The sequence below is a fragment of the Artibeus jamaicensis genome, unplaced genomic scaffold, assembly GCF_021234435.1.
Source record: "Artibeus jamaicensis isolate MK-2021 breed Jamaican fruit bat unplaced genomic scaffold, CSHL_Jam_final contig_1998, whole genome shotgun sequence".
Lineage (NCBI taxonomy): Eukaryota > Metazoa > Chordata > Mammalia > Chiroptera > Phyllostomidae > Artibeus > Artibeus jamaicensis.
The window spans coordinates 13,654,912-13,761,910 of record NW_026521407.1 but is presented as its reverse complement, the minus strand read 5'-3'; the positions used below and the strand labels follow the sequence as shown (position 1 = coordinate 13,761,910).

Genomic DNA, 106,999 nt, shown 5'->3' with positions numbered 1-106,999 from the left:
GATCTCCACCTCTGCCCTCATCCCCACCTTTTGGCTTTACGTGGGGGACAAAGGTAAAAGAGGGTAAAGGGAAAGACCTCTGTGGCTGCTAGACACAAGCCACGTGTCTGGAGCCAGTGGGAAAAGTGACACAAAGGTGCCCACAGCCCAAAGGAAAGATGCCAAGAGTCTATGGGAGGCATGACTGTGGGCTTGGGGTCTTGGCAAGAGACCAGAGCAACCATGTCCCCAGACTCCTCCACAGGCCTCCCCACTGGCCCGTGGCCAAGAAGCACATGGGAGCAGCTGGCAGCCTGCTGCACTTGGAGTCCTGTCAGTGAAGAGGCGAAGCCACAAGGACCTCTAGCAAATGCGGTGGAAATCATGAAGGAAAAGGGTTATAAGGCGGTTTAACTGCTGCACTCCAAGACTTCCCTTTGCCCACGGTAACTATCTTACAGGTTCCTCCCCCCCAACCCCTATAGCACAACAAGCAATTGCAAACAGGATACAGTCTCACCATTGAAGTCAATTTAAATGGAACTATTGATAGAGTGGAGAGCTTGAAGGAACCAGGTATATAGCATGTCTAGCCCACCCAAGGGACATTGGAGGTAGGGGATCGGGGGTGGGGGAGAGCCCAGCCCTGGGGGATTGTCCTCATTTAAGGTCACAAACTAGCATCCCTTTGTCTTTCCAGGCCAGCGCCCATGTGATCATCCTAATCTGTGATTTTGAGGCTGACCCCAGTAACCCACCCCACAAGGGAGATGTCAGCCCTGGGAGTAAAGTGATGGAGAACAGGGTACGGGTCTTGCAGGAAGAGGTGCAGGAAGAAATGCAGCCAAAACTAGCAGCAGTGATGCGCCACATCTAACGGCTACCCCATCTTTAAACCACGGTGCCTTTTTCTTTCTCAGAACTCGAGGATCAGCTGGAACCCAGAGGACGGTGGGGAGCCTCCCAGTGGAGGGTTCTGGGCCAACGTGACTTCCTTGCGTGAAAGCTCTGGCTGCAAGTGAAGGCTCCTGCTACGGCCCCCAGGGCTGCCTGCACCTACCTAAACCGGAAGTGGCAGGACTAGGCATGAAGCTGCTGAGTTTCTCTAAGCAGCAATTTCCCACAAAGGCTGCTGGTCCCAGTGACAGCAGCTGGGACTTGTGCAAGGTCAGTGGGGGACTTGGGCCAAGGCTTTGGGGGTGGTGTCTGACTTGTCACCCTTTCTCAGTCAGGCATCCTGGGGCCCCAACCCCTGCTGTGGCTGCACGGCCTTGCTGGGGAGGCCTGAGCTGCCCTTCCTGATGGAGGGGGTCCTCTCCCTGGCCGGCACTGGCTTCATCTTTCTTGTGATGAGGGAGTTAGCTGTAAGACCGTCTGTCAGGGCTGCTCTGCAGCTTCTTCTGTGACCAGAGAGGGCCATTTTCACCCTGCCAACCAGGACAGCCACGAGACACAGCTCTGCTCTGACAAAGGGAAGCCCTGGGGCGGGGGAGAGCACCCAGCCTCCGTCCTGGTCCTGTGCTTCAGGCCTTCTTCCACAGGGGGCCTCAGATGTCAGAATCTGGTCTCTGTTGGGTCCCAGATGCTGAAGAAAGCCTTTCAGAAGTGGGAGGGCCTCAGCAGGGCAGAGCAGCACTGGCCTCCCGGAGCCAGGTCCCACCGTGGGGGTGAGAGCTCGGGAGCCCGTGAGGGTGGGTTAGAAACCTCTTTACAAGCATTTCAAATACATGCGTCCTTTTTTTTTTCCTTTTCACTATCGTAGTCACTCTGGTGACTCCAAGCATAAACAGACAAGGCCGACGACGACGCGACGGTGCAGACAGGGAGGGGAGGGTGACGTCTATGTATACGCTCAGCTGCTCCAGCAGGACACAGCGTGGCTTCCAGCTGGGACGGGGAGAGCCATTTCTGGGGTGTGGGCGCGGCCCCTCTGGGGGTGTGGAGGGCTGATTGCATGCACTTGGGGCTGGGCAGCGCCTGGGCTCTCAGAGAGGCGGCAGTCACAGGCTGGGGCGGGAGAGGGGGACAGAGGGGATGTGTTCCCTCCCTGGGGTCCTGCCTCTTCGGGTGCCAGCTCTGGTGACCGGGGTATCCAGCACCAGAAGGGGATCGGGTCCTCTGGGAGGGAGGGCCTCTGCGAGAGCCTCCAGGGTCACTGCCGAGCCCCACATCTGCGACGGGAGGGCGGGTCATCGGGTTCATCGTGGGGGACATGCCAGTTGGATGAGTGTAACTTAAACCTAGAAACTGAGGTCCCACCTTGTGCCCAGACTTTGCCTGCCATTGATTTCACCCCTCAAAGTAGGTGCCTCCCACATCCGAACGATGCAAACTACTGAGGAGGGGAGCTGTAGGGCTGGGACCGCGGACGGCGTGACACAGTGAGGGGTACGGGCAGTGACTGGGCTCCGCACAGCGGGCGCGAGGGTGTGGCGAGGGCAGACGGGTGGCTGCAATGACATGGGAGGAACAGGAGGCTCAGCACCCCCCTCCCAGACCCCCGCACACTCGAGATGCCAGCCCAGGCTTGGGGACAGGCGGGTGTCCCCCAAGAGGCACAAGTCCTTACAAGAGAACTGGTTAGCCCTAAAGTCCCAGATCAGCGAGGTGGCCAAAATCGTGGCTGCACTTCCAACTTTCAGAACGCAGTAAAATAGAATTTCCGTGGGGGGAGGAAAGCCCCTCAGTCCAGCCCCCAACCCCAGTGGTGGGGGTGGGGAAGAAAGAGGCCACCGATCAGGACACTGGGGTCAGTCTTGTCTAAGGAAGAAACCCACAGGCTGCCATCCTCCCACCAACCAGCCTGCTCCTCCTGCCCACTGTCCCTCACGATGTGGGAGGGACTGCAACCCCCTCTCGCCTGCAGGCTGCCCTGGACGGTGGCACACAGCCCACGGCAGATCCAGGGCCACCGACTACAGGAGGCCACTTGGTCCCAGTGGAGGCTGTTTGTCCTTCCTGCAGCCCTGCCACGCAGGGAGCAGGTCCCCTCCCCCTTCCCGAGCTCTCTCCCTTTCCCTGCCCTCCCCTGCCTCAGCCTGTCCTGGGTCTGTCCACCCCCACTGTCCCGCTCACATCAACACACAAGTCTCAAGTCCTTTGTTCTGCCGCAGCCTCCGTGCCATCCTCAGGATGGGGCCAGAGAGGGGGGCGCCCCAGTCCCTGAAATTCCCCAGAAGCACCTTTCGGAGCCTCTCCTCCCTCTTCCACTCGGAGGGGAAAAAAAAAAGAATCAAAAGTAATTGCCCAAGGAAATGGTGGGTGTGGCCATCTTTAACATGTTTTTAAAAATATTTTATTATTCCTAGCCCACCCATTAATTTGGAAAGATGAAATTTGCTCTTATTCCCGTCACTGATTTTGAAGTCCCGAGCCAGAGCCGAGCGACAAAAGCAGGTTAAGTGATCAACGGATTGACCGGTCTGTGAGGAGCGGCTGGGGGAGGGCAGAGGGCGAGGGGCCAGGCCATTACTTTTTTTTCCCACACTCTCTCTCTCTCTCTTCTCTCCACGATTATTGACCGCCCCGGGGGCCTGATCACAAACCCTGCTTGGCCAGGGAGGCGGACACTTCGTCAGCTAGCGTGGCGAGCTGGGGCGAGTCCACCATGTCGATGCTGCCCGTCGAGGACACGTTGCTGAGGTGCCGCGGAGACGTGTCCCCGGACACCACGGGCGACTTGTACACAATCTCCGCCCCGTGGTCCGTCTTGGCTTTGGCGTTCTCACGGAAGGTCAGCTTGTGGGTTTCGATCTGCAAGGCAGGAGGGAGGGAGGCCGGGGTGAAGGGCCAGGGAGAGGTGGGCATGCCCTGCCAGCCCGGCCCGGGAGGGACAGCACTGAGGAGGTGGTGGTGACCCTGGTTTGTATCGTTTACCAATGGCAAACACTTGTACAGGGTTTTTCTGTCACCTGCCTCCAAGTGACCCTGTCCCCCTCTCCAGAGGCAGCGCCCATTGTAAGTTACAGAGCCACTCCACACGCCCATGTGTGTGAGTATGTGAGATACGTGTATGTGTGTATTTTCATACATGTGCTAAAAATACCCACATGCTTTGTACTTTGGTTTGTAGACTTAATACCTTCTGTATCAATACCTGGTTCCCTTGGGCCTGTTGATGGTGGTATTCCACCACAGTAGATGTACCAAAATTTATCGACTCCCTGGGGTGGGTGTTTTGGCTGCCCCAGCCTTTTGCTGTGACCGACAGTGCTGTGCATGAATAACCTTGGATGTCTGCACACACTTGGACGTGCGTCCTAGAAGTGGAATCGCCAGTAGGCCATAAGGCACACTCATTTTATTTTGATAGCCACCGCCCAATCGCAAATGGAAGGGCTGAAGTTAGCTGGAGAAGATTCAGGAATGTCCCCCGAGTTCCTGCTGCCCACGTGAGCCCCACGCTGCCCTCCCCTTTGCCAGTGACGGCGGTGGGGGGGAGTCTGCCGGGGGCCGCGGCTGTGGGCAGCACGGGCAGGTGTGTGGGAGAAGGCGGAGAAGCGATGGCTCGGCCTGGAGCCCCCGCGCCGAGCGCTAGAGGACGCCTGGGGACTCCCGGACCGTCCGCCTGCACGAACTAATTCTCTCCTCATGAGCCCTGCAGTGGTGGACACAGTCATTCTCAACCTTTTGGGGGGTCCTCAGACCTCTCTGAGTATCTGGTGAAACCAGAACCCCCCCACACACACACACACAGGTTTTCCATTCAGTTTTTGGAGTCCGTGGCCCCCGGTGAAGACTCCGTGGGGCTGCGGAGAAAACGCAGGCTCTCAATGAGGCTATAAATATGCTTATTTTATTCATCTGGGGTCAGTGCTTTGACAAAAGGACCCTCGGATTTCCGCATTTGAAAGGCTTTTTTGACATAAGCTTTGCTAAGAACATTCATGTTGATGTTTTTTAAAATCTTTGTTCTTATGAAAAAAAAGTGATGGGTCCTGCAAATGTCCCAGATCCCCCAAACTGGAAGGGCTCAGGTGGGGTGCGAGGTGGCCTGTGCCCAACCCCTGAGGCAACTGGGGTGCAGTGGGGGCTGACCCTGAGAGCACTGGCCGGAGGGCACCTCTGCCACCGCGACAGGGCCCGCCTCTGAGTCACCACTGAGGGTTGAGTTAAAACAGATACTCAGACTCAGACTTGACTCTAACGCATGTCCCTGGATGACGACAAAGTACCAGGAACCTTCCAGAACACCATTTCCTGTGGGCCTCGGGGCCATCCGGGGATGTGGGTGTTTCTGTCCACTTTACTGGAGGAGGAACGGACCGGGAGTGTTTGCCGGCCTCTCCCAGGTCCCACCTGCAAGCAGGGGCTGTCCTTCCCTCAGCCTCCAGGAAGCTCTGCCTATGGGTCGGGCCTGGCCCCAGGTCTCACTTTGCCACCTTCTAGCAGGAGCTGCTCTAAAACCACACCGTTAGGCTTTCGTGCCAGTGCAGGACAGGGTGTGTCTGTCTGCTCAGACTGAGGCCAAGGGGTGAGCGGGCCTGCCTGCTGCCACCAAGTGTGGTATGATGGCAAGATGGCTCTGTGGCCACTCCAACCAGCTGGGCCACCTTGGGCAGCGAGGTCTCAGATTGTTGCCCATTCTGAGACATCTTTTGTCCCTCAGCCACTCCTCAGTCCCCGCTGAGAGACACTAACGACTGGAAAGTGAGCCGGTCAGGAGCTTGAGGGTGGGTGGGCGTGGCTGGGAAACCCCAGGGGCACTTGGGTTGCTTTTATGCAGATGAGGAAAGTCCAGCCACAAGACCACATCCTGTGACGCATCCTGTGGCCTTGGCGGCCCAGAGGGAGCCTGCCCAGGGTCACACACGCCCCAGTGCCCCCACCCCCAGACTCGTACAGCCAGACCCACGGCCAGGCGCGGTCCAGCAGCCTCCCCACGGGCATGTCAGTGACAGAGGCTCTGCTGAACTCTGGGTTTCAGCATCACTGCTCTGCTCTGACCACCCAGTGATTTATGTAGAAGAGGAGGTTATGTGCCCACGACATGCCCTGGGTGTCTGGGGCTGACGGCTCCTTTTGTGGGTGCTCGCCAACCACGGGGCCTAGGGTGGGGCTCTCACTTTTGGCTGCACTAAAGGACACCTGGGGACTTGAAACTCCTGGTGTCCAGACCACACCTGAGACCAGCCAGAATCTCCGGGGTGGGTCCTGGGCATCATGTCTGCCCGAGCTCCCAGGTGACTGCAGCGGGCAGCCAAGGCCGAGCCCCATGGTCCCGATGGTTGCTGAGAATCCAGGCCCAGCCAATCCATACATGGCCTTCAGCTTTCCTGCCCCGAAAGCTGCACCCGTCTTGTCCACCGGTCTGCTGACTCGGTTGACAGCCACACCCCAAAGCGGCCTCCTCCGTGCCCGCCCCCTTTACCTTTTTATTCCCTCCGCCAGGGACGTGGGTGATATTATCCAGGGACCCGATCTTCGACTGGACTCGATCCTTGAAGTCCAGCTTCTCAGACTTGACTTCCACCTGGCCGCCCCCTGGAACACACAGCACACACAGGGCGCACGCCTCGAGCGAGGGCCTCGCCAGGGGTTCCAAGGAGACACCTACCTCTGCGGGCTGCAAAGGTGTTCAGAATGTGGTGTGGACACAGGTCAGTCCTTCCAAAGGGCCTGAAAACAGTTTGCTTCATCTCTAGTCCAGGAGTGCGTCAGCTTTACTCGGAAAACCCTCCTCAGAGAGCGCAAAGGTGACAGCTCAGTGTGGGAGAAATCTCTCCGAAGCCTAAATTTGTTGGCTTCTGAAGAGTGAAGTGTTTCTGTGTCAACATCCTGTGATGACCTTGTAAGACCTTGTAAGGTCTTACGGCCCTGTAAGACCTTGGAATTAAACTAAAGGGCAAAATGCGCCCTAAATAAGGACAGGCCTGTGCCTTTCTGCCTCCTCCACACTCGCTCCATGCAGGTGGGAGGCAGGGCCTGAGAGGGAGAGAAACTGCAGTTGACCTTGAACTGCACGGGTCCACTTACAGACTTTTTTCAATGAATGCTGTGTGTATTACTCCTCATGATTTTCTTGGTGATATTTTCTTTTCTCTAGTTTACTGTGATAACGCAGTATGTGTTCCTCATCTGTTCCTGTTACTGGCAGAGTTTCTGGCCCATAATGGAGGAGGAGGAGTTGTGTTCTGGGGGAGTCAGGGTTACATGCAGATTTTTGGCTGCTCGGGGACTGGCACCCACACCTCCGTGTTGTTCGAGGGTCAGCTGTCCATGACGTTTTTTAGGAAGGATAGAGACCCCCGGGAAAGCTGCTCGCAGGGGGGTAGGATGGTGGCACCAGATGGGGGCTAGTCGTCCCTGGGTGAGACCGAACTCCCACAAAATGTCCAGGGAGCCGGGGACGAATGAGACATTGCGAGTGACACTTCTGATGGCCTTCTCTCCCCCTGGTGCTGCCGCCGGTCGGCACCGCTGGCCTGACGGACGAGATGCAGGCTCGGACTCCCAGGTCCCCGGGACTCGGAACCTGCACCTGAGCTGCCCAACATGGCGCCACCGGCCCCATGTGCCCACTCAAAGTTTTTTTGGCAAACTCTTTTTTAATTGAATTCGTTGGGGTGATACTCATTCATAAAACCATACAGGTTTCAAGTGTACAACTCCATAAAGCATCATCTGCGCACTGTACCATGAGCCCAGCACCCAAAGCTGAGTCTCTTCCCCCCATTTTGTCCCCCGTCGCCCACCCCCTTCCCCTCCGGCTGTCCCCGCACTGTCCGCATGTCTGTGTTTTATGTGTGTGTGTATTTTTCTACTTCATTCCTTCACCCGTTCTCATCCCAGTCCCCCTCTCCCTCCAGCAACTGTCAGTCTGTTCCATTGCTTTTTTTTAAAGAGGGATTTTTTGTAAAAGACTTTTATTTATTTATTTTTAGAGAGAGGAAGGGAAGGAGAAAGGAGGAGAGAAACATCAATGTGTGGTTGCCTCTCACACACCCCTCACAGGGGTCCTGACCTGCAACCCGGGTATGGGCCCTGACTGAGAATCAAACCTGTGACCCTCTGCTCCACTGAGCTCCACCAGCCAGAGCTCCATCCCTTTCTGTTATTTTGTTCATTAGATTCCACATAGGAGTGAAAGCATATGGTGCTCGGCTCTCTGACTGGCTCATTTCACTGGGCGTAACAGCCTCCAGGTCCACCCTTGCTGTCGCACAGGGTAACACTTCCTTCTTTTCTACCATTGGGCAGTATTCTGTTGTGCAAGCGTACTCTTAAGTTGTAATGAAATAAAATCAGTCCAGCTTCTCCACCGCACTAGCCACGTCTCCTGTGTTCAACAGCCACATGTGCTCCGTGGCTACCACACTGGACATCATAGAGTGATCGTGTCCATCACGGCAGAAAGCCCTAAAGACAGTACTGATTTCTGTGGGGGAGGGAGGGAAGGGTGGGGGATAGGAATGAGGGAGAGCCAACTGTATCCTTTCCTGGTCAAAGAGGAAGCATGGCAATGGCCCTGGGGTCCCCTGTGTGGGCTGGGACATCCATACAGCCAGCCTCAGGGGCCAGGCCAGGCCCGTCCCCAGCTCTTGAGGCCCCGTGGGCAGCTTGCTTCGAGAGCCATGGGTAAGGGTTCAGGACCACCACCTGTCCTCCTCACCTTGCCTCGGGCAGCATGGTCCTGCTTAGGAGCGAGACAGGACAGCTGTGCCTCCCAGTCCCCAGCAAGTGCCATCCTCAACACTGTCCTTGATGGCCCATCCCAGCAATGCTTCCCAGCCACTGTGGAAGCAGGACCACAAAGTCCCGTGCACCCCCCACCCCACCCCCCAGCAGTCTGCGAAGGCTACCTGGCTTATGGTGGATGTTGCCCAGTGAGCCGCACTTGGAGGTCACCTTGCTCAGGTCCACGGGTTTGTAGACTATTTGCACCTGGAGGGGCGAGGAGGAGTGAGGGGTGGGGGGAGGACAGAGAATAAAATAGGATTATTCTATGACGAGCATAACACAATGAGAGGCAGCTGGACAGCGTTTCCTGTCTGCCAGGGGGTGCGCCCTGGTCGTCATCATGGGAAAACATGGCTGGGGTTCTGCTAACCCTGCCCCCAGCTGACTGGGTCTGCACAAATCACTGAGGCTGCAGCGTCCTCAGTCCCACAGGACAAGGGCTCTCAGGGGAAAACAGGGTACTCTGTCACTATGCAGGGCCTGTGCCATTTGCTCACACACGCGCTGAGCAGCTGCTCTTCCCTGACGAGAAACAGGTCACACTTAGCGAGGACATGGAGGACGGAGCGTCAACACAGTCCATTCATGTGGCATGTGGAGCGTCTCACTGGGAAAGCAAGAGACAGGTCTGCTGGGCCTCAGAGGAGAAGGGGGTGTGGGGTCCAGAGGCGGGCTTTCTCCCAGGAGAAGCTTGCAGAAAGCCCAGCACACCCACAGCAAGAGTGGTGACAGCGGTCAGTGAGCAGCACCCAGACTCGGATGGGAGAGCCAGTTGGCACCTGAGTGTCCTGGAAAGTGACGCCAACGGGAGGGGCAGGTGGCCCAGCAGACACTGCAGGGTCAGCGTGGCAGAGAGCAGACGCAGAGACACGCATCTGCATCCGGGAAGGCCCCAGGCTCACCATGTGGCCGGGTGCACTGCCCATCCTCCCATCCGGGCTGCGGCCCGGCACTGCCTGCTGACCGCAGCCCAAGAACCAGCTTCCCGGGAGGGGGCACCCCCGAGGGAGTCTGCACCTGCAGGTGGGTCTCCATGGGCTGTGAGAGGTCCCCACATGGTCACTGAGGGTCACTTCCCAGCAGCGACCTTGTGTGAGGTCACCAGAGGGTCCATTCGCCCAGCGGACTTGCGCTCCCTGCCCTGGAATGAGTTACTCCGGAGAGAGATGGCCTCATGGCTGAGACTGGCTTTCATTAACAAGGATACCAGAAACAAAGGAGGGGTTCTCCTTCAGTCAAAATCATCTGGAAGAACCCCAAATGATTTCACTTAATCAGAATCATCCTGGCATGTGCCGCTGATGGAGAGGTGATTGAGTCCGGCAGGTGCAGGTCACGTGGCTGCACCCAGGTGTGGCGGCCTGCACCCGTGGGGGGTGGAGGGGTAAGGGGTGCCTCAGAGAACAGGCCTGGGAGAGAGCTGTGCCCTGGGGTGGGCACGGAGCTATGGCGACTCTTCCCGCCAGGCAGGAGGGAGGTGGAAATGTTGGTGCGACCCGGGCTTCCTCCCCTTACCTCGGGCCTGGATGAGGTAGCTGGTGAGAGGAAGGGGTGGAATTCAGCTGAAATGAATGGCAGGGAAGGGCGGGGGTGGGATCTAGGGCGGGAGGGTATGGGGTGCCTGTGGGCCAGGTTTGGGAGGAGCCCTGAGCCAGCCGGAGGCAGGGGGATCGGAGATGGCGAAGGAGCAAGGTCTGCCTGCTAGGAAGTCACCTCCAAACCGGGGAGCAGAAGGCACGCCAGAGGCCAGGCTGGGGGTTCAGCTCCCCCGAAACACCTGCGGCTGACACTGTGCAGGGGCTCGCAGCCCGTCAGCCACCTTTCACCAGGGGAGCTTTCTGCGAAGGCCCCCCTGCCAACGAGCCTCGACCATGGATCAAGTGCCACTCTGGGGCCCCACGGGCCGGCAGAGGGCAGGACAGACAAGAGGTGCCCGAGGAAGTCCCTTTAAGTCCTGTAACTGCCATCAGCAGCGGGAAGGTACTCTCTCCTCCCCACTTCCTCCCGAAGGAGCGTGTGGTGTGGCCCGCCGGACCCCGGTCCCAGTCTCCCCAGCACCGCCTCCCTCCCACCCGCTGACCAGGCACAAGTGAAACCGGACAGCGCGTGCGCCGCCTCTGGCCGGAGCCCCGCCTGCAGCGCAGCCAGAGAACCGGGAGGCAAAGCTAAGACGGTAACGCGATCCCGTGATCTCGGGCGGGGGCGTCCCCGCACCTCTCGGCAGCAGACAAGGCGGCAGCGGGTCAGGAGAGCCGGGGCTGGGGGACAGAGGACACACAGCAGACACTGTGAGGGAGTGTTAATGAAGCGCCATGCAGCAGCCGCGTGGTGAGTGCCCACACCCCGGGCAGAAGCACATTGCAAGAATAAACCCTCGGGCTGGATGAGATGGGGGCGGCCCAGGCTGGGCATTCTGTGGAGAGACAGCCCCTCGGGGGCCGTCATCACCTCCTGGGCTGCCAGCCAGGAGCCAGGTGCCTGCTCTCAGAAACCATCCTCTCCCCGCAGCTGGACCTCAGGGGTCTCGAACCTCCTGCTCCCCAATGCGTTAGGCTGGGGCAGTGAGGAGGGGGCTGCGAGGAGGCGGGGGGGTCTCAGGATGACGAGTTTGCGCCCACTGTTGCCCAAGGGACAGCTCGGAGGGTGACAGCAGAGCCGATCAAGTGGGGAAGTGGGGTGGCAGGGCAGGCCTCAGGGGCCGTGCGCGGGGTGCGGGAGCTGCCCAGGAACGCTTGAAGGCAGACTTGAAAGGGCTCAGCACCATTCCCGGGGCAGCCCTGGGCACTTCCGTCGGGCCCTTTGCATCTGAGAGCCTGCGGCGCGGGGAGCCGGTTTGCAGCTGGAGCGAGAGGCTCATGCAGTGGCCGCCCCGCAAACGCGGAAGGCAAACGGGAGCAGAGACGGGACTTCTCTTGCTCTGATAGTAAAGTAAGACCTTTGGGTCCGCTCGTCAGGACAAACGGGCCAGGTGTCCACACTGGAGCCACTCAAAGTGCACCTGCCCAGGTGACGGGGGAGGAGGTGACAGAGCCATCATCCCAGGCACTGCCACCTTCAGCCCAACACAGGACTGCGGGGCTCCCAGGAGCCCGTGCTGGGCGGGGGGTGGGGTCACGATGGGCGTTCGTGCTGGGAGGACCCCGCCTGCAGGTGTGAGCCAGGGAGGGTCAGCCATCTTCTCCACGCGGCTGGTGCAGGCCGCACAGGGGGGCAGGGCACCCCTCCTGCAGCAGTGGGCACCAGGGTGGGGGGCCTGGGCTAGGTTTCCCTGGGGACACGGACTAGAACGGTTTATTCTGTGCAATGTCTCGCAAAGACACACACTCATGCTGCTTCCGAAGAACCAGACCCGCAGTCGGGCGGGGGAAGTGTGGAGGTACTCACACTGCCGCCTCCGGGCACGTGTTTGATATTATCCTTTGAGCCACACTTGGACTGGACGTTGCTAAGATCCAGCTTCTTATTAATTATCTGCACCTTTGACAGCCAGAAAAAAGGATGAGTAACCCGCCAGGTCCAGACGGCCCTGCTCTGCCCAGCTGCCCCTGCCCGCGGGGCGGGGAGGGCCCAGTCAGGCATTCCAGGACTGGGTGATGGGGGGTGGACCCCACCTCTCAGCACGGGGTTTGCCAGACATCAGTCGGGAGGCGGTTCCTCACTTGACTAAGGATCCTGTCACCGAGGCCCTGCCGCAGCCCCTGTGAGGCCCAGGGGCTGGAGCCGAGTGTTCACAGGTGGAGATGGAAGAAAATGTGCTCACTTGTTTTGCTAAATGAAGTAGTGAAGAGTCTCCTCCCCACCCCGGGTCCTCATCCACACCCAGCCAGCCCCGTCGGAACATTCACCAAGACATTTTGGTGGCTGTTCACAAGCTTGCCGGGCAATGGAATCGCCTGCAGGTGCTTTTTCAAAAAAATCCCAGACCCCACCCCGACCCAGAATTAGACTCTCAGTCTCCGTGCTTCTGAAAAGCGCCCCGACTGCACGGCTGGGTTCAAGGGTCACTGACACCACGAGGACCACACAGCTGGCCTTACGGGGAAGGTGGTCCCGACGCCCCTTCCATGGGAGGACCTGGTCTCCTGGAAGGCAGGCGGGCGCTGCCCTTGCAGCCATTGGCTCGCCTGGGCCACGGCCCAGCAGGTGCTGAAAGGGAACTGGGCGGACCGGCCCAGGGGTCTCCCCACCGCAGCTCTGGGAGGCTCCCTCTCCAGGGGTCAGGGAGAAGGGGTGGGGATATCAACATCTCAGTGAAGGGTGATTTTGACCCAGTTTGTTGAAAAAGTGTGGCACAGACAAGGAGAGTTGGAAAACTCCATTTTACCCCTAAACCGTGTGGCTCAGTGGGTTGAGTGTCATCCTGCGAACTACAAGGTCATCAGTTGGATTCCCAGTCAGAGCACTTGACTGGGTTGCGGGCCAGGTCTCCAACCTGGGTGGGGGGGAGGGGGGCATTTGAGAGGCAACTGATCAGTATTTCCCTCTCACACTGATGTTTTTCTCCCTCCTTTCCCATCTCTCCAAAGATAAATAAAATTTAAAAGAAAAAGTAAAACTGCACTTTGTCTGCTAGAGCGATACCACCCTAGTCACCAGCTGCCTCCCCCGCAGGAGCTCTGTGCTCGGAAACCCTGGGCCACAGTTTCTGTCCGTCAGGGACAGAAATAACTATCGGCTGGAGTTCCCAGTTAAGAACCAGCATCGCTGTCTGAGTCACTGCCCCAGAGGCCCAGGGACTGTCTGGACGGCTGTGGCTGGGGGTCACAGCCCTGGCCTGGCTCATCTAGGGAGAGGTGTCCCACACGGACTCAACGGCCAGAGCCAGCCACCAGGGGGTCCACGGGTCTCAGCAAAACAAACTGTGGACATGACACCATCCTACTCTTTGGTGTTAGAAGGGCCTTTCCTGTATTGAATTCTTAATTATTAAATCACATTAACAGTAAACAATGTTCATTATTTTTAGATGTCCTTAATCTGGCAAAGTGAACAGATAGCAATCTTCTCTTGGACGCCATCCCCAGCTTTTTTCTTAGTCCAAACCTGAAAACCTGGGAAACACATATCTAACCTACCTCTTTTTCTTTTAGATTTTATTTATTTACTTATAAAGAGAGAGGAAGGGAGGGAGAGAGAGAGAGGGAGAGAAACATCAACATAAGAGGGATGCAGCCATTAGTTGCCTTTCACATGCCCAACTGGGGACCCAACCTGCAACCCAGGCATGTGCCTTGACTGGGAATTGAACTGGCGACCTTTCAATTTGCAGGCTGGCGCTCAGTCCACTGAGCCATACCAGCCAAAGCAAATCTACCTCTTTATTTTCTTTTATATTCCTTAAAAAGACAAGGCTATGTATTTCTCATTAGAAAAGGAATGTAACATTCTGATTTTAAAAATAGACGTTAAAAAGTACACAAAAAACCCCAACAGTTGTATTGCCTTCTGAACAAAACCATTATTGCATTTCCTCGTATTCCTTTGAAGTCTCATATGTATAAATAAACTACCATCATACACACAGAAATGCTAGCAATTACTGTGTCCATACGGTCTGTACCTTCCTTTATCAAGTAACATCACACCCTAAGGGTCTGCCGAGTTCTGCAGTCCTCAGGGCACTGTTCTACAGGATGGGTCAGATTCCGTACTGGGGTATCTGTGCTGTCAGTTATTTATACTGATTCCATTGTAGACACTATCAACCGCCTCACTATGAACATCTTTCTGCAAAAAGTTTTCCCCTGCTATATTATGGATTATTTTCAAAGCATACAGAAGGAGAATTTCTGGGTCAAAGTTACAAATACTGTAAAAATGCTGGACACCACCCTCTCAATGGCTTTTGAAAAAGATGGGACAAATCTGCCCTGAGAGCAACTGTACAGAAAGTCAGTTCCGCCATCCTGCTGCCAGTATTGGCCATTTAGAAATGCGTTTTGCTGATCTCTTTGACGTAAAGCCTTGTTGGCTTATCTGAGTTTCATAGATTATGATGAAAATGGCTCCTTCACCCCCTTTTTGCTGGTAGGTACATTTGTTTCTAACATACAAAGGTTTGGATTTTTACATACTCGAATTCTCTCTTTGCAACTTCTTTGGTTTTTAAATGGAAAAGCCACCCCTTCCTTCAAGGTTGGATAAATACCTAACTCCATGTCACCTTTCTCACCCGTCATCCCCTTGGCTTCCTGATGAGGAGGCCCCCAGAGGCCCAGAGAGGTTCGGAGACTTTCTGGAGCCCGCACAGGAGTCTGGGTGGGGGTTTCTGTGGCCACAGGCTACGGGTGTGAGAGCAGCGTTTTGCCTGAGCTGTCTGTCCTCAAGGCCATTGCGTCACAAGTCGAACAAAACAACACTGTCCCTTGGAGGACACCAAGGTTCTCTCGCCGGCAGGGAGACACTGCAGGCTGGCGCTAAGAGCAGGGGGAGGAAGGGGCTTTCTAGAACTGCTTCTTACAGAGTTGTGGTTCCACCCTCTGCATCGAGTCTCTGAATCGGTTTGTACCACCCTCAGATTTGAAGGAATCCCACAGGACCTTCTTCTTTGGGGGTCATTTGTTATTTACAACTCTCAACTGCATAAGTCCCAGAGGCAAATTTGCCTATTTTCACAAAGAGCTGTTTAGAATTAGAAAACCCCCACCCACCCACACTAATAAAGCAAGAAAACTTAAAGGATGAGGTAAAAGCTTGGGAGGCCACTAGCCCTGACAATTACAAGATGAATCATTACATTTAACTCTGAGCTTCCTGGAAGGCAAGGCAAAAAAAGAAAAACAGGATGGGTTACATAACCCTCCTTATCCGACAAAGAAAACTCACTAGTTTTTCAAGGAAAATAACTTGTTTTCTATATAAATCCATATAAGAACTTCATCAAATGAATCAAGAGACATTAAACATTAACAAGATCTGTAAATACATGAATTTTTTTCCTCCCAGTGTGGTTTTTTCTTGTTCTAATCCCACAAAAAAAGGCAATGAGCTTTTGTGGGATTTGGCAATAGACCCAAGGATATTTACAAAGCAAACATGAATGACTGTTGGTTGTTAGATTAAGCCAACACCCTTTACAGAATGTTAAATTTACAGAAAAAAGAAAAAGGGGGAATGGCTGGCGTTGGAAAATTGGAATCCTGAACGACGTCTCATCTAGAGTAACATGGGATGCTGAGCCTCGGTTCTGGCCAGGCACCGAGACTACCCACTGTGGGGAGAACAGTGTTTTGGAAGCTCCACATTTTGATCTGGAGACTCCTAGTCAGGGGAGGAATTCCTGTGGTCAGATTTTGGCCCTGCAGCAGAGGGTGGGGTAAGGTAGGGCGGGTCCACTTCAGTTCAATCTACTTCCTGGAGGACCCAGTGCAGCCCTAAACCCTCCTTAGGCATTGAACTTGTTCCCTGTGCTCAGATCTCCCAGGTGCTCCAGCTGGCCCAGCCCTTCCCCCAGGAGCTCCCAGGCTGGGCCAGCCACCACGGGCTGTCTGTCCCTGGTGCTGCTGGGCCCGACCTCCCCTCACCAGGCTCTAGAGGCCCAGCGCTGAGGACTGGGAGTGGGGTGTTCTGGTGGGAGAAAGTCCAGGGTGGTCATGCTGGGAACTGATCTAGGACTGTTAAGTAAACCAGCCACGGAAGAGATCAAGTAACAGGGGAGTCACCTGTGGAACTATTTATACTGTTCCTTTAAAGGGAGACTGCCCCAAGCGTCGTTTAGATGATTTGATTTATGAGAGATCTTTTCAGAAGCACAGGCGCTGGAAGTTTCCAGGGCTGTTTCGGAGGAGGGTCTCACTCGTCCCACCCTTCCCACCCCACCCCCACCCTCACTCCCCTCAGGGCCTGCACCTGAGTCCAGGCTGCCCTGAGTCCAAGACAGGCAAACTATCCCAGGTAAAACTTCACTTCATTTACTCCACATAAATGTTCTTCATCTGTGTTTTTAAAACCGTGTCCTGGGACTTTGTCAATAAATAGAATAAATTTAAAAAAACTTCGGTTTTCCAGAATGGAGACAGACGCTTATGGTATTCCATCGCCATCTTGTGGCCACTTGGGATATTGCAGCCCAAGTCTGTCAAAGCCTGAGGGCTCTGGTAGGTTCATGTCCTTCCTGGGCTCCCAGGTCCTGTCCAGCCTGGGGTCTTCACATCGCAGCCACTAGCCAGGACGTCCCCAGAGGAAGTGACTTTAGCTCTAGGCGCTCAGAGCCAACCAGACCACCCATACTCAGGCCCTGTGCCCTTTTTTGGCTGTGACTCTGAGCACCCTTCTCATCTTGGCAGCCACGGGGATCCCCAGTTCTCCGGACCAGGCAGCCTTGGCCCCAAGCAAGTACTTTCCACCGTGGACAGCACCGGGGGCCCTGGGCTTCCTTCCCAGCTCCCCACTGGCCCACAGAGGGGCTGCTGAGGTTGGTGTTGCCCTCGCCTGCCTTCTACACCCTCTTAATCAGCTCTGACAGCCTCCCAAGCTCACCCACTGCCCCCCCCCCCCCCCCGCCCATGGACACCGACAGTGGAGCCCGGGGCTCTCGGCTGTTGGTGCCTCCAACATCCTCTTTCTCTTCCTCTGGCTGGGGGATGGTGTCCTGTCCAGTCAGAGTGAACACCCAGCGGACCCAGCAGGACTTCCGCGATCGATTGTTAACCCTCCCTAGCTCTTGTGTAACTGAACAAGCACCAGCCTAAACCCGCATGCCACTGGCTCTCCCAGGTCTAACTTCATTTGCAGAGCAAAAATCTCCAGGGTGCAGTTTCCTGCTGTCCTCTTCCAGTCCGTGTGCCCAGCACTCTATGCAGGGGATTATCCTTTCAAAGGCCAGTGATGGTTCCCAACAAGGGTCTGCTCTAGCTTCTCTGAATTGAGGCCACAGGGGCACGAACATTGGTCCGGAGGAAAAGACGAGACCCACAGATCACTGACTGGGCAGAGCTGAAGTGTGAAAATTATGAACGTGCCCTCGTTATATCCAAAAGGACTGTGCTGATTTGAGCCCTCCCCAGGATGTAAGGAGGCCAATTTCACATCGCTCACACCTGCAGTGAGCAGGGTTTTTACTGTGTTTTAAATGCTGGTTCTCTGTCTCTGTGTCTGAACGCCCCCTGCTGCCCTCACCAAGAAGGCAGGAATGGGGACCAGGGAGAGGGGTGCAGGACAGAGGGGGCGGCCTGGGTTGGGTCTGAGCTGACTGAGGAGCCAGGTCCATGGAAGCTGAAAACAGGGACAGGTTTGGGACCAAAAGAGGAAAACTGGTTATCAGATCCAGGGTGTGCTAGGAGCTGGGGTTGAGGCCAGAGGTTAGCAGGGAAGAATTCGGGGACACTGGTTCTTAGCCTGCACTGCACACCGGAAATGCCTGGGGGGGCCCCCTCCCACCGCACGCCCAGGCCGTTCCCCTCTGCAGCTGGGCTCCAGAGCCCAGTCCCAGGGCTCCGGGAGCAGGCTCCCTGATCTGCGATGGGCTGCAGCCGCGGGCCCGCCTCCCCTTTGCTCCCGTCTCTGATGGACCCGACTGGTTCTGTGGGGTGGCCAAGTGACTCTTCCGCATTTTCCTTTTCAAATTAAGAATTTCATTTTGGACTCTTCAAGCCATACATGCTCACGGCAGCAAAAGATGAACACAGAGAAAAGTACGAAGCCGAAAATAGAAGTTTTACATTGGTTTTCAACCAATGGCTTATCCTGAGGGGCCGTGGTTTTCAGTCTGCAGGTTCCCAAGCACGGAGTCTACCGCGCTTCCTTGTCCAGCGTGGTCCTCTGTTCAGGGAGCTGAGTCAGCCTGCGACGGCGAGCTGTTCCCTGTGCGGCCGAATGAACACCCAGTGGGTGGTTCCTGTGCGTCGTGGGCTGCAGCGGCCCGGGATCTCAACGTCACCTTGAGAAGCCCTCAGCCCAGTCCCAACAGAGGACACACGGAACTTCCACAGGTCATTTAAAGAGCCTCCTCTGTGGATCCCAAGTGCTGCCTTTTCTCCTTTCCCTTTTCAGTTTTCCTGGAGAGTGACGTGTTGATCTTTGCTGTTATGGCTGAGGTTTTCTTCAGTTCAGATGGTTTTCTAGGTTTTCCGTGGAATTGAAGGAACCGCTGTTGCTCCTCCTGCCCCCGCTTTCCCGCCTCCTGCCCCCGTAAGTCCTGAGAGAAGCAGCTCTTCTCCTTGAACCTTCAGTGGATGAGGACGTATGTCTGCGCCCAGCGTGGTGAGGCAGTGAAGTGGGGGCACCTCCCCCCATACCCTGAGCATCGTGTCACTGGCCCTGGTTCCCCGGATGCCTCTCCCCGCGCAGTGGACAGTGGGGGTGGCCGGGCAGCCCTGGGGAAGTGCCCCCCTCCTCTTCTCCTTGCCACTCAGCAGAGCTGCGAGAACCGGGCCAAACATGCCCAGACGTTCCAAGCCAACCTCAGATGACCCCGGGCTGGCGGGAGGACTCTGGGTGTCTGCTGGTGTGTGCAGAACTGTGCAGGCTGGGAAATGCTCATGGTTACAGTGTTCCTCTAATGAGTTGTCGTGGGCGCTGGTCACAGCTGCCTAATCTCGGGGGTTTGGAACTGGCCACCTGTGGTTTTGTTTCTCATTTTTCACAATGTGGGCAAACAGTCACTCTGTGCCATGAAAACAGGCACAGGAGGGAAGGGCGCAGGGGGAAGGGTGCCGCTGCCTGTGTGAACCACCCCACCGCTCTGGACACCAGCTCCCCGGAGGGCGCTCTGCCCCTGAGGCTTCACGGAAGGGCCGGCCTCACCCCACACCCCACACGGCTGCCTCTGGGCTGCTTCTGGAACGAGACGCGTTTCACCGAGAGGAGTACAGGCCGACATTAGAGAAGTGAACACGGGCCCAGGGCCTCCCGTAGTCTGAAGACCAGCTCCACCCCAGAGGCGCCCGGACCCCCGCTGGGCAGCAGCAGGGTGGGCGAGGCCAGTGGGAGGCCCCGAGGCTCCAGAGGAGGTGAGGTGCAGGGTTCAGGGACAGCCAGGCCCTGGCCAAGGGTAATAAACGGAACCAGCGGAGCGGAGGGTGCCCTCTGTGGGGGGCTGGGCCACCCCGACGGAGAGGGAAGCGTGGGTTGGTGGCTCTGTAAGGCTCCCCCTGCCCCCCGGGGGCCCGCTGCCCCCAAAGCGGCCGAGACAGAAGGCCCAACACACCTGCACCCACACGTGCCTCCTCTTCTCCCTTCCCCTCCCAACTCCACTCCAGGTGCTGAGTTGTGTTCCCCAAAATTCACAGGGTGAAGTCCTAACTCCCAGCGCTCAGAATGGGAAAGGGTTTGGAGCTACGGACTGTAAAGGGGTCATTCTGTTCAAACGAGGTCATTAGGGTGAGCCCTAATCCAGTGGGGCTGGCGTCCTTACAAGGAGGGGAGACTGGGAGGTAGACATGCCCAGGGGAAGAGGCCATGCAAGGGCATGCGGAGAAGGCGGCCATCTGCAAGTCGAGGAGAGAGACCTCAGCAGAAATCAACCCTTCAACACCTCGATCTTGGACTTCTGGTCTCCAGAGCTGTGAGGAAGTACGTTTCGGTCATTGCAGCTGCCCAGTCTGTGGTATTTCATCGGTCAGCCCCAGGAAACTCATAAATGGGGACACGGACAAGCAGGAAGGCGGGGTCCAGGCCAGGCCCACCTCCCTCCACCTCAGGCCCTCGGCAGCTCCTGTGTCTCCACCTGAGGGGACCGGAGCATGTCACAGCAGCCACCTGCCCCTGGAAGAATCCGTTGTTCAGAGCGGAGCCCCGACTTTCCCCAGAACTAAAGGCTGGAGAGAAACCAACTTAAACAAATGCCCAACAAAGGCCAGAGACACCCGCCTACGATCCGCTGCGTCCTGTTCTAAACTCGAGGCCCGCCGGGGGGCCTCTGTGCCGTCCCCACTTTGAGAACCCCCAGGTCGCAGACAACAGCCCTGTAATCCCTGACCCCACCTGATCAGCAGGGGCTGATACGGGCGGGGAAAGAACCAGTGCTTTCTCTCCCTTGAGCAGGGCACTTGCGGCTTCGTGGTGACCCCAATAAAGAGCTACACCCCATTGTGGGGACCCCTCGAAGAGGTCTGGAAGAGGCCCGGGTGCTATGTGAGGAGTGGGAGCCGACCCACTTGCCCGCCTCTGCCCCAGGCGTGCCACCCCCCCTCCCCCACCCCGCGCCTTCTCCTGGTGTCCTGGGTTCTGCGCACGCACAGCCAGCCTCCCCATGCCCTTACCTTCCCACCTCCTGGCTGGTGCTTCAGGTTTTCGGTGGAGCCAATCTTGGACTTGACATTTTTCAGGTCTGGCATGGGCACGGGTGCAGTCTGCAGGCGGCTCTTGGCTGAAGAGGGTGACTTGGGTGGGGTGCGGACCACCGCCACCTTCTTGGGCTCCCGGGTGGGCGGGGTTGGCAGGGATGGGGTGCGGGAGCGGCTGCCAGGAGTGCCGGGGGAGCCGGGGCTGCTGTAGCCACTGCGGTCTCCAGATTTCCCAGATTCGCCTGGAAAGGAGCAGGGAGTGAGGCCGGAACTTGGAATGGCTGCCGGTCCGCACAGGCCCTGGGGGCTGCCTGTCCTCAGGGTCCATTTCCAGGCTGGGAGCTCAGGAGGCCGCCCTTGAGCTCACGCTACAGGAACATCCTTTCTTCCTGGCCTTGTCACTTAGGGACAGAGACACCTCACTTCCCAGGGAAGCAAAAGTGTCCACCAAGGGCCTCCCAGGAGCCCTTTGCAGGCAGGCAGCCAGCTCTGCTCTGTGGCCCTGAAGGCAAGAGATGGGACCTGACTCGCTGTGCTGTCTCAGACAAGTCGCTCCCCCGTCTGAGCTCAGCACCCCAACTCATAAATGAAAATAATTATAACGCCAGCAGGGAGGGAGGCCAGGCAGGGGTGTGTGTGCTGTGCTTTAGACTCTGGTGCAATTCTGGGTGGATTTTCCCTGAATAAGGGCAATGCAAGGACCCAGGGGCCACCCTTGTCTGGAGCCATTAGACCCTTTACCCACAGGGTGAGTCTCAAGCTGTTCAGCGAGTTCAAGGGCCCTTTCCCACCAGACGCCTACCCAGCCTCCCTGGCTCCAGAACAGCATGCCTACTTCACGTCCAGCCGTCCCTGGCCCTCCCAGCAAGCCGTGCTCACACCCTGTGCCCTGCTCTGCCGTCCCCTCCCCAAGAACTCGTGTGCTTCCCCAGGATGCAGGGCAAACACCAGTCGCCGGTCCGCGCCCGCCAGGAACGCTGCTGGGACCGGTCCTCGCCCCACAGCCTGCCCTGAGCTCCCTGACAGGCACCCCTGTTCTCCTGTGTTTCTCCACGCGTGGCTCAGAGTCTCTGGAGCTGTGAGGGACATGTGGGACCGGTGAGATGCAGATTCCCGGGCCCCATCCACACCTGCTCTGACAGAATCTCTTGGGGGGGGGCGGCGCTGCGCACACTGGCTCGTCCTCGTCCCCAGCTCCCCCGAGACTCTGGAGCAGACTGGAGTCTGGGAGCACCTGGGCTGGTGCTGTACCTGGGTGGGGACTGAGGCTTAGCCTCCCTCAGCTCTGGGCCGACTTGTCGAGTGGAGAGTAAGCATGGGTCTTCTTAGAGTGTGGCAATCCACATCTGCACTTATCCCCAGTGTCATCGAGCTCTGTGGCAACAGGACGCCTTTTCTCCTTTCCACCTACAGAGACTCCAGCTGGGTCTCTGCCTCCAGACGCAGCCCTAGCCCGACCCTGCCCTGCCCTCCTGCCTCCAGGCACATGGCTGAGACTTGGTGGCGGCTTCAGATCCTCTCTGTGCTACCTAATTGCACAGTGGCCAGAGCCTGTGTCCTCATCTGAAGAATGGGGAGTGCGGTCCCAGCTCTGATATTTTGGAGACCGGATGCAGTGACAGGTCAAAGCGCCCAGAGCAGGGATAGGCTTGCTTCTTCGGTGGAGCGTTTAATACCTGCCAGAGGGACTTTCACTCCAAGACCTTGGTTAGGGACAGACCTCACCTCCAGCAAGCACAAAGGGCTGGGGGGCACGTGCTCCCCGCCCCACACATCAGCCTTCAACCCTCAGCAGAGGGAGATGAGAACACGCAGGATTAGAAAGATCCATCAGGCAGCCACGCCTAAACAAACCACGCGAGAAGAGGAATGGGAATTCCAAACGTTCCGATTCAGGCCCAGCGTGTGAAACTGGTGTCTCAGAAGCAGGCCCTCCAGCTCTAAAATCTCAGCTGACAAACAGCCGACAAACACACAAAGGGGGCGGCCCCCTGGGCGGAGCAGGCTCACAAGGACCTCTCTCAGACTTTGCCCCTGCGGGGAGTGGTTTTCTCTGCATTTGCCTGGGAGCTTAAAAAGAAAAATCCACAGAAAGCCTCATTATAATCAGGCTTAAATGGGGCCTCTTCCCCAGGCCATGGGCACCCAGCTAGAGAGCGTGGCAGGAGTGAGTAAGGTTTAAGGAGGCGCTTGGGGAACAGGCACTCCTCCCCGTGTGTCAGGAAACAAGGTCAAGGGGGCCCATGGGGTGTCCCGTCCACCTGCAGGCTGCCACCCAAGAGCAGGTAAGACCCAAAGAGAAATGGACGTTCTTGTTTCCAGTTCTGGCTCCGGTGGTGAGAGTCAGCTGGTGTAATGGTAAGTGACAAAAAGCAGGATGAGAATTGTGGATAAGACCCGATCACAATTCCTTAATCACCTTGCATCATAGGCATTATACACATGAGAACAACACTGCGCAAAAAACCAGACCAACAGGCCTTACTGAGCGGGTGGCCGGCCCTGGAGGGACTGGCCGGCGGCAAACTCGGACTGAACTCCACGGCCAAAACAGGCAGCAGACAAAGGGCTCTGAGACACCACCGCACCGGCCCGAGCTCACGCACAGGCCCCCTGAGCACCTGCTGGAGCCAACGCAGGCCAGGTGCCCCCGAGTTGTGCAGAACGTAAACCCAGTTGCTGGGACACGTCTCAGGTGGATGAGGGGAGCTTCACTTCACTGTTCTCAATCCCCAAAGAGGGCTACTACCCTTTTTTTTAATCCTTACCTGAGAACATTTTTAAAAATTACTTTTACAGCGAGAAGAAGGGAGAGAGAGAAATACTGATGTGAGAGAGGAGCATCCAGTTGTGCCCGGACCAGGGATCGAATGTACCTGGACAAGGGAATTGAACCTGCAACCCAGGCAAGTGCCCCTGACCGGGAATTGAACATGCAACCTTTTGCTTACAGGATGATGCTCCAACCAACCAAGGTACACCTGCCGGGGCAGGGCTGCTACTCTTAATAGTACCACTGAAGCAAAGTTGCTCTGCAGAGGTCTTTTCTGCTACTCAGAACCAGCTGGGTTTTGCGCCCAGGAGCCCAGGAGGACAGACACGGCCTGCGACAGCTAGCGGAGCCCTTAGGTTCTGCCCGAGGGTCCCTAACAAGCCCGGTGAGGGCAGCTGGGCAGAGGTTGCACAGTGTGAAGTTGAGAGTAGCCATGTATCCAGGCTGCAGGGGGGCTGAGCACCACCTCTCAGGGGCCCTGGACGTGGGGTCAGAGGAGCTCCAAGGAGCCCCCTTCCTGCCACTTGTCAGTCACGTGGCTGCACTTTCCTCATAGAATGAGCTGGTTAGACTTTGCCGTGCAGACTCTCAGAGCCTCAACTTCATTGCCAGTGAAAAGTGGGGATTCAGTATCTACCTCAGAAAATTGTCAAGAAGATTAAAAAGAAAATGACCTTTCTGGTGCTGGGTAAACTGCAAGCACCGATTAGCTAACAGGGGCCATGGACTGTTGGCGCCTTCAGAGACAGGCCTGGGCTCCAGAGGACACGCTTCTTACCTGTGCCCGGCGGGGTCTTAGGGGACGGTGTGGTTTTCGCAGGGATCCTGGTGGCATTGGCTGGGCCTTTCTGGCCCGGAGGGGCCGCTCCCCGGGGTGTGGCGATCTTTGTTCCAGGTTTCGTGTCCGCCCCCTGTGAACCGAAGCACAGAAGAGTGGTGTTTACAACTGGGAAGGTCGCTGTCACCTGGAGCCCATGCCAGCCCCACTTAACCGCTTTGGCTCAAAAGAGGCTATGATTGGGGTGACCCTTTGCGTACTAGATGCGACAAATGTCTCCCATAATCGCAAGGGCGTGACGGGCACACGGACCCACAGCCCCACCCAGACGCCAAGTGCCCCAAATGCCGTTTGCTCCTGGAGGGAATTGTTCACACGGGTTATTGGCCTGGGTTGTGCTCATCTCTTTTGTGAAAGACAACGGAGCTTATGGCGATGATCAGGGTCATTGCCCTCCCAGGCCCGGTCAATAGGCAGGACCCTAGCAGACCACTCCCGTGTGGACACCACTTTCTGACCCCCCTTAGGGATTTGGCCGATGGAGGTTGGTTTCACCAGAGGCCCTTGAAGGCGCTGATAAACCCGACCCAGCGTGCTAACAGAGCTGGCCATGTTCTGTGCTCTTGCGAGCAGCCCTTAGGTTACAGTAACTCCTTAGGTGTGTGAAGATCCCTTGGTGGGTGGACACCGGCATCAGCACACTGGCTTGAGGAGGAACCAGCTGGCAGTGACTGGGTCAGGTCACCCAGCCGATGCCCTTGATACATAACCTACACTCACAAAAGACACTGACATTCACCGCGGACATCCAGATGGTTCGGGAGCGCGTGGACTAGCGGGACAGGCCTGGCAGCATGCTGACGCTGGTACCCAACCCCAGAGAGGGCAGCCTGGAAACACTCGAGTTACAAGAGCCAGGAGTGCACAAACAAACCCAGTTAGAGCGGTTCCCACAGCAGGGTCCCCTCAGGGGCCGCTGCTGCTGCTATGAGGCACCAAGGCGGGCTCAGAAGGAGGGCATCGAGTCCCCCTCCCACTGCAACCAGAATTTTAACTGTTCTACACGGTGCTTCTAGGCAAGAGCTTATCTGAAGAAAGGTCTTTTCAGCTTAAAAAAAAAAAATCCATTGGAAAACCACATTAGAGCAGCCTGACTCTTTCCAAAGGTGCTTTCCTTACCTTGACTTTCACCTCCTTTGCTCCAGAACTGCCGGGTCGGGGTGTGACAGAAGAGGCGTGTTTAGGAGAGGACGGCTCTGGGAGCGCGGCGGGGCTGGAGGGTTTGATCAAAGGGTCTGAGCTACCAGGAGAGGGGCGTGTGGGGCTAAGGCAAGGCCTACGTTTCAGGGTTTTAGCAGAGGAAGGTGTGGATGTCTTAAACATAAACACAAACAAAATCAAAATAAACGTCAGCACATGGGGGGGACACAAACAGAAAAAGGACAGCAACTAAAAGTCAATAAACAGCGATGGTTCGCAGCGGCGATCTCCATACTGTGTGGGCCACACGCCCCCCGCCCCCAGTGCCCAGCGGGAGGGACAGAGCAGGACCCCACGGCCTTGGTGCTCGTGCTTGTTCATCGGTTGTTAGCACGGCACCGCGATGCCAGTATATGGTTGTGCCTTACAAAACGTGTGACCAAACTTCTAAAAGACAGAAAATGAACAGAAGTTCCGGAATGTTCTTTCTGTAGCCCATTGGATTGTCTCGTGTTCCCACCCGCACTTTGGAGACCGCTGGTTTACGGGTGTTTCACGCCCAAAAAGTAGATGGAGATCGCCAGAGCAGAGGATGCTAGGATGTTTCTTGATGAAACATCTCCCATGTGTCATGGGTCAAAGGTGCCCCACTTTCTACTTGTCCTACTCGGTCCAGGTGGGGAGCCCTCGCAGGCCTGCTAGCCCCTGGCTCTCTTCCACCTCAGCAACAGACTCACACTTGCTGAAATCAGGGCTGCTGTGCCTGTTCCAAGTCTTACAGATTCTGCCCGACACCACTTAGGTTACACACACACACACGCTTCCTGACTGAAATCTCACGTAAAACTAAGCACAATCCGAGGGCCCCGATTTGGCCGATGTTTACGCTTGAGCGTGTTCCACTGAAGGAAGGAGCCTGGGTGAGGCAGGCGGCCACTGGGACAGATGTCTGTCAGCGGGGTGACCTCACAGAGGCAGCCGCACTTGACGGGTGGTGTGGCTGGCACCTGGGTTTGTCCTAACTGCCTCTGCGGTACTTCAACTGGGGTGAGTGGCCCTGGTGGAGGAGGGGCAACACCCTCAGGAATAAAACCGAGAGGACAAGTCTAGAGGGGTTCCAGGGAGGGCGTCCGAGCTGCAGGGCAGGTCCTGACTAGAGACTTTATCGGGTTTCTGGGGTTTGTTCCTCATTGCCCTTGACCTCCCCACCGAGGTGACTGCAGCCCCCTGGGCGGCCAGCCTTGGTGAGCGGAGGGTGCAAGCGGGCTGGTGAGAAGGAAGAGAAGCGTGGGGTGGGCACTGGCACCCCTCGTTCCCCAGATGCACGAGGTTGTACTCCCTACCTGGCCAAGGTCTCTGAGAGGTCTGACCCCGAGGTGTGAGCCCAGGAGCCACTCCAGGGCAGGGGCAGGGTACCCGTCCCGTGTGTGAGAACGAGTGGACAGCTGAATGCATGCACACATGGGGCCAGGGTTCCCCTACGTGTGCGCCATGACTGGCAAGCAGCTGTGGCCACCGCTCCAAGCACCTAGGGCAGAGCCACCCCCAAGCCTCTGCAGGACCCCCACTCCCTCACCAGGGCCTTGTGGGGGCAAACCCTGACTTCCTGCAGGGCGGGCACCTCGGGCCACAGCCCTCATTATGCTCCCGAACACCTAGAGTTACATCCTGCTTCTGGGGACTCCATCTGGGCTCCAGGACTGAGGGAGACCCAGACCTTTGCAGCAGAATGGATCGTGGTGACTGTAGGTGCCCTTAAGAAAAACTGGCCTTGGTCTAGGGCCACAGTGGGACGCTCCTGGGAAGACACCGCTGTGCAGTCCCGGGAGCATTTCCCAGGAAGCAGAGTCGTGGAGGAGAGTCCCCGCAGTGCAGTGGATGGGAAGCGTGCACACATTGGCTGAGCCTAGACCTGGGCTGCAAAATCCACACTTGCAGAAAACTCAAACATACCTTCATTTGCCACGGCCACCTCATCGCGACTAGGCTAACATGCCTGAGACCAGGAGCGCTGACCGTTAACTGCTGACCGCCCTTCCTGGCGGGAGTGCGGGGCATTATGCGCTTGAACACAGCTGCGCCGCAGTGGCCAACACTCCCGCTTGTCACCCACAGAATTAATTCCGATACAGAGCATGGCTTCTCAGCCCGCTTGACGGCGGCAGACGGTTCTGTGGTTTCTCCCGCTTACCTTGGTTTTCTTGTCATCGTTTCCAGCGCCGTCTTTGCCTTTGCTGACCATGCGAGCTGATGAAACACAAAATGAGAATGCACGTTACACCCCTGTGCGCACTCGTGGGACGAGCCCAGCCTCAGCTGGCTGGCTTCTCCGGGTGCGCCACGTGCTCTGTTAGGCTGGGCCCCGCGGGAGCCCCCCGAGTTGCTTTCCCCTTGAGTCTGTTAGGTCTCTCCTTGTTAGTACCAGCACAGCACGCCGCGGCCATCTCTTGGAGCCCCCTGGTGAGGGGGGAGCAGGTTGGCCCAGGAGGGGGCATGCAGGGGTCGCAGAGGAAAGTGTTTCGGGCACAGGTCGGCTTGGAAAAGGCCGGCTCTCCCGCGGTCTCCTTTCCTGCCTCTGCCTAGGTTGGCCTCGCCCAGCTGGGGTCAACTCCCCCGCAAGCAGGAGCAGGTACTGGGAGGTCCCGCAGGTGGGGTGGCTCGGCCAGGCGCCGTGCTGTCATGGAAGGGTCAGGGGGCGCCAGTCCGTCTTCCAGAGCCTGCCCCTCACTAATGGGGGCTTTGGGCACAGCCGCGGCTGCTCTCCCATGAGCCCATCCCTGACCAGGCCCTGGCTGGTCTTGTCGCCAGCTGTGGGCCTTCCTGAGGGGCTCATCCTTGCCGTTTCCCCAAATTACCTCTACACTGGCTACCAGCAAATGTTCTAGAGATAATCTCTGATTTTAGGACTGAACAAACCACTGACCGCTTTGTGTTTGAAAAGCCACACCCCTTGGGGAAACTGATCCACTTGTCCACCAGTGTCCCCTCTACCTCACCCTCTCCTACTGACATTCGTTCTTGAAGGCTGACTACATACAGACTGTCTTTGTTCTCTGGCCCCAGGCCAGGGTGCTCCTTGGAGCTGCTCACCGGCTACTGGACACTGGGATTTTAGAGTGAACATCAGTGACAATCCAGCCCAGAGGTTTTTAAACTGAACTGTGAAGAATCAGCAGGAGAGGCTATTGAAATACAGATTCCTGGACCTACCCCGAGACCCTGGAAACCTAAGGCGGGGCCCAGGAATCTGTATTTTAATAACAGCCCTGGGCGGACCCGATTCACGCCCTTTGCCCAAAGGAACCATCATCACGCATGTCACAGCCAAAGTGTCAGCTACGTCAGCGTTTCCCCGGTGGGGGCCCTGAACAGGCCCTCTTCCAGGAGAGGTAAGCAGGGGAGATCAAATGACTTTGGGAAATTCATACTACGGTCCTGTCGGAGGGTCAGAATGTACAACTAGAACGCCGAGGGCTCTGACGAGTTCTGTACCCGCAAACCCTAGTTCACTTTGTTTATCCTGTCTTTTTCTAACCGTACTGGACCGTGGAGCTTTTAGCTTCCCCCTGGACATGCCTGTCAACATGCAGTGGGCCAGGATTCAATGAAATGCCATATTCAGGAAACGGTGATGTAATCTGTCAAGCCACAGTTATTTGTTCCCTCCCGTTTTGGAACTTGGGACATTTTAAAAATAGGACATTGGACTTTTTTCTGTTTATAAATTTTAAATGCAGCTTCCTTTGTTTACAATGGTTCCAATTTTCTTGACAAGTAGGATCTCATCAAAATTTAGCAGTTGTTAAATGCTTAAGTAGCACCAACCCCTAAACCCAGAAAATAACTGTAAATGCTAAGGGTCCTGAATGTGTGGACACTCACGACTTGTGGCCATGAAGCCCCTCTGGGATGTAAGCTGTCCCCTTCTTCACAGGGCACAGAGGCTTGCCACTTGGGAATGCCCCTCCCGCCTCTCCAGCCCCCACAGGGCAGCTGTGGTCTTGCTTCCTGGGACCCTGCAACCCCCGAACAGGCTCTGCCAGGACTTGAGGGAGGTTCTTTGAACAGGAAGATTTTTTTCCCGCTCACTGTCCCCCTGCCACAAGGCAGGGCCGGTGGGAGGTGGTGGTCGGGCCACCTCTGAACGTTTGTGAGTGCCACCGGCTGCATGTCCTGTGCTGTCCACTGACAAGAGCAGCAGAAGACAGGCTTGTGCCCTCTGCATCTCTGGGCAGGAGGGTCTACTTCAGAACCTTCTGGAAGTCACTGTGTGTACAGGGCAGACCTACCTGGATCCTGAACCTACCTTGGTCACTTAGGATTCGGTAACCTCCAGCGAGCTACTTTAACTCTTTGAACCTCAGTTTTCTCATCTGCAAAGTGGGACTAATTATACCCACTTGGGATGATTTGGGAGGGTCCTAGACAATGAATTTAAGGCACGTAGTAGGCCCTCAAAAGCAGGAGCAGCTGTTTTCTTCTCTGGAGTGTGGCCCGCCAACCAACCTCCCGTGGGCTGACGGACCGCTGTGGGTAAACCAGGTAGGTGGCCAGAGAAGTGAACAGGGCAGAAAGCGCTGGGCGGGGTGGTGGAGACATGCAGAACGGCGGGCAATCGCGAGAGGAGCGCGTGCACCCAGGGCCTGTGGGGTGGGGGACGGCCGTGGCGGGGTGAGCAGCAGCACCCAGGCTGGTTTAGTGGCTGTCCCGAGGAACCTTGGAAGCGGCAGGAGTCACGGGGGCCGGAAGCTCAGTGGCAGTGCCCGCAGCCTGGGTGGCACACGGGGTCCCCAGGAAGGAGTGAAGGAGCTCTAGGCACAGACCTTTGAGTTGAGGGACACGGCTGACGGGCTTCCCTGGCAGGCCAGCCACAGGCTGCTTTTCAGGGGGTCTCGGAAGGTCAGTCTTTTTTGTATCCTCTCCCTCAGAGGGGCTCCAGGGCTCTTGATCCTCTCCAGGGGTCCCTGGAAGTGCAGCCCCTTCCAAATCCACCTCCGAGTCTGCCGGTTCCTTCTGCACGTTGGCTTTGATTTCCACGTGGAAGGCGAACTTGGGGGGCGTATCGTGTCCTTCCTCCGTGAGCCCTGTGCTGGGCCCATCGGGCTCTGAGACCTGGGGTGCTGTGGAAACTTTGGAGAGGAAATCAACAGGGAGGGGGATGGCACCCTGAGCTGGGAAACCAGGGGTGCCGGCGGCTTCTCCGGAACCTGCCTGGGGGAGTGGCCCGCCTTGGGCTGGGGAGCTCTGTGGACTTGGGGAGGCCTGGGAGGGGGGAGAGTCCTGGGGCGAGGACTCATCGATGTCTCGGTCTTCGTCGACCTCCTGGCCCCCCAGCCTCTCTTTGCCCTGGTCCCTCTTCAGAGGTGGCCTCTCCTGGTGTAGGTGCCCCAAAAGCTGGTGCCGCAGCAGCCCCGGGCTGCGGTGACTTCCCTCTGCGTCCTCAGGTTCTGTCTCCAAAGGCTGGTACGTGGCTTCTCTGGGGCCTTCGGGCAGGACAGGGGTCCCCGGCATGGGGGACAGGTGCCGGAGGGTCAGACCCAGGGTGCTCCGGTCCGTGGTCTCATCTCCACGGCGCCCCGGCTCTCCGAGGATGCTTTCCTGGACAAGTGCGACCCTGCCGGGCTCTGTCAGCAGGTGTCCGGGGGAGGCGGGCTTCAGAAGAGCCAGCTCCTCCTCGGCCCGGTCCCCTCGCTTCGGTCCCTGGCGGGGACCCTGAAGGCCTGCTGCTGGAGGAGGCGGCTGGTAGACGGGAGGATGCCGAGAACGGTCAGAGGCTCCCACGGCACCTTCGGGCGGCTTCTCTCCCAGAGGCCGCGTGGAGACCCCAGAAGCTTCTCTGCCGTATCCAGGCTGAGCCTGAGAGCTAAGCCCATAGGCCAGGGGCCTCTCACGCACCTTCCCCTGCTCACCGGGAGCTCTCAACTCCTCTGGGTTTAAAGAAGCAGCGGTGGCAAAAGGTTAGCAAGGGTTCACTGACTGGGTAAGAGGGAATGCACTTATTTCTTGAAATAAGAAAAGGACATTTAAACAACACCACAATCCCGCACGCTCTGTGCTCACCCGGGTTGCTTTTGTTTGTTCGGAGTGAAGGCTGTCCTGGTCTACCTGCCACCAACGCTGGGTGACCCTGGGTGAGCGCCTCCCCTCTGCGGGCCTCAGTTTTCTCATCTTGGACCTGGTGACCTCCCGGGCCCATCTAGCACTGGCTCTATTCATCTGCTTGTGGCTGGGAGCCTGTCAGCACATCCAGGGCTGCCACACGACCACCCCACAGGGCCACAGGGGCTTCTCCAGCTCCCCGGGGACCCTGAGCACCCTGAGGATGTGGGCCTCGGGATGGGTCCTGGCTTGGGCGCAGTGAGGATCCCCTCTCCTCTCCCCCTCGCTCTGTTCCCCATTTTACCAAATGAAATCATCAGGGGCCCACAAACTAACCCTGCTTCAAGCCTGTGCTCCGACAGATGGCGAAAAATCTAAAACTGATCATTATCAGGGCTCGAGTCTGTACTAAGGGACCTGCCGTAAGAGTCCTATCAACAGACGCAGGATCTGGATTTGTCCAGGCCGTGGAGCGGGGAGGGGCCTTTCGCACAAGGCCAGGCAGCACCTGGGGCAGTATCTGCGTGGCCCCAGGTGCTGGCCCGTGGGGACTGCTTCCACCTGGGCACACAGTCGCTGCATGCCGGCCCAGCCGATGAAGGGCACATTCATTTTCTGGTTCATGCATGTGAGTCCTTAAAGCATCTGATGGTGTATTTAGGGCAGAAAACTTAAGCTTTCGGTTCCTAGTAAACATTTTTTTTTGAAGAAACTCCCAACCTTTTGACAAGCTCACTGGTCCCAACAGAATAACCCACACAGCTCCCCAGGTCTCCTCTCCACAAAACCTAGGACCCCAAAGGGTTCAGGAAGAGAAAGTGATTAGATGAGGGGAGGGAAGGAAGGTGGAAGAATGCATGTGTTTACATGTACGCACAGTTCTGGACGCACATGGGTAACACGTGACTGTCCCTCTTTCCCCAGCCCAGCTGGAGTCCATATCGCTGCTCACTGCCCACAGGCCCAGCCACGGCTCACCTCCACCTCCCAGCCCTGTGCTGGGCCTCAGTCAAGCTCACGATCCTGTTCATTTTGTGCCCCTAGCATCCACCACAGTGCCTGCACACAGTGGGTGATCACTAAATGAACCCTGCATGGATGAAGTGATGTTGGAGAAACCTGCAGATTTCTGTTTTGCCAGGGTCCACAGGCACCTGCTGGGGCCCTCGGTCGGTGCCCAGGAAGAACCACTCCGACAACTGAGGTGTGGGAAGAAAGGTCAGCGGCAGACGCCTGAGCATGTGCTGCAGCTCCGCCACTTCCTGTCCTTCAACTAGCCCGACAGACCAGAGGCCTTGGTGGCTGCTGGTCATCACACGCCTCCCCTCCATATGCCCAACAGGCCAGGTCGCCATCACCTTCTGGGATAAGCTTCCCTCCCAGAGCTCCTAGAAATTGCTATTGATCAGCATGTCACTGTGTTCTGATATACGCAAGCCTTTAAAAAACCCTCATTAAAAAATAAACAGGGGCCTTGAACATGAACAGCAAGCACACCTTGAAACGTCATCAGTACGTAACCGTACAGTGTGTGTGTGTTGGTGGATGAGGGACCTAGCTGTGTAATTGCACTACCAGAGGAAGGAGCCGCGCTGGGAGAACATTCTGTTCAGTTCCCAGGATACTATGAAATGCTCAGTCAATACTAACCATCCCAGTTGCCAGGGTGGGGGTCCAAGGGCAGCAATATCTGGATAAGCAGGAGTGTCCCCCTGCAGAAGGCCTGGTTCTCGAGACACCTGCCGAAGACAGGCCTCCCCCCGGGGCGAGAGGGACAGGGCTCGGGCCGTCCCACATGTCCCGCTCAGCACATCGCAGCTCCACCCGAGACACCTTTCTGTATCTTAGTGCTTCCTGAACCCCGAACACGGCCTGCCAGAGCTCCTCCTTCTGCAGCAGGAAAGAGCAAGAGGGAGGTCTGATACCTGTGCTTTTGTTTACACAGCTCTTCTAAAATCCGGGTGTTTGCCTATAAAACAGACCTCAGGCCTTTGGCAAGTAAAGTGTGCTTGTGGATCACCGGTGCGGGGGAATTTCACAAGGCTTCACTGGCCATCTAGACCAGCCGCCCCAACGGGGGCATTAAATACCGGCCTTGGGAGCAGAGGCGGGCCCCTCCGTGTGTTCACAGGTGCGGTGCTGACTCCCTTTGCAGATGTCGCCTGGCGCCCATCTGTGTGTCTGTGAGATCCTAGGCCGCTGTCGGAAAACTTACAGATTCTGTCAGCCCAGCCGCCGGCTGCCAGAAAAGCTGTGGGCCTGATGTCGTTGTTGTTGGAATGTGTGTCAGGGCCATGCAGACATGGCCTGCAATGACACTTGTAGAAAAAACTCGGACTCCCTTCTGTTCATGGAAATAAATGCTCATTTCCAGAGAGCAGAGGAGGCTCTCCCGGCACCAGAGCTGAAACGTCATGACTTAAAAGAAGCGGAGGCGGGACTCCAGTCATTTAGCACATGGACCGAGGTTCCCCTTTATGTGGATCAGCCCTTCTAATATTTTAGGAACCTCTCTGTAAGCTCAAGAACGAAAAAGTGCTTTTCTGGGTCATGTGACAGGAGAAGCACCGTCCGCTCTCAGGCAGGGACCCCTGTGGGGGCGGGAACGTGCAGTTAGGCTCCAAATACCCTCAGAGAGATACTTCGTCAGAGGCTCCCTGCAGCCAGGCGGCCTCAGCGGTGATGCTGAACTCTGGCCGAATCCCACGCCAGTCTCTGGAGAAAAGAGCAGCGCCTTTGCCATCTAGAAGCTGCCATGTTACACAGTAGACTCTGACGTCCATTTACACGGCAACAGGTAAGAAACGCACCCAGCCCACGTTGTATCAGAGATCTCTATTTCCAAAGATAAAGAATCTCCAGAACCTAAAAACTAAGTTCTTACAGTGTTTACACTGAATGGTTGTGGAAAGTCGCTTTTCTTGAACACAGCAGCTCTGGCCCCTGAGAAGGAAGTCGCAGTCAGGCTTGAAGTGTGCAGGGGTGGGGTGGGGGGAACCAAGAAAAGAAACGGCTGGGTGGTGCCGAGGCCAAGGCCTTTCTCCTGGGACTGGGGGGGGGGGCGTGGCCTGCGGGAGGGTCGCCTGTTGCACGGATTTGAGTTTCCATTGTGTGCTCACTCTCTACCCCCAGGTTGGACAAGGACAGCTGTTTTCAGAACTAAACACCTTGGGAACATCTTGGAAATAGCGTTAGAGCTTCTCTTTCTGTGTTCGAAGAGCCCATCTCTTATAAGTACCGCTGCCTAAAATCCTCCCGGCCCTGTGAGGGGGCCCGGGTCCAGAGTCTCTTCCCAGGGCAGAGCCCGTCTGAGCACTGCCCCGCCCTTCCTCCCCACCACCTCCCCCACGCCCTGGCGGGGGTTCTGGCCACTGACCTTGAGTCACATGTCCCGCAGCTTGGTCTTCCAGGCTGGGCGTGTCTCCAATGCCTGCTTCTTCAGCTGGTTTATGTGTCAGCAAATGAAGGAGGAGATAAAAGCACAGACAGTTATTGTGCGCTACAAACAAAGCTCTCTGCCTTTTCCGGTGTATTTCTGAAAACATTTCAAAACAGGCACCTCTTACAAAAACCAAGGGGCTGCACCCCTGACTCGCTGAGGATGTTACTGCTGGGGCTGTCGATGAAAGTGGCTCATCACACAAAACCCACACACCTGCCAGGCAGCGGAGCTTCAGCAGGAAGGACCTGCCCCACAGTGGGCCCAGGGTCCCGCGTGCCCCGCATGACAGAGAGGCCCAGGGTGGGGGAGGGGTCAGAGGAGCAGGGAAGGACAAGGCATGGGCTGTGGACTCAGGCTGGGATTTGCCCCAGGTGCCATGGTTTCCTTCACCTCTCTGAGCCTCCACATCCCCAGCTACAGCCCTAGGTGATGATGCCGGCTGGTCCTGCAGGAGAGTGGTGAGGATGAACTCGAGAACTTGGGTGAACGTGTTTAGTGAAGCACCTGGCATCAGGTAGGTGACCTAAAGCTGTTCGGTTTGTTTTCTCCCAACTACGAGGGGCAAGTCCTTAATCGCATGCCCAGAACAGGTGCTGCTGGTTAGAGGGGCTGTGTCAGTGGGTCACTTTTGGGATGTCTGGGGCTCCTGCTTCAGGAACCACAGCTCATCCCAAACACAGAAGACTGAGAAAAGCTCCTGACCACTTCATCAACGGCACCAAAATCAATAAGCTTTATTGCAATGCCAGTTCTGTCTGGCATCATCCTAAACCAGCATACTGCTACTGGACAATGACTATAATGTCCAGAAGAAAGAGTTTGTAAGGGCAGTTAGCCATGCAATCACAGGCACTGGCCTCATGACCCCAGGGACAGAGAGGCCACCACCCCCAAGAAAAGTCTGGGAGTTGTTGGCTGGGCCACTGGCCTTTTCTCCCAGACACATGATGACTGAGTCTCTAAGCCTTGGACAGAGACGACAAGTTGCCACACAAGCCAGTGCTGCCACCATGGGGCGTGCGGAGGAGGGAGAAGAAAGACTCCACGGACCCCTGGGCTGCTATGTGATGGGCTGTGAACACCTAACCCACTGGGTGTCCCAGGGCAGCTGGGGTGAGGGGGCAGGGGCCAGCTTGCAGGCATGACCAGCCTCTGGGCCCCGCAGGCTGGCGCCACACTGCCCATGAGTCTAATGGTGATGGTTGCACATCACTGCACAGTGCTGCCCAGGAGGCACAGATCTGTGCAAGCACAGATTCAGTCTGAGTCTCTGAAGAGATTAGGAAGGGAAGCTCTGAGTGGAGGCCAGTCCAGCTACATAGCACAGGGTCCTGGAGACAGGAAGCAGGAGGGTGTGCCAAGATGATGTCACTGTGTGGCTCTGGGGAGTTGGCAGCTTTCACTTGCTGGTGCAGAGTCGTGACACCCTGGCCCCGGCGCAAGTCAGAAATCGGAGGGTGCTCATAACTCAGAGAAGTCAGCGCAGGGGGAGGCGGTGTAACGGGGCTGGGCTGCCACATCGCTACACAGCCTCTCCACATCCTCGAAGCCCCAGGAGGCAGGGGCTGCCGCCCCAGCACAGCAAGGATTCCTGCAGGGGGGCGGCCACGCCACACCCCTGGTGGATTTCAGTGGATTTCCAATGAGAAGTTTTCACTGGGACACCAGGATGCAGCAAATGAGCCATGCCCAACTGAGGCGCTCAGCTAAGGCACACACTGTCCAAGTCACCAGCTAAGAAAGGGTCCCCCAACTCTGAAACCTCCCATCTCACTGAGGAGGTTAAGGCGGGAGAAGATGGAGGGGAAAGTATTTTTGCAGAGGATTTTTGGATGTAGCCGCCCTGCATCTCGGTCCAAGGGGTTCAAGGCACCACCGGAGACTCTTGGCTGGGTCCTCTATGGTTAGCAACGCGGTGGACTGTGGTCAGAACCCTACCTGGGAAAACCAGAGGAGGAGGGCGGCTGGCTCTGCTTTGGTGGGAGAGCAAAGGATCATGGTGGTGGCCCTGTTGTCAGTTTGCAAACCCCAGTTTGCACAAAGAATGTCCTGAGTTGGGCGCAGGCAGTGACAGTGTGGGGACGCTTTGCACCACGCGCAGTAGGACAGCATCAGGAGCAAGCCAGTCTCCGCAGAGGTGAGGCTGGAGGTGGATCTTTGGCCCCCAAGGAACAGAGGAGAAAGGAAATATCTGCCCGAATCAAGTGCACTGGGAGGGATGCTCAGGAGGGAGAATGGGTGGGAGGGCTCTGGGCGAATTCGGAAGAGGCCCACAGAGAGAAGGGGTCAGTGTTAAACACTGCAGAGAGCGCAGAGTGGAGGGAGCAGCCCCCAGCAGCGGCAGCCCAGTAAGAATCTTCCTGCCTCCCTGTCCTTCCCCCTCCCCAGCCCTGAGGGGAGAGGCTGCAACCCTGCAAGAGCCTTGACCTTTTTACACGGTATAGACATTCTAATTAGCATTTGCAGACTCTGTTTTGTGACTAAGGCGACTGGACTTAAGTCCTATGATTACCCAGGAGGGATAGGAAGGGGGTTAGAGCTCTTACCCAAGGCAAGGGAGGAGCCTCCACCAGATAAACTGCAAGGGACAAAAACCAAGAGACCCATGAGTGTTCCTTGGCCTTCAAACGACCTTCATGGTCAAGAATGAAGCGTGCCAGGCTTGGAGAACATTCCCCTCCACCCACCTCAGAGGACCAACTCGCATAGCCCAAACTGCTCCGAAAGGGCGTCCTCAGCACACAGGGCCCAGAGAAAAGGCTGTGGCTTCCCACATGAGCCCCGTCTTTGCAAGGATAGACAATTACACCTGGGGACATTTCCCCACTCTCCATTGCTGGTGAAATCCTGTCCAGAATCCCTCCGGTCACCAGGACCACTGCGGGGACAGGAGGGAAACGAAAGCAGGAGCTCCGGGCTGTGCCAGCCACTTCCTCAGGGCCCGGGCAGCTGTCAGGTGACTCTGGTGGCCCCGTGTCCAGGGCTATTTCTGGTCGGTGCCTAGATTTCTGAGCCACCCCCCATCATCCATGCAGACAGGACAGCCTCATCATGCCTGTTCTATGTGGATACGTTTGGAAAGGTAGTCGCAGGACTGTGTGCTGGATTATACCACTGACCCCTCAGGACTTGTCCACTTTAAGAAGATCCTCCAAAGGTGTGGGTCAGCCGTCTGGACCCTGCTGCACACTCGGTGCTCCTGGTGGCAAACCGCTCCCTGGGAGGTGACCCGGTCACCAGACAGAGTCTGAGCAAGAGGGTGGACCGACCTCAGGGGTGGAGGCAGAATCTGCCACCAGCCTGCCTCGGAGAACCCTGTGGAGCCGATGTACTGAATGGATGGGAAAGGAGAAGCTTAGAAGGAATCCAGAAGGTCCCCTGTCCCCTGGGAGGCTGGCAGGCAGCCATGGAAGCAACAGGACACCAAGCTCAGAGCAACCCAAGAGTCCCAGAAGCCGGTGTCTGCCCACATTCCTGCCTCACTTGGAGATGAGCGTGACCCCACACACACCCTTCCTCCAGGGGGTCAGCCAGGTGCCCAGCCCAGGGGTCACCCTCACCTGTGGTTCCTTCCGGGATCTCCTTGTGGGGCTGGGTGGCTGCCTGCTCGCCGAGGGCTCCCTCATCCACTAGGGGCGCTGTCACATCTGGAAAGCACTGCAAATCACCTTTGGGAGGCCGGGGCTGAGCCACACCAAGTCCCTCACCTTGCTTCGTGGGTGGGAGCAGTGCAGGGAGGGGAGGCAGGTGGGAACTCAGCCACATGCAAAACAGCCACGCCACAAAGCACACCCACAGCCACCCTGCCTGACGCCTCCCGGGGAAGCACATTAACATTCTGCCACAGTGGCCCCAGCCCATGAGACACCCAGGCCGTTCGCCAGGAAAGCCAGGGACAGCCTCCATGTAAACACGGCAGTGGCAGTGAGAGAGGCTGCAGGGATGGTCCCAGGGCTATTTAAAGAAGACATGTTGAAACCGGATGATGACCGTTCACAGATGTTCGACCCTTAAGGCGGTGCAGGAGGGGAATGGGAACTAAGGCAGGCAGGAACTCTGGGGACAGGGACTGCGGCTTTGCTGGGAGGCTTTGGGCAAGTCCCTTGTCTTTGGGTCTCAGTTTCGGCTTCTGCAAAGTGCGGGTATCATCTCCAGGTGACCTCCAAGGTTTCCTCCAGCTTGCCCTGTCCCCTTGAGCCCAGGACGCATGGTTGAGAAGCACAGAGTCCCCTGGGTGGCCATGAACAGGCCCAGGGCCGTCCAGGGTCGGGTGCCTGACAACTGGCTGCAGAGGGGCCGGCTTCCAGGGCAGAGACCGGAGGCCAAGATCTGCCACCAAGAGCTGCTGCCGGCCTCCCACCAGCGGGAATGCTTCCAAACCGGCGTTCATCCCGAGCACCGCCCTGGCACACGCCCAGGTGTCCTGGGCAAGCGGATGAAGCTGTCAATGCTGAAAGCTTTTCAAGGGCCTGTGTCAGTTTAGACAAAGGGAGTCCATGTTAATGATGGTCTAGGGGAGGCGTGGTCCGGCCCAGCACAGCCCCGCCCTGTGGGGTGGGAGCTGAAGCTCTCGAGACCCGCACACCCTCGGGGTCCGGAGCGCCATGAGACTTGGTTGGAAGAGTCTCCCAGAATAACGTTGCCGGAACGCTGAAGGCCCTGATTGGAAGGCCGGCATGGATTCTGGCATGGGCGTTTCAGGGCTTCCTAGGGGCAGCCGGTGACTCTCACAGAGGTCTTAACGAGACCAGCAGGATGTGTCTTGCATCACTGGCTCTAAGGAGAGCAAAGAGCACCTGGCCTGGTGTTCTCTTCACTAGGCTGAGCACCTTGGGGAAGGGAAGGGCCACGCCCACTATCTCCTCTACAGAAGCACCTTCATGCCAAGCAGCTGGCAGGCACTTGACCACCACTTTCTGAATTCATTTAAAGGTGGACACTTGGGCAGATGCTGGGGCCAGGCTCCCATCCTGTGTGTGACACAGCAGCTGAAGTGACGGGCAGGGCTCCGAGGAATGCCGAGGACAGAGCCTTGGCCTGCTTAGCAGGAAGAAGAGATGGGTGTGCAGATACTACAGACTGGTTGCTCAAAAGCTGTTCTCAATTCCCTTCTCTCTTGATTTTTCCCACTGAAGAGGCTGAGAAGTCAAGTGCTTGATGTCCCAGTTACAGCCAGGGGTGGCCAGGAGACCCAGTTCTGACAAATGAGACTCGAGTGGAAGTTGGCCAGTAGGGCTTGCAGGAAAACTCTTCCTTTCCTAATTAAAAGAGAATACTTTTGGTTTGAGAATACTGGTTTGAGAGAATACTTGTGGTTGAAAGAAAATACTTTCTTTCTGCTTTGAAGGCAAATGTGATGCCTGGAAGTACAGCAGCCATCTTGTAACCACGAGGCAATAACACAACCATTAAAGATGGCAGAAGAAGAAGAAGACAGAACAGCATCGATGACACCAGGGACTGCCCAAGACGATAAGTGTTATCATGTGAGACAACTCCACCTCTTCATATACACCTGTGTGCCCCAGTTAGCTGGGTTTTCCTGTACCTGCGATCAAACTCAGTCTTGACTGATGTGGATGGGAAACAAGAGAAGGTGGCCAAAATCGGGATGAAGGAGGACTTCAGAAAACACATGAGGAGCTTTATAATAACCTAGATACCAAATGTCTAGAAGGAAGAGGCCAGAAGATGGGCTGAAACTAACATGGCGGCCAAGGTCCAGAAGCCCAGGCCAAGCCAAGTGCTCAAAAAATGAGGATACTAATCCAAGACCAGTCCCAAAGTGGGAGCTTGAGATATGCATTGACCTGCTCCTTTCCTCAGCCACACAGTTGCTCTGGGACCCCGGGGCTCAAGAAAGAGTGAGATGGGTGGGGGCTGCGGGAGGAGTTTAAGAAGGACTATCAAAGTGGAGCAGGGGCTTTGAGGAGGTGTGCCTGGGCCCTGCTTTGCCACGGATTCCGGCCTCTCCAAGTGTGGCTGCCTCAAAGCACACACATGGCAACAGTGCCCACACCTGGAACCAATGAGCAAGGCATCGAAGCTGGGCGTGGCTCCCCCCAATTCCTGAGCCAAGGCTGAGCCGTCCTGCAAAGCATCGAGTGAGCGAGTGAGCGTATCTTTCAGCCAGAGGGACAGGCGGCAGCAAAGGCAGCCAGGAGGGGGCACACAGGGGCTCTAAGCACGGCTGTTGCAGGGGAGGGGCTGGCTGAGTCCCCACCTTCGGCCGTCGGAGTGCTCTTGGCATCAGAGGTTTCAGAGCCCGGTTCCTCAGATCCATCATCGGCGGGGGTCTGCAGGGGAGATTCTGGAACATACACAGTGAGCCCCTCAGATTGACCGCCTCTCCCCACCCCCTTCTCACCGCAGGGGCACTCAGGAGCAGGGTCTTTTGGAGCCAGAAATCACTCAGTGTGGAACCCAGATGGATGAAAGGTGGCCGAGTGATAAAACCACAGAGGGACCAGTCCCACCTCCCAACACAGCTGTGTCCCCACGCCAGGGTCATCAGGCACAGACGTGGGTGAGGAGTAGATGTCCTTGGAGAGAGGAAGCGATGTCTTTTAGACAGCCTGTGGCTCGAGTAGAGCCGAGGCTCCCACACGGATGAGCGGCAGCAGACACCAGAGACCCAAGCCATGCGAACCTGGGGCCTTGTCTTTCCTTACTGGAGGGGTGCACGGGGGATCACCGCCTACCAGTAATCAATGACAAACAGAAAATACCTGGAGAACGCTCCGAGATACAACTCCCTTCTCTGAGAAGAAGTTAGCTTAGGACGGACACAGTGCCTACGTCTAACTGGACGGTGGGCGTCTGGACCCTGCCACGCTTCTTTCACAGAAGGGTCTCCAGCTACCCATCAACCGGCCTTGAGTGGCCCCTGAACTATCGGCCATAGTTATTTATAAGAAAACCGCCCTTTCGGATTCTGAAGCCAAGGAAGCTTTGGCACACGCTGTAAGAGCCGCTCCACCTGGGACGCAGGTGGCCTTGGGGTCAGTTCCGTGATGGGAGCTGGTTCTGGGCACGAAGCAGAACTCCGAGATGAAGAAAGGCAACCGGTGTTCGAGTGCGCTGTGAGATCAGACACCCTGCGCCCCTGCGGGAACATCGTCTCCAGACACCCGGCCCTGGCTGTGCCCGTCCAGCCAGAGAAGGGCTGAATCTAAACCAGCTGCCAGCACACACAGCTCCCTGAGCCTGGAGTCTGCAAACACCTGCTCACCGTCTCAAACAGGCTCTGGGCAGTGATGAGGAAGCCTCGTGCGGACCAACCAGCCCCACCTGTCAGGGCTCAGGCACACAGGTACACTGGCCCAAACGCCTGTTCCCCCACCCTCCCTGCCCCTCCTTGCCCCCAGCCTGCAGCCCTTATCATTAGCATTATCCTTGTTAAACTCCTTGGAAGTTGAAAGGAGAGGAAGCCTCTTCTGAATGTGTTATTTAGAAGGTATAGCAAGTTAGCCCATTCACACCTTTTAATTCATTAGGGTGTTGTTTTTAGCAGTTAACCAGCAACTCTCTGGGTGCACCCAGTGCTGTTCCAACTTTTAGCATCTACTGAGACACTCCATTCTCATATTTTACATGTGGCTTCTTGTCATTACTCAAACTTGCCTCTGTCACTTATCTAAAAATGTTGCTAGTACAGTGACACCTTCTGCCAAGTGATACCCCTCCCCACATAAAAAACAACACATTCTAAATCCTTAGCAGCAGGAACAAATTCGATGAGACCTATGAAAATCTTTCAGGTATTACTTGCTTTCTTGGCAAGTATGTCTTTGGGTGAACAAAATCCCTTCGAATGCTTCCCTTTCAGAGCAGTGACAACAGGTTGCCATGTAAAACTGCACAGAGGTTGACCTTTGAACAATGCGATTTGCACTGTGTGGGTTCCCTTGTGTGGGGGTTTGCTCAGTAAACGCTGTAAATGTAGTTTCTCTCCCTTATGGTTTTCTTACATTTTCTTTTCTCTAGCTCACTTTATGGATCGAATGAAGTATCAGATATGTATAACATATACAGTATGTGTTAATTGGCTGTTTATGTTATCGATAAGGCTTATGGGCAACAGTAGGTGAGGTTTTTAGGGGGTCAAAAGTTGTACATGTATTTTTGACGATGCCAGGGGTTGGTGCCCCTCACCCCCAGGTTGTTCCAGGGTCAGCTGTGTGTATCATACGTCTGTTTTAGCACAGAACTTCTGATCACGTTTTCTGTTAAAGAAGCAAGTAGTTTTAGCGAACATGCTTTAGGCAACCCTGAGACGCAACATAGTAAGCTGGTTTTTAATGTACACATTGAATTTAGATTTCCCTGCAAAAAAGAAGACTGATGAAAACCACTTTTCCTCCTGGACTTTTAAACGAATGAGCTTTTTGTTGGAGAGCAGTTCAGGTTCACAGGAGAACTGGGGAGATGGCACAGAGAGTGAACCGCCACACCCACCTTCCCCGATTGTTAACACCCTTCCTTATTGTGGTGCATTGGCTGCAACAGCATCTACATTTTTGACTTTGGTTTTCAACCAGGCAACCCTAAATAGAGCTCCATTTTTCACCGGCAGAATTGACCTGGGGTCGAATTCAGTGTGTTGTGATTCTAAGTTGGATTCTGTCCGTGAGAATTTAATAAAGAGTTTAATGACTGAAGTTCCATGGGGACTTGACAGAAAGAGGGACGGGAGGCATATGGGGGGACATGTGGGCTCACGTCCTCAGAGGAGGCCCCCCTGCTGCCCTCGGAGAGGAGCTGAAACTTTCCAGCTCAGGCTGGAGCCAGGCGTGGCCTGGGGGAGGTCAGAATGCACCTCTTGTTGCATTTCTTGTTGCCATGACACCAGGCGGGGAGTTCTAGGCCCCTGGGAGGCCAGCTGGGAATTCTGCTCCCCTCCCCACTCCCCTCTCGCAGAGCTTCTGGCTGGACAGCCTCTGTGCCCTGGGGGAAATCATGCCCACTCTTCCTCCACCTCCTCCAGCTTGGAGCCCACTTGTCTAAGTTCCAGGCTCCTCTGACTCTGTGTGTTCCTGCCTCAGCACAACCAGAGAAGCCAGTCTTTGAAACCCTTGCTTCTCGTGTTCCTGCAACCCAAGGCACCTGCTGGTGACCCGCCTCCTCCAGGGAACCCTCCTGAATAGATAGATATACCTCGAAAAGAAAAGGTCCTTTCCCACCTTGGAGCCGCACAACTTCCATTCCTCATCCCACACCCCAGGCTGCAAAGTGTGTTTTACAATTATTTTTAGCATTAAGAGAGAAAGTAGACTGTTTGCCATTTTGTCTCCTTACAAATGAGCCTGGGGGTCAGGGACAGAGTCCTATTCCTGCAGAGGCCAGCTCGGGGCTCCTGGTGGGAACCAGGGGCTACCATGCAGAGAACAGAGGGCTGTACCCTTCCCCAACTCGATGGTCAGACAGAGAAATGAATACTGTCTTCCTTTGTAGGGGGAGAGGAGGAGGCCAAGCCAATTTGGCCAAAAGACAGTATTTTAGAATATTGAGAAGTTGATGCAATTTATTAATGCAGGTACAGTAGGAATCCCAGAGCTAACCAACCTGCCGAATAGGGCCCAGCAGGCCCGCGAGGAAGAGATAAGGAGAACGTGTACAGCCATGTGTTTTGCATGTGATGCACACTGATTTATGGGTGAACAGGTGTGGCTAAAGACTTGAGAGAGCACCCTGTGCTAAGCAGACCGACCAGCCCCTGCAGACTTGATGACACTGCATGCACGCACGTGGCGAACTGTCCTTTGGAAAGGCACAGTTTCAAATGGCCTCACGTTTTGAGTTCTCTTGGCCCATTCAAATGATGAGGCTTCTAACCCAGTAAAGTATTTAAAACTCCTTTAAAACTCTGGCTGCAAAGTCTTCCTGACAGCCTTTTGGAAAGCAGCTGGGCTGGTTGTGACTCCCGAGGCCCCAGGGCCTGCTGTGCAGGGCTGTGCACTAACCTTTCAGGCCGTGGTCCGAGTCACCCCCGTGGTCCTGCAGCAGGGTGTAGCCGCCCTGAGAGGGGAGGTCCTTCCTGTCCCCCAGCCCGTAGGTCCCAGCATGATCTTCCATCATGTTGAACTCCTGGCGGGGCTCGGCCATCCTGGTTCAAGGCCCACCTGGAAAAGTAAGATTGGGGGTTGAGGCTGGGATGCTGAGATGAGGCCTAGTGCTTGGTAGGGGGTGGGGTGGGGGGCAGGAGAAGTGAGGTGCCACCTCCTCGGTTGATGGCAGACATACCTCCATGTCTCCACTTCCCGCCCCAGCTACCAGATGTCCAGCCTCATCCCAAACTCTGCATCCCTGCCAAAGTGTTGTTTACATGTGTGTGCACTTTGAATCCACCATCACGTTAGTTCATATTCAGAACCACCAGATGGGCAGGTTTGGCAGGTCTGACCTGTTATGCTCAGCACTCTTTCCACTTCATTAAGGAGTAACTGCTGCTGACTAGGGGTTTACTGGCTTTTTTCAATGCAGAGGGCAGGAGAACACAGGACAGGGCAGGCACCAGCGGGCACTCCAGGTGAGGAAAATGGGGTGTGGGGAGGCACGGGCTGTTCAAGTGCATGTGACTGACTGCACAGCAGAACTGCCTCTTGACCGGTGTCCGGATGCCCCCAGCTCCGAGTTGGGTGGCACCCTGGAGGTCAAGGCTGTGGCCTCCACTCGCCTCCCTGGCTCCTACCAGGACCGCAGCTGTGCGTTCTGAGGGTGGGCAGAGAAGTCCCTAACAGGGCCCAGAGCGGGTGTGAGGCTGGGGAGTCGCATCAGGCCCCAGCCCAGACGCAGCTTCGGCTCAACAGAGCCCGGTAGGAACAGTATTAACTCGTACTTTGTTCTTGTCTTTACGGACTCATAAATTCCTGGACTTTCGTGTATGTCACTTTGCTCTGGTTCACTCTTGTCTCTTTGGATTATTCCATTATTTTTCATTTGCTTAAAAGATTTTATTTATTTCTTTTTAGAGAGGGGCCAGGGAGGGAGAAAGAGAGGGAGAGAAGCAAGATATGAGAAAGAAACATCGATCAGTTGCCTCTCCCACGCGTCCTGACCAGGACCAAACCTGCAACCCAGGCACATGCCCTGACTGGAAATTGCACCAGCGACCTTTCAGTTTGCAGGCTGGCGCTCAATCCACTGAACCACACTATCCAGGGCCATTTAACGAACTTTTCTCAGTGGCACACGGGAGTGGCCCGAGTGGGTTGGTTGTTGAGGGAGGAGCTGATAACATAAACCGGAGTGGGCAGGGCCCTTCTCCTCCTTCCCTTCACAAGCATCTAGCTCTCCAGCTTCAGTGATCAATTAATAATGTCTCCCTGGGCAAGGCGTGGAGGGCATACCTGATGTCATGTGTTCTCTAAGTGAGTTAGGAGTGGCAGAATGTTTTAAAATCTGCAGTCTTGTTTCTGAAGCTGTTGGGCAACTCATATAAACGGTGAACTACAAGGCAGACGGTGGCAGACCCTGCACATAACTTTTCCAAGACTGACGTTGTTGTTGGGACTCCTGGCTTCTGGCACTGTGTTTATGAGGTCTGTCCAGAAAAAGTCCAGCCATTGCTAATAAATGAGAATGGTTTGTGTGACATCGATGTCACCTGGCAGCCAAGAACAGTGCACTGGAATGCACATGTGTGAACAGTGATGACCTCACTGTACTAGTCAGTGGGGACAGTGGATGCCCTTGAGTGAGCATGTGCACTGTGTGGCCATTGCATTTAAAATGACGGAGTGAGTAGAGCAATGAATCTGCATCAAATTGTGCATTAAGCTCGAACATTCCTCTGCGGAAACTATTTGGATGGTTCAGAAGGCTGCAGCTGTGGGCAGTTGGTGATTGGCAGCTTCATCACAATAACATGCCTGCTCATCTGTCTCATGCAGAGTTTTTTTGGTGAAACATCAAATCACCCAGGGGACATACACCCCTTACGGCCCAGATTGGGCATTCTGCGACTTCCAACTTTTCCCAAAACTAAAATCACCTTTGAAAGGAAAGAGATTGGAGACCATTGATGAGATTCAGGAAAATATGATGGGGCAGCTGTTGATGATTGGGAGAACTGTGTGAGGTCCCACGGTGCTGACTTTGAAGGGGACTGAGGTAGGTACAATGTTTCTGGTATCTTGTATCTTCTTCAATAAATGTCCAGATTTTTCATATTACATGGCTGGGTACCATCTGGACAGACCTCATATATCAGCTAGTCACTGGCATAACCATGTCCAGCTTCATTCCTCTTCCTTCTAGGTAGGGCACGCTCACGTGGCTGCCTGAGCTCGTGTGGTCCATCCATGATGTAGAATAAGATGCTGGCAAGACCTGGTGTGGTCTAGGAAGGTTTTAAGAATGACGTCAGCAAGACCTCTGCTGGGTGAAGCAGCTAATTCTCACGAGTGGGGGCACCTGTTCATTCTGACAGAGGCTCTTGTCCCTCAGAGAGCTGCTGGGAAAGGTGCCCGAGACCAAGCTTCTCCAAACCTGTGACAGTTCCCCGAGAATGAGCAGGACTTTGTTTTGGGAAGGTGAAAATCCCCATTCATCCCTTAAGTTTGTGGTATTTAAGGTGGTGATATTCTCTACCCTTAGATACGCTGATGATCTGTGTCCCTTAGGAAGCCCCCAATCAGAAGAACCTGCTTCTGAAAGGCTCCAGTTCCATTATCTGAGGACTCAGCTACTGCTTCCCATCCAGCTCTAGGAAGTAACACCTTCCTCGATCACGGCTTCCTGGTGCAGCCTGTCTGGGGAAGTCCTGGGTTCACCACTGCCCAACTGTTCATCCCTGGGACTGGTCCACAGGTCACCTCATCTGGCTGACTCACAGGACCCCCACTCTGGAGGGGTGGAACTGCCCAGGAGCTTGAGGTTTCCCAAACTTGCTGGAGATGTTACACCTGGCCCAGCTGAGGAGGGCCAGGCAAGGCAGACAAGAAGTTTAAGGAGCCTCACGGTATTGTCTTGAGATTTGATTGATCCCTTTCAAGGGCCAAGTTTACCCTCCTGGAACATGGTGTAGGTAAAAATCTCATGTGTTGGCTTCCTCTTTCACACAATGCCCGCTGATAGCCCATGCCACTCTGTCCAGGTCTCAGGGCTCGTTGCGATGACTGCGTGAGCTCTTATTTTATGGACAGCATTAACCCTTTCTCCTATTTGTGACAGTTTCTCCAGTTGAATGCCTTTTATTTTGGTTTCTTACAGCTTCTGACTCACAGGTTTCAATTATTATGTAGTCAAATCTATTTTCTTTTGTGACTTATTTCATTGCTCTATAATACATAAAGACCATTGCCCTGGCTGGTGTGGCTCTGTGGATTGAGTGCTAGCCTGTGAAGTAAAAGGTCGCCAGTTTGATTCCCAGTCAGGGCACTTGCCTGGGTTGCAGGCCAGGTCCCCATTTGGGGGCGTGTGAGAGGCAACCGATCCATGTGTCTCTCACACATTGATGTTTCTTTCTCCCTCCGTTCCCCTCTCTCTAAAAGTAAATAAGCAAAACCTGTAATAAAAAAGATAATATTTTCTTCTGTTTTTAGTGATCTAATCCTTTGTACTTAGTTTAGCTGCAGCAGGAAAGCAGAAGAGGTACAGGTATAAGTGTGAGTGAGCATGGATGGCTGAACTCAATTAAACTTCACATGGATGATGAGATTGGAAAGGCATGTCATTTTCACATGTCACAAAATATCATTTCTCTGTTCTTTTTCCCTATCTTTTGAAAATGTAAAGGTCATTCTTAGCTCACGGCCAGATTTGGCCTGTGGGCCATAGCTTACAGACTTTTCCTGCTTTTGGCTTTTCCAGTATTTCTTCTTCTCTCCTAATAGTACAAATATATAGATAAATATATAAAATAAATCTGTAACATAAGTCTTAGCAAGAATCGTTGTGCATTTTGTTTACCAACTATACTCTCAGTGTGGCTTTTTGCATTTGAGGCTGGATTTTCTTCAGCTGCTTCTAGAGTTTTCCATAAGATTTCAAGTCAGAAGCAGTAGAACTAAGGGTCATTTCTGGGGCTCGAAGCAGCAGCCCATTGTTCTGGGGACGGGAGACATGCATTGGTAGCGCAAGTCCTGCTCGTCCGGCCCCACAGGGCAGATAACGGGGTGGTGGGTCTCAGTGCCCTGGCTCCTAATGACCCCCCCCCCCATGCACACCAGTGCCACCCTGCAGGGCTGGAGAAAGACACACAGAGAGGAAGCCGAATGAATTACATGGGCTGCTGGAGAAATTAAATCATCCTTAAAAACACAGGCAGCTATTCACTTTGCAGAATAAATGAACTGTGTGCTTCTCCAGGGCCAACATTTTCCTCTGGGGAGAACAGTGGGGTGCATGGGAAGGACCCCCCAGGCAGGGAGGCTCACACGCCGCCCCTCCCGCCAGTCCCGGCCAACAGCGTCCCTAGGTTTATGGATCTTCTGAGTCAATGAGGCCACAAGAGCTGTCTCTTCAGCTAGACTGGGCTGGGTGACCAGCCCCATGTTGATGTTTAAAGACCTACAGGCCATGTTGAGAAAGACAAGTCCATGTCTGGAGCATCCCCTGAGCATCTATTTGACTTAAGCAGAAAACAGAGCCCAGAAAGAGGATGTCCTCAGAGAGCACAGTGAAGTCCAGAGAGCACAGTGAAGTCCAGAAAGAGGAAGCCTCAGAGAGCACAGCTAAGTTCCTCTTAGTCGTAAGACAAACACTGAGTGAGCAAGTCCCGTTGGGGTGGGACCTGTCCATGTCATTTACTGCTGCAGCCCCAGGGCCTGGTACACAGTCAGTGCCACATGGCCCCTGTCAAAGGAGTTTGCTCTGTGTGGGCTCCTCACAGGTGTGTCACTGGACCCTCCCAGCAATTCTGTGAGGTAGCTATTATCATTGTTATCAGCATAGATATTGATTGCCATTGGATAGATGAGGAATCTGGGAAGCGACCTGCCCAAGGTCACGCGGCCAACAGGAGGCGATGCCAGGGTGCAGAGCCTGCATCCTGATGGAGCACCCCACTGCCCCTCATTGCCTGTTCTTCCATCTGGGTCATAAAATGTTCCCCAACTTGCTGTCTGGGACAGGTCAGGGTGTGGAAGGAGCATTGTCAAGCTTCCCACCCTGAAGCTGTGTGACCGAGTCACTTCTCTCAACCTCCGTCACCCACAGAATGCCACTCAGTGACCTCTGAGCTCCCTTCTGGCTGGGACACGTTATTCTAAGTGGGCCCACCGAGCCCGTTTCCTCCGGCTTGGGAGCCTGGTGCTGGTTCACAGGACAGCAGGAGGTCTCTAGCCCAGGCCTGGGTGAGAGGCGGGAGCCCTGGCATCTCAGCCTCCTCCTTCCTTTCCCACCGCTCCCTGACCCCCGCCATCTTCCTCCTCAAGAGCCAGGGCAGGACAATTTCTCTGAAAGACCTGAACAAAGAAGATGTTAACCAACTGACCGCTGGCACAGCGCACACCCTGGCCCTATGCCTTTCACGCCAAGACAGCAAACTGAAAACACACAAATAAACTTGGCCTTGAGATGGGTACAGAGCCCAGATTAGACATGGTCATCACCTCCCAGATCCCTGTAATCTAAGAGAGGCACACAGACGGGAAAATAAACACCAAGATCTGTCTTCCTTTGCTTTCTTGTTCTTCTAAAGCAACCAACCTCTCCCTCTCCCTCCCCCTCTGCCTTTCTTTCCGATTTCCCACCTCCTGTTTTCCCAGGCAGTGACTTAGAGGCACCTCCCCTGGCGGCTCTGCCCTCTGGGACATGGGAGGCAGTTCTGATGCCCCGGCTGCACCCCACCCAGGCCTCTGCTCCTGCCCAGCTCTCCAGGGGCCTGCAGGTTTCATCGGACCTGGGGAGGTCTCTGTCTCCAGGAGGTGAAGACCAAGCAGCCTTACCACCACCCTTCCTGTCCCTCCTGATTTTCTTACCCACAGCACTGCATCTAGGTAATGAGTGTGAGGTCCCAGGAGGCTCCCTGGGTCAGCCGGGGCAGCACTGTGCACCCTTTTGGCAGTTTTGGAATATTAATAGCATCTGTTTATTTGAGCCCTGACTGTGACTGTAAGCCAGTCCCAGGGGTTTCAGAAAGAGAGAGCGTCTCTGTAATACAGCCACCCCATGAGACGGATTATTAGTCTCCTTTTCTGGTTGAGGAAACAGGCTCAGAAAGGTTCAGCAACTTGTTGAGCGTCACACAGCTGGTGAGCAGCAGAGCAGAGTTTCAAACTCTGACCTTTGATGCTAAAACCCATCGCTGCCCTACCATTTCACACCAGTGCCTTCCCAACAGAAAGTTAAGCAAACACAGCCCTTCTCCTCATCCAGGACTTGGTGAAATGACCCTGTCCCAGGGGCAGTTAGAGATAAGGGAAAGCCCGCGTCAGGGGCAGATTTTGCGCCCATGCTCAGCCCTGGCTCAGCCCTGGTTCACCAAGCACCAAGCCTGGCGCACTGCTCTCGCACAGTCCACGCTCCCCCGCAGCCAGCGTCTAGCGGCTGAAACCGACGCTTTGACCAACCCCCCATCCATCTGCGGTGGCCGCGCCAGGTGGGCCGCTTCAGGGCTGAGCTGAAGCCCTCGCTAGGGGGCAGCAGACGCCCGGCCCGCTTGCTCACTCGCTGCAGCCCAGCTGGCCCATCAGCTTCTGGCGGGGGAGGGGGAGTGGGGGGATGACCCGGGCAGCTGCTGGGCCGCCCACGGTGACTCAGCGGAATCACCGCCAATAGGCCCGGTGGCTCTGTCTAAAGCAGGCTCGCCCTTGGACCCCGTCAAATTAAAAATCCAAACTGGAGTGGAGGGTAGTGATACTGTACAACTTTGTGAAGCTGCTGAAAACGCTGAATTGAGCACATGAGAGGGTGAATTTGATGCCGTGTGACATACCCCCACAACGCCGTTGTTAAAAAACAAACACCCTCGGTGCATCACTTTTAGATAGCTGAAGATTAAGTAGAGATACATCTAGAATCCCAAAATAGCCTTAACCTGAATTTGTTCTCCAAGATGGTCTGTGGCCCCTGCATCCAGCCGTCCCTGCTTTGGCCCCTCTGTGCACCCACACGGATCTCACGTGCCTGCATGGGGGTGGGAAACAGGATTCCTCCAGCTTCCAGCATGTCCAGGTGTTGACCCATCTAATTCACACAACTGCCTCCACTGTTACGCACGCTTCTGCAGGTGGGGAAACTGAGGCAGGCAGAGGCTGGGTGAGTTGCTCAAGGTCGAACAGTGGGCACGCCATGGATTCAGGGATCAAGACCCAGGCAGCCTGGCATCGGAATCTGACCCCCCGAAGCCAATTCATACCACGGTTATATCAAGCAGTGATTGAAATACCAGTTTAGGGATATCTTTGAAAACTTTCTCTTTGTGTTTACATTCTGTTCTTTAATGCTGATGGTCCAACCATTTTACTTTAAGACGTACATACAGGTGAGTGAAAGGACAGGCCTCCTGAGCTCAGGTGAAGGCCGGGTCACAGGGAAATCCCTGCACTCAGGGAGCCAAGTTGTCCCTAAAGGAAGAGCAAGGGCCTCGAGGGCCTAAGTCAACACCCTTGAGGCTGGGTCTTGGCAACTGTGATGCTCCAGACGCTCTTCACTAACTGTGGTCCCAGCGGAGAGTGTCTGAGGGGCTGTGCTTCCTTTGGTCCAGTGTCTCCTTTCCTGCCACCAGCCCCCGCCACCTGCCCCCCAGCTGGCACCCAGCACAGGGAAGTCCTGTCTCGGTGACTTGCTGGAAGGAAGCATGACAAACCTCAGAGGAGCTCTCAAGTGTGAACTCGTGGTCACATCACGTCACGTCACGGTGTACCACAGAATGTTCTAGAACCACATCTGAATAATAATAAGACCCAGATTTCAAGCAGAACTGCCAAATTAAGTGGAGAGAAGATAAAGGAGCCCACAGAGAGGGAAGATTTGTGTTGGGGAGAAGAAACTGGAATAATCCCGGGCCTCCGTCCAAACAGAACAATCGACAATGGTAAGGCAGCGTGAATGGACGCTGCTTTGGGGGAGGTGGTGCTGCTGGGCACCCAGGATGGGCCAACGGTCGTGGCTGATGCTGGCGGTCAGTGCCCGTCATAGGAGAAGTCCCAGATTGGGTCTGAGAGGACGCTCTGGTTTAAAGCTTAAGGTTTCTGTTTTGATTTTCGCACTGAAGGTTTCTCTCTTCCTCTGTAACCGCTGGTGTGGCCGAACAGCTCTGTAGCATGTGCCAGGGGCAGAGCTCGTGCTTGGGTGGCCTTCGTTTCCAGAGCTACAGCAGTTTCCCCTTGGACCTGCTTCTTGGTGAGTTTTTGATGTTAGCCTTCAAGGAGGGCAGTACTTGCCACGTGGCACCCTGCTGGGCGGTGGAGGCGGGCTGCTGAGCCTCTGTCCCCCTCAGGGACTGCCCCTGACCCTGGTCACCAGGTTAATTCTGCCTGAGATAAATTCCCCCAACTCAGAGCACTAAATGGATAGAGGGGGGTCTCTTCTGATGTCAAAGCCAAGAAAACAGAGAAAAAATTGCTTTCTTGGACAAACCACTCTTAATCTTGAGAAAGGGGTGTGTGTGTGGAGAGAATTTATCCTTTTAGAAAAGTGATTGAAGGCCCTGGCTGGTGTAGCTCCGTGGATTGAGCACGGGCCTGGGAACCAAGCAACCACGGTTCAATTCCCAGTCAGGGCACATGCCTGGGTTGCAGGCCAGTTCCCAGCAGGGGACACACAAGAAGCAACCATACATTGATGTTTCTCTCCCTCTCTCCTTCTCTTCCCCTCTAAAGATAAATAAATAAAATTAGAAAAAAGAAAAGTGATTCATACTCATTATTTAAAACTTAAATAGAAAATGCGAAAGAGGAAAGCAAACTAACCACTGTTAACATTTGAGGGACCTCCCTGCAGACACCTCTGCTATGCATGCAATTTCCCCTAAACCAGTTGTTCTGTAGCCTCCTTAAGTCACTTAATAACATGCTGCTACGAATCAGCTTCACCTTAATTTCTGGCTGATCGTCAGTGCATGTAATTTGTTGCGTCTCCGCCCTCCAGATACAATGGGCAGCAAACGGTTTACAAACCAACGCGCCATCTACACTTAAACTGGGCTGGGGCGGGGTCTCCTACAGTGTTTTAGCCATCAGTGATTTCCCCTTAATAGGAGCAAATATTTCTACAGCCCAGCACTGTTTGCTTGTTATTTCACATTTAATCCTCACAACAATCTATGTGAAGTAAGGAATGCCATTATCCCCACCTTATGCATCGACACTGCAGCCCAGGCTGAGGGAGGACGCCCAGGCTTTGAGTCTGCAGTCCTAGCTTCGGCTGGACACTGGGCGGGTCTTTGGAGACCTCCGCCACCAAATCACGAAGCCCTACCCTGAAGCCCTCACGCAGGAGGAGTCACCCCAACTACACCTTTGCGAGGTGCATGAGCATCTCAGCACCATTATGCAGCAGGGAAACCGAGGGACAGAGAGGCAGAGGGACCTGACAGGGATGCAGAGATAGAGGCGGACCGGGGGACTGAGTCTGGCGTTTGGTGATTGGCTGGCCAGCTTAGCCGAGAAATGGGGAATCTTTTGTGAGTAAGTGTCAGAAATGACTGTGGGCAGGCAGAGTGATGTCGGGCACATGAAGACGCTGTATGGAGTGAAGAAACTATCTTGGAAAAAAATAAAAGAATTTCAACACAACTTTGGAACCAGGTGTAATTCCGGTGTACAACTATCTGGATCAATGAACACTGACACGTCAGAAATTTGAACCAGTGGGAAACAGAAAACATCAAATCCAAGGGCGCACGTGGAGTGTCTGGGCCCCAGAACATATTTTAGGAAAGTTGCAGGCAGCCTCTGTTCGTTGCAGAATGCCCATTACCCAGCAGAAAGGCCTGGACGACATTTCTGTTCAGAAACAGAAATCACAGCCGCAGATGGACAGATAGGAGAAAGTGCAGATGAAAGTAAAAGCTGTCAAGTCCTGGCTGCTGTGGCTCAGTGGATTGAGTGCCGGCCTGTGAGCCAAAGGGCTGCCAGTTCGATTCCCAGTCAGGGCACATGCCTGGGTTGTGGGCCAGGTCCCCAGAAGGGAGTGTGTGAGGGGCAAGCACTCGTTGATGTTTCTATCCCTTTTTTGCTCCCTCCTATCACCTCTCTTTCTTAAAAAAAAAAAAGCCATCAAGAAAGAAGTAGGGAAAACTTAGACACTAACAGGAAGTGACATTGTACTTGGAATAGGCAGTTGTTTATTTCCTCCAGTTCTAACTGGATACTCCGCTTGGTCCAGACATCTGATGATGAATGGGCCTCCTTAGTCAGACTCCTGCCTCAGCAGCACTGCGGATGCTGGGAGGCCTCCCAGAGGTACCCTTGGGGCCCTTGCCAAAGAGCATTATGGGTTCCCAGAAGCACCTGCTCCTCCATCAGGCTGTTACTGGGCTGATTAATAGCACTTAGGCTGCTGCATTCTTAAGGCACTTCGAGAATCCCGCATGGCCTCACCCTCAGAGCAGGGGCTGGGGAGGCACCCTCCACTCTGCCCTCTCCATCCTGGTTTGCTTGCCCTTGGACTTAGGGCTCTCCCACGGAGCAGGGCCTCATGATCTGGAGATGCCATGTCTGCGTCTCCCCCACAGGTGTACTGAGAGGCCGCTCGCTCCCATCCCTTTTATGGAGTGTACCAAGTCCAGCCTTGTTAGTTGGATGAGTGGCCAGACTCCCTGAGCCCTTGGCTTCCAAGGTGTAGGTTTGGCTCCAAGTCTTCCTGAGGGACCCTTGTTCCTGGTCCAGATCTCTCCATGCATTTGGGTAGAAAGGATGCCTGGTGTGCAGTCAAAAGTTCGAGGCTTAGTGAGGACTGCTCACTGGCTGGTCAATGCCGGGCCAGTCCCTTGGATTTGTCATTTGTGACATGGGTATGATGACACATGCCTCACAGGGTGGCTGTAGGGTCACTGAGAAATGCACGAGGCAGCACTTTAGAGAACTTTGATGTCCTAGAGGGATGTAGGGGACTGCTGTGATGACAGGCGAGTTATGAGCAAGGAGAAGATGCCTGAAGACGGCGAAGGGGACGCTTAACCCGAAGGGATAAAATTAGGGGCCAAGACAAGTGCCCTTGTGCCTCTGCCCCGAATTAGGGGAGTACAGGCGGGGAGAAGAGAGAGGCGGCTGTGGGACAGCCCACGGAGAGACGGAGAGACGTGAGGGGTCCTGTTGGGAAGGTCTTGAGAGCGCTGGTGCCCAGACAGAGCGATGGGCAAGTACAGACAGGATGTGTAAGGAGACTGGGGGGCGGGCAGAGGGCCCCGAAAGGCTAACACACAGTGTCAGCTTGCTGGGAACATGCCCGGCAGCAGGGAGGGAGGCGGGGGTCGGCGGCCAGAAACGGGCTCCTTTGGCCACGCCGTCTCATTAGATGGGAACAACAGGAAGAAATGGAGGGGAGAGGAGGATCAGGAAGGAAGGGCGGTCGTGTTTAAGATGTTTTCATCTCTATTTTTTGAGTCTGAGGGCACCCTCTGGAGGACGCGGGGGCGGGCATGGTGGGAGTCGAGTGCTAACCAGCACTTGTCCCTTGGTAATGACGGACTTGGACGCAGCAGGGGCTTGGGGACGGAAAACAAACTGTGTCCTTTGAACACACACAAGAAAGGCCACACCAGACCAAGTACGCCATCCCCAAGTCTCTCTCTGACGCAGGTGCCCAGGCACCAGGGCCAGAGGTGAGGACGGTGCAGTTTGGGGCTGTGGAGCGCATGCCCGGTCCAGGTCGCCTGGGCTCCACTCTGCGTTCGCTTCTTACTCGCCGGGTGGCCTTGGGGGACTCGCTCAACCTCGCAGGGTCTCCAGCGCCTTGTCCGTAAAATGTGGGGATTCAATGCTTATTGTAGGTCGAGGGCTTAGAACTGGCACTGGCTCCCAGTAAACACGATACGTGTGTCAGCTGTGGTTGTCATCACGACAGCCGTGTCACCCATTTGTTTAGCCAAACCTTTCTGTATCCTGTTTGTGTTTTCAGACTGAGCAGCTTCTCAGAGCACAGAGCTGCCCCGACTTTGGATCCAGTGACACGTGGTGCCCATTGGCCCTCCCGATGCAGCCGCTGGCCAGGCAGGGCAGATGGCGCACCCAGTGAGCTCATCCCCTGGTCCCGCGACGCCTGGAGACAGGGCCAGAACCGTGTCCTGGAGCACCCTGCGAGTGGCCGAGCCCTTGGTACAGGGCCTGGGGGAGACACACTGGCAGAGAGAGAGGCCCACCCTGTGACACCGAGAGAGAAGAGCGGTTTTGGAAATGTGCACATGCAGAATTTTTATAAAAGGAAAATAACATATATAGGATGTGTACAGAACAGAGGTTTTCTGTGGGAAGGAAAGTAGAATTATGGAGACTTCCTCTTGTTGGTGTCTACTTTTTTGTTTTATTAAACTGTTTTAGAAACATGGATTAAAAGCAATAAATACACTCCCATTTTGGCAAAACAAAACACCTCGTAGTAAAGTCACAGGTTTGTCCCACGGCACGATGCTCCTTTCATTCACAGTACAAACTGCCTGCCACTCCTGCCCTGGTGGACAAGGTGGCCAAGACGCTCAGCACTGATTCTAGGCATCGGGGCCACTCTGTGATCAATCACAGAGACAGCGGTTGCTTACAGTGACAATCTGCGTGCGGGATTCTTACCCGAGACTGTAGGAACACCCCCCGAGGAACCTGATGGGGCCACGCCTACGGAAGCAGTGGGGGTCCTGCCGGGAAAGGGTGACGAGCTAACAGCTGGTGCACAGCATTCAGGTGCACGGTCAATGAAGAGAGCCACAGAGACCTGGGCACGGCACTCGTGTCACAGACCCCTCTGTGACGTGATTCTGGAAGATCTAGTCGGGGGAAGGGGTGTTGAAACACTACAAAGAGCTGCGGTTGTTGCAAAGGGAGACCCAAAATTACCTTTTTTTTTTTTTTTTTTTGCTAAATCTAAGAAGATAGATGCCCTTCAATCTCCCCAAGGCAAAGGGTTGGGGTCTCCCAGAGCTCAGTGTGTGCAGAGGCCGAGAGAGGCTTCTGACCCCACCTCTGTGGCACTGGGCTGGAAATGCAAGCATTCCGGAGACATGAGTAGGAGTCAAATCCCCTCCACATCCTCCCTCCCTCCCATATTTGGTCCAGTCTTTACTGTTGTGCCTGTCACTTCCTACTCTAATTGAACCCCATCAGTCTCCCTATTGGACTGTAAGCTCCTTGAGGTGGGAGAAGCTTATTTTTAACCACCGCAAACAGCTCAGTGCAGTGCTTGGTGTGGGCTAGGTGCTCAATATACCTTCACGAACGGATGAATGAAAGAATGCAGGTTAACAGCAAACCACTCACGCTTTGAGTGACATGTGCGAACTGCCACACTCCTTCTCACTTCCAGACGGGCTGGTTTCCCTGCCAGGGAAGCTGCCTCCTCTCCTTTCCCTCCCCTTTGTCTGGCTAACTCCTACTCCAGCTTCAGGCTTTAGCGAAGCAGTCATTGCTTCTAGAAGCCCTTCCCACCTGCCAAATTCCCTCACACGTGCCCCTAACGAACACTGGTGGCCTGGTGCTGTAATTCTCCGGTTACTTGTCCCTGGGACTGGAATGTGAATGCTGTGAAGTGGTGAAGACAACATCTAGTCTTCAGCACCTGGCCCCGGGCCCGGCGTGAGGCCGGCCTGCCATCAGTGCTGCTGAGCCAGGGAGGGTGTGGAGCGGACAGACGGCTATTGGTGGGATGGCAGAGGAGATGTGGCAACATTTCTCACTGACACTTCCTAAGCCCAGAGTTCAGAGTCTATTTCAAAACTGACAGCCAGCCTGTGCTCTCGTGTGGGCCTCCCTGCTCCCTGTGTGCTCAGGTGGCCCACGTGGCTCCGCAGCTGCCTGGGCGTTCAGGAACACACCTGGGCGTTCAGGAACACACCTGGGCTTGGCCTGAAACAGGAGCCGCCGTTGGGAGCCGTCGGGGGAGGGCAGTTAATGATGCCATGGCGGGAGGACCTTCTTCCAATCAAAAGACGGAATCTGGTTAATGAAGAGCGATGCTTTGTGCTTAAAAGGCACAAATTCAGACTCGTCCATTAGTTACTTCGATTAGGATCACTTTTAAATCAAAGCTGCCAAGCCCAGGATGTTGGAAGCATCTATTATTAAGAGACAGAGAGAGAAAAGTGGATTCTTAAGTGAGAACCTTGCCAATCACCACTCGATTGGAGGTAGCTTTGGGAGCTGATTCAGAGACGTCAGCTGTGTGATGAATACAGTTTACAGCAGCTTTCTGTGCACAGCATGCATTAGTGATGCGGTGCTCAGGGGTTGTGTGTGCGCATGTGCCCTCTAGTCCTGAAGGCGGCCCCAGGGTACCTGTGGGCAGGAGGGCAGGCCAGGCAAGGAGAGGATGATGTACACAGGGTGGAGCCATTGCACTGGCCCAGCCCTGGCGGAGCAGCTGGGGGGACCCCAGGGACCAGGGCAGTGAGCAGATTATGAGGACGGCATGTACCAGCCCCAACCAGGGACCCAGGAAAAGGAGCAGATGCAGCCACTGCCCTTGGGTCTATTCAGTCTGGCCAGGGAGAGGCACCGGCAAACACTGAGTGACAGAGAGGATTTCAGAGCCAAGTGAGCCCATGGCCCACTCCATTTGTGGAATGCAGCCTCCCTTGTGTTCCAGGATGGACAAAGCAATGGAAGACATGCTCCCTGCCCTCTCAGGGTTTGGTTTGAGAGGGGAGACAAAGGCATAACTACATTCCAAGGCCACAGGTGAGAAGAGATAAAGCAGTTTGGCTCATGTGCTCCGGGTCTCCGGTTCAGTGAGCTATATATAGACTAGGACCTAGGGTCAAAGGCTGAAGCAGCTGAAAGGAGTGAGGTAAAGATGGCTGGAGAAGGCTCTGGTGAGAGCCTTGAAGAGAGGACAGGCATGGGGGGACACACTTCTTCCTCTAGGCTGCAGAGGCGCAGTGAGAGAGGGTCACTGTCAGACCAAGGGGTCGTCACTGGTTAAAGAGGCAATGGTTGAGAGACCAGACATTCTGGATGAGCTCAGATTAAAGTGATGCAAAGCCAGGCGCCAGCTAAAAGCCCTGAGCCGATGTCAGGGGAACAGCTCCCCAAGGAGCCAGAGCAGCCAAGAGGCTCTCTCTGGGACAGTCCTGTGTGCTGGGAATGAACAAAGAATGACAAGCCTGCAGCCTGGGGCCCGTGATGGAACTGAATTCCTGAACAGTCCAAATCCCTGCACCACCTCTGAGTTCTGAGGGGATGGGGCGGCGAGTGGACTGGCTCTGGCTGTGTGCCCACCTCTGACTGTCTTTCCGGGGTGACCCTCGGACCAGGAGCAGCAGTGGCTTACATAAGTAAGCTGCAGAGAGGTCCTGGCCAGAGCTTCTTCCTTAGGCAGGGCTGCAGCAGCCTACAGTCTTGCGAGATGAATGGGAAGGGAGGGAGGGTGATGGTGGGGGTGAGGGAGGAGACAGCATCCCAGCTCCCAAGAGGGGGACGCCCTGTTCCCAGAGGGAATGGCAAGGCCCCTTTGGGGGGTGATTCTCAGCACACAACTAGCTGTCCGAGTCAGCCGACCCCACCACAGCCAGTTTTCCAGTTCTGCTGCTGGGCTCTCGGCTGCAGCAACCTCCCCCACAGAGGGCTGCCCTGGAAGTCTGTGGGCAGTTACCTTCTGGTGGCACTTATGCTATTCCAACCAGAGAAGGACAAAAACACGTAAGATTATCTAAATAGTAGAGTTTCCTTTGTTCTTCCCAATTATTGGCCCATGGTTGCTAACTAGCTGGTAGGACCAGCAGTCCTTTTAAGAGGAAAAAAGTCAAAAAGGCCTTGGCCACAGGGTTGACCTTCTGTCTGGGAGGAAAAGGATTGTCCCACTTTGCAGAGGAAGCAACAGAGAGGCCAAGCAAGTTGCCCAAAGTCACCCAGCTAGTCAACAGCAAAGGCGGGTGAGAAATTAGCTTCTGCCTCCCAGAGCAGGGAGCGCCTTTGGCTGCACCGCAGTCTCGGAAAGCAGGCTTCTGTTTCCCAGAGAGCTGGTGGCTTTACGTCAGCCTGGTTCTGTGCTCAAGTCCATCCTGCTCACGTGCTGACCACGGCCATCGTCAGGGGACACCAGCAGGTGCAGGTCCAGCGGCCGAGTAGCTGGCAGAATGCACACTCTCATCTGAATGGTTTATGATTTCATTTGGGAAACTGTCCAAGAAAATTTTCTCTAAAGTTAAATTAAAACCCACAGAATAAACTACTCTCTGAAAAAGAGTAAACACACACATCATTTAGATCTAACATATCCTGATGACCACTAATGATCCCAGTAAAGAAATAAACTGCAAATGCCACGTAGAAGCCATCCATGGAAGCCTCTTTCTGAATTCAGAATAAATTGACTGGAAGTGGCCAGAGGTGATATCATTCCTCCTGAGAAAACCCGCGAGAATTAGTTCAAACCAGCTGCTCACTTCAACATTCTCAAACCTAACCTTTTATTGCTTATCTGTTATTGCTTTTAAAGGAAGAAATATGACAGCAAACTTTCCATCAGAAAACATCACACAGTGCAGAGACATTTGGGAGCACTGGGACAGTCGGTCGGTCCTTGAACCCGGAGCTGCTTGCTGCTTTCTGTCCGGGATGAAGGCCAAGGGGCCTGGGACCCAGCAAGTGGCCTGGCCTCAGTTTCCTCAGTCCTAGAAGGATTGAAGAGATGCCCTACACCGCCCCCAGCTCCATCAGAACAAAGGCCTGCAGCACAATGTGGGGACCAAGAGCAGGAAGGAGGGAGCCCCGCGGTGAGCAGTAAAGGGGCGGACCGTCCTCCGTAGAGATCCACCGACAATAACAAAAGAAGGGGAGTCAGCCTGCCGTTTCTGAGCACCACGTGCCGGCCGTCGGAAACAGGTCGGCGACACAGCACTCCTCCCTGAAAAGTATCTTTTGGATCTCAGTTATACACAAGTGGTGCTGTTGCTGTTGAGTGTTCACACAAATGTAGGTTAGCACTTTATTAATGTTTCCTATAGCACAGGAAAAAAATGTCCTCCAGCAGCCCTTGCTCCTCCACCGGGGCTATTTGAGAACTCCCAGTTACACGGTAGGCCTCAACAAGTGTGGTGTTGGCTACACGTGGTCATTTCAAGACAAAGTTCTTAAGCAAGAAAATAAAGTACGTGAGCGATATGATTCAGTAGTCGCTCCATTATAGGCAACCTTTGCAGGTGTCTCACTTTTATTACAGTTCTCTTATTAGTGACCGAACAATGATTTACATAAAATATTACATCAGGCTGCAACCAGTGAATCAAAACTCAGTAGATGTAAAAATTATTTTGTAGATAGCTGTGCTCTTTTTCTTCTGTACTATAATATTTACTTTTATTTTTTAAAAAAAATTTATTCGCTTATTTTTAGAGAGAGGGGAAGGGAGGGAGAATAAGAGGGACAGAAATGGATTAGTTGCCTCTTATGCACGCCCCAGTGGGGTACCAGACCCACAACCCTGGCACGTGCCCTGACCAGGGACCCAACTAGCAATCTTTTGCTTTGCGGGGCAATGTCCAATTAACTGAGCCATGCCACTCAGGACTTAGTTTTCTTCTAAAAAAATTGTGGAATAACCATATGCATCGAGTTTGAGAAAATAAACATTTTATTATCCATTTCTTTTCTGGCCATTATTATGATAATTTTATTTCATGACTATTTCCGAAAAGAATTTTGTCATGTAAAGAAGGGGACTGTGAAATGACCGGTGTCAAATGGCCTGGCACCACTGTCCTGAGAGGGGTCCTGTGAGCCAAGCCCTTCGGTAACCAGCTAGTCCCAACCATCCACAGATCTGGAAGAGAATGAAGATGAATTTCACCCCAGACTAGCGATGCTCCTGTCGATGCCCGTGATACTGTCTCCATCTTCCACCTCCCACAGCAGCCACCATGACAATGAACTCCAGAATGTAAAGCTCAGTGGTGTGAAGGTTCGTGAGGACTTTTCAGGGCCAAGGATGAGAAATCCTTGCCGGGCTGGCAGAGGGTGGTGCTCCTGGCAGGATCTGGCCCTTCCCAGCCAGGAACCAGAGGCCGGTCCTCACAGCAGCCAGAGCCTGTGGTCCCTGCAGCCCTGACCTACTTCCCGGCCTTCCGGTGGGGGATCTGGCAACAGTGACGAAGCAAAATTAAGCAAATCTGGAGTGAGCTTGTGCTAGAAAATCTGTTCAGTGTTCACCTTTTTCTAGGGATGGGAGGCAGGTAATATAGAGGAAGGGTTTTATCTTGGAGATGTAAAAATTAACCAGGGGTAGCAAAAAGAACACAGGCCTTGGGGCTGAAATCTGAGTTCAAATTCTGATTCTGCAATTTACTGGCTGTGTGATCTTGAGCAAGTGACTTAGCCATTCTGAGCCTCAGTTTCCTTGCCCTTGTGAAGGCACCTAGTAAGGGACATGGTCGACAATCAAGGGAGACAAGTATCACAAGGGGAGGACAGTGGGTCCTGGGAGTGTGAGACAGGTACTTGCGTAGTCTGGGAGCTGGAGAACACTTCCTGGAGGAAGGGATGCTTATGCTGACACTTGAAGGAGTGAAGTTAGCAAGGTGAAAGGGAGGGGGTGGGAAAGAACCTTCCACACAGAGCGGATAGCATATACAAAGGCCCCAAGCCAAGACATCGTAGAGTATTTTCTAGGACCTCAAAGATGACCCATAAGGCTGGAAGATTAGAGAAGCTGTGGTGCCAGATGTGTGAAACCACTGGCATTTGGGACTTGCTTGTTACTGCAGCACAGACCTGAGCTTGCTGACTAACACAAGTGGTTACCGTAGAAAGATAGAGGGCTGATGGGCATGTGAGGAGAAAATAGAGGCTGCACAAGTGTTGACAACACTTTAAAACACATCTGCCTGGGGAGAGGAGGAGAGAGCTAGGGTGGTTGACTAAAGGGGGCATTTGTTTTATTTTAAAGAGGGGAACCATTTTAACCTCCTGAATGCTGACAGAAAAAGTCAGGAGAGGAGAGGGCAGAAACAGATGGGGGAAAGAAAAGCTAAGTGAGCTTGAGGAACGGAGGGAGAGGTGGAGAGAAGGAATCGGGAGTGTGGGGTGGGGGAGGGCCAGGCCTCAGCAGAGTTCCCCAAGCGCTGCCAGGAGAGGTGCACGGAGCGGAGCGGAGCATACTCTGGCCAGGACAGAACAGTGCTGAACTAGCACCTGAGATGCCCGGGGCCGCCCGCAGGGGTCAGGGAGCAAAGCACCTTGAACCCTGGGGTCTGGACATTTGCTTCTTCCTTCCCAAGACTCCCAAATCTCAATAACAACAGGAAACAAATTAAATGGTCAAATCACACTGATTCTATTTCCAGAGGAGAGATGGGGGGGGCAGAACTCCCCCTCCCCCATTTCTTACTTTGATATTTTTCAAAGCTACAGAAAAGTTGCATGAATAATACAATCACACCTATACAGTTGTCTAGATTCATCAGCTGTTCATGCTCGTAACTTTTGTTTTCTCTCTGTATGTTTATATATAATTATATATAATTTCATTGTAAACTTAATATTTTTCTCGCTATAAAAGCAACACAATAAATTCACCCTGTGTTCAATCTCACAGGTTTTCTTAGGACAGTCTGAGTTTACACCGATCATCTGCGCACTGCTCCCAACCTAATCCAACTCCCAGGTGCAGGCAGTTAAGAAGATGCTGGAAGAAGAGTCAGGTGTATTAAATGCCTCTCCCCCAGCTTTACCCAGGAACAGGGAGCAACAGCACCGAGGAGGCAGCAGGGTCCCTGGTGCTGCGTCTCTGCCAGGAGCCAGTTGACAAAGAATGGACCTCGGCTACAGAGATGAAAGGTAGGGAACGCGCTGTCGCTGCATTGGGATGCTTTTCCATAAGCGACTCCTGGTTGTCCAAATGGGTATGGGCAGTCCCTGTTGGCTGAGATTAGCTGACATGGGCTGAGCTGGGCCAGCGGGGAGGCTGTGGGCACACATGGGCGTCCATGTGTGGTGAAACGGATGCGGCAGGCCCTGCAGGTCCCCAGCACCTGCATGGCCGGGGAGGGCAGACACGACATCACAGTCGTGGAGTTAAAAAGCCAGGTGAAGTGGCAGAATTCTGGGGTCTTTGTCCTCCTGCTTTTGGCACTGTTTTTTGGTCTTCTGTGACTTCAAAGCAAAAGGGATGGGTAGGCAGACACAAGAAGAGTGGAAGTGGAGGAGGCTGGGAAGGCGGTATGCGCCCCTCTGCCCCCCAGGACGCCTGCTAATGCTGATGAACCAAACAGACGAGCTTCAGAGTCACAGGTGACTTAAACGCACTTGCACTGAAGTGGGCTTTGGAGACTCCAGACTTTGAACACCTGAGGGGGTGGCGAGGAGGAGGCTGTGTCTTGGTTTCCCCATCTTGGTCTGGGGGTTGCTCTCTCTCCTTGTGGTGCAGACCTACTGGGGCCTGTCTCACACTTGTGAGCAGAACTGTGGTTAGATTCCAAGTGAGACAGGGCTTGGAGGTGCAAAACGAAGGGCTTGTGAAATCCATCAAGAAGGAATTTAAGGTTCTTTTCTTGTAAATCCAAACACTTAACTAGCACTTGGTACATGCAAGGCTCTTTTCTAAACATTTAAAAATGTTGATTTCATTTAATCCTCCCCACAACCCCGTGAGGCAGCTTTATCATTGTCCCGATTTTACACACGAGGAAATGCATGCACAGAGAGGTTGAGCAACTTGCCCAAGTTCCCACTGCTAGGTCACGGCCAAGCTGGGATTTGAACCCCGGGCACCTGGCTCATGTGTGCAGGAAACCTTACTGCCAGTGACACTGCAAGACAAATTGCCTCAAGGCAACTAACCCTCACGGACATAAGAGCTGAGAGTTCTAGTTCCCACTGGTTTGTATTGTTAAAGAAGGCAGCCATCATTAAAGCCAAAGTGAGCAGGTCAAGGTCCATGCAGTGGTGACATTGGCTGAATCGCTGAGGGGCTGTGGTCTTGTCCTGTGCTGCTGACGTGAGAAAGATGCTGATGAGCTTTCAAGGGAGGAACCCAGAACCACGCAGAGCCCGGAGGGCAGGCTGGCTGGCTGGGTCCAGGCGTTCGCTCCTGCCCAGGGGTAAGTCCGGGAGGGCCAGGTCACTGCAGGCTGCACCTCCCTGGGCATGTCTTGTGCCCTTAAATCAGGAGTAAATTCTATGGGGCTTCTGGGCTAAACCAGCCATGGAGCCCAGTGGCCTGGGGCTGTTCACCTGGGGATGGCCAGCCCGAGGTGGGGGCACTCCCTGCCCTGGGCTCCCCCCAAACGTCGTCTAGACCCTGCACCCCCTTTCCCTGCTACCACATCTAGTTCTCTGACTCAAAGGCTCTCAGAAGATGGGGGTGTGTCTCCTTCAGACCCGGATTCTTCGCCTCTGGCAGCACCAAGCATGGAGAAGGGAGAGGGAGAGACTTAGTGTCCATTCTGTGCCTGCTCCCAGCTGGGACTCCCACATGTGCGGCCTCACCTGATCGTTGCAACACCCTTTCCAGGAAGGCAGACTACCCCCCACTGTACAGCTAGGGACACAGAGAGGCTCTGCGAGATTCTCCAGGGTGCCTAGCTGAGCGGCAGAACGGAGGCGGGAGGAATCCTGGCTCCAGGTTCCATGGCTCTGCACACAGCTCCCTGGAAGGTGCTGGTTTAAGTCGCTCTGACCTGCCCTTTGCTGACCCCTTTGATCATCTTGCTTGAGTCCGTTCAGGGCTGAGTTTAACCCCTTCTTTGCTCCTGGCCCTGGAAGTGTTTCCTGATGGTTTGGGGACCTACCCTTGCCTGGTGGGAATCCAGTCCCAACGTCAGCTCATTTTTGGGCTGTGTCCCCATCCTGTTCTCGTGACTCATGATAGAAGACAACCGATGCTGGAGAAAAGTCTGCAGGTAACACCTGTTCTAGGTCTCCTCTAAGAGAATCTTCACATGTCAGGATGTCTCCATATAACATAATACCTTTATCGTACAAATGAAACTGACTTATAAAGCCAGTGAGTGTTTCTTCCCCAGCTAGACTCTGAGCTTCTCAAGGCCTGGGACTGATTCAGTCCCAAGGAACCCGGTGCCTGGCATGTTATGGGCATTCAGCTGGGCATTCTGTATCTTTTCAAACTTTAAGGCATAACTGTTTGAATACTTTTGCTGGGCATTTTCATAAAACATCCCCCATGAAAAGATGGTGACCAACAGGATCAGACAAAAGGAACCCTTCAAAGAGCAAAGTACAAGGAAGGCCTTCGGAACCAGTGTCGGAGCCTCCCAGAGTCAGCCGGTAGGGGCAGCCACAGCGAGGACCCTGGGAGCGTCAGTCAGTCACAGGCACTCGCTGAGGGTCGTGGGCTTAGGTGCTTCAAACCTCCCTAGTGGGAAATGTCCAGTCCCTGCTCCTCACTTCCAGCAGAATGGCACTGCAACACCCCAATGACACAGCACCCCCGCCTACCAGGGTTTCACAATCTCCACCTCAGGAAGTTCCTCCTGCTGTCTAGCTTGACTTCCTCCAGGTAGAGTTTAAACCAGACAAATGGTCCATGAGCATCGTACCAAGTTTTAAAGTTTCTAAATGAGCAACCCACACTTGGAAATAGGGATATCTAATCAAAGCACAATTTTTGACTTATCTTGACCAGTTGGGATAACCCGGCCATGCTGGGCGCACGCTGCCATAAGACACTATCATTGGTTGGGCGTCTTCCCAGCGCCACTGCTTTCTGGGCCTCTGATGACATGATGCTCGATTCAGCTCTTCGCACCTTGTCCCTTGGGGTAACAAGCAATTGATCATCACCCATTTAACTAAGCGGTCCTCGGACCCTGCAGCTCTGCCTCCAGCCCGGTGGTCCCAGGCCAGGCGCCTGCTTCTCCCAGGCACACGGTCCTGGCAGGCCTGTGAGGGCGAGGAGGCGCTGCGCGCTGCACTCTCCAGCCGGCTGGTGTGCCCCCGGAATGCCGAGCAGCCTCCACGCTCTGACCCAGTTTGTCTATTAGGACATACTCCCAGAACGGCTGCCAGGGCTCCGCTCTGGGTCTGGAGAAGAGAATTTTTCTGCAAGGGATGTCGAAGGCCCCTTCTGGAAGAGAAAATGTTTTATTTTGCACCAGCCCTCGGTGAGTGAGAAACACTCTACATTTATGCCCAAATCTAAACGGAGAACGTGAAGGTTCTTGTCTCAGTTCTTTTCATTATAAATCCTAGTATGAGGACAAGTGAAGGGAAATTGTCCCTAACCTCTCACTGAAAAGTCTGGGAGGAAGGAAGGAGTGAAAATCTTTGCAATCGGGTCTTTCTCACGTTCAGATTTACTCATTAACCGTTAATGGCTTGTGCATCATGCTGTATTGCAGCTGTGCAGAGATGCATACATTTACCACATGCTGGCCTTTTTGACATTGATTATGAATTTAATTATTATTAAAGTGCCCACAGTGGCCCAGGTGCTAAATGGCCGATGAAGGGCAGGGTGGGATGGGATGAAGCTCGGTGCCCCCTGTCAGCTGTTCCTGGAACGGCTCAGCGCTGTTGCTAGCATTTGCAGGCTTGCACCTGGATCCTGCGGGGCCACCCCCACTGTCTCGAGGACTTCAGCTGTGTCCTTTGTGAGATAGGGTGTGACTGAGGAGGGCGTGTCTGCAGGTTCCCAGGCACCGGGAGCTGTTCTGTGGTGATGGGGCTTTGCGCAGCCACCCTAACCTTGCCAGAGTGCCCTGGTGTGGTGTTCTGGGAGGGCAGGGAAGGGGCAAGGGGCAGAGGTGACCACTGAATGCAGGCAGGGTGTCGGAGCCACCAGGCAGGAGGTCCGCAGTTTGAGGACAGAAGGCCCCCTTCAAGGCCCTTCGGTGACCCCCTTTCAGTTCTGCAACCCGCCCTCAAAAAGTTGCGAAAGTGGAAGCATGTTTCCAGTCACTACACACAGTCTATCGTGATGACAGGGCGCCATGGTCAGGGCTCAGTGGTGTAACCAGGGGCCAGCTGTTCCCCGTATGCTGCTGTGCTTTACACATATCGCCCCTGCTCCTTCGCTTTGAAACAGAGGCACTGCTCTTCCCATTTTTCAGATGCAGAACCAGGCTCGGAGAGGTTGAGCCACTTAACCAAGGTCACACAGCTAGGAGGGGGCAGCCAAAAGCCAACCCTGGTCAGCCCTCCTCCAAGGCCTGACCCTTTCCACCACCTCCATCCACAATCCCAGGAGGCAGGAGGGGGTGGGTAAATTGCATCTCATGTCTGTTTCTTGACTGAGACATAACAAGAAATGATTAAAACAATATTTGGGGGAAAACTGTTGGAGTGGCTAAGAACTGGCCAGGTAGGTACAGGGAGAGGAGACCATGGAGGAGCTCACATGGCAGCTTTTGTGCTAATAGTGGCGTGGCTGACTTTGGGAAGGAAGAGGAAGGTGACTCCAGGAGGAGTGAGGGAGCAATGGCCAAAGTGGACGGAAAACGAAGGCCTCTGGAATCAGACCACCCCAGGAGCTCCCCGGGTACAGCACACGGGCGGGCCAGACAAGCTGGCAGTTCTGCAGCTCTTTCCCATACTGGGTGCCTGCCCTGGGAACTGCTCCATCACCGTGGACAAGAAAAACCTCATTAACCTAATGGATATTTTCCAGCTACAAATGTGGCTTCTGTTAAGACTGAGGGGAGAGCAAATGGCTGCTCACGGAGAGGAAGACTGTTCCGGAAGAGATGCACGGACGGGTACCCTCCAGGGACTGCGGGCCTCCTCTAGGAAACTCGGCGTTTGTTGTTAACCGGGGTGTGTGTTTCTGTGTGAGGCTGCTTTAGAGACAGGCAACTTACCTCGACTTCAAGTCATTCTTTGACAGATTTATTTATGTTGTTTTTGCTTTCGTTTTATTTTTTCTCCATGAGGGCAAGTCCTAGTCACCAGTCACTGGGCAGCTTCAGCTCCTGTGAGGGACAACTGCTTGGCCTCAGAGTTGGTTACTCGATACAGGCTGAAACTGTCTTTCTGAGGCAGAGCTCACATGCTCTGCAAAGCCAAACGATCCCTGGGAGGAGGTGGCAGGAGAGGGCTTCCTGCAATAGGAGAAAGTGGGAATGTTCTAGAAAGCAGCTGCCAAGGGGACGCATCTATAAATCTTATCATGTGTCCCAGTGACTGGCCTCTGTCATCTGATGGACGTCAGCTTCATTTCTTGGGATCTCACATACTGGTGTTTCCTGGCCAGGCCTGCACCACAGGTTGGCCCCTCACCAGGTGGGTCTGGGGGTCCCTCTGCACGTGCCCCAGCCATCGAAGAGAGGCCTGGCCAGGAGGTACCAGTATGTGAGAGCCCAAGAAATGAAGGTGATGCGGGCGCAGGAGGGGTCTGAGTGGGGCAGAGGAGACCTGTGCTAGGCCGGCTTTGCCATGAACTTGCTCTGTGACTCTGGGGAGGTCACTTTAGTTCTCTGGGCTATTACCTCATTTCTCAAGTGGCTCTGGCATCTGTTCACATGCAAAATTTGTCTTTAACACCTTGTGCTGGCACCTTGGTGTGAATTTTTCTCAGTATAACCTCAGAAAGCTGGGGAGATATAGGGAGAAGGGGGGTCCTCCCAGGAGGGGAGAAGGCAGCTGAAGGGAAAGAGGGTACCGTAATTCATTCTGAGGATGTCACTTATTTGGGGGCTTCTCCCAATACTTTCAGCTTTCTCTTCTGGCCCCGCCTTTCTCTTCCCTCCTGGCCCCATTGTCAGGGGGCTGATGAGGCTGTGACCCTCCATCACAAAGAAGTTGGGGTGACTCTGCAAGGAAGAGGAGGTTTGGGCAGCAGGCGGGACCAGGCTGGCCTCTGGGGAGTCTTCCATCTCCTTGGTTCTGGGTGTTCTGGGTCTACAGACCAAGCAGAGTGACCCTTAACCTGCAAGCAGGGGAGATACTCTGGCCTTGGGGTGGGAAAGCCTACACTCTCGCCAGCTGTGCCTGTCAGCCCCTCTGGAGGGGAGCCCACGGGACAACCCAATAATTAGAACTGAATGGAGGCTCCCAGAGCATTGGCTGGAACCTCCCTATGTGAAAGGGAAGACTAGGAGTGTCTTGTGTGCGGGGTGTGTCCCCACAGAGCAGGGGCTTGGGGCTGTGCTCTTCCTCCCTCAGGGAATGTGGGTGATTCTGCAGGTACCCCAGAAAGGCTGTGGTGCAGGGTGTGGAATCCGTGCCGCAGAAGTTACTCTGGAAGAGACAGGGCCCTGACCCGAGGCAGGGCTGGAACCAGACAGCCCTTGGGCTCGCCTCCCCCTGTCCCCACTGCTGAGGGGCCCAGGTTCTGGAGTGGCAGCTTCTCTGTCTTCCCTTTCCAAACAGGAAGTGCCACCATCCAGCCTAGAGTGGCTGGAGGATGAAATGAGGTCATTAGTGTGAAAGCACTAAGAAAAAAAAATCCTGCTGAGGTGGTTTTTGACATAAAAGGATTGGGCATTGCAAAGTGGCAGGCACATCACCCAGCCTGGCCTCGTCCACAGGGTTCTCACGCACAGGGTCCTCACTTGGAATGCAGGTTACCAGGCATTCTGGGGACCAGGGTGGCTCATTGGGGATGTTGCAAACCACAACAAAGATTAGACACAGGTAACACAGTCGCCCACCCCCTTGGTCTGCTACACCATCCACCCCCCGCCCCAACGGGATCACTCCCAAACATGCCCGTACTCCGCTCCATGCCGTGTGCGTGCTTCACTCACGCTGCGTGTGAGCTGCTGTGACTGCTGGTCCTACAGCTCCCCTGGAAGTTTCCTTTGTCTAAGGTGGCAAAATGCACGGGCCAGCCCATGAAGGCCTGGGGACAGACCTCCTTCGGTCCCCTCCGTGAAATGAGAGGGTGAGGCGGGATCACAGCTTCCCCACCAGGGGGTGACATGCACACCTGCGTCACCTGGGAGCCTTTCAAGGAACCTGCTTCCAGTGAGCTGGGGCCTGAGCATGTTTATGAATTTGTCACTTATTTTTTTTAAAGGCAGTACATACGTGGTAGAAAATTAAGTAGAAAAGAGTGTAGAATGGAAACGATGCCTCCTGCCCCCACCCAGCTAGCCCAGCCTTCGGGAGCTGTGCCATCTGGTTTACTCACGGTGGCTTCTCGTCGGTTTAACCACAGTCCCTTAATTACGCGTGAGGTCATCTTTGCATGTTTAGCATACTCCCCAACTTTTCCCCTGTAAACTACCTGTTTTTCCTCTTCCCAGAGACGGGTATTTTGGTCAAGCATCTGAAGCAGTTCTGGGGTCACCCGTCTGTCCTGGGTGACTCAAGTCCCCTTAAAGCTCTAACACTACATTCTGTGAGTGTCGTTAAAAGTCTGAGGGTCCGGGGACGGTCCAGATTTCAGGCAGTGATGGGGAAGATGGAGACATCTGGCATCTGCTTCCACTGAAAGCTCCTCCTGGGAGCCCAGAGCCAGCACGTTTCTGCCACATCTGCCCCCTCCCTCCATTCCAGGTCTGCCGCAAAGTCCTCTCATTCAGAAACCAGGAGTGGCCAGGCTTTGGCTTGGGCCCCGCCACTGCGCAAAGAAAGGGTGCGAGATTCCCAGGGGCAGCTCAGGTATCAGAAAACACACCGCAGAGCCACCTGAGCTCTGTTAAGGGCGATATTTCACGTGATTTATCTGGCATGGCTTGTGCCTTAGCCTTGCTGTCTGTACCACATTAATGCCTAACTCCTCCGCCCTCGCCCAGAGCTTCTGTTTTGAAGGAAGTGCTCCAATGACTGCTGAAAGAATAAATCATTAACACCTGTCTAACTGCCCCCCCCTTTTTGTCTAGAGGGTAGTTATTCAAGTTTAAATCGGTTCAGTTGACTGTGCTTACAAAGACTTGTAGCATATGGAAGTCCACTTCCTGAGGCTCTCAACCGGCTTTCTTGCAAATTTCACATGCCCCCTTCCTTGGCCCTGGGTATCAGGTGGCCAGGAAAGATGCAGGGTCCCCAGCTACACTTGAATTTCAGATAAACAACAAGTAATTTTTTTAGTATAAGTATGTCCCCAAGATTGCATGGGACATACTGATTGTCTTAGTTTCCTGCAGCCTCTGTTAACAAATTACCACAATCTGAGTGGCTTAAAACAACAGATACTATTTATTCTGTCATAGTTCTGGAGGCCAGAAGTCCAGGATCGGTATTCTGGGCGGCAGTCAGGGTGTCGGCAGGGCCGCACGCCCTGTGGAAGCGCCAGCAGAAAGAAAGGCCTCTGCTTGTCCCTTGCAGCTCTGGTGGCTGCCGGCATCCCATCTCCATCTGCCTCATTGTCACCTCACCCTCTGAGTTTTGATCTCTCTCTGCCTTGCACTTAAAAGGACACATGTGACTGCATTTAGGATCCACCCAGATAATACAGTTCAATCTCAGCATCCTTAATTGAATCACACTGGCAAAGATCCTTTTCCCAAATACGGTCATAGTCACAGGTGCTGGGGATTATGACCCGACATCTCTGGGGGACATGAGGTAGCATTCTACACTTACACTAAAATAGTTGTTGCTCACCTGAAACCCCAGTTTAACTGGGTATCCCTTGTTTTAATGAGCTAAACCTGCAGCCCTCCCTGGGCTGAGCTGACAGGGCCTGAGGCGGTTTGCCTTCCCCTGTTCATCGCCCTTCTGGGGACCAGAGTGTAGGGACCAGACCTCAGACGGAAACCTACTCATCGAGGCCTTTCGTCTTTACAGCAGGGCTCCTGGATTATGGTGTCACTCTGGTTCTCTAATCTAAAGCCTTGGGTTTAATCTGAAGATTTAACTTTTTAAAAGGTTATGGCAAATAGTGCGTGTGTTTCCGTTTTTAGCATTCCAAATGCAGATCTGTACCTGTCAACCCCCCAAGAAATTGGAAGGATGGCCTGGCTGGTGTGGCTCGGTGGACTGAGCACCAGCCTGAGAACCAAAGGGTTGCCGGTTCGATTCCTGGTTAGGGCACATGCCTGGGTTGTGGGCCAGGTCCCTGGTTTGCAGGTGTGTGAGAGGCAACCACCCACTGATGTTTTTCTCCCTCCATTCCCCTCTCTCTAAAAAGAAGTAAATAAAATCTTAAAAAAAAAAAAAAAAGAAGGATGAACAAATATACAATATACCTGTTTCTCTTTCTGTTCCCAGGTCACTTTAAGAAAGTCCTTGCCCTGGCTAGTGTAGCTCAGTGGATTGAGCTCAGGCCTGTGAACCAAAGGATCGAGGTTCGATTCCCAGTCAGGGCACATGCCTGGGTTGCAGGCCAGTTCCCAGCAGGTGATACACAAGAGGCAACCATACATTGATATTTCTCTCCCTCTCTCCTTCCCTTCCCCTCTAAAGATAAATAAATCTTTTTTTAAAAGTCCTTGATTCTTTTTAGATAAAATTTTATTTATTTATTGCTAGAGAGAGAAGTGAGAAGGAGAAAGAGAAGGAAAGAAACATCATTGTGTGGTTGCCTCTCATGTGCCCCCAACTGGGGACCTGGCCCACAACCCAGGCATGTGCCCTGACTGGGAATTGAACCAGTGACCCTTTGGTTTGGAGGTCAGCACTCAATCCACTGAGTCACACCAACCAGGACAGAAAGTCCTTAATTTCTAATCAGTATTGAATTCACTCGCCCATTCATTCATTCACTAAGCAGTCACTGAGTGTTCATTCCATGCCGTGTGCCATGCCAGGCAGAGGATACCTGGATGAATAAAACATCACCTAACAGATGAATACATCGGGGAGCCTGGTTTTCTGGGAAGCCCAAAACGTAGAATCAGACAAAGTGTGAAAATTAAACACACAAGAATGGGTGCTAGTAATGTGAAAGCAGGACATTTTAATTAATTTGCTTTAAAACTAATAGTGTAGAGAGAAACAGTTAATTTACTAATTATCTTTAAATTTTAGGAATCACTTTTTAGCCTTTAATTATGGAAAAGTAACTTGTATTACAAGATGTGTTACTTAGCCAGGTCTTCCTTAACAGGATGTTTTTTCCTCTTTCAGTATCTTCTAGATCCCTGGAAACGGGGGTGATGGTGAGGCAAGTCCTCTGTCCCCAGAGTCACACTTCAGAGCCCCTACTTTGCTCTGGACTTGGTAGGGCAAGCCCACAGGTCCAGCCAGAGCGGGGCTGCTCGCATGCAGGACTTCTCCCTCCATCCCTTCACCTGCGGCTACCTCTGCTCTGCTTTAGTCGGGCGCACGGAACACTTTTTGGCACAAATTATGCCCATCCCTCCAAACACATCTTATGCCAAACAGAATTTTTTAAGAGTAAAAAGCAATCTGTTCACTTTTGTATCCTAATGTATAAGTCCTCAAGCTGAAATTCCAAGTCTCTGCTCTATCAAAAAAACAAAAACAACAACCAACCAACCAACAATTTTTTCTTCATCCTCGGTGCGGGGGAAGCGGCACCTCCTCTCCCCCCTTGTACAGACACTGGCAGTTTAACGAGCAGTAGGGACCCCTCAGGCTAAAACAATGAATGGAAAAGCCAGGGTGAGGCTTGTTCTAGAGAGCAGCAGCCCAGGCTTGAGAAGCAGAAGTCCTGGGTTCAAATCCTCCATCAGCCTCAAAAGTGGCCACGTGATTTCAGATGCCACTGAACTTTCCCAGACCCCATGTAATCTCTCAGAACCTCAGTCCCTAACCTGTAAAAGAGAAAAAACCTCTGAACTTGCAGGCTCACATGAAGAATTAAATGAGATAAAAAAGGAATAAACTTTAAAAAGAATCAAACGAGATAATGTAGACGTTAAAGTATTATCTCTTTAGGACTTCGGGGAGTGGGGAGACCTCCCAGCACCCTGACATCACGTCACACGGGCCACCCACAGGTGAGGCCCTCCCTGTGCTTATGGGTTTAAAGTGTTCCCACACCTCTCTCCCAAACGCCAGAGGCTGATGTCCAAATAAGTGTTAAAATGGCTCGGATATTTAATGGACAATTCCTTAATGAGTCCAAACTAGAACAATACTAGTATATCCGGAAAGCCAGATTCTCCCCAAGTGTTCTTTGCAAACTTTGGGCCCACTGGGAACAGGATTTGTTCCCCTAGCAGGGATGTCCAACCTTTTGGCGTCTCTGGGCCACACATTAAATACACTGAGACATGTAATCACAAAAGAATCTCACACTTTAAGTAAATTTACGATTTTGTGCTGGGCCGCATTCATAGCCTGTGGGCCACAGGTTGGACACCCCTGCTCCAGAAGGGGGCAATCCCAGCAGCTCCGTTGAAGTCCCAGTGACATAGGGTCTGGTATCTATTATGTGGCCATAGCCTTTGACAATGAGGTCCCTGCACCCAGGGGCACAGATGTGACCAGCATGCCCATGGCTGTCCATCGGATGTGATCGGGAGCTGGCCTGGCCCAGCATCGCTGTGCTCCTCCCTTTGCGTTCCAGGCTGTGTGCAGCTCCGGCCCAGATCCAGGGAGCTAATCAGGCCAAGACCAGCCACGTTCCTCCCGGTGGCCCGATCTTTCAGTTTGGGGTGCTTTTAAGAATTTTCTTGAAGAACTACTTAGTATTCACCATGAATACCATTTACAGATTGAAATGATCCCTGTCCACCCCCACTCTCCTACCCCCCCCAAAAAACTAACGAAACACAAACTCCAGTGGGATCTCGCATATGGTATCTTGCCTTTATAGCTGGAAGATTTTTTTAAATGTTGGAAAGAAGGTGGGAGGCAATAGCAGAACTGAGAAATGGTTCTTGTTTCCGAGGGACATGTATTCTGATGCCGTAAAAGAGCCAAGTGAAGTTGTGAATTCTAAGTAGTGCGGTACTTAGACTACAAGACCCCAGGCTCCTCCGTGTGAGCCCTTCCCTTCCCTGTTTGCCATCAGCCCCTCTTTTCTGGCCCCACAGTGTGGTCCACACTGGTGTGAGCTTGGGAAAGAAAGTGGATTATTCAGAAAGGGGGGTAGGGCAGTAGCCCCGGAGGCTGGATGATGCAGACTGAGCCCCTAGCTCTCCCCACCGTGACCCTTCTTCCTAACAGCAGACAGCTTGCTTTGTGTGCCTTGCCCAGGACAACCATCCTCTCTGAGTGAAAGGTCTCCTTGTAGACACTGCCTGGGAACCTGAATGTCACCTTCCCCGAGTTTACGTCCTGGGCTCCTCCCAGCCACGGTTACCAGCCTTCATCAGTCACACATGCCCCTTCATGGAAGTGCAAGGGGTATGAACATTTTTCATGCTCTGTGTGAGCTGGAGGAAAATAAGCTTCTCTATTTGATAAATGTGAACCTGCCCACGACACTAAATTTGGTTCTGCCGTCACCGGCGACATGAAGCAGTGGCCCAGTTTAGAGGCTAGCTTTAAGTCTAAAATACTTTCTCCAGGCTCGGGTTACATAGGACCCATTCTCAGGGGCTGGAGTGCTGCTCTGGTCACTAGCACTAAGGGCATGTCTGTCTGCTGGTGCTGGTGTGGAGGGTGGGACCAGAGGGGGGGATCTGAGGTCCTGTCCCGGACTGAGGTGCCATCCTGCTCCCTCCCCAGCTGTGACACCTGTGGGCCTCGGTTTGTTTCTCAGCACAAGGAGGGGAGAATCCCTGCCTTGTTGGGGAGTGAGGGATACACGAGGCCGTGTTTTTAGTAAAATAAATGCACCCCATCACTACCATTGTTATCAGCATCTTCATATAGCAAAACTAATGGGACCAACCGGGGGTGGAAGTTGGCCTGAAGTAGGGCAAAGCGACGACTGTAGAATATTTCAAAGGAAATGTGATTTTCATTATTTTCAAGTATATAGAGCAACAGAACCATGTACTAGTAGGTGGAAAACTCGCTTTATTGAAACAGGCAGAACCCATCTAACATCAGCTTATTTGATTTATTAGCATCGAACTTCAAGGCTCGAGACTAGTTATTTTGAGCTGTGTATGTGCCCAGCTCTGTGACAGACAAGACACCCAGGGGAGTGGGAAAGCCATACGAGACACGAGCCTTGCCCTCAGAGGACCTACAGCCGATGGGGAGTTGAGACCTGCACTCACGGCAAGAGGGAAAATAATTAAGCATTAACTACTGCGGTGCTGATGGCTGGTGGGACGTGAAAGGTGGAGAGGCCTCTGGATCTCGCTGACGGGAGAGCTAGAGAAGGCTTCAGGCAGGACAGAGACTGGGGACGGTCAGGGTGACGTAAAGAGGTGGCGGGGAGAGAGAGCATGATGTCTATGAAGGGGCCAAGAGGCAGACTGGCCAGCAGTGGGACTGGACCAGTGGAACTGGACAGGGGGTCCAAGCCCGGCATAGGGACCTGTGCAGGCAGCGCAAGGTGGGCCTTGGCTTAGCAAGGGACAGAGAACTCAGTCGTGGACGCGTGCCCGGATGGGGCAGGGCATGTGGCAGGGCTGCTCGGGGAAGAACAGCTTGGCGGTGGTCTGCAAACTGGATCGGATGTGAATTTCGGGATTGAAATTAGGAACAATTCGTTATTGTTTCCGTAATGATCGAGCGTGACATATTAAGTCCTGTGCTCCTTTTAGGACTGGTAAGAATAAGAACTGGAAGGGGAAGGACAGTGTCTAGGAGGAAGAAATGGTTAAGTCTGTTCTAAGATGTAGATGGAGGAGAAGAATCTAAGACTCCAAGATGTGCCACATGGGGACGAGAAGACGGCAGGTTCCAATGACCAAAGTGAAAAGGACCGAGGCATAATGGGGACAGCTTTGGGGAGAGCAGGGTACCCAGAGGTTGATGATGTGGGGCCACTAGACACCCAGAACCAGTGCTGAAGGCAGTCACACAGTAGAGCAGCTATTGTCACAGTGAGGTGACCCATGCACCCAGGAACACTTCCCGCCACCCCTGAGCACAAGTTACCCGCCATTCACGGGGCAGAGGCAAACAGACTGCAGCCCGGCTCCATTCAGATGCCAAGTGCCAGTGGTTCAGTTAATGAGCCTTCACTGTGTCTCTCACCACCAAACAGCCATCAGAGCATTAGGCCATCAAAGTCAGTCCTGGCCTTTAATTTAATCACTCTTGCCTTAATCGATTCCCGTTGAGTGCTAAACACTGAGTGGCAGGAAGAGGCTGCCCCCTGGGCATAATTAGAATGTGAGATTCTGTACCAGTCCCTGTCTGATTAGGAGGAAGTTGACCCCACCCCCGACCCCACCAGGAAAACAGAAAGACTCCCAGGAAATCCCATGGAGAGTCAGGACACAAGCCAAGGAAGTCCCAGCTCCTCTCTGAAGAAGTCAGCACTGGCAGGGGCTGGACATCACTTGAGGTGACACTACAGGCACCCCTCCCACTGTCCTGCCCCCTGGCTTTGGGCTTCCTTTTCAAAGACAGGAGAGACAAGGCCAGTAGAGGTTGGACCAGGCTGCCTGTCCATCTGTCCCTGGCAAGAGCCCTGCTGCGGGCAGCTCACCCTGGACCCAGTCGGCACCGTCGGGGTGGTGCTAAGGGAGGCAGGCGGTGGCAGCTGCAGTGTTTCAGACACCGGGCTGCACTCAGCCCATGAGAGACGTCAGGTCAGGCCCCCGACTGTAGCTCAGGGGGCACAGCCCTCCGTGGGGCCCCTGTCTTCTGAGAAGGCACTCTCACGGATGGTTTTATTTCAGTTCTGTGACTACCCCGTGAGGCCACACTGTGCTCTTTCTGAGGGGGGATTGCATAATCCTCATTTTACAAATGGGAAAATAGAAGCACAGCAAACCTTACAGTATGCCCATCAACATAAGAATTTGTTTTTACTGAGGTGTAATTGACATACCACGTTATATCTGGAGATCTGACTCTCTGCCACAAGTCTCTTAGCTGGTCAGAGGAAGGGCTGCATCAAACCCAGGGCTTGGCAAACCCAAGCAGTGGGCAGCAGCAGAAACCCACAAAACAGGGGGATGGCCAGCTTCTGGAATACAGTTTTGCCGGCAATAAATCATAAGGAGATCTTTTCTTAAAGATTTTTTATTTTTTACCTTGGCCCAGATTGTCAATTTATAATGTGAATCTCTTTCCCTACATTTCCCATCAGACATCAAACACTGGTTTATAATTATTTATAGCGCTTTAGTGACATCGAAAGGGATTTATTTCAATTTATTCCGCCTTTATTAACACTCTGCGGGGAGGGGAGCAGGGCAGTCGGCACTCCCTGCCTCTGCTGAGAAGGGAGGGGCTGCAGCACTCCAGGAGGAAGAAGTAAACCCAGGGGGCAGACACCTGAGGGCACATTATCCCCACAGGATTAACCCCAGGAAAAAGGTTAAATAGGTTTAAAGAAGGTTCAGGTGAGTTTGTGCATAATCAGTCCATTATTCAAGCGGATTTAGGGATGTTCTGTGAGATCCTTGTTTCTAAGCAGGCCTCAGGGAGACGGCAGAGGCTGCAGGGCAGCCAGTTGGGGCCAGTGTGAAGCTTCCTGGTGTTCAGGAAGGGACAAGACAGAAAGTGGGCTGCAGGAGGGCTGGTGACACCCCCCCCCCAACAGCTATTCCTGGGGATTCTCCACAACAGGCAGCTTTGAAAGGGACCGGTCCATATGAATCTACACCACAGTCACTACTACGCCCCAACATAGCAGGTCATATACAACTATTTTATTTGTATATACAACCCTTCCTTGGCTTATTAACAAATTCTGACGCATCACCAATACCAAAGTTAAAGCCAACCCAATATAAAAAATTCAGATATACAAAAATATAAGGTAGTGAATATTTACATTTAATATATTTATACTTATATAAGTATTATATAATTATAATATTTATATACACACAAATATATGCTACATAATTGTAATATTTATATGCATATATATTTTAAACCAAAAAGATTCTTTGAATTGTAACCTTCTCTTAGGTATTTAAGCATTTGGCTTTTGATTATTAATTATCCAATAAGCTTTTTGAGGGGGAGACCATGGGTGGGGGGGTAAGGTAAGACAGTGGTTTGGTGTCACAGTCCAATTAAGAACAATGAAAAATAAGCACCTTTGAGTGACCTACAAATATGGCAGAACTGGATTTGATCCAGGACAATTCTGTTGACACATATTTTAAGACACTGGTTCTAACTCAAGGGGGAGAGCTGGCCTTCATCCCGGGGGAGGGGCACGGTTCCCAGGCTCCACGAATTGCTCCCTCCTTCCCAGTACTGCTTGATGGCTGCAGATCACATGAAAGAGGATTATGGACCCAGGGGTCCTTTGATATCCTTGGGGCGGGGGATGGGGCAGGGAGTGCGGAGGACACAAGGATGAAAGTACGTCTCTGGACTTTCTGTAGTACAACCTCGGAGTTAGGTCCCAAAACAGCATCACCCAGCTGCCCCCGGCCAGGAGGAAAACTAGCAGCTGGGACCAGAGATAATTATGACCCCCTTCTCTTTGATGCCTGGTTTAGCAGTGGGGCAGACAGGACCAGAGGGACAGCCCTGAATGAGACATCATTATCAGCGGCTTCAGATTTCATTCTAACTAGCTGATTTAAAACGGTTTTCAAAGTGTTGGACTTTGATCTGAAACCCCTTCACTTAGGGAAGTTGCTACACTAAGGGCATTGAACTTATTTTGAGTCTTACAGTGGAAATGCCACAACACCCCTTAAGTTGAGACTCTACATGAATGAATTTGAAGTGCCGCCCTGTCCTGAAAGACAGGAAAAGAGCATCTTGAGGGTCCCTGCCTAGGCTGCCTCCTCCCTGGCACCATGTGAGGAGCAGAAATGAAGGACTGTGCGTATTCACAGCTGGGTCCACAGGGCCTGGCGCCCACAGCCTGGGTCTCCTCCTCCCACAGCCAACCTTCTAGGTCCATCATACTCGTTACCATAGTCATAGAACTAAAGCCGATGAAACACAAGTATTAAATGAAAGATAAATTCTTAAAGTAATTTTTTACTGTCAAATGGGATGTCAAAGACCATTAAAAAAATAGCACGACTTTAGAGGGATTCTGCATGCAGACCACTCCTCAGTGCAGGCAACACACTGAGTGTGGCTTAGGCAGAGAAGACAGGGAGTTTCAACCGCTGACCCACACAGCAAGAGAAGGCTGGGCCCTGTCCCAAAAGAAGGGGGGTAAGTGTGCTTTCATCCAATTTAAGTTAAAGTGAAATGTTTGGGAGACACATGTATTTCTGATTTAATGACTTTTTAGAAACTGACGTATTGTGACTCTCAGTCTTCGTTCATGGGTGAGAAGCCTTCTTAAGCTGAAGTGGTTAATCAGATATGACTCTGCTTATCGGATACTTGAACTTCCCTGTAGCATTTGCTTTCTTTAACATTTTCTACTCACTCTCAGTTGTCCACCATCAAGCCTGCTTGCCAGTTTACCAGCTTCAACACTCTGCGTAATTACTTCCTTTGCAAAAGCCTCTCCTTCTCTCTCTCCTGTTTTTCCCACTATTTCTCAGAGTCCGTCAGTGCTCACTCGGTACTCAGTGAGTAAACCAGTAAGATCTCTAAACCTGAGGTCTCTGTTCCACGCAGGGCAGGAGGGGGGTGGTTCGGCTCGGCTGGCAAGGAGAGGACACAGTCTGTTCCCAGCGTGGAGCGGATTTCAGGAAGGAAGAGGACAGAGGCAGGGACAACAGATGATAAGTTGCTCTGCACGCCTATGGCAAGAGTTCTGTGTGTACATGTAAACATGGGTGTGTGTGATTTCCAGGGGGTCCACTTCCACCCAAACAACAATTCCTGGTTCCAGGGGAGCTGGGAAGCTGCCTGCTGCTCCCATCTCGATCTCTGCTCAGTTTAAGAATGTACTTGATACAACTGATTCCATCCCCAAGGTCCATAGATGCCTTTATACACTTCTCCAATCACAAGTGTGGATCCAGAGGTTGCTGCTGATAAGGCCATTCATTTACTGAGCAGTTACTACAAGCCAGATCCTGGGCTAAGCACTGGGTCACCCCATTTAAGTCCCACAGCAACAGTGGGAGAGGTACTACCATACCCTAAGTTACAGACGATGAAAAACTCCAAAAGGCTAACTGACATGGCTTAGGTCCCACAAGGAGGCAGGGAGCCAGGATTTACACCCAAGAGGCCTGATCTGAGCCCACGCCCTGAACCACTAAGACAAACTTAATGCCTCTTTCATTGATTGCCCTGCACCGGGTATCCAGGAAAAAGTACCGCTGCCCTCAAAGCACTCACAAACCTCCCTATATAGCTGAGGCACAAAATACATTTCTTGGGGTTAATTCTGTAGTGCCCCTGATTGGGGCATACACAGAGCCGGCTGAAATAGCAACAGAGAAAAAAAAAAAAGGATAATCCACCTGGAAGTTATTCGAGTTGGCATTTTGTGGAAGCCAATTCTAGCTGCACACCTAGAGAATGTTTCCTAATCAAAGAACCCAAAAAGCTCAACTACCATCCTAGGCTGGCCTCACACACTCAGGTCAGGGCCATCTGTACAGGAAAGGAAGCTGGCAGAAGTGGCAAGAGAATGGCACCTGGAGACAGGAAAATCATTCTTGGACAGCAACCCGTCTGGCAAGGTGATGGGGCAGGACTGGCTTGGCTGGTACATGTCCTATCACCTGCACAGGTGCTTGGGGAGGCCCCTGAGCTTGCAGGAGTGGCAGTGAGTCCTGCGCACGGAGGATTCCAGGCAGGCCCTCAGCACCACAGTGTAATGGAATATTATGGCAGAGCCTGGGCCCCAGGAAGGAAGACGAGCCTCCAGGCCCACCTTTGCCAAGGGCAACCTGAGGTTGTGCATGAGGTCCTTCCTGTGCAACTCATCTACCCCCAGGCTCTGAACTGGGTCATCGGCGGGTGCCAACCCTTCAATCTTTCTGAGGGGTGGACCCTAAGATGAGAATCTCTGATGTCCCTGAACTTCAGAAGCGACTTGACCCTGACCATAGCCGAGTCTATATGCCTTGATCCCTCAGTCTTGATTTTCAGCCTTCTCTAAGCCCGTCAAACCCAGGTGCTCCTTTGTGTAGCAGAGCGATCCTGAAGTCCTGGATTTAGGGGGAGAGGTTTAAGGTCCTGGGATAGTTTCTCTGTTTTATATACAGAGGCACAGAGCTTAAGGGTCAGGACCAGATCAGAGCTTTAGGCTGTGCTCCAATTACAGACTCTTGCTCAAGTTTACTTGTGAGTCAGTGGCTCTGGAATGAGAATATTCCACTGGGTCAATGTTATAGACTGTGCTTGGGTTAGAAGGCTAGCCCACAAAGGCCTATTAAGCCTATGAGTTCGCTGAGGGGGAGGGGGACAGTGTCAGAAATCCAGTGCCAACACTCGGTGGCTGTGTGACCTTCAGTGAGTCACTGAGCTCTCTGTACTTCAGCTTCTCCACGGGTAGCACGGAGATTATCACAGCACCTGCTACATGTAAAGGTTGTTGGGAGGATTAAATGAAGTACAGTAATTTCTGGGGAGCACTTAGAGCAGTGCCGTCTAAAAGATGCTCAAGGAATGTAAGCTGCCATGAAGGCAACAGCACCTGGGTGACAATGTTTCTACAGCAGGGCTCTCACCCCTGGCACTAGTGACATTTTGGGTGGACCATTCTTTGAGGTAGGGGAGAATCCTGTGCTGTGTAGCTTGATTAGCAGCACCCCTGACCTCTACCCACTAGAGGCCAGTAGCACCTTCCCCCAGGTGTGAAAATAAAAAAATGTCTCTGGACATCTCACTAGTTTACAGGAAAACAGCCGAGAGTCCCAGGCGGACACTGGGTTCCTCCCCCTGCTGCAGCCCAGGTGGTCAGTCTTCCCTTCCCCTCACCTGCTGCGGTGGTCCCTCCCTAAGCTAGCTCCAGTCACTAGTGGAAGCATCTAGGGAGACAAATTAGGTGTCATTGGTCAGGTGGACATTTCTGGGAGGGGTTTCGGGGGGGTCTCTGAAGTGGGAAGATGAAAGAAGCAGGGTGGGAGGAAGTGGAAGGAATAGAGGCAAATGGGGTTTCCCGCCTCTGTCCCTCTGACCTCAGGGGCACAAGGAGCACTGCAGCTCTCAAGGTGACAGGGCAGGTCTCCCTCCTCCTGCTGTGAAGTGTGGTTTCTCCCGTTTCCTCTCTTCTTTGGCGATCAGAGGGGCCAGACTGTGGGGCCATAAGCAGTGAGTGCTGCAGTGGGAAGGCTGGAGGTCCGGGGAAGCCGGGGAGTGGAGGGCGCGGAGGCCTACGGAAGGGCACGGGCAGCTTTCTGGGTGTCATTTGTGTACAGGGTCGGGGTCAAATGATTGGATTTGTCCCCAAACCTTCCTGATGCCATGATCTTGAATAAAGCCCTCTTCCCATTCTGCTTTTTCTTCCTTACCTATTGACCTATATTTTCCCATTTTATCCATTTGTTTGTTAAATAAGTATGGGCAGAAATGCCTACTATATGTCGAGAAGTTTATGAAGCCCCTAGGAGTGTTTTTATTTGTTTTTGAGGCATCTTTTTCAAAATGGGTGTGAGGAAGAGACTAATTAAATAGAAGGCACAATCTAGTTGGAAAACGATCGTGTGTTCCATCAGAAAACTGACACATATTCATTCACACCCACAGCTATGGAGCCACTTATACTGAAGACAAACGCTGAGGGGAGGCAGAATAAAACACAATTTCTAAAAGTTTCCACAAATGGCCTTCATGAACTGATGTTAAAAGGGCTAAGAAAATTTCAACCTAAACAAAAAGCACCACAATCCTATTCCATCTGCAGGCAGGCACTGACCTCAAAGGGTATGTGGGTCAAAGGGCATGTTCAATAGAAGGGGCTCTTTTCCAAATGTAAGTCTGACCCTCCCTCAAAGAAATCGATTCTAAATTTTCTTCTTGCAATCTGTGGGAATAATCCATTTCTTTCAATCCCTCAGGGGAGGGGCGTCTGATACTAGAAACCGCTGAAAAGCCCCGCCCTCCCATGACTGGCCTGTGCAGATGAGGTCCACGTGGGGTTAGGGTTACACATCACAGACTGCCACTCATTCAAAAGAACAGCAAAGTCAACAAACCCCTCCCCCAAATCGTCCAAGCGAAAAACAAACCCAAGGAGTCAAGCCAGGTTACTGCAGCAAACACAACCTGTTACAAGAAGCAAACGCTGGTCAAGGAATTGACTAGCTTCTGGAGTCAATCGGGGGTGGGTGCCTGCAGTGGGGTGTATGCACGTGCTTAATTAATTGTTCAGAGGAAGGGTTTGTAGATAGGGAAATGCATAAGTAATTCTTACATTACTTATAAGCAGTAATAAGTAAACACAAGCAGCATCATAAAAGGTAAAATAATGCCTTAACTGATTATGGTAGGAAAGGCATTTCTCATTCTGTTGTAGGTCGTCGGGTCAATTGGAGAGACAGGGATCAGATAAAACTCAAGGCCTCCTGCTGAGCCTAAGCGCGCGGCGCCTGCAGGGGTAGATCAGGCAGTCTGGACCAACGGGGCTTGCAGTTACAGGTTCCTGAGCGCCCGAGGCTGAGCGGGGCGTAAACAGCCCCCAGATGCTGGGGATTCCGAGACAGGACCTTTCCCCGAGGCACCGCGGCAGGCTCGGCGCTCCACCGTCTCTGTGTGGGTATAAACACTGCATCCCTCTAGATCCCAGAGCGCAGAGCTAGGCATGGGATTTCTGCATCCGAATACAAAGGACCAAGGCTCTGTACCCGGGATCCTCGATTAACAGCCCCCTTGTGAACCCAAGTGCCCCACCAAACAGATTTCAACATGGAGCGAAATCAGGGACGTGTGGACTGCACTTGGTTCTGGGCATTGGGCTAAATACGCTCCCCCCAACCTACAGGGGACCTCTCTGCCTGCGGACCATCCAAGGCCACGGGTGTCCGGAGACCCTGTCTGGAACCAGAATCCCACGCCCAGCTCCAGGCCGATGTGGGATGTCAATGAAAGGGAGAAGCAGCTCGAATGGATCCTTGAGTCTCCCACAACCTGCCTGCAGCGGGTCCAGGGAAGTGGGGGCGAGGCCGGGGTGGGGGCGGGGGTGTCGCAGGTCCGTGGCTCCAATTGCCTACAGTGTCCAGGGCTGTCAAACTCATTTTCACCGGAGGCCACATCAGCCTCACGGTTGTCTTCAAAGGGCCGAATGTAATGTTAACTCCTTAACAGTTAACGAGTAGTTACATTTACATAATCCTAAAATTATTTCTGCCCTTTGAAGGCAACCGCAAGGCTGATGGGGCCCCCGGTGAAAATGAGTTTGACACCCCTGGCCCGCACCATTGTCGGGAAGGTTCACCCTGGCCCCGAGTGGACTTTTAGACTCCGAGCAGAGCCATTCCCCGGATATTCAGTCAGTATGCGCGGTCCAGGGGATGATTTGGCCCCTAAAATGCTCTCTGCGCTCCGCGCCAATTTTCAGCGATAGATTTAACAGAAAGCCGCTCAAACCCAGCTCATCACAGGAGGGCAAGCCGGGGGTCGGTAGCCACCCTTCTCCCCTCCTTCCCAGTTTCAAGGGCGGCAGTGAACTCCGGCTCTTAAGTGAAAATGCTGCAGGTTTCTAAAACAGTACTTGGCCACAAATATCTCAGGGTCGTGTATCTGGGTGGCTGTAGCCACAGGAAGCCAGTTAGGAAGAGCTACCCGTTGGAGGTTGGGGCTTCCCAGCAGAGTCCCCCAGGGGGCGCGGCTCCTCGTACCCCAAGGTTCTTAATCTCCGCTTGTAAGGGGCATGGCCACGCCCAAAGGCCGTTCTCAAGACGCGTGGTTTCCAAGGCAACCACCCCTCGGCACCCCTGTCCTAGTCTGCTGGGGGTGGTGGAGGAGGGATGGGTGTAGCTCGGAGCATCAGAAGAAAATTTATGCCCCTTCCTCCCATTTTCCCGCCTCGAGAAGCAACAGGGCACGAAGCAGAGAGAGGCTCCGCCTGCGAGCCCCCAGTCCTGTATCTCCCGAGGGTCCTCGATGCCCCTAATGGGCAGACTGGTGGGGCGTGGCCACCAGGACGCTCAGGGTGTGGGGTGGGGCGTAGTCCTTCGGCAGACACCAGCGCAGCGCTCGGAGACCTGGAATCCCACCCGGTCAGCTGAGGATGCTTCCTGGCGCGCGGCCCAGCTCCGGGAGGGGGCCACCCAGTGTCACACCCGTTTCACGCATGACTCTAGGGCCGTGATTCGGGTTCATCGACCCCAGAAAGCCCTGAGATCTAACAAAGGGTTCGGAAATGAGGGGCGAAACACGGGTAGAAGAGTGGGGGCCTTGGTTAAACACCCTTATAGAATTCAAGGCAAAAGACCAGGCCGGCATCACAGATCTCGTTAGCCCTACAAACAAAGCAGTGAACCCTCAGGAAGATCCTAGGTGGACGCTCCCAGGGCTCAACCCTGTAGCAGCAAAACGCCAAGATTTCAGCGCCGATTGTCCCCTACCCCCACCCCCTTAATAACAGCCCCGCCTTGTGCTCCAAAGCCCAGTTGCCCGGCTTGGCATGGCACCGTAAAGACGTGACACACCGCAAAAAGATGGCACCTCGCGTTCGGAGGGGAAAAAAAGCGGGGGTGGGAGTGGGAGGAGGCACAGCTTACCCTCCCCCTCCTCGCCCACCCGGGTCCACACCCACTGCCGCAGTGAGGGGCGAGCCCTGCGCGCCAGCACCGTGCCTCCGGTAGGGAGCGCACAAGCCGGACTCTCGGCGCAGAGCGAAGAGAAAGGGGCCTGCCTGAAGTGCACCTGCAGCCCCCCCCCCGCGCCAGTCTGCGGCTGGGAGCACCTGCGAGCAGGGGTCAGCCGCTGCTGAGACCTTCCACGTCTCAGGCCAGGTGATCCCTGCCTTCCCGAACCTCCACACTGGCATCCGCGCATACCTTCTCTCGGGCACGGCGCTGCTTGCGTCTCGGTGCCAGGCGCGCGCAGGGGGAAGGGCAACTGAAGTGACAGTGCCTGGACCCCTCCCCATCTCCTCGATTCCACTCCCAGCCCCCAAATGTCCCCTGCGGGTTTCTGAAGGAGGAAAATGGGGGTGGGGGATGGACCACCGCCTTAAATCAGGGGCAGCGAAAGCCCCATTGGAATCGCTACCGGGGAGGTGAAGGGAGGGGCAGGCAGGGAGTCATGTCTTCTAGAACCCGATCCATACCTTCCTTAAGGCTGATGGCAAACTGAGACAGAGAAAACGGATTAAAGGTTCGGTTTGGGGGGTCGTCATTGGACCCCCCCCCACACACATAGACATACATGCCCATTGCGGCAAAAGGCGGCGATCTACAGTGCATGACAGCCCCCTCCCCCAGGTCACCGCCATCTGTGCCCCACCCTGCAGGCACAAACCTCTGCCCGTGTCCTCGCGAAGAGGGTCGTGTGGAACCTCCAGCACACATCCGCGCACACACATACACGCGTGTGTGCATCCTCTGCATGGGTCCCTTTCCAAGCCCCCCAAGACCCACCCCGGAACGCAGAGAGCACAGGGAGTGCCCCCCACGCCGTTGCCTCTCACCAAAGCCCACCTCACGAAAGCCATCTCTGAGGTGGGGGGCCGAGGGGCGGAGGTCTGCAGGCGCATAGGGCGTGCAGGGAGGCACATTTCAGAGCCTTGAGCTTGCTTACCTGATGGTCGACAGAGGGCGAAGACAGTAGAGGAAAGCAGAGGAGAAAGTGTCTGTGGTGGCGGTGGTGGTGGCAGTGTCAGTGGTGTCGGCTGAAGGTGGGCGGTGGCGGCGGTGCTGCTGCCGGTGCCGGAGCTGGTGCCGGAGCGGGTGGGTGGCGGAGACGGCGAGCTCGCGCACCAGCAAGAGAGAGCGCTCCCGAGACTGGCGGGTGGCTGGCGCAAGCGCGAGCTGCGGGAGCGCGAGCCTCCCCAGCAGAGGCGGACAGAGAGGCTTCCGCGGGCGTCTTTTCCTCCTGCCACCAGTGGGCGTGCAAGAGCGCCCCACACTTGGCTGTCTCCCGCCTCCCTGCTCGCCCCTCCCAGCGCTTCCCTTCCCAGCCTGCCTTTTCCCACCCCTAGACTCAGGCCACCGCACTGACCGCCGTGCGCAAGCGCGTTCTGTGGCGCACGCGCACCTGGGTCTCCTCCCACGGCTGGAGCCTTTGTTTTATCTGAGGGGTCGCCTCCCTGGGAGGGAGGCTTGGTTGCCAGTTGGTATAGGAAGATGATGCGTGTCCTTCCGCCAGGTCTGCTGTTCTGTTCTTTTCCTTCTTGTCCTCCTGGGGTGATGTCCTGTCTCGGAAACGTCTTGGGTGAATTTCCACATGGCGGCTCCTCCATCCGTCCACCTGGACCTTAAAGCCATCCCCGGGTTCGGGTTCGGCCTGCTCTCATTGGCGGGCACGCTGACCCTTCCCCGAGTCTCCCAAATTGGTCTCCTTGTTGGAGATGAGTTTCCTTGGGCTTGCTTCATTTAAGCCTGCTTTCTGTCTACCTTTTTTGTTGTTGTTGTTATTGACCAAGGGTAATGCTTTCCTTAGCAAATCCTCTTAAAACAGACTAATTCAGTTGTAATATAGTAGTGTTTTTTTAACAAGGAATATTCTCGAATCTATTATTAATCTAAGTGACCCGATAATAAAATGTTAAATTAGACAAAGGCTCAAATGGCGCTAATCACCTTATAAGGCATTTTCACATACATAGCTATTTTTTCTCATTTGTTGTCACACCATTATACTGTAAGTAGAGTTGAGACTTGAATTCCTAAGTGCCCATTGGAGAGTCTCACCTGCATAACACACCTCAGACTGACCAGAACCTTTCATTTTCCCAGTCACCTAGTTACCAGCTTCCGTCTGTCAAGAAAGAGACCACAGGCCCAAAATGGAGTCACTTGTGCTAAGATGCTTCACCGAAACTAAAAGTTAATACCTGACCTAATTGTAGTTTCAGCCTCTCCCAAGAGTGGAATTTTAAACTACCAACTAGTCTGGAATTTCCTGATCAACACTAATAAGGTAATCTGCCTAATAAAACCCTTGCCACCATCCCCACAAAAGAAAGGTACCCTGTTCCTGAAAGAATTCTTTTTTTTGATAATAACTTTCTTGTTCTGCCCAGTTTCGGTCTATAGAAACCTTCCATTTTGTACAAATTCTCAGTGCTCCTCTTTACTTACTAGATGGGATGCTTCGTGATTGATGAATCACTCATCAAAGCCAATTAGATCTTTAAAATGTACTCCATGGAATTTTTCTCTTTAACAGGCCTTACCTTGGTCTCCCTGATATCTAATTTAAGCCCTGCCTGGGGAGGCTTTATAGGTATGGGGGTCTGGGGACAACCATCTTGTCCAAGGGGAATGGGAACTTGTCTTGAAGCTTTAATTTGCCTAGGCCTTATATTCTTTTAAAAAATCAATACTGTATGTTATAGATTAATACAAAAGTCAGGTTATTGAAAATGATTTATTCACATGGGTTTAATTACTATGTTATTATTGGGAGTACTGGGTGGATGATAGAGATGGGGCAAATTTCTTTTTTGGGAGAGGAGCAAATTTCTAAAGCCATAGGTTCTAAGTCTCTGGAATTGACCTTGTTGTTGCTCTAACGGCCACCATCCTTCATTAAGTTAAAGACTTTTACCTTGCTTCTGGACATGTAGTGACATCACTGGTCTCCCTGTTCTCCGTTTGTATATCAGCCCACCCTGAACCCCCTAATCTGATCACTCTTCAGAAGCAAGCATTTAATCCTGACAGTCTCTTTTTCTAAGATAGCTAAAGCCTTCTAACTGACCCCTAAGTGAAGTTAAACTCCTCAGCCGTCAACTCCTCGGTATTCAACACCCAGATCCCCACCCTACCCCAGCCCCTCGGTGGAGCCTCTGTCCACTCCCCTTTTCCCTCTCATCTATCTACTCTGTGGCTAACTTAGCTTATTTGACTGGAATTCTTCCCCACCTGTACTCTGGGGTTTTCCTCTGTTTACAAAGTCCTTGCTTTTTCTCCATGTACCTATCCTACTAACCTTCAAACCCTAGGTTACATTTTATCAAAACCTAGTCACCCCAACTGTAAGGGATGTTTTCAAGCTCTAGGAGGAGATTAGCAGTTACTCATCTTCTCTCAAAAGTGGAGAGAGGGTTAATATTAATCTTGTTTTATTGCTTTACACTTCATTGTTGTCCCCAGTGTTTCCTTACCCCCTTTCCTGTGTGGGCAGCATGTGTCCTCTTCTGTTACCATGTGATCAGGACTGCCCGCACCCCACTCCTCCACTGATTTGGCCTGGTCACATGACGGTCTATGGCAACTAGAAATGACGGGCGTGATACAGACTTGTCCCAGCAGAAGCTCTGAGAGGCATTGCAAGTTTCTGCCACTTTTACTCATCTCTTCCACCAACCAGAATGGCACGCTCCTGAGGCTGAGGCCCCAGGATGAAAAACACAAGAAGTACATTTAACATGCATAACATGAGCAATAAGTAGACATGTACTGAGTGAGTCACTGAAATTTTGAGGGTTGTTTGTTATTACAGCAAAGCTGACTGATAAAAGGGATTAACTAATATATATTTGTGTGTATATATATGTATATATATTAAGTAATATACGTGTATTTATACATACATATATATCTTTTAAAAATACATTTTATATAGTATTGTGAAGTTTTTAAAAAGATTTTATTTATTTTTAGAGGGAGAGGAAGGGAGGGAGAAAGAGAAGGAGAGAAACATCAATGTGTGGTTGCCTCTTGGGCACCCCCTACTGGAGACCTGGCCCGCAACCCAGGCATGTGCCCTGACTGGGAATCAAACCAGCAATCCTTTGAATTTCAGGCCTGCGCTCAATCCACTGAACTGTACCAGCTAAGGCTAGTATTGTGAAGTTTCTTACACAGTGTCTCACAAATAGGGGGCATCCATTAAATGATAAATAGTAGTAACTTATTTCCTATCACCATTAATCCTTTTGCTACACACTTATTTCTATATGTAAAATAAACTTTAGCAGTAAAATTAACCCTGTTCCCCATTGAAATTTCTCATTTTCGTTCCTTTAAGACAGAGGACAATGAGAACTGCCTGGGACCTGGTGTCACTGTGGTCTCCTGATACTGACGATCCCATCTGCCTACATTAGATGGAGGTAATGAAAAACAATCTTAAGCAGATCCATCGTTTAACTATATGTAATATTGAGTCGAGTGTTCATTCCAGGTAATTTCATCACTGGAGATAGTTAGTGGCTTGCTAACTCAAGCCAGGAAAATGCATCCCCTCCCGTTTTTCCTGCTCCTCCCTCTTGCTGAAATAGAGGTCTCCTGGCCAATTCAGCACACCATGCCTGACATACAGAAACACAGAAGGTAGAATGCCATAGGGAAAGAGCTGAGTGAGCTTTCAGAAGCACTGGGTCCTAATCTTAGCCATCCTGTGTGACATCAGACAAATTCCTTAACTTCTCTGGACTTCAATTTTTTTTTTTTTAATATAAGTTTTCCCAGGCTGGATTAGAAAGAAGATCTGGATACCTATAGAATTTATACAAGTCCAAACAAAAAAAAGAATACACGGGTGCGGGAACCAAGGGTTCCCAGTTCTGGAGGTCAGAAGTCCAAAATGGATGTCATTGAGCTTCACTCATGGGGCGTTAGGCAGGGCTGTGTTCCTCCCAAAGCCTTTGCAGGAGAATCCGAGTCCTTGCCTGTTCCAGCTTCTGGGCGTGGCCTGCGTTCCTTGGTTTGTGGCCCCTGGCCAGCAGTCACATTACTCCAGCCTCTGCTTCCCTCGTCACATCTCTGACTGACGCTCCTGCCTCCCTGTTTCCATTCTCGTCCTGTGATGACACTGGGGCCATCCAGATGATCCAGGGTCCTCTCCCCAGTTCAAGATTCTTAGTTTCATCACAGCTTCCAAGTCCATTTTGCCACATAAACTAACGTATTCACAGGTTCCAGAGATTAGGACAGGGTCATCTTTGGTGGGGCCATTATTTTGCTTACCAGGGAAAGACATGGTGACCACAGGGCACAGACCCCTCAGGGAAGAGGGCCTAGGGTAGGCCCACACCTAACGGCTGGCCCCAGTGGTAAACGTTCAACGTGGGGCAACTCTGACGGTCCGTGTTGGCTGCAGAGATCCCCCGTGGTTGGCCGAGGCTGGTGTTGGCCCTGCATCACAGTTTGACTTCCTTTGCACAACCTTGCTTTCTTCCTCTTCCTTCCACAGCTATCTGTCCTGGGGACACTACTTAAATACCTTGCACGCTACACTCTGCCTCAGAATCCGCTTCCTAGAGAACCAGTCTCTATCTTCATGAGCATATTAAATAATAAAATCTAGCAGTAGGTGTAATAACTTTCCTAATTTCAAATAGGAGTAAATATGTGATATTTTCAGATATCTATAACACATGTACTATGATGTGAAAATATCTATTAATGACAAAGTCACAGGTACTGTTAATACTGTAGTCATCACCAAAATGCTACATCCCAATAGAGGTTGTAAAGTAAAGATGAACATTTCCCTTCTCTAAGTTTGTGGACCCTCAGGTTAAGAGCCCTTACCTCTTTCTCTATAGCAGGGGTTTAACAAATCCATGAAATTGAATGAAGTAAAGGCTACAATGAAATGAAATGAACATTTCCTTAATGCTGGATCTATTAGTCTTAGGTTCAAATGTGTGACAAAAATGCAAAGCAGCTGTGGTTTAAACAAGACAGAATTTTATTTTTCCAGAAACAGGGGTCAAAGGCTATTTGAGAAGCTCCAAGACCTTGGTGGAGCCCATATCCATCTCTTTGATTTCTCAGTTATCCTTAGCTTGCTGGCTTGTAGTCTAAAGTGGCTGCTTTAGCTCCTGGCAACACATCCCCAGAAGGGAGGAAGAGATCATGAAGTCCTTTAAGGACAATTCCTGGAAATTACTCTTGACATTCTTGCTAACATCCTATTGGCCAGAATTTACACATGTCCCCACATAGTTGCCAGTGAGACTGGCAAATGTAGTCTTTGTTACAGAGGCCTTTGTGACCAGCTGAATACTATCTACAGGGGAAGAAGAAGATGTCAAGTAGTAGCCACAATAATGCTAAGGAGCCATCTCCCTTGGTAATTTCTCCCAGCTACAAATGAGCATCCCATTCTTTCTCTTTGAAATATTTTCCTGAAAACGCTTTTTATAACAAGGCCTTTTCTATCGACACAGGTAACACCCTGACAACCAACATTTCTATATTTTCAATTATAGTCAGAGGTCCAGATTCACTGCATACTCAGCCTCAAATGTATTTGTTCTGCCTACTCATCTGCTAGGTAGAATGCTGTAATGAGTCACCTCTAGTGCTCTCTCGAAGCCAACGTAGAGAAATATCAATATAATACAATTAAATTAGCAAGTGTGCATTAGCATTACAGACAAGGCTTCACTATAGAAGAGAAACCATCACCATAAGGGCCTGAATGTCAGTTGCCCTCCTACAGTTGAAATATGAGCTGATTGACATGCAAGTTTGTGAACACCTTAATTTTATGCAGCGAGGCAGACCCATGCCTGAATTCCTCCTGACTTAACTCTCATAATCATTGTCTAGGCTCACTTTTTTCCTTCGGTCTTTGTATTTCCTGAATGCCTCCCTCCCACCTCGACTTCCCTCTCCTGCCCCGGTGGTGCCATCGCCCCTGGTCTAGGTTTTCTGGGTTCCAGCAAGAAGCGGGATGAACTGCAGAGGAGGGTTCAGTTACACATGACTCAGCAGCGGAGCTCTGTTGTCAAGAAAGGAAGGATGATCCCAGGGCCCAGAAATAGGAACCGGGCATAATGGGCCCATGAGGTCATCCTGTCCTTATATTTGGCTTTGCCCTAACGCTGTGGACATCTGCAGCTAGAGGAGTGTCAGAACATTTGGGGAGTGCTCAGAGGGCAGCCCCACACACAGAACTTGAAAAAGCTGAGCAGAAATCATTTTGCCCAAACCACGTCATCTGTCGCACGACCCCTCTTTTCCGAAGACATGGTCAGGATTCGGAAGCTGGGCTGTAAGGGGCACACGATGACTGTGTTTCACACCATTGCGTGGTGCATTTGGAAGCTGCCAAGAGAGTAAATCCTGAGAAGTTCTCATCAGGAGAAAAAATTGTAGCTATATGAAGGGATGGATGTTAACCAAGTTTATTGTGGTAGTCATTTCAAAATATATGTATGTCCAGTCCTTGACTTCATTGTTTACAAGCTGTTCTTTGTTCAGAGTAAATGTCATTATCATTTCTTTTTTTTTTAAATAACACTAAGTTCTAATGACTGTCACTAGTGTTCTGACTTTTTTTTTAAATCAAAGAAGTTGGTTTATGCTTTCAACAAACATTTAAGCGCCTCCTCTGTGCAGGGAATACAATGGTCACCAAAACCTCAAGTTGCTCACAGAATTGTAATTGACTTATTAATTGAAACTGATCTTACATTTTTGGGGTTAGTCAATCTGAAAAGGCTACATAGCGTGTGATTCTAACTTGATGACATTCTGCAAAAGGCAGAGCTATGAAGACAGTAAAAGGTCAGTCAGTGGTTGGGGGGGGGTGGCACAAAGGACTTTGAGGGCAGCGACACTCTTCTGTATGTTATGTGCATTCTGTGGGGTGGTGAATACGTGTTGGTATATATTAGAGCCCATGGAATGTGCACTGTCAGGAGTGAGTGCTGTGACCTGTGGACTGGAAGGGACAGTGATGTGTGTGTGCAGGTTCATGGACTGTGACAGAGGAGCCACTCTGGGCTGGCTATTCGGTAGACAAGGTTGTGAGGGGGCGGGTGGGGGACACAGGAGCTCTGTGTCCTTTCCGCTCAGGTTTGCTGTGAAGCTAAAACTACTCTGAAAAGGAAAATCCATCTTTTGGGAGTTGGTTGGGGAATAAGTGAAAAAGGGGAAGGGATTAAGAAATATGAATTGATAGTTACAGAATAGTCATGGGGACATAAAATATAGCACAGGGAATATGATCAATTAATACTGTAATAACTGTGTATGGTGTCAGATGAGTATGAGATTTATTGAGATGATCACTTAGTAAGTTCTATAATGTCTAAGCACTGGGGTGTATATTTGAAACTAACACAATATTGTATATCAACTGTAGTTGAAAAATTAAAATAAAATAAAAAAATAAATACAAACAGTAAAAAAGTGAAGCCAATCTTTTAAAAATTAAATTAAAGAAATTAGGAAAGTGTAAAAAAAATCTAGTATTCGATATCCCCTGGGCAGCGTGTAGCATACATTGGTTAAAAATCAAATTCTAAGTAGCAGATTAGCCTCCTTAATGATCAAGGAAAATCTCTGACGAAGTTAGTGAGTCAGCTAGGAGATTGAATTCTGAAGGAACTGAGTTCTGTGACTTTTCTCCCCCTAGATCAGAGACTAGCTGTGTTTTCAAATATTAAATAAAATCTATTAGTCCCATGTCTGCAATTCCAAATAGGTACTTGCCCTGAAGGGGTCCCTGGGATTTGCAGCTCATGGAGTTTATCACTGTCCTGAAGAATTTGAAGCACCAGGCTGCCCAGACCGTTCTGGTCTCACACCGTTGGGCGAAGCTTGCCGCATCTGTGTCCACACCTGGCTGGCCCAAGACGCCATTATTTCCTGCCGTTCCTTCATAAACCAATACAGACAGTGCCCATGCTGATGGCTGGCCCCACCACCTCTGGGGCTCTGAGGCGCTTTGCTCCAGCCAGAATGATCACTGTAGAGTCTGGCTCCCCTGCCATCAGAGAGTGAGCCGCAAGTCACCCTTTGACAGGCTGTTCTAGAATGTTCTAGAGGGGGCTGCTGTAAACACTGCTTTAGTACAGTGCAGCTTTACCTGAGTTCCCAGATCTTTAGTCTTAACTCATAGATAGCTCTAAATTCACACACGCCTTTCTCCTGTGTTCCAGGAAAAATCAAAATGGCAAGAATCAGAATATTGATTAGAGTGGTCATCAGCAGCCCTGAGAATTTAGGGGTTCATAATTAACACTTCTTTTTTTAATCCTCACCCGAGGGTATGTTTATTGATTTGAGAGAGAGAGAGAGAAGAGAGAAACATTGATCAGTCACCTTCCCCAGTGCCTGATAGGGGCTCGAACCCGCAACCTAGGTGTGTGCTCTGACTGGGAATCGAACCCGCAACCTTTTGGTGTACAAGATGATGCTCCAGCCAACTGAGCCACTGACCCGGAGCCATCCTTAACATTTTTGAAATACTGATGATCCTTATTATTCACAATTTCATATTTGTGAATTGGTCTACTTCCTAAAACATATTTATGACCTCCAGATCTATTTTAATTTTTAAAAGATTTTATTTATTTTTAGAGAGAGGGGAAGGGGGTAGAAAGGGAGGGAGAGGAACATTGATGTGCAAGAGAAACATTGATCAGTTGCCTTCTTTATGCGCCCCAGCTGGGACCAAACCCGAAACCCCGTGCCCTGACTGGGAATGGAACTGGCGCCCTTTCCCTTTGCGGGACAATGCCCGACCAACTGAGCCACACCAGTCAGGGCTGTAACCCCCCATCAATACTTGTGGCACGTTTGCGATCATTCATGGATATATGCAGAGTGGGGGAAAAATTTGATTGGTCCGAGTGTGCACCTTCCCAATGGAAGTCAGACGAGGCAGCCCTTTGTCTTCTCGTTTCAGCTCTCGTACTGTGCACAGATGTCCTTTTTGTGGTCTATTTGGTGCCATGCTTTGCATTGTGGGGCATTTGGTTGGTGATTTTGTTGTTTTAAATGGCTGTATGACATTTGTAAGCACAAGAAGGCTGTGACATGCCTCGCGGAGAAAATGTGTGTGTTGGGTAAGCATCATGCAGACCCAAGCTACAGGACTGTTGGCCGTGAGCTCAATCCGAATGAATCAATGGTAGATATTAAAAAAGGTGTTTTAAAACAGAAACACACATAAAACAAGGTTATTATATATCATCTGGTTGATGAAAATGTGACCAGAGGCTTTCAGGAATTTAAGCTTGTATTTCCCCTAGGAGCCACGGTTTACTATTCTCTTGTTCAGTGTTTGTGGGGACTTCATTGAACAAAACTAATGTGACTAATGGGAATGCGAGTAATGGGAACCATAGTTTGGTAGTGAGGGACAGAGGCTTAGGGCAGAGGTCCTTGGCACGGCACACTTGGCCCTGATCAGCCAACTTGGTCTTATTTCTCACCCTCTTTTCTTTGAATGCTATTATCCAACCATATTATGTTCTAGGTCAGTGAGCCTCCAGACTTTCTCTTACTTTTGTGCCTTTCATCAGCCTGGGTCATTCTGTCACTGCTGCCTGAATAACTCCTATTTTGTCCTTCAAGACTTAGCTCTGATGGCCCCTTCTTGGAAGATCTCTCCTGAGGCCCCCTTTTCAGGGGTAGGTGTTGCCCTGGGGGACCCCACTTGCCACACTGGAGTGTGATTGCTTGTGTAAATGCCGAGCGTGATGCCTTGGAAGACCTAGACTGTCTTTTATTTGTCTCTGTACCCTCAGCCCAAACATAGTGCTTGACACATAGTAGGTACTTCATGAATAGCTGATGAGTGGCTGGCAGACTGGATGGATAAAAGAACAACCTGGTGAATATTTCTGAGAAACAGGTGCTAACTGTGGGATATAGCATAGCCCAGTGTAGGAGACCGTTATGCGTGGTGTGGGACCAGTTCCCAGTGGAAAGCAAGGTCCCATGCACAGGACACACGCCCATGGATAGGTTCTCCCGTGGGAAATCAAGCCTGCAATGTACCTAGACCACGATGAGACTTGCTTTTGCTAAAACTCCCTCGCCCTGAATTGAGGCAGAAAACATTTACTGCAACATAACTTCCTAAAATCCACGCTAAACCTTCCAAGGACAAATGTAACCAGCTCAACCACTTTTCCCTTTTCATTTGCAAATATCCTTCTTCTGTGATGTGATTAGTGGCATCTGCTCCTTTGTTTTCTGTAAAAGGTAAACACCTAAATCAAACCTGTGCATAGTAAATGAGGACTGTCATGTGATGCGCACAGAAAAAGAAATAAAGCCCTGGGCGGAGGCTGAGGCTTTTTCTCCCCTTGAGAGAAAAGCCATGTCGCCCCTTCTCCTCCACAGGACTGGGTAGTCCATGTGAATTTCTCATGTCTCATCCACAATGTGGCGGACCCCTCGAGCTGGGGTCCGCATCAGCCCAGTAGCTCAGTTTAGGACAAAAGAAAAAGAAATGAAGAAAACGCAAGTACAAACCCAAGACAGATATTACCTAAACCTTTTTAGGGGACCTAGACTGGAAAAGACCATTCCGTCTGTCTCTTCTGGCTTTCAAAAGGGCCTGAATCATTGTTTAGACTGAACAGCCTTTTATTAAATACCACTCACTCCCTTTTAAGTTCACTGTCAAGCTTTATTGGATTCTGAGAAGAACCAGGAGGAAATGTGGATGATGAGCCGCAGGGGGCATCTTCCCTTTTCTCCTCTTGCCTCCTGTCTTTTGATTACAGCTGAACAAGAGTCAAGAGGCCAACAAGTGGCCAGAAAACCTAATAACTCTGTTATAACAAGCTTTGAAATTTACAGACATATTCAGGCTGAATTGAAATTGTTCAATTTCTGTTGCCAATAGCAAGGATACAGCAGAGGTGTGTGTGTACACACACGCACACACACACTCTTCCCTCCCATTCTTGGGTGCATTGCTCTTTTCTTGGTGTTCTTTGCTTGCTATTTATCCTCTTAACCTCAAAAACCCTTCACCAGCCCCTTGGGTGCCTCTTCTTACTGCTTAGGTCCGATGACTTTGCAGTGGCAGCACAGGGTCAGCCCAGGAGATGCCTTTCGGTGCATTCAGGATCCCACCTGTGCATGACTTTCTCATCCTCCTCTTTCCCCAGGACGCTGCTGGCTCTGTGGTCCCCTCATCAACCCCCACCCCTCCCTGTCATCTGGACTGTGCGCTGTGCAGCTGAAATCCTCACTCCATCCTCTCTTTGGGGAGAGGGTGAGGCTATGACCCAAACAGTGTTAGATGAAAAATTCCAGAACCAAGCCCAAGAGCCTTGGGGGCTCTGCACTGACTGTAAGGGCTGATTGCCCTGTTCAATCCTCTCATCTTGCAGACAGGGACACTGAGGCTTAAAGGGGAAGGCACAGGAGTGATTTAACGGCAGAGCTGGATTTGAACTCAGCCCCTTCAGTTCCCAGTTCAGGGTTCGTTCCTCCGCAGCACAACTGAAATGGGGCCCTCAGCGAACTGGAACACTTCATGGAACAGAGCTCTGAACCAGGGAGACTTTGACTCCCAGGACACTTGTCACTGACTGGACACATATTTGGCTGTCACTGCCAAGGAGGGAGTGCTACTGGTATCTGGGGAGTTGAGGCCACATGTAAGCAGTTATGGCAGTGGTACCTGGGTGGGGGGAAGGGGCCCAGCAGCCCATCTCACAGGCGCCCCTGTGTGACCGAGACATCTGGGACTGCAACCTCACACGGACAGGCAGCAGTGGAGCCTGAGACCTTTTGTTTGTTTTGGTCTGGGGATTTATTTTTGCTTTCTAAATGTGAACTTAGAATTACTCAAATACGGGGTTTCTTAGTTGTGGCACCATTTGGACCACATTGTCTTTCCTGTCCTGTGCCCTGTAATGTGGGTGGCAGAACCCCTGGCCCGCTCGCTGCGTGTCTGTGGCACCTGCAGGACTTTTTGCCCCATGGAGGAACAGGTGAATTTTTTTTGATATGTAACTCATATATCATAAAACTTGGTGAAAAATCTCTATGACTTTTGTTGTCTAAACACCTACTCCTTATTCATCAGCCCCATCCAGGCCCTGCTCTTAATTGGTAGGTAAATGTTTGACCAGTCGGTTTGGCTCTGGGCTCTCCTGCAAGAGGCTTTTTCCTGGGCCCAGTGGGAAGGTGGGATTCTTGCCAGCAGTGTGTGTGTTTGCTGAGGTCCGTGCAGGCCAGCAGAGCTGCCCTCCACTCCTGGTGAGCACACAGAGGGCTGGGGGCTTCCTGGTGCCCTGAGGTGGCGTGGGGTCATGTGACCAGACCAATGACTTGTGAAAGGAAGTGATGCGTGTCACTTCTGGGCTAGAGCATTGATGGCTTGTGGGAGTCCCTCTGGAGTTCTCTCCATCTGCTGAGGAGAGTGTGGGAAGACTCAGGATGTAGTCTCCTTCAGTCAGGTCCCCAAGTGATTACGATAAGCTCCAAACTCTCTCCTGATCCTCACAGGGTGTGTAACATGAGTGGAAAACAAACTTTCATGAGTCCATTGAGGTTTGGGTGTTATTTGTTACTGCACCATAATCTAGCCTATCCTGACTTACAAGGTACATACGCAGCAATCAGCCTGTATTCAAAGGAACCATCCAATTCAAACCAGCCAGTGGAATCCATTCACAGGCGGAGATAATAAGGGGTTAAAAGGAAAGAAAAGCTCATGAAGTTAATTATCAAACATTTTATTGAGTTAAAAGCACCAGCAAGCTAAAAAAACCCAACTTGTTTGTGTTATGCTTCAGTTGTTTACAAATTCGGGCGAATGAAACAGAGTGTGAGCACAGTGCGTGCCCTTTTTCTGTGCGGAGTGATGGGAGGAGCCGGCGCCCACAGAGTCACAGAGGGGCTTTTGTGTCCGACAGTAGCATCTCGGGACCCACGTGCTTTGCTTGTTCGTCCACAGTAACTGCTTTCTCTTGCAAGTTAGGGCCATTTGGGTTTGGGATATGAAATCAGAATTATGATCAGACTAAGAGAAGAAAAACTGTACTAAACATTATAAATATTTGGGTGTAGGTATCTTTCAGGAAGACAAATGTGAAGATCCAACCTAGATAAACCAGAGAGAGTGACCAATGACTGAGGCAACTTTTGTCCTAATTCCCTTGGTGCCCTGAAGTGTTGGCTTCCAGGTCCCTAAGTGCCTGGCGCAGAGGTGAAGGGCAGAGAAATGTAAATATAAGATCCATTGCCCATGGAAGATCAAAGACATGGGAAGATAAAGCATTTTGTAGATAAATGCACAAAAGGGAAAAATGAGACTTAATATTCAGGTGGTTAAAAACTCCATGGCTTAAAATTTAAGTCTTAAAAAAGAGAACTGAGCCCTGGCTGGTGTGGTTCAGTGGATTGTGTGCCAGCGTACAAACGAAAGAGTTGCCAGTTCCATTCCCAGTCAGGGCACATGCCTGGGTGGCAGGCCAGGTCCCCAGTAGGGGGCGCATAAGAGGCAACCACATATTAATGTTTCTCTCTTTCTCCTTCTCCCACCCTTCCCTTCTGTCTAAAAATAAAATAAGTAAATAAAATCTTTTAAAAAAGAACTGAGGCATATCTATGCAGGATAACTTTTCATTACATTTTTTCTTAAATAGTTTGCAAACATCACATAGAAACAGTCACATCGATTAATTTTTAGGATTCCTTATTACCAATGCGACTAGGCGGCTGGTATAATCGGGCAAAACACTCAGCTTCTCTGTGCCTGTTGCCTTGTTTGTAAAATGACAGGGTTAGAAGATATCTAGGGGTCTTTTAGCTCTAAAAAAAAAATCTGATTCTTTGAAAAGCAGCATCCTGGAGAGAAATGTGAGCCTATCATTTTTATACAATTAATGCCTTTTCTGAGACAACTGCCCTTCCAAATCTGACATTTTAAAATCTAAGATAACTTTCTTCGAGATGGGCTGGTGGCTGAAAAAAAAAGTCAGATTTGGGAGCATCCATAGGTTTTGGTGCCTTAGAAGTGAACACCTTGATGGAGCCAGAAGCTGGTGCATTCTGGGTGTGCTGGGGGTGGCAGCCGCTGGTGGAGGAGGTAAGGCAAGAACTGCTGGCGTCGCCAGCCTGGTCTCCCACGGCCCTCCTGCCTGTCAAGGACCCAGCCTTCGTACACTGGAAGGCCAGGCCATTGGCTGAACATGGAGCCACAGGACGCCTTTGTCTGCCTAGGACTTTCCCTTTTTATCCATTTGAACCATGGGGTTCTGATGGGGTCACCTGTTACGCTGTTCACCCTTTGGCTGTGCAAGTGGACACGTGATCGAAGCTGTGCCGACTCCTAGGCTCCTTCTCGTTGGAACAAGGAAACAGGCTCTCTGGCGGCTCAGGCTCCAGCCTCAGGAAGAAAGTCCCTCAGTGAGAAACAGAAATGAGGGGAGACATTGGCTGGGGTCTGAACCCCTGCCCTCCCTGTAGCCTGTTCTGACCCGACAACCTTCCCTCTCCACCCAAGTGAGTCGTAGTTAACCATTTGCAACTCATGAGATGAGGCTGGTGGGAAGGAAGGAAGAGGGCAGGAGTCCTGGGAGTTTTCCTGTGTGTTCAGCTTGGGGAATCCAGTCGTGGGGAGGCGAGTGGAGCCAAGGAGATGGACGATATGGCCGGCCCAAGGGCACTCAGAGAGGGCAGGCAGGACCAGCAACAAGAGGCAACCAGCAACAAGAGGGGCAGGATGTAGGGAAGGACGGCAAATCTCAAAAAGTGAGGGAGAAAACACAAGGGAAGGGAGAGAGAAATGGCCAGAATATTAGGAAGTTTAGGGAAAAGAAGATGGGGGAAAAGCAGTGGTTGAGAGGAAGAGCCAGAGAAACAAAAAGAAAAGGAGGGGAGGGGTGATGTGCCATTGTGCTGAGAGACATTTTTGAGAATAAAGTTTGGGTTTCGGCGCAAGGATCTGGGAAGAGGGCACAACAGGACACGCTCTGCTGAGAGTTCAGGAGGAACGTCACGTGTCCAGCAGATGGGAAACACTGAGCTGAGGAGTGTGGAGGCCCTTCAACAGGAAGCTCGCCGGGGACAGATCCAGCTGACCCTTCTCTTCTGCCTCTGCTCACCCCGAGATGGCTGCCCCCGCCCCCAGCTGCCTGAAGACGGTTCATGTGATGTTCCGTGCCCCACCAAGACGGTCAGCCCACCTGTTGTCTTTAATGGTGTGACGGAGGCCACCCCCTTCCTTCCCTACACCTCACCCCACGCCCAGTATTTAAAACTTGCCCGAGGCTTCCCACCATCCTAAAGCTGAGACCCCAACTCCTTTCACTGGTCTCCCAGACCCTCTCTGCTCTGACCCCCCCCCCCAGTCTTACCCTGGGTGGTCAGAGAGGCTTTGACAGGGAGGTAACCATTAAGTTGAGTTATAAATGATAAGAAGGAGCCAACTACTTGAAGATGTGGGGACCAGCATGCCAACTAGGGAACAGCAAGCCCCAAAGCCCTCAGTCAGGAAAAGTGTGAGGACGAGAAGAAAGTGGGTGGGGGCGGAATGGGGAGGGTGCAGCGTACAGCTCAGCCGCCACTTCAAGTTAAAGCGCTCAGAGCTGGAAGCAACCTCAGAGGGGCCTTAACCCAACTCCCTATTTTAATTAATTAATTGATTCATTAAATTTGAAAATTTGAGTTACAATTGACACAGAATTTGTAACTCCTTTATTTTAAAGACAAGGAAGCTGCAGCTGAGAGGTTAGTACCTGTTTAAAAATTATTTTAAAAAACCACACAAGCAATACATGAAAACCTTAAACATTCAAAGAGAACAGAAAAAGTGAAAGTCCCCTTTGGCTCCGCCCCCCACGCTGCCTGCCCCAGTCCCTGCCCACTGCCCCCTCCAGAGGGAACTTTGGCCAGTGGAGAGTGCGTCTCTCGTGGGCCGGCATAACATCTATTTACATACCTTTAGAAACGTATGGCTTCATGTGCTATTTTGGGGGTTTATTTATTTATTTTTAGAGAGAGGGGACGAAGGGAAAAAGAGAGGGAGAGAAACATCGATGTGAGAGAGAAACATTGATTGGTTGCCTACTACATGCCCACAAGTGGTGACCTGGCCCACAACTTAGGCATGTGCCCTGACTGGGAACTGAACCAGCAACCTTTCAGTTCACAGGCTGACGCTCAATCCACTGAGCCACAGGAGCCAGGGCTATTTATGCTTCTTCTTTACATCAATGAGATGGTACTTTTTGCATGGCAACTGTTTCATATTTCTTCCTGTAGCTCTATTGAGTTCTTTTTGCCTGTCACAGAGCATTTCATGCTTAGATGCACCGTATCATCGAAACTTTCCTGTGTTGGTGCATTTCCTGTTTGGGCATTGAAGTTGCTGCTGGTTATTATAGTAGGGTGGTGGCGAGCGCCCCTAGATGTAAGTGCAAGGATTTTGGTGCAAGGGTAGATACCAAGCTGTGGAGTTCGGGTCAAGGACACGCACAGTGGAATTGTAGTCGGTATGGCCAAAGTGGTCTCTAAGGAGTGGGGGCTTCAGATCGCCCTCCCTGTCCTCAGCAATAGTACCTCCAGTGCGGGTCTCCTTCATTGTTATAGTTCTTGCCATTCTTTTGGCAAGTGATAGCTCTTCGTTGTGTTATGATTGTTGTGGTAATTGTTTACCTTCTTATTTTGTACTAAGTTTAGACTCCCAGAATAGTTGTGAAAACGCAGCATTCTCACAGACCCTTCACCCAGCTCCTCCTGGCAGAGGCGCCTTACGCAACGGAAGCCTGGGGGTCAGAGCCGAGACAGTAACATCGGCACGATGCTACTAACTGAGCTGCAGACCCAATTCAGACGTCGCCGTTTTTCCACGTTCTGGTCGTCTCATGTTTTGTTTCTCTAATTACTAGAGAGATTGAACATCTTTTCATATATATTTTTTGGCCATCTGTGTTTGTTTGTTTGTTTTTAATGTAAAATGCCTGCTCAAATTCTTTGCCCATTTCCCCGGCTCTTGGATTGTTTGTCTTTTTCTGGTGGTTTGCAGAGGTTCATTGTTTTAGAACTCTGCCAGTCTCACACAGCTGGTTAGTGGCCAAGCTGGGAAGAGAATGCAAGTCTAACCTATTTGCCTGTTTCCTTGTCCTCAGCAGCCTCTCAGTTGCCTCCTCTGCCCCTTGGTCTGTGCTTAGTGGCCCCCCGCTGGCAGACACCACATTCTCACAGACACCCATCGGAGAAGCGCAGTGAGGCCAGGGCAGCTCCT

At 52.8% G+C, this 106,999-nt stretch overlaps 1 protein-coding gene and 1 long non-coding RNA gene across 14 annotated transcripts; one reads left to right on the top strand and one right to left on the bottom strand.

The window, feature by feature from the left end:
* Positions 1–3,258: 3,258 nt before the first annotated feature.
* Positions 3,259–89,956, bottom strand: MAPT (microtubule associated protein tau). Of its 13 annotated transcripts, XM_037163614.2 has the most exons (14): positions 89,669–89,953; positions 45,137–45,295; positions 41,398–41,484; positions 38,735–38,821; positions 35,109–35,174; positions 30,457–30,762; positions 27,825–27,880; positions 25,613–25,807; positions 24,434–24,566; positions 20,859–21,124; positions 12,043–12,135; positions 8,781–8,862; positions 6,350–6,462; positions 3,259–3,732 (listed from the first exon to the last, which is right to left on the bottom strand). In XM_037163614.2, the coding sequence occupies exons 2-14, from the start codon at positions 45,276–45,278 to the stop codon at positions 3,517–3,519; spliced, it is 1,842 nt and encodes a 613-aa protein (XP_037019509.2). In that variant the 5' UTR covers positions 45,279–45,295; positions 89,669–89,953; the 3' UTR covers positions 3,259–3,516. The 13 variants fall into 13 exon arrangements, with proteins under 13 accessions (XP_037019509.2, XP_037019506.2, XP_037019510.2 ...); XM_037163611.2 differs by lacking the exon at positions 38,735–38,821 and having other exon boundaries at positions 30,457–31,560; positions 89,669–89,956; XM_037163615.2 differs by lacking the exon at positions 38,735–38,821.
* A 167-nt stretch (positions 89,957–90,123) lies between these two features.
* Positions 90,124–93,458, top strand: LOC119062576 (uncharacterized). Its single transcript, XR_005085001.2, has 3 exons — positions 90,124–90,235; positions 90,826–91,009; positions 93,065–93,458. It is a non-coding gene; the product is annotated as an uncharacterized LOC119062576 (long non-coding RNA).
* The last annotated feature ends 13,541 nt before the right edge of the window (positions 93,459–106,999 follow it).

Excerpts from the sequence above, each read along its gene's own strand:
- MAPT (XM_037163611.2), bottom strand. The coding sequence starts at position 45,278 with ATGGCCGAGCCCCGCCAGGAGTTCAACATGATGGAAGATCATGCTGGG. Across the intron at positions 35,175-41,397 it reads GAGCACTCCGACGGCCGAAG|CTGAAGAAGCAGGCATTGGA; the intron begins GTGGGGACTCAG and ends CACATAAACCAG. Across the intron at positions 31,561-35,108 it reads TGCGGGACATGTGACTCAAG|AGGAGTTGAGAGCTCCCGGT; the intron begins GTCAGTGGCCAG and ends CTTTAAACCCAG.